The sequence below is a fragment of the Trachypithecus francoisi genome, unplaced genomic scaffold, assembly GCF_009764315.1.
Source record: "Trachypithecus francoisi isolate TF-2019V2 unplaced genomic scaffold, Tfra_2.0 Lachesis_group2, whole genome shotgun sequence".
In the NCBI taxonomy this organism is placed as follows: Eukaryota; Metazoa; Chordata; class Mammalia; order Primates; family Cercopithecidae; genus Trachypithecus; species Trachypithecus francoisi.
Window position 1 is genome coordinate 61,795,582 of NW_022681465.1, and position 144,179 is coordinate 61,939,760.

The 144,179-nt window shown below is 34.3% G+C and overlaps 1 long non-coding RNA gene across 1 annotated transcript; it reads left to right on the forward strand.

Annotated features, from left to right (window-relative positions):
- Window positions 1–9,394: 9,394 nt before the first annotated feature.
- Window positions 9,395–119,709, forward strand: LOC117064976. The gene is made up of 3 exons (XR_004429775.1): window positions 9,395–9,518; window positions 41,984–41,992; window positions 119,673–119,709. It is a non-coding gene; the product is annotated as an uncharacterized LOC117064976 (long non-coding RNA).
- Window positions 119,710–144,179: the final 24,470 nt, after the last annotated feature.

The following is a 144,179-nucleotide window of genomic DNA, read 5'->3' on the forward strand; positions in this document are numbered from 1 at the left end:
TCAAATAATTTATCATCCAAAGCAGTCTACTTAAAGGAGTTAAATAGGAGGCAATTAACCATCACCTCATAATAATTGACTCTGCACTTTAGACTCGAAAGACTCGTGTGAGGAGCCAGCAATGTGTTGTGAAGGGTTATAAGAATTGGAGAGAAAGCTGGGTTCACTTCAGAAGACCCAAACTTTGATTCAAGACTGCTTTATTCTCTCACCAGAGGCAAACATATCACCATATTGCCTTTGGGAGGAGACTGCTAACAACCAAGGAGCAGACATAATCTGGAGATTTATTTTGCAATGTATTGTATAACAATGTTGACTTAATTGCCTAGATTTACAAATCAGGCGATTTCACATGAAAATCCAGGTAGAAAGTGGAAAATATAGCAACAGTGGGATAGGAGGTGAATAGCTGCCTCCACCTGTGGATGAGGCATGTCCTCTCTGTTATCAAACTCTCATCACCTCTTTTCTGACATCCTGTCTGCTTCATTCATTTTTATCATCTGCCTGCCTCTGTTGGTATGGCAGTTAGCAACACTCATCTTCTGGTTTGGGGAGGATGGTGCTGCACTTACTTTCACCTACAAAGGGCCAGGGGACCTTTTGCACTCATTGTTTGATAGCAGGAACACTTGCAGGATGATGAACATCAGACTGGAATCACAGGTTCCTCAATGCTACTCAAAACTTCTCTGCTGCAATTCCAACTTTACCTTTCGGGGACCTCTTTAGAATCCTTTGATTATCCTTCTCCAGAGATTGAAATCACATGATAAACAGTCTTGGATTGGATCAGGTTAAGCTATATACAGGTATGATAAATTCATAATTTTCAAACTGAGGTATGTGTACCTAAAGGTATGTGATGGCTTTTCGTGGATTGCATGTTCAGGACAGTTTTCAGGAAATTAATTTCCACATCCTCTATATATACTATACTCTTTCCTTAAATTGATCTGCTGAGAATGAGTCTTTGTTCATACTGTTTCTTTTCCCACATTAAAAAAAATATATATATAGGGCTACCCATCCCAAATCTTGATATAATACATTGCTCTTAATATGACACCAAAAACCTCAGCAAACAGAGGAAAGGTTTCTTTGTTGATTAATCATAAATCCATAGAGCCTTGCGTTTTCACCTCTTATACACATGTTAAAGCTGATAATGATGTTAGATAATATAGAAATTGGGTGTTTGGACTCACAAATAGATTTCAGAATTCATAATTCAGATATATGATAAAGTGGAGTAATGGTAATAATGACAATATTTTTTACGGCTTTTTCTTTTCCTCTTCTTGACTCTTGTCAAAGAATTTCTTGCTCTTGAGGGAGAGTCATGGGAGACTGAAACAAAGAAAATTAGTAGAAGTCACTGAATGCCAAAAATATCTTCTTCGTATAATTGTAATCAATTATTTTCCACTATTGTCAATATTCTTCTCTAGGATGTATCTTGACTGGGAAAAAAAGTAACTTGGAAGAGCTAAAGCAGTACAGATTTGCCATGCTGATTATTTTAGATGTAACCAGAATGCCTTCTGGGAATGCCAGATTTTTATAAGATGCAGTAGATAGACCCCAAGGATAAAAACTTTCACATGGGCTCTTTCAGATTCGATGTGCATTCATTAATAAAGTTGTCAGAACCCATTGTATCAAACCATAACATAAAACATTTATTCAATTACATTCAATTCTTGTCTTAGTCTGTTTTCTGTTGCTATAACAAAATACCAGACTGGATAATTTATTCAAAAAAAGAAATTCAGCTCATGGTTCTGGACACTGGGAAATCCAAGGGCCTGGCACTGGAATTTGCTCAACATCTAGTGAGGGCCTTCTTGCTGCCTCATATTGTGATAGAAGGGTGGAAGGGCAAAAAGTGCATTTCCACTCAGGTCTCTCCTCTTCTTATAAAGCCATGTGTCATATCATGGGGTCTACCCCATCAACATATGAATTTGAGGATTAATTTTTCAACATATGAAACTCAGGGAACACATTCAAACCATAGTTGTTTCTACCATTTTATCTTATAACATATTTCTTGTTTAATCATTCTCTAAAGCCAGTCAGCAGTATTCAATACCTATACATAATTTTACTAGAGATATACCATGCCTTTTATCATTTTCCTGCTTTATATGGGAAATAGTATATTGGTCATCTGTTTTTATAACTTAAAAATGGAAAAAGTAATTATATTAGAACTTTATATTCATTGTTTTTAGTGATCAGTTTCACGAAATATACTTTTAGTTCTCATTTATTTTTATAATATTCCTCAAAATAGCTATTTGAATTGAAAAATGAAAAAACTTTTCTGACATAAAGTGTATCTGATTTGGCTGACTGGTTTGACAGTAAAGATTGGCCCTGCCAATGAGGTTTTATGACAGATATTTTTCATAAATGAGCTAAATCTGTAACTCCAAATTAGTGGCAATACATTTAAAACAAGAAGTAAGATCAAAGCATTTTATCAAAAAGCATTGTTTTGGCAAACATGTAATAAAAATAAAAATCTGAAAAAACAGTTACTTCAAAACTAGAGGCTTAAATTTGGATTGTGCCAGCAACTCAGGATATATGGACATACTAGTTTTTATACATTCATGTTCATAAAGTCTCAAAACAGGAAGATCATTTTACTTCAGATTAATTCACAGTAGTGTTCATGGCTTTTTCAAAAATGAGAAAAAAATTCAGATAACGCTCTTTGACATATAGTCATACTTTTTTGTTGAACCGTAAGCTGTTGAATTTCATAGGAAATCAAGAAAGAAGAAATATCTCAAAAATTGTATTGCCTTATAAAATCACAGCATTTTGGGTTTATTAAGATACATTAATCTTCAACGCTAAGCAGGTAATATAATATAGTGAAGATCTTTTAATACACATGTCACTAGCTCTTTAAGTAAAATTAAAAAAGTAAAGTAAAAGATTTATTTGCACTTAGAGCAAAAGTCTCCGTAACAGTTGACTGTCAACCTTTAAACCAGTGCCTTGAAATGAAGTAGCTTATCTTTAAACCTGCTTATGTAGGATAAATGCGTAAAGATAGGCTATACCTTTTCTTTCTTACTTATAGACTTCAGCTGATATTGCATTATGTATCTAAAATTAACCTTCCTCTAACATTAAACATGACCATACGGAATAAAAGCAAACTCAGTTTTTCCACAAGTCTTCCCTGACAATTACAGACCAAAGATTTGCTCCCTCCTTTGCACTCTCAAAGGGTACTTGCTTCACACTTAATGCATTCTGTTCAATAAAATAGTTGTTTGTATAATAATATAATTCCATATTAATTTTTGAGTTTGTTTAGTTTAGAATAATAATTTATTCATTTTCCTATTCCCTGGAAAAACAGACAAAACATTCTGCATAGAGAAAAGGGTCATTAAATATTTTTTAAACACCTATTGTTGAATGAATACAGTTGAAAGGCCACAATTAGCACAAATGGGAACCTTGGACATCTTCTTTCTCCTCTTTAGTAAAATACTATCTTCATTCTTTAGACACAGGGAATAAGGACTTGTATGTTATTTAAAAATGTGCTGATGTCTTGTTTAAAAAATGTCATAGTGTTGACTGTTCCACTAAGTATATCCCTATTTTAATTATTACTCTGTCTTCTCAAATGTTCCTTCCATTGGTTGTTATATTAAATAAAATCCCCCATTGAAGGTAAAAAAAAAAAAAAATCCCCAAGACTTTTCTGCCATTTGACAATGGATACATAAAGGTGTTGAAAATTCAAACCTTATATTCTTACAGATGTTTTAATTTCAGCATAATTTTTATTCAACCCATCGTAGTGGCATCATCTACATCTTTTGATGTCATTCATGTCTTAGAAATACCTTGTTAAGTGAGTAGGCAAGACAACTCTAGATATTGTTCTACATATTTGCAATTAACCAGAGCAGAGATATGATCAGGGCTAGGGCGTAGGTCCGCGAGGGAAAGAGTTGACAGGATATACATTTACAGGGTGTACACACTCTCAAAATATATTTTTAATACATTTTTTAAAAGGTCATACACTGACATGACTTTTAAGGCTCATGAAACCATATTAGATTAATAAAACTGTAAACAAGACCATAAAAACTATACAGAAGGTAATTAAAAACATGGCATATTTATTTTCACTTCTTTCCTCCATGACCTATGGGGGAAGACCCATACCCTTAACCTCGTCGGGTCATATTCAGAATTTTCTATAATATTAAAGCCTGGCTATACTCTGGCAAATAGGTATGAGGAATCTTATCATCTACAGAGGAAAACAGATTTCTTCACACATAATCTGATTCTATTAAGAAAGCTGTTCTCTTTCATCTGAATAACACTGTGAAGGTAATTTACAAACAGTTCTATTTGAAATTGGAGAAATGTCTTCTTAATGATTTCTATCTGAAAGCATTGTGATTTTCCTAGTATATAGAAGGAAGCAATGACAGTCATCTATTTATTCTACCCATTTACCTTCAAGCACATACCCAAATGCCTTTTCAGATTTGCAGAGCAGGCATTTGACTATTCCTGTCTGTCAGGAGCAAATAGCAAAGAAAAATGTCTCATTTTCTTCTCCTCTTCTCTGAGACTGCTCATTAGCAGTTTAACACTTTATGTATTCACACTTGTATCTGTAAAGAGGTAAGCATCCCTGTTTTCAACTGAAAGCAATTACATAGATTTTTGTTTGATTTTGCTAAGTGCACTTTACTGCTAAAACCTTCTCCTATATTTAGAACTTCAAAAGCTAGTCAACCTAAACTTCTAAGGAACACTGTTTATATGTCTCACCGAGCAGTAAGTGTAGAGGTGCATTACACTAATTATGTTGACAAGTGCATTTGCAATCAATAAATTAATTCAATTCCGGTAACTAGCATAATAAGTATGGATTTGCATAAAATAAAAGCTCAAGGGGAAATATATGAAATATTAAGAGTAGTTGGAATAACTAATTGGTTATTACAATTTTTACTTTATTTTCAATAGTAATGCATATTTATCAGCATTATCTCAATTATGTTATTTTTACATAACCATAGCTCCAAATTTATGGCAAATCACAAAAACAAGTTTGAAGAGATTTTTCTATAAAATGTAAAATTAGTGTGACTTAAATATTCTCTATATGTACAGTAAAGCTATTTTTTATCTTCTCTTTTTTTTTCAGGTTTGCAGACAACTTAAAGTAGGCCAAATTATATAAAACAGTATTCAGTCAGACTTTTTTCAGTACTGGGGAAGTACCAGTATTTAAAGTCTTTTAAACATTTATCTGACCACAACAGTATTTTATGTTCAATGGAATTTTAAGACTAACCTAATAGCAAGATGTTCATATTTTTCTGAGCAGAACTATTTTCTGCATTATTTATATAATGATCTGTGTGTGTCTATAAATCTATCTAGACTAAGGGCACTTCAGTGATGAGCATTTTTAAGAAAGATATTCCTCTTGATTCTCATCTTCTTCTGACCAGAGAAACACACAAGAAGTTACAGCAAGTTTAATTTAACAGAAAACAGCTCATATTCTGGAATTATTTGACTCATAATCTGTAGTTTCTATAGTTCTTTTCACTGACAAGACAATGTTAAAAACATATGCGACTCTAGCCAACCAAGTGAATACAACAATTCTTACATATCATTGTGAGAAGACCCTAAGGTGATCTTTAATTTCCCACCTCCTGTTATCTACCCCTCTGTGTAATTTCATCCTCTTGGATGCAGGCAAGACCTGTCCCTTGCTTCTAATGAATCACTTGATTTGGTTATACTATATGGTAAAGAAAATGAGATGTCACTTCTATGATTTTATTATCCTATATAAGATTTTATCCCAGCAGACTGTAGTGAAAGAGTCTTCTGGCTGACTAAATAAAGTAAACAGCCATGTTAAGGAAGCCTCTGGGGCAAGGAAGTGGGGACGGGCCCTGGGAACTCTGACCAGGGCCTAAAATGTGAAGTTTGCCTCCAGCCAAAAGCCCAGAAAAGCAGAGGCTCTCAGTCATGCAGCCTCCAATAAATGAATTCTGACAAAACTTGAATAAGCTTAAAATCAGATTCTTTCCTAGTCAAGCCTCCAGACGACATAGTCCAGCTGACACCTTGACTGTAGCCTTGTGAAACCCCAAACAGGGAACCCAACAAAGCTGTGCCCAGATTACTGAACTCTTAAATGGCCATGAGATAATAAATGTGTGTTATTTCAAGACATTAAGTTTGTGTTGTGATAATTATGTGATAATTATCTATGCAGCAACAGAAAACCAACATGCCTACGGCATTATTATTATTATACTGCCGTGGCCTGAATCTTTGTGTCTCCCTAAAATTCACATGCAGAAATCTAATCACGAATGTGCCGGTGTCTGAGTCTGTTCAGACTCTGCTATAACAGAATATCATAAACTGGGTGGATTATAAAGAGAAATTTTTTCTTACAGTTCTGCAGGCTAGAAAGTCCAAAATCAAGGTGCAAGAATGGCTGGGTTCTGGTGAGAGCCTTCTTCCTAGTTCATAGATGGTTGACTTCTTGCTGTGTCCTCACATGGTGAAAGGGAGAAAGAAAGTTCTCTGGGATCTCTTTTATAAGGGCACCAATTCCATTTATGAAGACCCTAGCCTCATGACCTAATCACTTCCCATAAGCTCAAACTCTTAATATTATCACATTGGGAATTAGGTTTTAACTTATAAATGTGGGGTGGAGACAGACATTCAGACCCTAAGAGTTGGATTATTGCAATGATATTAGGAAATTGGTCTTTTGGAAGTTAATTAAATCATGAGGCAGAACCAGCATTAATGGAATTATTATCCTTTTAAAAGGAATGCCAGAGACTTTCCTTGTTTCCTCCACCATCTGAGGACACAGGGAGAAAATGCTATGAACCAGAAAGCAGTCCCTCACCAGACACAGAATGTGCCAGTGACTTGATCTTGGACTTACCAGCCTCTAGAACTATATGAAATAAATTTCTATTATATAAAAGCCACCAAGGGATTGTATAAAGAAAATGTGGTACATATATACCATGGAATATTATGCAGCCATAAAAAAGAACAAAATCTTGTCTTCTGCAGCAACATGGATGCTGCTGGAGGCCATTATCCTAAGAGAACTAATTCAGAACAGAAAACCAAATACCACATATTCTCTTTTATAAGTAGTAGCTAAACATTGGGTACATGTGGACATAAAAGTAAGAACAATATACACCAGGAAGTATAAGAGCAGGAAGAGCAGGAGGGGGACAAGCATTAAAAATCTACCTATTGGGAACTATGCTCACCATCTGGGGGACAGATTAATCTATACTCCAAACCTCAACATCATGTAACTTACCTTTCTAATAAACCTCCATGTGTATCCTTTGAATCTAAAAATAAGCATTAAGAAATTAAAATTTTAAAAAAGCCATCAAATTTATGGTATTTTGTTATAGCATTTTAGAAATAATAAGATATATTTTTATATCTCTCCAAATTAAAGTATAATGCCCGAAACATAACAAATAGAAAGATCCAATTGTATAATATGTAGTAGTTTTCTTATCTTTCTTAATAATGAGTGTCACAAAAATGAGTTTGATAAAAATGCTGATTTGTTTTAGCCATGTTAGATACACACTTGACCAAGCCACAAAAGCATCAGGTCATGAAGTCATCTTTCTGCAATATCCTGAATTCAAATAAATCTTATAAGTCTGTCTGGTGGGAAAATAAAATGGTGGAGTAGAGAAGGCAACATATGTGGAGCAAATTTACAAAGAAGTATCAGGAATACAAGCAGAAGATTCGGCAGCTGCTGCTTCTAACTGCAACTCCCATCTCCATCCAATGCAACACAGACTTGCTAAATTGGAAATTTTTTTCTATTTGGAAAATGCTCTGGAACTTCAAATTTTAAAGGAAAGTGTTCATTCTCTAATAATAAGTAGATCCATATTAGTAAGAATTAACTATTTTTTTTACACACCAAAATTATTTTGGACTCCCAATAATTTAAAAAACCTACATAAAAAGATTTACATTTTTGAAACAGAAGACTATATTGATTTTGTTATGACATGTTGAGATACTCAGAAATATATTTTATAGAAACTAGTCTAGTGAAGATCAATACATTTTGAATGTATTCATCTCAGAAAAAGATTGTGAAATAAACATGGATTGCCTATCAAAACAACATATGTTAAACTAGGTTATTTGATGAGGAGGTGTATACTAAATCTTTCAGCTTCTATACGCACCACAGATATGTTAAAATAATATATGATTAAAAAATGCTCTAAATAACAATTAAGTGACCTTTGTGTAGTTGACACCTGTTAATCAGGCAATGGAATGTACTCAGCAGTTTCCTTGTAAAGTTTGCACTGTAATTATTTTATGGAGGACAAAACAAACAAAAAGTGTAAAACTGATGCTACTTATTTTTCCCCATTGAAGGAAGTTCTGCCATATGTTCCATGTTCAGTACACGCAAACAAATTGGTTATTGCTATGCCTGTCTCACTACTCTGCTCACAGAGCCATAGCAAAGCAAATCCATACATGGGGCCTCTTATTCAGGCATTAGATTTTAATATTCATCTAATGTTTTCTAAAAGACCTCCATTCTTGGCCAACTTCTATTTAATATATGTATTTTTTAAATTTTTGAATTGAATGAATACATTTTGATAAGCAAATTAATACTTACTTAAATAAGTAAAACACATGGGAGGCCAGACACAGTGGCTCATGCCTGTAATCCCAATACTTTGGGAAACCAAGGAGGGTGGATCATTTGAGGTCAGCAGTTTGAGACCAGCCTGGTCAATATGGCAAAAACTCATTTCTACTAAAAATACAAAAATTAGCCAGGTGTGGTGGCACACGGCTGTGATCACAGCTACTCAGGAAGCTGAGGCAGGAGAATTGCTTGAACCTGGGAGGTAGAGGTCGCAGTGAGCTGAGATCGCACTACTGTACTCCAGCCTGGGTAACAGAATGAGACTCTATCTCAAAAAATAAACAAACAAATAAATAAAATGTACAGGAAATATTCACTTGAAATACTCAGAATACTAAAAAATCTTAATGATAGGTTGAATACATAAAGATTTTACTTAAATAAAACATATTGATAAAAGTCCTCCATTTTGTTATCTAATTGTAAAATAAAGAAAAATTTCGACAAACTTCAATGCAAGAAAACAGTTTAGGCCAGGTATGGTGGCTCATGTCTGTAATCCCAACAATTTGGGAAGCCAAGTCAGAAGATTGCTTGAGGTCAGGAGTTCAAGGCCAGCTTGGGCAGCACAGTGAGACCTCTTCTGTACTAAAAATTCGAAATCCTTAACAAAATATTAACTAACCAAATCCAACAACATTACAAAAAGAAAATTCACCATGATCAAGTGGGTTTCATACCAGGGATCCAGGGATGGTTTAACAAATGCAAGCCAATAAATATAATATACCACGTAAACAGAATTAAAAACAAAAATCACATGATCGTCTCAATAAATGCAGAAAAAAGCGTTGGACAAAATCCAGCATCACTTTATGATTAAAACCTTCAGCAAAATCGGCATGCAAAGGACATACCTTAATGTAATAAAAGCCTTCTATGACAAACCCACAGGCAACATAATACTAAATGGGGAAAAGTTGAAAGCGTTCCCTCTGAGAAGTGGAACAAGACAAGGATGTCGACTCTCACCACTCCTCTTCAACGTAGTACTGGAAGTCCTAGATAGAGCAATGAGACCAAGAGAAAGAAATAAAGGGCATCCAAATCAGTAAAGAGGAAGTCAAACTGTCCCTGTTTGCTGATGATATGATCATTTACCTTGAAAACTAGAACTGGTAAAAGAATTCAGCACAGTTTCTGGATACAAGATTAATGTACACAAATCCATAGTTGTTCTATACACCAACAGCAACCAACTGAAGAATCAAACCAAGAACTCAACCCCTTTTACAATAGCTGAAAAAGAAATACTTAGGAATATACCTAACAAAGGAGTCAAATGAATTCTACCAGGAAAAGTACAAAACACTGCTGAAAGAAACCACAGATGACACAAACAAATGGAAACACATTCTATGATCATGGATGGATAGAATCAATATTGTGAAAATGACCATGCTGCCAAAAGCAATCTACAAATTCAGTGCAATCCCCATCAAAATACCACCATCATTCTTCACAGAACTACAAAAACAAACAAACAAACAAAAAAAAAACTTCTAAAATTCATATGGAACCAAAAAAGAGCCTGCCTAGCCAAAGCAAGACTAAGCAAGAAGAACAAATCTGGAGACATCACACTAACTGATTTCAAACTACCCTATAAGGCCATAGTCACCAAAACAGCATGGTACTTGTATAAAAATAGGCACATATACCAGTAGAACAGAATAGAGAACCCAGAAATAAACCCAAATACTTATAGCCAACTGGTCTTCGACAAAGCAAAAAAACATGAACTCGGAAAGGACACCTTTTTCAACAAATGGTGCTGGGATAATTGACTAGCCACATTTAGGAGAATAAAACTGATTCCTCATCTCTCACCTTATAAAAGATTCAACCAAGATAAATTAAGGGCTTAAATCTAATACCTCAAACCATACAAATTCTAGAAGATTCCATTGGAAAAATTCTTCTGGACATTGACTTAGGCAAGGATTTCATGACCAAAAACCCAAAAGCAAATGTAATGAAAACAAAGATAAATAGCTGGGACCGAATTAAACTAAACAACTTTTGCAAAACCAAAAGAACAGTAAGCAGAGTACACACACAACCCACAGAGTGGGACAAAAGCTTCACAATCTGTACATCTCATGAATGACTAATAACCAGAATCTAGAACAAACTCAAACAAATCAGTAAGAAAAAAAAAAGTCTCATCCAAAAGTGGGCTAAGGACATGAAATTGTCTTTTAAGAATAGACAATTCTCAAAAGAAGATATTGGCCAATAAACATACGAAAAAATGCTCAACATCATTAATGATCAGGGTAATGCAAATCAAAACCACAATGTGATGCCACCTTACTCCTGCTAGAATGGCCATAATCAAAATATTTTTAAAAAGTAGATATTGGCATAGATGTGGTGATCGGGGAACACTTCTACATTGCTGGTGAGAATGTAAACTAGTACAGCCACTATGGAAAACAGTGTGGAGATTCCTTAAAGAACTAAAAGTAGAACTACCATTGGACTCAGCAATTTCACTACTGGGTATCTACCGAGGGGAAAATAAGTCATTATTTGAAAACGATACTTGCACACACATTTATAGCAGCACAACTCATAATTGCAAAATCATGGAACCAACCCAAATGCCCATCAATCAATGAGGAGATAAAGAAATTGTGGTATATATATATACAATGAAATACTACTTAGCCATAAAAAGGAATGAGTTAACAGGATTTGAAATGACCTAAATGAGAATGGAGGCTATTATTCTAAGTGAAGTAACTCAGGAATGGGAAACCAAACATTGTATGTTCTCACTGACATGTGGGAGCTAAGCTATGAGGACGCAAAGGCATAAGAATGATACAATGGACTTTGGGGACTTGAGAGGAAGAATGGAAGGGGGTGAGGGATAAAAGACAACATATATTGTGCAGGGTATACTGCTTGGGTGATGGGTGCACCAAGATCTCACAAATCACCACAAAATAACTTACTCATGTAACCTAATACCACCTGTACCCCAATAACTATGGAAAAATTATATAGATTATATATATATATATATACACACACACATACATATTTACACAAATTTAAAATAAATAATAAAATTAAAAAATAGCAAGGCAAGGTGGCGTTTAACTGTAGTCCCGGCTTTTCAATATGCTGAGGCAAGAGGACAGCTTGAGTCCAGTAGGCCAAGACTGAAATGAGCTATGATTATACCACTGCATTCCAGCCTGGGTGACAGAGTGTGACCCTGTCTCTAGAAGAGAGGGAGAAAAAGGAGGGAAGGATAAAAGAGAAAGGGGTTGGGGATGAAACCAACAATTTAAACCAGCAATTTTAGGTGGCTGTAAATTTATTATGGATTATCACTGTAAAGCAAATAACATTTATTTACATTTTTTTGCTAAGAAATTTAGGAATTTTTATTTACATTTATTTGCTAAGGAATTTAGGCAAGCAAATAATATTTATTTGCTTTACACTTATTCTAATCTGCATTAAGGGTTGCTATGCTTTTAATGTGTTCATTTCAAAACTCAGGTGTTAAAACTTTATGGCCAAGGAGGTGGAGCCTTTAAGATGTGATTAGGTCGTGAGGGGTCGTCCCTCATGAATGGGATTTGGAAGCTTCAGGCAGCAGCAGTGCTGGGCTTGCCTGCCTTGTGCCTCTGCAATGTAAGAACACCCCTCCAGAGGATGCAGCAACAAGGATGCAGTGTTGGGCTTGCCTGCCTTGTGCCTCTGCAATGTAAGAACTCCCCTCCAGAGGATGCAGCAACAAGGCGCCATCTTGTAATCACAGAGCAGTCTTCAGCAGACAACTGAAGGTGCTGTCCTCTTGACCTTGTACTTCTCAGTTTCCAAAACTATGAGAAATAAATGTATTTTCTTTAAAAATTACCCAGTCTACAGTGTTTTGTTATAGCAGCACAAGTAGAGTAAGACAAAGACAGAGCCTCACGTTAATTTGTGGTAAATTAGAGTAAAATTCCACAAGAATTCAAATTGTAATAACGTGTCATTAGCGCACTAGTCCAGTTCTCAAGAGATCAGGCTAACGCTCTTATCTTGGAGAAATATTGAGAGAAACACAGGATGAGAAGACAATACCAGGACATTTGTTTATGAGAACCTCATCTTGACTGATCATGAGGCAGTAGGTTGCCCCCAGATTCCTGAGAGGTACATTTTGAAGTGAGAAGACTATTGATTTTATTGTTTCAATGCAATCTCTCTGGAAACTTACAATTGGCTCCAAATTACTGTAAATTTCCTGGATCATTCCCTGTTGGTGTCCTGGAAGCTTCACCTAGCCACAGTAATCAGAATCATTTGGATCTCTCAATGGGACTTCTGGAACACTTTGGAATGCCTGAGGTGTCTCTAATTATGTTTTTATTCTCAACAAGTCACAAAGAAGAATTTTAAGGAAATTTCTTTTTTTTGGATCTCACTTATTTAAATAGGGCCCAATACATTAAGAAGAGAGCTGAGAGGTAAGACACTATTTAGAACAGTTACCTAGGTTATCTTTGATTCTAAGAAATACAGCATGAAAATTACATACACATAGAGTTTGATTTAAAATAACCATTGCAATATTGAGACTATGTTGAAATATACCTGGATGTAATTACTGCTGTACACTGTTATTAAAATTCATGGCTGAGAGACTGACAACTTCTGCAAATATTGTATACAAAAGTCAAATACTTTATAGAAATGGATTACTTCTACAAAGTATCTCATTCCTGATTTTCTATGCATTTTTATGATTCAAAAATCTTTAAAATGATAAAATGGGTAGACATTGTGAGATTATTTTTGAAAATTTATTTTTCTTGTATATAGGGAAAGTGTACAGCTTGATGTTACTTACACATACAAGCAAATTAACACATAATGATCTCTGTTTGTAATATGAATACCTAAAATATACTCTTATTAGCAAGTTTGCAATACATAATAAATATTATTAACCATATATTAACCATAGTCTTCCTGCTGGATAATTAGATCTCCAGACTCTTTCATCCTACTTAACTGTAAGTCTGTGCTCTTTGACCTACATTTCTCTTTTTTTCTCTCTCTCTCTAATCCTGATAACCAACATTCTAAATTCTCTTTTCATGTATTTGAGTTTTTTTTAAATTCCCCGTATGAATGAGATAATAAATTATTTGCATTTCTGTGTCTGGCCTGTTTTATCTAACATATATGAAGTCCTCCAGTTTCATCTATGTTGTAGCAAATGAAACCGAATAGTATTCATATGCAATTACAATTTCCTAATCCATTCATCTCTTGATGGGTGCTTCGGTTAATTCCATATTTGGTGGTTATGGGTGATACTGAAATGAGCATACAAGTGCAGACATCTCTGTGAGGTGCTGATTTTATTGCCCTTGTATATATACCCAGCAAAACGATTACTAGATTATATGGTAGTCTTATTTTTAATTTTTATTTTTGAAGAGTTTCTATGCTCTTTTCCATAATGACTGTGCCAATTTACACTCCCACCAACAGTGTACAACATTTGCCTTTTTGCCACACTCTAGCCAACACTTGTTCTTTTCAGTCTTTTAGATAACCATTCCAACAGGTGTAAAGTAATATTATATCCCATTGTGATTTTGATTTTTCTGATGGTTAGTGATGTCATCACTCATCATTAGTGAGCACTGTTTGTGTATCTGTTGGCCACTTTTCTGTTTTCTTTGCTAATGTGTATATACAGGTCCTTTGCTCATTTTATAAAAGAGCTACTAGGTTTTTTTCTTTGGGTGTTTTTGTTTTTTCTATTGAGTTGTGTAAGTGTTTTATATACTTTAGATATTAATCTCTTATTAGCTACATGGCTAAAAAATATTTTCTCTTAATCTGTATACCCCTTTTTAATTGAAAAGTAGAATTCTCACTTCTTGGACATAGTAGAAAGAAAAGTGTTTGAAGATTTGAGTCAAACATATTTGATTTAAAACCCGAATTTAGTCATGTTCAAGTTAAGGAATTTAGGCAAGCTACTTAAACTCTTGAGAATTCATCTATAAAACAGAGATAAAATAAAATTACAGAGTTATTGCTAGGAATTGTAGAGAACATAATTACAGAGGGACAATTGCAAGGCTGTGAACCTTAACAATAGAGAAATGTGGCAAATAACAAAAAATACACAGTGTTACAACCTGAACATCATGTGACTGTCTTGTATAATGTACCAATAAGACCCAACACAACCATTTTGAATACATAAGATTATAAACTCTGAAAATTCTATTTATAAAGCTGTCTTACATTTATTTACTCTTTAGAGTTTTACATTACAGTGTGTACATATATTGTAGCCCTTTATATTTCAGATTTATCTCCATGCCTCTAACCACATGTGAATTCTTGCATTAGAAATGTTTCCTAGGCACCTTACTACCTGTCTCATAATGGCTTGCTGTACTTCACTTAAGGTTATAGACCATTAAAAACTACTATTTGTGTTGATTTACAGTAGGGATAACTTGATTTTATCCTTAATGATATACACGTGTCATAGAATAAACAAAAAAGTATCTTTGAATTTTATTGATTAATGTGATATTTTAATGTTTGTGCTCCATCTATTTTATGATATGTATTAATGAAATATTGTTTCTCAAAAACCTAGCAAGCACATATTTTTTGTCCATCTGTTATTAAGAAGAAAAATAGAGTAAATAGGAATCACATTAGCAGGAAAAATTAGTTTCTATATAAATTAGTATTTTAATCTCAGCAGAGCATAGATGAAAAAAGAATGTTCAATGTTGATCAGTTACATTTCTATTAATATTATTTTTTGATGCCACCATAACCCAATTTGTGGCCATTGTGGACCAAAGATAAGATGCTAAAATGGGCTATTTTAAACAAACACCTTATATGATTTTTTTAAATATATATATTTTTTATTATACTTTAAGTTCTAGGGTACATGTGCATAACGTACAGGTTTGTTACATATATATACTTGTGCCATGTTGGTGTGCTGCACCCATCAACTCATCAGCACCCAACAACTCGTCATTTACATCAGGTATAACTCCCAATGCAATCCCTCCCCCCTCCCCCATCCCCATGATAGGCCCTGGTGTGTGATGTTCACCTTCTCAAGTCCAAGTGGTCTCATTGTTCAGTTCCCACCTATGAGTGAGAACATGCAGTGTTCGGTTTTCTGTTCTTGCGATAGTTTACTGAGAATGATGGTTTCCAGCTGCATCCATGTCCCGACAAAGGACACAAACTCATCCTTTTTTATGACTGCATAGTATTCCATAGTGTATATGTGCCACATTTTCTTCATCCAGTCTGTCACTGATGGACATTTGGGTTGATTCCAAGTCTTTGCTATTGTGAATAGTGCCACAATAAACATACGTGTGCATGTGTCTTTATAGCAGTATGCTTTATAATCCTTTGGGTATATACCCAGTAGTGGGATGGCTGGGTCATATGGTACATCTAGTTCTAGATCCTTGAGGAATCGCCATACTGTTTTCCATAATGGTTGAACTAGTTTACAGTCCCACCAACAGTGTAAAAGTGTTCCTATTTCTCCACATCCTCTCCAGCACCTGTTGTTTCCTGACTTTTTAATGATTGCCATTCTAACTGGTGTGAGATGGTATCTCATTGTGGTTTTGATTTGCAATTCTCTGATGGCCAGTGATGATGAGCATTTTTTCATGTGTCTGTTGGCTGTATGAATGTCTTCTTTAGAGAAATGTCTGTTCATATCCTTTGCCCACATTTTGATGAGGTTGTTTGTGTTTTTCTTGTAAATTTGTTTCAGTTCTTTGTAGGTTCTGGATATTAGCTCTTTGTCTGATGAGTAGACTGCAAAAATTTTCTCGCATTCTGTAGGTTGCCTGTTCACTCTGATGGTAGTTTCTTTGCTGTGCAGAAGCTCTTTAGTTTAATTAGATCCCATTTGTCAATTTTTGCTTTTGTTGCCGTTGCTTTCGGTGTTTTAGATATGAAGTCCTTGCCTATGCCTATGTCCTGAATGGTATTCCCTAAGTTTTCTTCTAGGGTTTTTATGGTATTAACTCTAACATTTAAGTCTCTAATCCATCTTGAATTTATTTTCGTATAAGGAGTAAGGAAAGGATCCAGTTTCAGCTTTCTACTTATGGCTAGCCAATTTTCCCAGCACCATTTATTAAATAGGGAATCCTTTCCCCATTTCTTGTTTTTCTCATGTTTATTAAAGATCAGATGGCTGTAGATGTGTGGTATTATTTCTGAGGACTCTGTTCTGTTCCATTGGTCTATATCTCTGTTTTGGTACCAGTACCATGCTGTTTTGGTTACTGTAGTTTTATAGTATAGTTTGAAGTCAGGTAGTGTGATGCCTCCAGCTTTGTTCTTTTGACTTAGGATTGTCTTGGACATGTGAGCTCTTTTTTGGTTCCATATGAACTTTAAAGCCGTTTTTTCCAATTCTGTGAAGAAACTCATTGGTCGCTTGATGGGGATGGCATTGAATCTATAAATTACCTTGGGCAGTATGGCCATTTTCACAATATTGATTCTTCCTATCCATGAGCATGGTATGTTCTTCCATTTGTTTGTGTCCTCTTTTATTTCACTGAGCAGTGGTTTGTAGTTCTCCTTGAAGAGGTCCTTTACATCCCTTGTAAGTTGGATTCCTAGGTATTTTATTCTCTTTGAAGCAATTGTGAATGGAAGTTCATTCCTGATTTGGCTCTCTGTTTGTCTGTTACTGGTTTATAGGAATGCTTGTGATTTTTGCACATTAATTTTGTATCCTGAGACTTTGCTGAAGTGTCTTATCAGCTTAAGGAGATTTTGGGCTCAGACAATGGGGTTTTCTAAATATACATTCATGTCATCTGCAAACAGGGACAATTTGACTTCTTCCTTTCCTAACTGGATACTCTTGATTTCTTTCTCTTGCCTGATTGCCCTAGACAGAACTTCCAACACTATGTTGAATAGGAGTGGTGACAGAAGGTATCCCTGTCTTGTGCCAGTTTTCAAAGGGAATTTTTCCCGTTTTTGCCCATTCAGTATGATATTGGCTGTGGGTTTTTCATAAATAGCTTTTATTATTTTGAGATACGTTCCATCAATACCAAATTTATTGAGCGTTTTTAGCATGAAGGGCTGTTGAATTTTGTCAAAAGCCTTTTCTGCATCTATTGAGATAATCACGTGGTTTTGTCTTGTAGTTGAGTGGTTTTGATTGAGTTTCTTAGTCCTGAGTTCTAGTTTGATTGCACTGTGGTCTGAGAGATAGTTTGTTATAATTTCTGTTCTTGTACATTTGCTAAGGAGTGTTTTACTTCCAATTATGTGGTCAATTTTGGAATAAGTGTGGTGTGGTGCTGAGAAGAATGTATATTCTGTTGATTTGGGGTGGAGAGTTCTATAGATGTCTATTAGGTCCGCTTGCTGCAGAGATGAGTTCAATTCCTGGGTATCCTTGTTAACTTTCTGTCTCGTTGATCTATCTAATGTTGACAGTGGAGTGTTGAAGTCTCCCATTATTATTGTATGGGAGTCTAAGTCTCTTTGTAAGTCTCTAAGGACTTGCTTTATGAATTTGGGTGCTCCTGTATTGAGTGCATATATATTTAGGAGAGTTAGCTCTTCCTATTGAATTGATCCCTTTACCATTATGTAATGTCCTTCTTTGTCTCTTTTGATCTTTGATGGTTTAAAGTCTGTTTTGTCAGAGACTAGAATTGCAACCCCTACTTTTTTTTTGTTCTCCATTTGCTTGGCAGATCTTCCTCCATCCCTTTATTTTGAGCCTATGTATGTCTCTGCATGTGAGATGGGTCTCGTGAATACAGCAGACTGATGGGTCTTGACTCTGTATCCAGTTTGTCAGTCTGTGTCTTTTAACTGAGCATTTAGTCCATTTACATTTAAGGTTAATATTGTTATGTGTGAACTTGATCCTACCATTATGATATTAACTGGTTATTTTGCTCATTAGTTGATGCAGTTTCTTCCTAGCCTCGATGGTCTTTACATTTTGGCATGTTTTTGCAATGGCTGGTACTGGTTGTTCCTTTCCATGTTTAGGGCTTCCTTCAGAGTCTCTTGTAAGGCAGGCCTGGTGGTGACAAAATCTCTTAGCATTTGCTTATCTGTAAAGGATTTTATTTCTCCTTCACTTATGAAACTTAGTTTGGCTGGATATGAAATTCTGGGTTGAAAATTCTTTTCTTTAAGAATGTTGAATATTGGCCCCCACTCCCTTCTGGCTTATAGAGTTTCTGCCGAGAGATCTGCTGTTAGTCTGATGGGCTTCCCTTTGTGGGTAACCTGACCTCTCTCTCTGGCTGCCCTTAAGATTTTTTCCTTCATTTCAACTTTGGTGAATCTGGCAATTATGTGTCTTGGAGTTGCTCTTCTGGAGGAGTATCTTTGTGGCGTTCTCTGTATTTCCTGAATTTGAATGTTGGCCTGCCCTACTAGGTTGGGGAAGTTCTCCTGGATGATACCCTGAAGAGTGTTTTCCAACTTGGTTCCATTTTCCCCCTCACTTTCAGGCACCCCAATCAGACGTAGATTTGGTCTTTTTACATAATCCCATACTTCTTGCAGGCTTTGTTCATTTCTTTTTCTTCTTTTTTTCTTTTGGTTTCTCTTCTTGCTTCATTTCATTCATTTGATCCTCAATCGCTGATACTCTTTCTTCCAGTTGATCGAGTCGGTTACTGAAGCTTGTGCATTTGTCACGTATTTCTCGTGTCATGGTTTTCATCTCTGTCAGTTCATTTATGGCCTCCTCTGCATTAGTTATTCTGGTTATCAATTCTTCCACTCTTGTTTCAAGATTTTTAGTTTGTTTGCGCTGGTTACATAATTCCTCCTTTAGCTTTGAGAAGTTTGATGGTCTGAAGCCTTCTTCTCTCATCTCGTCAAAGTCGTTCTCCATCCAGCTTTGATCTGTTGCTGGCGATGAGCTGCATTCCTGTCTTCTGTGTTGCTCGCACTGGGAGCTGGAGACTGGAGCTGTTCCTCTTCGGCCATCTTGCTCCTCAGACCTATAATTTAACGTAACAGTATTTTTCAACTATTTTGTCCAAGGCACGATGTTAGATAATGGTGATAAAAATATAAATAAGCAATAGTTGCTGACCTGTAGGACAGATTTCAAAAGACATTAATTTAAACAGATACTGGTGATCTAATCAGATAAAGGTTGTTATGAAGGGACATATAAAATTATAAAACTGCATAAGAACACAGCCATTGGAATAATTAACTTGCTTTATCAAAGGGATTCAATAGTAAGAAAGATAAATAATCCTTTAGGATAAAGAATTAATGTAGAATAGAAAAGTACATTAAGGTACAGTTATAATAAGAATTCAGTTATATTCTATCCAGAAATGTTCCAAAATAAATTTGAGAAAAACTGTACATTTCCGTTTATCAGCTTTGAAGTGAAATTTTGGGCCTAAGTACATTATCAGGATAAGCAAAGCAGATAATTTTGCCAAATTCCTAAGGGCAATAAATCCTAAGAATCAGATAGTTAAAAACAGATTTTGTGAACTAGCCTCAGCAGATCATAAAAATGACAGTAATGTTGAAAAATAACAACTTATAGATAACCCTTTCTGAGTCAGTAAATGTGTTATTTTAATATATTTCTAACTTTGATCCATGCTCAATTAATAAAATTAAACATTTTTAAAAATTTTGCATAGTCATTCTTTCTTGTTTTCTATTATATTAATTTGAATAATTTGCTTTCTTCACCTTTTTCTTTTTTGAGAGTTTTTACATTGAAAGAGTTCAAGAGATCTAGGAATACTTTAAGAAATAAATAATTCAAAAAATAAGAACAGACTTATTAAAAAACAGGGTTTATAATAAATACGTGGAGAATGTTGCAAAAAATAAAAAAATTAAATTGTAATTAAAATTATTGAGGAATTTATCTTTTTACATGCAATTTTACTGCTTAATATTTTTTCCTTCAGTAGTTAAAATATGCAAACAGAAATAAATGCCTAAGACAGAAAATTGGTAAACTACCAACAACTAATACCTCTTGCTATATTATGATGGTCAGGCACAAGTGAAATTAAAAATATCGCAATTTCCTCCTAATTAGATCTCCTGGACCTCACCTGTTTCTCCTCTTCATGCTATTTGTGTTAACCAAATTTCATATATTCTTAGGTCTCCTATACATAGTTAATTGAGGGTGTAGATTCATCATTTTGTGTTTAGGTCAATAAGTAATACCTCCGTTATTTTCTCAATTATATGTTGAAATCATTGAGAATTTACTCAAAAGAGCAGTTGGATGATCAAAATATATTTACTGCTGTGTAAATAATTTAAGACAATGTGCCTTACATCTTTTTCAGGTGGAATTCCTGAGAATAAGGATTGGAATTAAAAAGAATCACTTCTCTCATCCTACACACCATCCTGAGACCCAGACAGCCTGCTAAGGAAACGTCAGGTCCTCTGCTTGATGTGAGCCATTGAAAACTGAAATTATGGAACTGGAGAATACCTGCAGTTTGATTCCCAAACAGAAAAATGGGGAGGATGGGGTTGTATTACATGTGCAATTTCTCCTTCCACATCCATGAATGAGAATAGATCATCCCTCCTCTGATGAGATAACTAAACAGGAGGACTGAAGTCAAAGAACATTGTAATACTAAAATTCTATCTATATGAAAACAAAAAATAGGATTAGAAAGAAGTGGTCCCCTGCCCAATAAGAATTGATAGTGGACTATAGACCTTGAGTTTGGGTAGGAAAACCCCATTTCTCCAATAAAAATTGTCTTTGTGAGTTGATTAGCCTCATCAACTGGTGTGATTTGCTGTCTAGTTAATGAGGAAGAAATATGACTATTTCCTCCTAAGACACTCAAGTGGGTGTTTCCTTCCTCCTCCTTTCATTGTGGAAACTCAGAGAATAAATCCCTGTTGTGATTGGGGAGAGGTGATCTCATTGCTGAATTCAAATGTTTTAGTCAATTTAGTTAATTAATTTTTTTAAGAGGTGAGGCCTTACTTGTTGCCCAGGCTGAACTTGAACTCTTGGATGGAAGTAATCCTCTCATCTCAGTCCCCAGAGAAACTAGGACTACACTGCCACCATGCTGGGCTACATCAGAAGTATGTTTGTTTGTTTGTTTGTTTGTTTTTTCTCTCTCTACTGCCACATAATGGATTATCATAGACTTAATAACCTGACACTCATTTATTATCTCTCCATCCTTAGCTTAGAAATCTGAGCAAGCTCCATAGGTTCTCTGCTTAGGTCTGGCAGACTAGATCAAGGTGTTAGCTAGACTGAACTATTCTCTGGAGACTGAGGAATCTGCTTGTAGTTTATTCTAGTTGTTGGCCAAATTCAGTTCCTAGAACTTGTGAAAGTGAGGGTGAAAGTGAGGTCTCTTGTTACTTGCTGGCTGGCAGCGGAGGCTGCTCAGCTGTAAAGCCGACATGCATCGTTTGCACATAACCCCTTCCAGCATCAGATACAGATAATGCTTCAAAGCTCTGCTTTCCTTTTCTACTGCCAGCAAGTGAAAACCCTCTGCTTTTAAGAATCTAGTATGATTAGATTGGGTCTACCTGGGTAATCCAGGTTACACTCCCTAGTTTAAGAGGAACTGATTAGTAATCCTAATTACATTGTCAAGATTCCTTTGCTGTGCAACACTGCACATTAGGGGGCATGATATCTCACTGTTTTCAAAGTTCCCTGAATTAGGGTGGAAAATCTTGGGGACCTGTACATTTTTAGAATCTTGCCTACCAGAAAAAAATGTTAATCACTTCTCCCGTATTCAGTCCTATCCATTTCCCCTGCCTACATGTTGATTTCTGCCTTCAGTGGAACTTGCGTACCTCTGGTTTCTGAAAAACCAACTTTTTCTTCTTTAGCAACTTCATCTGCAGAGAAGTGTTCTCTTTCTCAGCTCTGCTACATCAGTTACCATGCTTTCACTTGCTTTTCACTCTAGAACATTAAGGACATTGCTGTGTTTGTTTCCTGATTGTCTATTCTCTGTTCTTTTATCTATTCCTATAATATACTTTACTTGTTTTCTAAATGTATCAGAGATAAATGTGTCATTCAATCCACCGTATTTAAACAGATGTCCAGATTATTTCCTCCAGGTTGTACTGTGTGGTGATTGGGCAGAACTAATAAACAGTTAACGCAATTGACGATAGAGTACACATAAAGCCAGATAAATTTGGTCTTTTTGGAGTTAGCTTCTGCAAGTGTTGCTTTCAAAGAAATGCAAGTCTGCTGAGAATCTTGAGAAATTTTATAGAGAGAGCGAGAGAAATGCGGGAGGGAGGAAGGAAGGGTAAAAAGAGAAAAAAATAGTGGAAAGAAACAAGGAACACTAGATGTCTCTTTGTCATCCCACATTTCACATTCCTGTGCACAACTTACTCCTACGTTTCATCTTATATGTGAGATTTTCTGAAATCAGAAAATCCTGGACATTGAATCAACCCCAACTTTATGTTCTATTTACGATATTGGTAGAGACATTCTCAGGATGAGCTAAATTTTACAGTTTTCTTTCTTTTTCAAAATTCTAGAACAAATTATAGACTATAACTCTTATCTTACCTTTCTGTAAAATTAATTATTTATTTATATAAACCACATTTACAGAGCTCTTGAAGTGCCTGAATACTATTTTATTATAGGTGCTGGAGATTTTAGAGTAATTATGGTAATGATAACACTAATAACAGAAAAACAATAATTAAGGGAACCATTGCTAGGTATCAAGCATGGTGCTAAGCATTTCATATGCATCATGAAAGGGCTTGAAGTTTCATATGTTGTGCCTAATTGATGAAACAGAGGTTTATTAAGTTCAGCAATTTGCTAAAGGCCAGAAATCTAGGGTTAGATTTGGGCCCCTGACTTAGGTCTGTCACAAAAGTCTATGTTCCTGGTTAAAATAGTAGGCTGAATCATGTTAAGCCAAGAGAATACATTATGAGTTTGAGGCAAAGGACTTAGACTTCAACATAAGTATGTAACAGGGGAATACCCAGAAACTTAGAGGTCAAGAAAAATTAATATAACTTCTCAATTATTTTCATAATGATATGATTTATCTGAATTTCATTACTTTCTAAGGTAAGTCCTAACATTTTTGAAGACTTCATATGTGTTCATAATGAATAATGAAAATAAGTAAGGTAGATTTCAGAAATATGAAGCATTTTTGCCAAGAAAAGGCCTGTGTGGTTACATTAGGAAGCACTGGGTAATAAGGAAGCACCATGAAGGCACTGCGGTGCCAGAGGCATAAAAGGTTGGGACAAGGGCAAATAAATAATGTTGGGTTCCAACAAAGACAAATCTCTTGTAGTATATACTGTCTGTATTCTCTCAATCATCCATTCCCTCATTCTTACTTGCTAACAGAACGATATATTTGAAAAGATCAGTTTCAGGGAAAACTATGAATTATTTAAACCAAACAACCTCTTCGCCTCACTAGTGACTGATTTTGCCATATTAGCCAAATCTTGAGCTGATAAGAAACCAGGTTTAGTGGTGGAGGAGCTACTGGGAGAGGTCTCTTTCCTCTAAAAGAGACATATTCAAAATGGATCCGTCTGTACCTAGGATTATATTGAACGCTTAAGGATGTCAGCTAACCTGAAAATGAAGATCCATACAGTAACAAAACAGAGGGAAGGTAATAATTGCCATCCTTAAGGCTATCAACTGATATAACCATCTCTAATAGTTATCTTTCTTAAATATTGTATTGTGAAATACATTTTCTCAGTGCAAGCTAGTTTGTAACAGCATTAGCTGAACTTGTAGCCAACCATCCTACATGTTACATAGCTCATATTGATATTTGTGGTTTTTCTAACTAGGCTCTGTGTAACTCACAACCTTAAAATACCAAGATGAACTGTATTTCAAACTCTAGTGCAATAACTGACCTGATTGCTCCGTATTTACTACAAAATAAACCAAGAAACAAAGATGGAATGAGTGAGGGGATGAGCTAGCTTGAGTAAGCTAACTCGGCCATAACAACTTGGAATTTATGCTTGGAATTTAGATATATCTGGAATTAGCTGTTTACAGCACATGGATATGCATAAGGGATTTATGATCTACACTTTACTGATTAATATAACTTGTCTTTAAGGTTTCAGGGAATTTGTTCCTTTTCTTTTTTTTTTTTTAAAGTAGGAGTATTTTATTTTTAAAATGAAAAACGTCTGACAACCTGGCTCTAAAATTGCAAACATTCAAATGCATTCCTTTTTTTTTATTTATTTATTTTTTATTTTTATTTATTTTTTTTTTGAAGTTGGTTTAAAGCAAATCAAAGAACTGAGGACTAAACCCCATAATTACTTATCAATAGAAAGTAAAGGAGAAAATGAAAAAACATTTAAATTCTTCTCCTTTAGTCCCCATGCCCTTTGGTCACTGTTTTATTGATGTGTTCCATGTTTTCTTTGACTGATAAGGAACTTATTAGGTGTTCTACTTTCATGTAATCAAAATAAAATATGAGAGGAATCAAAACTCTTCAGTTCAAAACTGATGTTTTATTCCCTTGATTCCAGTTAAGCAAAGTATAATCTAATGCTCTATCAACAGATAGACAGCCATAAATTTTCAATCAGATTATGCATTCATTCATGCAACAGATATTTATTAAATATATCTTTCTAGTTCAGGCATTCTCATAAGTGGTATTAAAGTAAAACGAGAGCGAGAGAGAGAGAAAGAGAACTGTCCCTAACCTCCTCACATTTATATTTTAGAGGTGAACTTTTTTTTAGAGTAAATATTTTAAGGAAGTATTTATGCAGAAAAGTAAAGCAGATAAATGTCATAGCCAAAGCCAGTTATATGAGTGGATATCTGGTATTGGAGAATGACATTTTATACATGATAATGGGAGAAGACCTCACTATAAAGAAAATATTGAGCAGACACCTACGCAAAGGGAGCATGGCAGTCATATAATTACCTGTTTAAAGTATATTGCAAGCAGAGAGGAAAGAAAATGCAAAAATATGGAAACTGATATGGGAACTTGTTTGAAACTTTTCAAAGAGATCACTATGACTGGAGAAGAGTGACACATCAAGAAAGAGGATGAAATCAGAGATGTATTAGAGGACCAGGTATTGTGGGGCATTGTAGGCAATTCACTTCAAAGATGTTTTTATTCAGAGTGAGATGAGAAGTCTATGGAAAGTCTTGCAAAGGGTGTGACATATTTTCAAATGAAGTTTCTGTATGTAATTTTTTCAAGATCATTATTTTTTGCAAGGAGTTGCCGTACGCATAATAGGATGTTTAACAGCATCTCTGGCCTGTACCTGCTAGCTTTTCCCTAATTTTGACAACAAAAGATACTTCCAGACATTACCAAGTATCCCCCATTAAGGGGTAAAATATCCCCTAGTTAATAACCAATGTTTTAACAGGATTACATTTTTAGAAACTCTCTAATGATCTGAGAAACATGAAGGCAATTTGGTAAAGGCTCTTGCTAATAATCAAAAAACACTCTATGGGAGAGTGGAATCATCATAGTAATAAATATAGTGAGATGTGGCTCGATTCTGGGTAGATTTTAAAGTTACAGCCTACAGTAGTTGTTGATGTGCAATAAAAGAGAAAGAAAGGAACAACAATTATTACATGTTTTTGTCTTAGTACCTGTAAAATTGGAGTTGCTGTTTACTAAGGTGGGGAAGGCACAACCAAAGCAGTTTGGGGTTTGACACAGTATCAATCAGGACATATGTTCTGGACCTAATAAGCTTGGCATATCTGTTGAACCTCCAAGTAGTGACGCCCAGTAGGGATTTGGGAAAATTAATGTAGAGTTGAGGAGAGATATCTTGATTGGAGTTATACACTTGGGAGCCATCACTGTAGACACTAAACCTTGTAACTGGGTGAGATGAATCATGCAATGAGTATGACTAATACTGAACCTAGTCAAATGGTAGGCAGTTAGGGAGGTATTGAGAAAGCAAAGAAGACTGAAAAAAAAATTGAGAAGGTAAGGGTGAAAAAATATTGGAAAGGTAAGAGTGAACCCATTGCAAGTAATGTTAGGAAACATGTAATGAAGCCATGAAAATATAGTTTATAGAAGAAAGAAGAGGGAGAAAATTTCTTAAAGAACATGTGAACTTGGTTGCTTTGTTGGTGGGTTAGTGTGATATATATTACAGTGTGCTCCAAACAGACTACAAAGTGAGGAAATAACACATAATTTATGGACAATTCATTTAAAAAGGTCTGCCATAAAAGAGAAGAGGTAGGTGACTGTGGAGAGAAGTAGAATTAAGAAAATCATCTGTGTGTTGGTGTGTGATTTTTGTTTGTTTGTTTGTTTTTTCAAAACTAGGAGGCATTGGAATAGGCTTGCATGTTGAAAGGAATGATTCATTTGAAGGGAGAAACCAGTGCAGACTGAAGGAGAGCAATTGCTGAAGCAGTATACATGAGTAAGCTGGAAAGGATGCAATCTAATGCAGTGGAGAAGGGTTAGCTTCCACTGAAGAGTTCATCTGTGATAAGAGGAGAGAGAACTAAGTATGCGCTTAGCAATAAAGGTAAGTTGGTGTGGAGATTGGAGCACATGAAAGCTCTCTTCTGATTACTTGCATTTTCTTGAGATTGAGAGTAAGGTCTTCAGCTGAGAGACATGTTAGAAAAAAAGCCGGTTGCAGTTTAAGGTGAAAAATGATGTGAAATAGTCATTTAAAGACTAAGGGATTGTTCTAAAAACAGACAATAGGTTTCTTGAGACCAATCAGGACTAAGTTTCTGGTTTTGATATGACTATATGAATGTGTGTAAATATATTCTTTAATTTAAAATATGTTTAGCAAGTATTTTTATATTTAATCTATATGTTATTTGGATTTTTAATTAATCTCCCTGCACATTCATCTATGCCTGTTTATAAATGTCTAGATGATCCTCAAATATAGCTCAGTTAGAACCTTTATTATATTAATCCTAGGCCTAAATATACTTTAATCTGAAAGCATATGACTATCACTTGAGATAATTAATGAGATCACAAAATCTACATGCAAAATATATCTTGAAAGTAAGATGGCTTATAGAAGAAAGGATTATAAAATATGATAAAATTTAGTCATACATTATATAAGCCTCTATCAATCTTCTACAATGTTGTGTCCTAAAGGCATAAGCAAGTCATTCAATAACATGAAACAGGTTATCTCATTATAAGAGCTCTAAGTAGATTTTTTAAAAGTATGAATAACTTTTTTGTGATTAGATAAAGTAATTAATGGAGGATTTTTATAAGAGCTTCATTTGGTAGGTGACATTTGTTCTGGACCTTAAAGAATGAATAGAGTAAGAGTCACAGACATAAGACCCTGGAAAGACATTTTGGGGAGGGTGTGAGGGAAGAACAATTGATTCTAGTTAAAACCACTTCCAAGGTAGGGCAGATAAACAGAACTATAACTACTATAGAGTTTATATTTAAGACATTTCTGAGATATGTGGAAGTTGCCTTTAGACTATGAGCGGCTGACCTTGTTCAAGGTAACCTGGCCAGGAAGAATTCCATAAGCTTTCTCCCTTAGAAAGTTAATTGCATGGAGGATGGACTGAAATGAGGATGACTGGGTACAAGAAGGTCAGTTGGCTGATTCATGCAGTCTGATAGTTCCTGAGGAGTGAATGACGCAGTGAGGTTGTTAGAAAAGCAACCAGTTTAAAGGAAACATTTAAAGACTTTGGTCACCCGCTGAATAGGGAGGAGGGAGTGATAAGTGAGAGAAAGGATAAGTTATATCTCAATAGTCGTCCTTTGAAACTGCTGTCTTATGACTGTCAGTGAACTAGAATTAGAAGATTTAATTAACTTTTAGAAGATTTAATTAGAACATTTAATATTCAAATGACTCATATTCACATATGAATGTGATTAATAAAATAAATGTTTTGATAACAATGAAGATACTCTCTCCACTTATCTCAAAGCAGATAAAACCTAGATAAAAATTTTTGACCTCCTTAATAAATATGTTTAATCAGATTTTTAAGGATTTTCTGATAGTTGCTTGTGAAATGGAGTTGATTTTGGTTGATCATTGGAGAAAAAAAAAAGGTCTGTATTTCTTTCGTTCCGTATGATTCTATGATTTATACTTTTACGTGAATACCCTGATGCTTCTTTATTTCTAGTTCCTACAGTGTCATAGACTTCAGAAAGCGGCAGTTAATAACATAAAAGCCTAGAGCATACAATTTTTTTTTTATTAGCTCTGCAGTTGAGATAGCCAAACTTTCAAAGTAGTAAATCCCTTATCTTTAAAGGGTAAGAGGCTGATAAGGCAGTTCATATACTAAATCCAAGGGCAGCAGATTAAATAGCCTCTGAAAATTAAAAATCACTTTACAATGAACATTCTTATCACAAAGCAAACCATAATAAATAACAGGTCATCTCTTTTCTATTGTAAAGAACTATACATAGTAATTGGGTAAAATTAATTTTGATGAGACTCATGACTATCTTTTCCCTGATGAAATTAGTATAAACTAACAAGATCTGTGAACTGTTAAATTTTGTAAACCACTGAACTAAAATCATCAGATTATTAATTCTATTTACATCCTCAGTTGTAGCTATTTTTTTTAATCACTAAAAATAGTAATACTGCCATAAATAAGTATGCTGTATGCTGCTGAGGATTTATCTCCTTATAGATTTGCATTTAAACAGTCAGACACATTTTTCCCGTTCCTGAATATAAAACTAAGCTAAACAATTGACTTAATTATAATCAAGATATTCTGGCACATTTACCACAAAGAATCCTTTTACATTAATAATAAAAGAAAAGAAATACTTTTGTATGGAACATTCACTCGTGATTTGCAATTTCTTCATATTTTACAGTCATAGTGTAAAATGTGCTAGTGCATGAAATATAATACTTTTTAAAACCAATATAAAATAGAATGAGATTAGAAGAAAACAGAAATTTCCCAAAGAGAAAAATTGTTCTTTGAAAAATAGATTAATTCACAAGAAACTTGTCTTTCTGAACACCAAAAATGAACAAACAAAAACCAAGAGAATGGTCAAAACTCCACAGAAAAAAATTGATGCTGATTTTGATTAATTTATTTTATGGCCTTTGCAGGTTTACTGTTGCAAACTGGAAATTATGCATGCATAACTATACTTATACGCTGATAATCATATGAGTATACCTGTAAACCTTCTATAATTTTTATTTTGAACAAATATTTTTTCATCTATTTTTCATGAACGGTTGCAATTAGATTTTTGATGCCAAAACACAGCAATTGAGTTTAGAAAGGAGCCCATATTCTCTTGGACCTTGAATTATTTCTTCCTACTTGAGAAGTAATTTTCAGCATTAACGTATGTTGCTATGAACTGATCAGAAGTGTTTGAGTCACAGAAATCAGCACAAAAATGCTTTAAACAGCACCAAAAATGCCTCAAAAGGCTTTTGCTACTAAATGAAATGTTAATCATGGAGTAGTGTATTGAGATAGCTTTGTAATATACAGGCATGTATCATCTGATTGTGCTTTGCTTTAATGTGCTCCACTTTTTTGGCACTTTGCATATATTGTGCCTTTTTACAAATTGAAGGTTTGTGGCAACCCTAGGTTCAGCAAGTCTTTTGGCAATAATTTTCCAATAGCATGTGCTTACGTCATATTTGCGTGTTAAATTTTAGTAAGTCTGGCAACATTTTAACCTTTTCTATTATTATTATCTGTCATGATAATCTGTAATCAGTGATCTTTGATGTTACTATGATTATTGTTTTAGCATTCCATGAACCATGACCATGGAAGACAGCAAACTTAATTGATAAATTGTTGGTGTTCTGACTGCTCCACCAACTAACAGCTCCCACATCTCTCTCCTTACCCTCAGGCCTGTTTCCGAAGACACAATAATATTAACATTAGACTAATTGATAACTCCACAATCATCCCTAAGTGTTCAAGTAAAAGGAAGAGTGGCACATTTCTCATAATCTCATTTGAAGTAGTTCCAACTTTCAAGTCTCTTTATTCAAAAAATACATTTTGTAAGGTGATAGTTCCCATAGTGATTCCTCTAATGGATGAGGGCAAAGTTAATTGAAATCCTTCCATTCTATGATTTATACTTCAATAAGAAAGGATTCACCATTGTAGAGGCTATTAAAAACATTTGTGATTCATGGGAGGAAATCAAATATCAACATTTGCAACAATTTGGAAGAAGTTGATTGCTACCCTTATAGATAACTTTGAGAATTTCAGGATTTCAGTAGAGGAAGTATCTGCAGATGTGGTGGAAACAATGAGAGAACTAGAATTAAAAACGGAGTCTAAACGTGTGACTGAATTGCTACAGTCTCATAAAACTTAAACAGATGAGGAGTTGATTCTTATGAATAAGCAAAGAAAATGGTTTCATAAGATGGATTCTACTCCTGATGATGATTCTATGATCATTGTTGAAAGGACTACAAAGAATTTAGAATATTACATAAACTTAGTTGATAAGGCATTGACAGAGTTTGAACAGATTGACTCAAATTTTGAAAGAATGTCTAATGCAAGTAAAATGTTATCAAAGAGCTCTGCATTCTTCAGAGAAATCTTTTATGAAAGGAGGAGTCTGTTGACATAGCAAACTTCATTGTTGTCTTATTTTTAGAAATTGCCATAGCCACTCCAACCTTCAGCAATCACCACCCCAACTAGATAGCAGCCATTATCATCAAGGCAAGACCCTCCACCAGCAAAGATTACAATTCACTGAAGGCTCGGGTGATTGTTAGTATTCTTGAGCAATAAAGTCCTTTTTGATTAAAGTGTGTACTTTTTTAGACATAATACTATTGTATACTTAATAGACTACAGTATAGTGTAAAGATAACTTTTATATACGATAGGAAACCAAATATTTGTGTGACTCACTTTATTGTGATATTTATTGTATTGGTCTAAAACTGGTATCACAATATCTATGGGAAATGACTGTAATATATAGTAGCTATGCATTGTGACCTTGAGTGTTTATGTAGGTATAAATGTGATTTTTTAAAGCAGTGAAGTATGAAAGCAATGCACGTGAGTTAGAAACCTCACTCTAATCCATGTTCTATTGCTTTTATTTTTTAATGGCTGAATTCCTTGTCCTTATGAAATTTCTAAAGTAAAGATAATATAGTGAAGTAAATTGGGTAGAACTTAGACACTCTCAGGTTTTCTTAGCGCTTAACAATCCCATGAAACTCCAAATATGAAATCTGGTAACTTGGGACTCTGGAACGAAAGCATATTTCCAAGTTATATTTGTGACAGGACCACTTAATGAAATATTAAATTATTATTTGCCTTTCCTTGTTTTTTTTCTTCCTGAGGTTACATATATTTGGGATTTGTAATTCTTTGTCCTCCAAGAGTTTGGAGAACCTTCAATTAAATGAACATTTTGTTTTCATAAATGTCCAATGCAGAGAGAGAAGAATACAGGCTGTTCTGGAGCGACTGAAAGGAAGCAGAGAATGTGGGGGAAGTAACTATAAAGTGAGAAATTCCCAATAATAAAGAAAGGACTAACACCTGTGACTCCTACCAGTGATGATGGCACTGATTCCTAGCTGTGCCCTAGAAAGGTAGTAAAACCTCAGCGGGGAATGGTTAAATGGTAAACCCCAAGGTGTTGGACTCAAGTTCATAAGTTTCCAGCCTTGTTTGAAAGTTCCAAGTCTTTTTTATGACATTGAAACAGCTGAGAAATATACAGGTTTTTTTTTTTCCCCCAATTACTTGATGTAAAGATGGAGAAAGCTTCCCATAACACAGTACAATAATAGACAAGATAGAAATTCTCAACAGTTCCATGTTAGGATTTTAGAATTGCACTTGTCTTGACAAAGGACAGGCAGACAGATCAAAAGGTACAGAGTGACAGAATCAAAATTTCAATATGTCTTGCATAATGCAGTCTTAGAACAAGGTGCACACTCACAACTCATTTAACCTTTTAACAATCAAAAGCGCTTAAACATCTGACCCTAAATTACTGTTTAACTTCGTTCTCTTAAAGAACAGTTTAATTATTGAACTTGTTCCAAAATGCTTGAAATAAGTATTTTAATATTATCAAATAGATCTTGTGGTATTTTTTCCTTTCTTCAGCCATTAGGTTTCAAGTATGAACCATAATTCCAAATGTCCATGAATTATCATATTTGCAAGCCTTAAACCAATAGCAAAATAAATTATTTCCCTTCCGCAAATCCTGTCTGGAGTTTTTCTTTATCTTTTTCTTTCTTGGCATACTATTTTCCACCTTTCCAAATGTCCTCATATTATTATGTGCTCACACTTCCAATAGGCAACCAATGATCATTTCTGTCTGGAAGGTATAACTGGTCCATGTAAAATGGAGGAGACTAAAAGAGATCGGTGAAGTGTGTGCCTATAAGAGCCACTCATTTTAGTTTTATGACTTAGGAGTCAGAACTATGGTTTTCTCTCTATTTTCTTTTTCTTTGCCTTTTAAAACCAAGCATTTTATAAGTATTAAATAAAGCCATTACAATTCAACTTTGTCGGTGTTGCACCAAACACAGGCTTTTAAATCAGATGTGTTCTCAATTAGGATATCTTCTAAAATTCAGGTAGTTTACAATTTTTAGTTGCTAATATTGTAAAGCAAAGAAGTGACTTCCACACTGTGTGTATGTGTGTCTGTATACATAGATACATCTCCTCATCTATAGTGTGCATATTCACACTCGAAATTCCATGCTTTGCTCTCTTTATGGTTTTGGTCATTGGCAGCAGCAAATATATTTTTATCTTGAAGTAATTGTTCTTTTGACTTCAAATGACACACATCAGGATTAATTAAAAGTTAATTGGCAAGTCTTTCAAATGTTACTTCTATACTTTTAAAAATAATCTATATATGTCAGCTTCAAAATCTTGTAAAGGCAATACAGATAGGTTCTTCTCCTGCCAAATGAATAAGTAAAAATTTCTTCTGTGTCTCAAGAGGCTTTTTTTTTTTTTTTTTTTTTTTTTTTACAGCGTGAGAGCTCATTTTTGAAAGAAGTCTCTTTCTCATTTGCAGATCAGAGGACTATTTTCACTTCTTGTCCATTCTCACATTTGGATAAAACAACTTTGTTTTTGAATGCATGCATAAGCCACCTGGCTTGCTTTTCATCGTCAGTCTAATGGGTGAATGGAATGAGACTGCCAGCAGCTTGAAGCAAATCTAGAAAGGGCTGTTCTGACAATTTCTAAGTCCTGAAAATAGCACACTGCCTTTCTGATAGTGTATTCAATTTATTTAAATGGTTGTGCAGAGGCAAAATCATTTTTCCTTCTGTTGCTCTTTCCATTATTTTCAGCTTCTTTTGCCATTTGACTTGGTTCACTGACTCTAAGATCTCCGTCACCTTCCTAAACACAACTTCAAAAAAATTACTTTGTCAAGGATGAGGCCTTTTATATTTTTTCACTGATCAAATTCAATTGCATATTTAATTATTTATGAAAATATGCATATACAATATAGATATTTTTGCAACTTGGGATATGTTGATAAAAGCAGCACATTGGCCAGTGTAAATTACCCAGATAGGGTGGAACTCAAGCAAAATCCACAGTAATGCTTACAGGCAGACTAATTTGGGGGAAGAAAGAATAAAAAAAAGGATGGGACATCAGTTTCCTCAACCTTTGTAAAGCATTTATCATTTTGAGGTAGAAACAGTAATATGTTTCAGTTTAAGATTGTTAGTTTATACTCTGTACTTTTGAGATTTTTTTTCTTGTTCTTGTTTATTGATAGGTGTCTTAGTTTCAGGAAACATTGAAAGTGACTTAATCAGATACAGTACAAAAGGAGACATTGAAAAATCACTTGGAAAATAAATGGCCTGGAAAAAATGGCAAGGGGAAAGACCATGTAAATCCAGCAGGGAGCACACAGAACATGTTTTGGTCAAAATTATTTACCACATCTATTACTAATAGAGGGCTACAAATTATCTCAAACCAATCCCACAGTTAATGCAAAGAAGAAGATGGCACAGTTAACTAATTTATGACAGTAATAAAATCAAATTAGTTACTTAGGAGAGAAAAAAATTACACCTCTATTAAAACTAACTTCCAGTTAAATGTCAGTAAAATCACTGTTTAAGGGGTTGGTATAATGTGGGCCACACATTCTTTTCTGGTACTGTCAAGAATATTAATTAAATTAGTTAAATAGTTTTATTGCATTTCCTAACATAAGCCAGATAAATATTGGAGTACAGTAATAATAACAAAGAAAACACTATATACCATAACCTTGACTCAGTATTTTTTTTAATATAAAGACCTTCAGTTGATTTTGATTTACAGAAGTGAGAGAAAATATAGAATTCTCTAGTGAAGACTGCTATTTGATTAATCAAAAAATAATTCCCACTAACTCTGATTCTTCTGAATGTTATTTTCTATAAGCATCAGTATCCAGAGGACTCTTTTCAACACCAATCCTTCAGCTTATTGTAACTTGCTTATTTCAAAACCACTGTATGAGAAAACGTACGTCCCAACGGAAATCTCCACAAGTTTATCATTTCTATATTGTACTGGAGGTTCTAGCTAAAACAGGTAGGCAATTAAAAGATAAAAAAACCCAGGCCGGGAGCAGTGACTCATGACGGTAATACCAGCACTTTGGGAGGCCCAGGCGGGCTGATCACGAGGTCAGGAGATCGAGACCATTCTGGCTAACATGGTGAAACCCCGTCTGTACTAAATATATAAACAAACAAACAAAAAAATTAGCCGAGGCTGAGGCAGGAGAATGGCGTGAACCTGGGGGGCGGAGTTTGCAGTGAGCCGATATCATGCCACTGCATCCAGTCTGGGCGACAGAGCGAGACTCCGTCTCAAAATAAATAAATAAATAAAATAAAATAAAAATAATAAAAGACAAAAGAACCCAGATAGATTAAAAAGGAAGAAATCAAACTATATTATTTTGCAGATTACATGATCTTATGTGTAGAAATTATAAGAATTAAATTATTGCAAACACCACAATTTCTTTTGCACCAACCCGGTAATAAATTAGTTCAGAAATATTTTAGGATACAAGGTCAACATACAAAAATCAATTTATATCTATTAATAATGAAAATTTGAAAATAAAATTAATAAATTATTTTTATTTTTATAAAAAAATTGTAAATACGTTTTACAAAGAAGTACAAGACTTGTATACTGAAAGCTATGAAACAGTATTAAAAGTAATCAATATAAAGACATGTCATGTTCACTGCATTATTTTAAAACTGATTTGCAGATTCAACACAATCCCTATCAAAATCCCAGCTTCCTTTATTGCACAAATTGGCAAGTTGATTGAAGAATTTATCTGAAAATGCAAGAGACCCAACATAGCCAAAAATTCTTGAAAATAAAGAAAAATTTGGAGGACTCACATTTCCCAATTTCAAAACTCACTACATAGCTTCAGTAATCAAGATATCATGTTAGTAGCATACTGTACATGGACATTAGCGAAACAGAATTCTGAGTCCAGAAACAACCTCTACATTAATGGTCAGCTGATTTTCAACAATGAATCAAGAAAATTCAATGAAGGAAAGAATAGTCTTTCCAACAAATGGTGCTAGGGCAAATGGAAACTCACGTACAAATGAATAAATACGGAATGGTGCTTCAGAGCATATAAAACATTAACTGAAATAGATTAAACATGTAAATTTAAGAGCTAAAATTACAAAACTGTTAGAAGAAAATATAGACATAATTATTTTTCTTTTTTTATATTTATTTTCTCCATTGTACATACATTTCTTGGATCTTGGATTAGGCAATGGTTTTTAGATATAATATGAAACCACAAGCAATAAACAGTAAAATAAAATAGTATTCACTAAAATTAATAACATTTGTGTTAAACCTGTACCTATAATATATTAAAACTCTCACTACTACAACTAAACAGTAAAAAGACAAATAGCACATTCTTTTTTGTTTTTTTGTTTTTCTGAGATAGAGTCTTGCTGTGTCACCCAGCTGGAGTGCAGTGGCACAATCTCAGCTCACTGCAACCTCTGCCTCCCGGGTTCAAATGATTCTCCCACCTCGGACTCCTCAGTAGCTGGTATTACAGGCACGGACCACCAGGCTTGGCTAATTTTTGTAGTTTTAGTAGAGTTGAGGTTTCACCACGTTGGTCAGGCTGGTCTTGAACTTCTAACTTCAAGTGATCCTTCCACCTCGACCTCCCAAAGTGCTGGGATTACAAATGTGAGCCACCATGCCTGACCACAAATAGCACAATCTTAAAAAATGGACAAAATATTTGAATTGACGTTTCTCCAAAGAATGTATATAAGTGCGCAATAAGCATGAGGAAAAAAGGATCCACCTAATTGGTCAAACCATGAGATACCACTTTCTATGCAATAGGTTACCTAATCAAAAAGATGGAAAGTAAGTGTTGGAGAAGATATGGACAAATTGGAACTCTCATGCATTACTTTGAGACTGCAAAATGGTACAGTCACCTTGGAAAACTGTTTTGAATTACTTCACAAAGTTATATGTAGTGTTAACATGTGATCCATCAATCCTGCTGTTAGGTATAAACTCAAGATAGAAAACATATGTACACACACAAACACACAAAAAGATTCAAAACATCATTAGTCATTATAATCATAAGGTGAAAACAACCCCAAATTTCCATCAATGAATAAACGAAATGTGACTTATTTACGCAACAAAATTGTATTCACCACAAAAAGGAATGGGTTGCTGATACATATTACAAGATTAATGAATCTTAAAAACGTTAGGTTGGCTTTTCCTATTGGTTGTTGTTTATTTTTTGTACTTTTTGTCTTTTCTTTTTACTTTTTCTTTTTTAATTTATTTTTGTACTTTTGAATGCTCTTCCCAGGTTTGCGGTTGCAATGAAACTGAGACTATGCTCATAAGTTCAAAATGTTTGAATCCAAAGCATCTTTAAGATATTACTCATTCGGCCAGGCACAGTGGCTCACGCCTGTAATCCAGGCATTCTGAGAGGCCTAGGCGGGTGGATCACGAAATCAGGAGATGGAGACCATCTTGGCTAACACGGTGAAACCCCGTCTCTATTAAAAATACAAAAAATTAGCCGGGCGTGGTGGCAGGCACCTGTAGTCCGAGCTACTCGGGAGGCTGAGGCAGGAGAATGGTGTGAACCCCGGAGGTGGAGCTTGCAGTGAGCCGAGATCACGCCACTGCAGTCCAGCCTGGGCGACAGAGAGAGACTCCATCTCAAAAAAAAAAAAATATATATATATATATATATATATATATATATATATATATATAATATATACACACACACACATATATATATAATTCAGTCAAGTGCTGTTCACTCTAAAGCAAAAAAAATTAATCCAATTTATTTTATCAGAAATAAGCCATTTTTGGCTCCAAGGTTCTAAATATAATTACTTCTTTCAAAAGGTGGCTCAGAAGGGAAATAGGGACGCTACTTAGGACAGGGCTGAAAGACCCAATTGTATCCTATCAGCAGATCAAAGGTGAGAAACAGTTTGGGAGAGCAGCATGATTTTATGGGAATGATCCAATTTAAGAGTCATTAAACAAAGAGTTTTGCTGCTATGATTTTTTTTTTTTTTTTTTTTTTTTTTGAGGCGGAGTCTTGCTCTATCGCCCAGGCTGGAGTGCAGTGGCCCGATCTCAGCTCACTGCAAGCTCCGCCTCCCGGGTTCCCGCCATTCTCCTGCCTCAGCCTCCCAAGTAGCTGGGACTACAGGCACCCGCCACCTGGCCCGGCTAGTTTTTTGTATTTTTTAGTAGAGACGGGGTTTCACCCGTGTTAGCCAGGATGGTCTCGATCTCCTGACCTCGTGATCCGCCCGTCTCGGCCTCCCAAAGTGCTGGGATTACAGGCTTGAGCCACCGCGCCCGGCCGATTTTTTTAAGTGTAGAAATAAGAAGTGATAACTGTGGTTTGTGATGGATTGGCAAATCAAAAATACAATCAAAGAAGAAAATTTCTCAGGAATATGTGCTGATGAACTCTCTACAGTATATTTTATTTCAATTACCTGGGAATAAATGTAACTAATCTATCTTCGGCAAAGTTTTCCTGTAGGTATCAGTAAATCTTTATTGAGAGACAGGAAAAGATAGAGCACTAAATCTTTATTGAGAGACAGGAAAAGGTAGATAAATATAGCAGAAAATGAATCACCTAAGATTAGTCTATACCATTAATAACAGGATGAAATTTAAAGTCTGTTGCCTATTAGTTCATAGAAGACATACAAGTTATTAAAAATCTTATCCCAATTTCTCCAATAATCCCTTAAAAATCCATTTTAAAATTTGAATCACCATTTTCTGAAAACATTAAACATTTTTCACATCTTTGCCTTTGTTTGACCAACTACCATTATTATCACTTTTATTTTGAAGTCCTATAGACATATAGTAGCCAGTTGATAGTTCCATCTCCATCTCCTGAATTAAAATCCCCTTGTGCTATTGCAAAAAAAAAAAAAAAAAAAAAAAAAAAAAAAAAAAAAAAAAAGCTTCTTCAATGTGCTCTGTGGCTCCATTATAACTTAAATTTAATTCAGTTTCTTCTATAGCTCTTACTGTATAAATGTCTCTGAACTTTTCTCCTCCGTGAATGTCTAACCAGTTTAATTGCATATGGTAGATAAAATCAAACGATATTTATTTAACTAAATTTTACTTTTTTATGATATATGAGATACTGATGGATTTCAAAAGGATAAACTAACTTTCAAATAAACTTAGGCTGAATAAATGAATGGAATATTTTCTTTTAATTAGCTTAACTAGTAAATTTGCATGAGTGACTGTATCTCATTTCTGCTTCCAATTCTATTTGCATTTTGGTTTGTATATTTATTGTGGAAAACAGAAAGGTACTTGTTCCAGGAAATTTTGGCTGGTCAACCTGATGTCCAGAAATGTTCTGCTACACATTTGGCTCTTTCATTAATTTTAATAGCTTCTTGTAGGTCTTGAGCTTAATTGTAAGGTTGTTCTTGGTGTAATAACTGTCTTATGACAACAATTTATTATTTAAATATTTTAACTATGGAGAATGTAAACAATAAATAGAAAAAAAATTGGCCCCGTAACTGAGAATATCTTCTGTTAGAGTGGCATTTTGCTTCTCTCTGTTTTAAATCAGCCATACCTTGGACACAAAAGGATGCAGTTAGGTTTACCAGGGTCTACTTCTTTGAGAAAACAGGTTGTGAATAACTGTGGCAAAATAATAATCTGCCATCACATTTTAAAAATACAATGAAAAAGAAATATCAGGTTTTTGATTGTTTTGATTATTAAGATGTTTAAAATCTTGTATTTGAGATCCTTATCTTTTAACCTGTGTTGACATTTTGGGTGCTTTAAAATAGATCACATACATTCAGTGGTATTTCAATAAAAATAATTATTATCATAGGAAACTGACATCTTTAATTATTATCTTAAGTTATTTTTCTGCTTATAAACCTATGAATATTTATTAAAGACAATTATCAATTTGATCAAGTATTTTAAATGACTTTTTACATAAGTACTCTAACAAAAGATGACATTTATTTTTTTCATAGCCTTCTACCTATTGTATAATTATCTTTTTCAAATTCTATTTTGTTTCTCAATTTCCCCCCTTCAGTGTCTACATCCCACTCTTATGGCAATATGACATTTTTGTAAGAAATGTGTGAAAATTTGCAAGTGCAAGGAAAGGTACAATAAAATCTAACAAATAATCAAAGCCCAGCTGCACTTCATGTTTAAACTGCTTTGCACTGCTCAATAAGAAGCTTTTGGTGAAACTCTGATAAAACCCTTCTGTCACCCTCATCAATTTTATTCATATTTCCCTAGCTCTCAGCTATAGATTATAGGGGAGTTTGTTGGAAACCAAATGACTGAAGTATGCTTGGTAATGGTTGGTTCATTCCCTTTTTCTTCATCTCTTCTACAATTCATGAAGTGCCTTTTGAATTTTGTAAAGCAGTTTTTAGATCAGTTGGAAGTCAGCAAAAATTTAGCATTAATGAGTTCATTTCCACAAAAATTGGCTTATTACCATGCAGGCTTCCAGTGTTATATGGTTGTGGTTTTATAGTCATTTCTTTTATTCATTTATAAAGATATTATCTTACCTGCCACATGTGCAAATAATGAGGCCAGTAAAACATCCACTTTTTAAAAAGTAATTGCAAGTAAGAAAAATATAACTTCAATAACTTATAGTAACTGAATTAAGTAAAAAAAAGTATATAAAAAATTACACATGATCACTGAGAAATTGTATTAACCTTATTATTTTATAAAATAAATATAGTGATTATTCTATCAATAATAAAATATCAAATAAGGTTTTATGTAAAAAAGAAATTTTACATCATTATAATTTAATTGAAGGAAGATTATAAGTGAATACAAGTACATTTAAGAAAAGTATATAAGAAAGTTATGTATACAACATATATTTAAAATGCAGATATCTGCAAACAAATTTTATATAAAAAATCATTTAGAGCAGCAACTATCAATATTATATAATTTACTAGTTGATTTTCTAATGTATATGTCTATCATGACTTCTAAAAGTGATATTAACTGCATATTCCTTCCCAGTTTTCTCTTAGTTCATTATCTTTCCTTGATGCATTAATATCTAAAAATAATATAAAATAAATATCTAAAATATCTAAAAATAATATAAAATAAATTTTTTATCTTTAAGACAAAAGAAAATTTGACAAGGGTTGTGAAAGGCCTATATAGGGAAAATTATGAAATACTTCTGATTAGAACTAAAGACGACATAAATAAATGAAGTGTTATACTGTAGTGATGTGTCGGAAGTTCAGTATCATTAAGATACCTATTACCTCCATATGATTCTATAAATTTAAAATAATCTCAATCAAAATCCCTTCAGGCTTTTTGGGATCAGTTGACAAACTCATTATAACGCTCATATGGAAATAGAAAGGATCTAGAATAGCCAAAACAACTTTCAAAAGCAAAACCAAGTTGGAAGATTAATCTTGTCTTTATTTCAACACTTATGGTAAAACTACAGTAATCAAGACAATGTGGTATTTGTGTAAATATCAATAAATGATTATTAGAACAGAATAGAGAATCCAGAAGCAGACTAAATCATATCGGGGCAAATAATCTTTACTCAGATATGAAGCCAATGCAGCAGAGAGAGCACAGTGTTTTCAAAAAGTGATACTGGGATACTTAGGTATTCAACTTCAATGCATACCTCACAACTGATACAAACATTAATTCATAATGAGAAACTGACCTAAACGAAAAATTTAAATATTTAACACACTTAGAAGAAAACAAAAAAGAAAACCTTTGTGAATGGGTTTGATGATTAATTGCATGTGTGAACCTGACTGGGTCACAGAGTGCCCAGGTTAAACATTATTTCTGGTGTGTCTGTGAGAGTGCTTCCAGATGAAAGTAGCATTTCAACTGGCGGACTCAGTCAAGTAGACAACCTTCCCCATGGGGGTGGGCATCATCCAGTCTGTTGAGGGCTTGAATAGAACAGAATGGTGAAGGAAGGGAGAATTATCTCTCTCTACCTGCTTGAGTTGGGACATCCATCTTCTCCTGCTATTGGGCTGGGATTTACATCATCAGTTCCTGGGCTTTGGGAGTGGGACTGGAATTACACCACTGGTTTTTCTGGATCTCTGTAATGAATCTTTTATTTACCAGAATTAGGCAAACATTTTCCTAAATATGACACCAAAGTTTTTAAATGCCACTGTTCAAAGACACTGTTAAAAAATAAAAATAGAATAAAAGACTAAGAAAATCTTTACAAATAATATCTGAAAAATGAATATATATTTTACACATATTCTCAAAACTCAATAATGATAAGAAACAAGTAATTCAATTTCTAATAATGGCATAGATTTCAACAGACACTTCACCAAAATGATACCTGGACAGCAAATAAACACATCAAATGAAACTACATCATTAAGCATTAGATAAAGTAAATTAAAAGTCTAATGAGGTTTCACAACATATGTATGGAAATGGCTAAGAAAAGACTGGTCATACTATGTGTTTGCAAAGATATAAAATTACTAGGGCTACACTATACTGATAGTATTAATGAAATACGATACATGCACTTTGGAAAATAGTTTGGCAGTTTCTAAAGCAGTAAAATATATATCTAACTATTCACATATGATCCAGCCATCCAGTCCCTAGGTATTTGCCTAAGAGAAATTAAATCATGTATGCATACAAAGACTTGTAATAAATATTAATAGCAGCTTTATACATAACAAACAAACATTCGAAACCATCTAAATGTTCATCAATAGATGAATGAATAAACAAATCATGGTACATCCACACAATAGAACACTACTCAGCAATAAAATAATGAATTATTGATACAGGCTTCAACCTGGTTGAAACTCAAAATAAATATATGGAGAGCACGATCTACCATCAACTTCATAACTTCCTGTAGATTTTGGCCCATTTTCTGTGATCAGTGAGACATTTCACAGAGGGTTCCATCTATTATGACTTTTCTCTTTTCTAAAGAGAGAAGACACATCGGTGTTCCTGGGAGCTACCGGTGAGGTGTGACTCTTCCAAACTTACTAGATCAATTGTTTACTGGTATTTGTTTAAAATCAAAGGTATAAATATCATCCAAGCTCCTGACAAGATTCATGTTCTCTTGTGTAGAGAGATTCTCAGTTTCTATTTGCAGTGAGTTCCTTGACAAATTCTGATTTGGGAAGAGACAGAGAAATGACAACTAGCCTTAAGAGACAGACAAAGAGGAGGCTTACGCTTCTATTCCCAGCACTTTGGGAGGCCGAGAAGGGCGGACCACGAGGTCAGGAGATCGAGACCATGGTGAAACCCCGTTTCTACTAAAAATACAAACAGCCGGGCGTGGTGGCGGGCGCCTGTAGTCCCAGCTACTCGGAGAGGCGGAGGCAGGAGAATGGCGTAAACCCGGGAGGCTGAGCTTGCAGTGAGCCGAGATCGCTCCACTGCACTCCAGCCTGGGCTACACAGTGAGACTCCGTCTCGAAAGAAAAAAAAAAAGAGAGAGAGAGAGAGAACTATAAAGATGAAATAAGACGGAAGTCTTTCCTGCAAAAGTCAATTGGATATCATAAACTGGAAATGCACAAATAATCTAAATTGTCCATATGATGGTATAAGGGAGTTAAATAATAGTGGGATTCTTTGTGTTCAGAAACACAAAAACTGTCAGCAGATCACATAGGGAGAAGCACTGCACAGGCTCTGAAAATTAAGGACCCTTTTAATGACTTTAGGTAAGTTCCTTAACTCTGAACCTTGATTGTGTCATAAGTATGAAATATAATTGTAACTATTCAAAGGGTGATTATAAAGATTAAATAGGCCGGGCGCGGTGGCTCAAGCCTGTAACCCCAGCACTTTGGGAGGCCGAGAAGGGCGGATCACGAGGTCAGGAGATCGAGACCATCCTGGCTAACACGGAGAAACCCCGTCTCTACTAAAAAAAATACAAAAACAAGCCGGGCGAGGTGGCGGGCGCCTGTAGTCCCAGCTACTCGGGAGGCTGAGGCCGGAGAATGGCGTAAACCCGGGAGGCGGAGCTTGCAGTGAGCTGAGATCCGGCCACTGCACTCCAGTCCGGGCCACAGAGCGAGACTCTGCCTCAAAAAAAAAAAAAAAGATTAAATAGAGTAACTGTTATACACTGCCTAGAATAGAAAGAGTACTTCATAAACGTCGATTTATTTTAAAGCACATCTTATATAGTAAATATAAAATTACTAGAAAATTCGTATTTGTATTATTAAGTAAAAGAAACATTTTTAAAAGTACATAGTAATGCACATTAAGCTGTACTTTTAATAAATAACTTGTTTTGGTGGAAATTTGTCGCCTTAGTAGGCAACTGAATAAACCCCTTTTAGTGAGAAATAAGGATTTCAATATCGTGGACTATCTTTTAGCCAGTAAAAAAAATTCAAGTAATGCCATGTGAATTTTATAACAATATATGACACAATTTCTTTGAGTCATAAACATTAGTCCTCAACGGATTCTATGTTTATATTTTACATGATAAAAGTTGAGTTTTTATACTCTATTACACAACAAGAGTAAATTGTTGAGGGAAAAATTTCACAGCTATTTCACTAAACGCAAACAAAACATGAAACCAGTTTAAAGTATTCATTATTATGAAGTTTTGTTAATGACTTGCAAAATTATTTTATTGAGTATTATATAAGATTTTTTACTATGTAACAATTGTTTAGGCATATATTGGGATTTACTGTCCACTTACATAAGGTAGCGGCCACTTCACTTGCCTGGAAGAGATTATCAAAGTTTTACTAATTTGTTTGATAATCACTTGTTTTACGCACATAAACTTCTTATATTGCAAAACATTTTATAGCAATAGCAGTCTAAAAAGCTTCGTTTTCCAACGGGTTGTAGATGGTCATTTGGACAAGATACCCTTAGAGAAATGTGCTGAAGAGAATTTGTTTAAAAACACACCTTCAATAGTTAGTACCCATTTCTCAGTGAGTTACTCCAGATTCCAGCATATCTCAGGAGAAAACAAAAGGAAAATATACTCCCTTAACTATTTTCTAGGAAAAAAGTTCCATACCTTATTTTAATTTCAGTTATAAGACAAACAAATAACTAATGTTTCTAGTTCTGCATATAAATTATTATAAATAATTATTCCTTTTCATGTTTCAGCTTTTTTGGCACATATTTAATCACACCTTCTCCTATACTTGTTTTTCTCCATTCTTTTTTGTTAATTTTTATTTTTAAAAAAATCTTTTTTAAGGCACATTTTACAAGAAATAAAACACTCTGTTAGTGTATCCTAGGAGGTTTGAACAAATGTATTCATGTATGTTAACAATCAAGAAAAGAGTACATTACTGTCATTTCCATATGTGTCACCTTGTAGTTGAAGTTCAGAACACACACACCACTTCTAAATATGCCACTTTGGCATAAGAATTATTTTGAATTAAAGGCATTTAACAAACAGCAGGTGCAAGAAGAATCACTCTGACCTTCCTTCCATTTCTTAAAAGGAGGCGATGAAATTTCCATGTGAAAGACGTCTTCCATATACCAAAAGGAAAATAACATTCTTATCATCAAGGACAGGGAGTTAAGGACAAGAGAAATCTTGACAAACAACCCTTATCTTCCTAGTCACTTCTTTACCCAATTAACTACCCTAGACCGAGTCTCATTTGCTTTATCACCTTTTCACAACTTGCTTTCTTTTGTCCAAGTCAGTATACAACTCTTTGATTCTAAGTACTTCCTTGGGTCTTCATTTCTTTATAAAGGCTTCAGTGCCACAACTTGTATTAAATCAACTTATATGCTTTTCTCCAGTCCATTTGTCTTGTGTCAATTTTAATTCTCAGATTCAGTCAAAAACAAAACAAAAGAAAGAAACAAACAAACAAAAACTCTAGGAGAGTAAAGTTTTGCCTACTCTACATAGTCACTCTACATTCGCCACCACTGATCTACTTTCTGTCACTATTAGATTTCACTTTTCCTATAATTTCAAATAAGCAAAATTATGCAAAATATATTTGTTTATGATATTTTTCACTCAGCATGTTTCAGATATTTACCTCTTTATGTTTTTTTGCATAAAAAACATTTTTTAGCACTAACTAGTATACAAATAGATGAATATATGAAATCATGCATATCCAGTTATCTGCATAACTTGGGTTTATTTATGTTTTTGCCTTTTCTGAGTAACACTGCTATGAACCTTCCTACATAAGTATTTTTTGTGGACATATGCTTTCATTTTTCTTTACATAATACCTTAAAATGAGATTGTTGTTACTGTAAACGTGTGCTTAACTTTGCCAAAACGTGCCGAATGGTTCTACTAAAGTGGTACCATTTTATGCTCTCAACTGCAATATATGAGCTCAAATCAATTCTTATCCTGGACAGTGTCTGGTGTTGCTATTCCTTTTAATTTTAACCATTACAGTAAATAAGTAATGGTAGTTCCTTGTTGTTTTATTTTGCATTTCCTTGATAAATAATGATAGTGAGCTGCTTTGTGTGCATATATTGACCATGTATGTCATATTTTATGAAATATCTGCCTAAATCTTTGGTCCAAATTCTATGCTATTGCCTTCTTTTTATTAAGTTGTGTTATTTAAATTTTCTGGATCAGATCACTATGTCAGATATAAGGATGGCAAATGTTTTCTTCCAAATAGTGGCTTGCATTTTTACATTTTTGATGGTATAAATACATTGATATCTAAATGTAATGATATAATTTAAAAGCATTTTTAAAATTTTATGGTCAAACTTGGTGATTTGGAATCCTAAGTAAAATGTATTTGCTTATTACATTGTTGCAAATATTTTTCTTTTGATTTCTACTGGAGCACGTTTTTGTGCATTTGGTTGGTCAAGAATTATGTATTTTTAAAAATTGGTGGTGCTGAGTTGTTATTGTCTGCTATAAAATAAACTGATATTCAGTGTTTATTTGTTTATAGTTTTTCAACTATATTTGTTTATCAAACTATTTGTTTATAGTTTGATAATTTTTACAAATACATAAGTCCACATACCCACCACCACAACCAAGAGATATAACTACTACTGATTGTCCCCAAAAGTTATCTTGTTCCCTTTTGCAGCATCCCCCAACACCACTATCCTCAGGCAAGAAATGATCTGCTTTCTATTTCTCTAAATTTCATAAACCTTTTCTAAAAATCCACATAAACAGAATTGTAGGATCTGTGATTGCTTCAAAATCTTCTTGTTCAGTGGTATGGCTTAGAGATTCCACCACATCAATATTTGTATCAGTAATTCATTTTTTAAAGAATTAGTTTATTTTTAATTGACAAATTAAAATCATATATATTTATGGTGAGGAGTTTATAATATTTTATTGCAGAGTAGTACTCCATTACATGGATATATTACCACTTGCATGCTAATGATCATTTAAGTTTTCAACTTGGCTTTTGTGAATAAAGCTTCTGTGAACATTTGTGTACATTATTTTATATGCCCAAAAGTTTTCCCCTGCTTAGCATCTTTTTGATGAATAACTCAGAGGAAAATTTCTGAGTTGCATGGTAAGGGTATATTTAATGTATAAGAAACTACCAAAGAGTTTCTCAAAAGGGTTGGACTGGGTAGAGCTAGTTCCAGAGATCTGGGTGCAGATTGCAAGGGGATGCTGACTTGGTACATATGCTTGCCTCACTACTCAGAAAAAGGGTGCTCCTTCTCTGATATATGTTTTGCTGTTCATTTTATTTAGCTTTGATATTTGAAGCCCCTAGATCTTGATTCAAAATGCATTAGCCTCTTATTTTTCCAACTCTTTCATAGAATTTTCATCATTTTAAGCCTGGTTAACTTTTTACAGACGCAGAGAGCTTTTTTAAAAATGTTCTTTCATTTTATTAGTCTATCTGGAAGGGTTTCAAAAGATATTCATTTATACTGTTAGAAAAACTACCATTAATTTTCAGAGAAAAAAAAACATTATTTCCTGCCATTTCTATTTTCTAAAAAAAAAATTGTGTGTGATTTGTCACGTTTCTTCATCAAATGTTTTATAAAATTCACCAATGTAGCCATCTGTGCCTAGAGTTTGCTTTGTGGTAAAATGTTTAATTATGAATTCAATTTTTAAAGTGATTACAAGAGTATTCAAATTTCCTGTTTCTTAAGTCAGCACTGCATTAAAATTTTTCCTCACACATCTTTATTATTCTTTCAATGTTTGAAGTATGTATGGTCCTGTCTTTAATTCCCAGTCTTGGTAATTTGGGGAAACGGCATTGTTTTCTTTTTTTAAAGCTTTTGTAGATTATTTTGGCAAGAAGTCAAATTCCTTGAGGTTTTTTTTTTTTTTTTTTTTTGGAATCTTTCAATGCTTTGTGGTCATTGTGTGTTAATTCGTGTTTAAAACAATTGAGTTAGATAGAAGTATGCCCCCACCCCCACTCCTCTACAGACTGTTCTAGATTAATTCCCATAACCTATGAATATGCTATAGTACATGGAAAGAGGAAGGTTGAGGGTAACATTTGTGGGTGCAATTATGGTTGATAATTAATTGACCTTCCAATAAGAAGAGTATCCTTATCAAGTAGGCCCAATTAAATCATAATAGTTTGTTAAAGTAAAACAGGGAGGCAGAAAAGATGGTCGGTGTCAGAGTGATGATGTGAGGAAGATATGAGATGTGAGACTCAACTGGTCATTGTTGGCTTTGAGGATGGAAGAGAATCATGAGCCCAGGAATGCAAACTGCCTCTTGATGCTTGAAAATGAAAAAAATGATTTCTCCCCTAGAGCCTCCAGAAAGAAATGCAGTTTCACACCTTGATTTTAGGACAGTGAGACCCATTTTAGACTTTTGATCTCTACAACTGTAAGACAGCATATTTGTGCTATTTTTAGCTACTAAATTTGTGGCAATTTTTTATGGCAGCAGAAGAAAACTAATGCAAAGTCTTCACTGTAGTTTTAGATGAGGACTACTGTTCGAGCATGACAATTCTTATGCCTCTATTGAAGACGCTGGGTGTTCAACACCGTTTCTCCACTCTCATGGATTGTAAATCAAGCATCTCCCATCCTACATGTCTTCCGATAATTTTTCAGATATAAGCTCCCAAATAGTTGTTCTTACACAGCCAGTTATTCTTAATGGGTAGTTATCCAAAGAATCAAGTTGTCCCTGTGCAAATAGCAGGGAACCTTTATGCTGGGCACCTCTCTGCCCTCTGGTACTCTGCCTCAGTCTCTTGGAATTTCAGTTGGTAGGCTGAAGGCCCCAATATTCTGCTTGAGTGACTCATTCTTTTGCCACAATTCAGAAAGTGTCCCAAAAGAGAGAGCTGAGGAAAATCATACCATGTGTCTCATTTGTTTTCTTTCTTTCTTTCAGAGATAACATTTCTCAGCTTCCAGCTGCCAAAATTGTAAAACACACTTGTTTTATATATACACCTTGCCCAATTTTTCTACTTCATTCTAGTTCTAGGCCATTTCTGGTACTAGTTTCTCTGCCACAGCCAGATGTGAAAGAAGAAACTTCATGTATGATGGATTGAAACTCATGTATGTAAGTGTCTGTTTTCTTCACAATTCCATTCTGTTGTGTTTGTGTGCATTAATTTCAGAAATTTGTTTGCTTGCTGTTTAGTCCCTGTTTAACATCTCACTTATTCACATTCATATTTACATTCAAATTCATATTAATTCTGACTTTTAAAAGATTTTTTTCATATGTGCCTTCATTCATTTTTTTCATTCACTTTTTCAGGCACATAAACATATAGTCTAAGTACTTTGCTAAACTTAACAAAGAGAAACTTCAAAGCTTAATGTAATTTTCACATCATGCCTGAAGTGACTAGCCAGATTTCCAGATAGGTTGCCATAACCTATACTCAGGCTAGACAGCAACAGATTTTAAGCTTCCGGGATAAAACCTAGAGAATCGCCTGAAAATCTCCAGAAAAATATTTACAAATTACATTTTTCTCAGTCTTTCTTTGTCACCACCAGCTTGTAGAAGGATAAATAACAAACATATTTAGGAGAATAAAAGAATTATATATCCATGCTTCCTGTTACAATCTCCTTTGCTTGTATACCAAAGAGAAATTAGGACAATTACTACTTACTTTTCTACTTCATGCCTTATACTATAGCCAACATAAATCTTAAAAATTTGCCTATAAGTGTCTTTTAAAATTAAATATACAATTGTGCACCAGTGAATTATTCTTTGTCACAAAATTTAAATAATTAAATTGATAGCCAGTAAATGTATCAATTTGTTTGGCTGAGTTCAAAATTTGAAGTAGCAGTCTGTAGCAAATCTTTCAGCTTTATGTAGTGCTCCTTCAGTAAGGTATAAGAATATAGGCCGGGCGCGGTGCCTCAAGCCTGTAATCCCAGCACTTTGGGAGGCCGAGACGGGCGGATCACGAGATCAGGAAATCGAGACCATCCTGGCTAACCCGGTGAAACCCCGTCTCTACTAAAAAATACAAAAATCTAGCCGGGCGAGGTGGCGGGCGCCTGTAGTCCCAGCTACTCGGGAAGCTGAGGCAGGAGAATGGCGTAAACCCAGGAGGCGGAGCTTGCAGTGAGCTGAGATCGCTCCACTGCACTCCAGCCTGGGCAACAGAGCGAAACTCCGTCTCAAAAAAAAAAAGAATATAAATGGTTTATTCTGAGAATCTAACACTAATATTATTATTAGCTCATTCAATGTGTGAATACAGGAGTTTGCTTTAATGACTTCAAAATAATGTAAATATAATTTCTATCATACATAATTCATTAACAATGGTTTTTATGACTGATTTCATCATTATGTAGAAAAGCTGCAATAGAATATTGTGAATTCAGGACCTCCTGAGAAAATTGGTCATAAATTTATTATTTTAAAATATATGAGCCATGATTATATATATATATATTGTGTATATATATATATATACACACACACATACATATTATTGGACAGGCATGGTGGCTCATGTCTGTAATCTCAGCACTTTGGGAGACTAAGATGAGTAGATCACTTGAGGTCAGGACTTCAAGACCAGCCTGGCCAGCGTGGTAAAACCCCATCTGTATTAGTCTGTTTTCACTCTGGTGATAAAGACATACCTGAGATGGCAATTTAGAAAGGAAAGAGGTTTAATTGGACTTAGAGTTTCACATGGTTGGAGAAACTGCACAGTCATGGCAGAAGGCAAAGAGGAGCAAGTCACATCTTACATAAAAGGCAACAGGAAAAGAGAGAGATTATGTATGAATACTCTGCCTTATAAAGCCATCAGATCTTGTGAGAATTATTCACTATCATGAGAACAGTGAAGGAAAGACCCTCCCCTGTAATTCAGTCATCTTCCTCCGGGTTCCTGCCACAACATGTGGGAATTCAAAATGAGATTTTGCTGGGGACACAGCCAGACCATATCACCGTATATACCAAAAATTCACAAATAAGCCGGGTGTGGTGGCAGGTGCCTGTAATCCCAGCTACTTGGGAGGCTAAGGTAGGAGAACTACTTAAATCCCAGAGGCAGAGGTTGCAGTGAGCCAAGATTGCACCACTGAACTCCAGCCTGGGTGACAAAATATATATATATATATATATATTATATATATATATATACACACACACACACACACACACACACTTGCTTGATGTATATATTTGAAGCATCCCAACACTGTGTATCACTCAACCTGGGCATAAGTCATTTTCTCATAAATATATTTTCTACGTTAAAGTACTTCTGCAAAAAAAAATCAGAAATATGGATAATTATGTTTATTAATGTAGAATGTATTCTATAATGAAATTGATGAGCTTTTTGTTGTGACTTCCCTACAAGAAAACAGCATTGGTAATTTTCTGAAACTTAGTACGATTCACAAATACTAGTCTCCTAGAAAGTTCCCCCATTGTATGTGGTAAAAAATGACTAATTAAGTTTATATTTACTTCTGCATATGTGTCTGGATTTGTCATATTTAATATTTATAATAGCCCTACAATCCATGATAAAATATGCCATAGAAAATACATACAGCAACGTCAAAATCTAAGATGACTGATATACACGGCAGAGCTCTTATTTTTTTTTTTTTTACCCTTTTTCTAATCCTAATTTGTAATCCACACGTGTCCACAGAGGAACCTGATGGAACTTGATTGGATCATGGGAGCAGTTTCCCCAATGCTGTTCTCATGACAGTGAGTGAGTTTTCACAAAATCTGATGGTTCAAAAGTGTTTTGCAGTTTCCCCTCGCCCTTCTGCTGCCATGTAAGACGGCCTTGCTTCCCTGTCACCTTCTGCCATAATTTTAAGTTTCCCAAGGCCTCCCCAGCCATGCAGAACTGTGGGTCCTAACTGTCTTTTGTTTACAAATCACCCAGTCTCTGGTAGTTCTTTACAGCAGTGTGAAAACAGGCTAACAGAGGCCGTTTGTAAATTCTAGGCCTTTGTCCTGTTCCAGGCACAGAATCTTATTCTATAGGAGTTCTAGGGAGTGATTCACTTGGTAAAGAATAATTGGGCCTAATTATTGCTGAGAATCTTTCCTAAGTAACATAAAGGGAAGTGTGGGATGGGTTTTTATTTGTTGTTGTTTGTTTCTTTTCCTGTTTTTGGCAATTTCTTTTTATGTTTCTGAGGAAGCCAAATGGAAGTATTCCCTTTTTTAACTGGAAATGCTTTTATATGGGTAGATGCAGTTGTCAGCATATGATGATTATCACTACTGATGTCTAGACAGGGGGGTAGGTGCATCACTTCACAAAGATTAGCTGTGTGGCACTGTGTAACTTCTGAGTTAACTGTGTAACTATGCAGCTTCTGCCTTCATTGTTTCAGAGTATTTTAATGAGTTTTCTATCATTCACTGAAGGTTATTAATTATGTAAATTTTAGCATATTACATTAATAGAAATATATGAATCTCCTATTAATAATATACATTTCCAGCAATAATAGAATTATTTACTAGCTGTTATTTATTCATTACATAGAAGAGTAGGAAATCTTAAAATGTTGATATCTAATATTATTGTCATAGAAAATATTTAGTGAGAAGGCATAAATCAAAACCACAAAACATATATGCCTTATTCCCATAAGTATACAATTACAGTTTCTCTTTCTTCTCTCTGTTTCACTGTCTCTTTCTCTCCCATCTGGTATGTTTCCTCAACTGATATGTATTTGATATCATCTTAAAGCCAGAAGTTTATACAAATCTAAATTTCTCTCTAAAATAAAACTACATAAAAACTGAGCATGCTGAATAATAGTTCCATTGTCTTAATTAAATTTCACTAAATTAAAATATTCACAGTGTGTTTGAAATAAACACTTAAAACATACTCTATTTTAAAAAATCATTCATGCTTACTGTTAAACACCGTAATGTATCATCATTTTTATATCACAGAAGCAGAGACAGAGCATTTTTGTTGTTGATGTAAAGAAATGTTCAATTCTGTGAGAAATAATTATGTCAAAAGTAATTATCTGGGTGTCTGTACATTATTAACAACAGGTTTAATATTTATTAAATATTAAAATTATCTTTTAAATATGTGATTACCTATAATTAAATAAGAAACACAATACAACTTTCTGTTAAAGTTATACTTCCTTATAAGAATATTAATGAAGAAAAACTGGCTTTCAATATTTAATAATCTATCTCTATAATTTAAAATTCACACACAATTAAAAAATATGTTTAAAAGTTTATTCAGAATACAATGAGTATTTTCCAACCAAACAAAAGATTTGAAGTTATTTGTTACCATTTCTCGGTAAAATTCAAAATATGACATTTTTTTTTTACCCTTTAGACTATATATATATATATGTATATATATATATTCTTCCTATTAGAAGATATATAACTGTCTTTATATTTCAGTTAAATAAATAGGGTTGTGTTTGCATGCAATCAGTTAATTATAATAATAACAAAGACCACTTTGACTACTTATGTTAAAATGGGATTTAGTAGACTTTGTAAGTTCTTTTCTATTATTATTTTCATTAATTTTCACTGTGCTCAGCAGTATTGATACTGATTTGCATTCCAAAAGATAGTTTCAAATGGTATCATGCATTTAACTTGAAACATAAAAGCTAAGAAATTCAAAGTATTCAAAGTTAAGCTCATTTTTGATTTTGTTATAATCCCATTAAAACTGGGCTATTATTTTTAATTTGCATATTTTTCATTTATAATGCCCCCAATAGGTTTGGCCTTAATGCTCAAAGAGACAGAATAAATGCTTTAAGAATCAAGATTTTAGGGACTTTGTAGAACCCTGTCTCCATCTGTGACTCTCTTTACCCTAGCTTACTTTAAACTGTATTTACTTTGAAAAAACAATGCTTCTTTCATTCAATAATATTCAATGTCTATCTACTAGGTGTGGCACTTAGTTTGTTCTTGGAAATTCATAGAAAAAAATTCATAATATCTTGCCAGAAAAATTCTTACAGTGTAACGAGAAAGGCAAAAAGTGACCTCAAGAGTTAAATTTCTAGTCATAAGTACTTTGAAAAAGATACTACTTGTAAGATGTCCGGAGAAATGACATCTAAGTTAGACTGGGGACACGTGAAGTGAATATATTTTGAAAGTTTCTTGGAGAAGAAAAATTGACTCAAAAAGAAATAGTGAAGCAAAAGAACTTCCAGTTACAGAAACTCACCTTGCCTTCTGATAGATTCCTTTCCCCTCTGGTGTTCTCTCTGCAGAAGTAACCTCCAAATGAAGGTGCTGAGTAGTGTATGGTTTCTATTATTTTGAGCAAAATAATTTTAACATTGTCCTCAGTTTGAGTAACTTTTAGACACTGACTCTAGGCTTCTAGCCTCCCTTCCCTTAGAGCATTTACTTAAGAAAACTTTTAAATGCAAATTCTTTCCCTGCCCCTTTGAGATGTAAATCTTCTCCTAGCCTTTGGCCAGTTTAATTACCAGCTAATACCTTTCTCAAGAACCTGGGAGCCATCCTTTTGAAATTAATCATCCAGAAAGATAGTGCCTTATCTTCCAGTCTCTCTGTAGAAGACTAATTTCACCAATAAGCACCAATTAGCAAACACGGAAGTCCTAATCACATTGACTAACTTCTCTATTAGTACCATCCAGTATTTTTCCACTAGATCACCCCAGGACTTGAACATTTTCTTGACTCTTGTTTCAGCAGAGTTAGATTCAATCTCTTTTCTCTATTGAAATAGTTGTGAATAAAGTCTCCCTTGCCTGTTGAACTGTTGGGTGCAATTTTTCTTTAGGAGTTCCAAAGTATAATTTCCTCATGAACTAACTTTGGAGTAAACTGCATGGAGTCACTCATAATGAGAGAAATAACGTATATTTATACAATGGATTTTGCAGCTTATTGTTATTTTTGCTTCCATAAGAAGTAATGAGCATCTTGGTAGCAGAAAAGAAAAAGTAAAATGTAAAATATGCATTAAGATTCTCATCTAACTTTTCAGAAATGTTAACCTAAATGTGCAACATTGATAATAATCTTAATGATGTGCAAGACTGGTGTCTTACTTCTTTTTGTGTTGCTATAACTGAATTCTTGAGACTGGGTAATTCATTAAAAAACGATAAATGTTACTTCTTGTGGTTCTGGAGCCTGGAAAGTTCGAGATCAAGGTGACACATCTGATGAGGCCTTATTCCAATATCATCCCATGGTAAGCGGTATCACATTGTGAGGCAGAGCAAGAGTCCTAGCTCAGGTCTCTCTTTCCCTTTATTTACAAAGCCACCAGTCCCAACGTGGGGCCCCCACCCTGATGACCTTACATAATTCTAATTACCTCCCTAAGAATCCTCCACTTAATACTAATGAAGATGAAATTTCAACATAATATTTGCAGGAAACATCCAAACCACAGCAACTGGTATGTAATTTATGGAAATCACTGAAAGTGCTATCAGTCCATTTTCTGTGCTATAAAACATCAACATTTTCCATAGAGAGATAAAATTTATTCAATGTGGTAATGACAGTGTAGATTCATAACCTCTGATAAGGAAAACTATCTGTTTAACAAAAATCTATAATCCTAGAAGATACTCTTGAAGAGACTGATAGAACAGTAATAATTTCAATAATTAGGTTCTACTCTGCTATTTCCAATTATGTAATTTATTTTTTACAATTAATTGGTATACTATTTATACCAACACTACCATACTGCTTTCAAAACGGATGCATAGATTTATAACAAAAGACAGCATACAATTAAATCATTAAATTCAAGATAAAATAGCAAGACTCAAATGTTTTGTATTTATGTTTGTGCATCTATATGTGCATATGTACAATGTAAGGAAATAATTTATGTACCACTATCAAGGGCAAAGTTCTACAAATATGACTTTAGCATTCACTTCACTTCTGGACTCTATTAAATCATTTTCTTATAAGTGTCAACAAGATATAATTATTTAAATGTAACAATGTTTACTAATGTCCAATGTCATTTTTCTTACATCTGTAAGCTTGTTCTTTTAAGAATTCTGCTAGGGCCGGGCGCGGTGGCTCAAGCCTGTAATCCCAGCACTTTGGGAGGCCGAGACGGGCGGATCACGAGGTCAGGAGATCGAGACCATCCTGGCTAACACGGTGAAACCCAGTCTCTACTAAAAAATACAAAAAACTAGCCGGGCGAGGTGGCGGGCGCCTGTAGTCCCAGCTACTCCGGAGGCTGAGGCAGGAGAACTGCGTAAACCCGGGAGGCGGAGCTTGCAGTGAGCTGAGATCCGGCCACTGCACTCCAGCCTGGGCGACAGAGCGAGACTCTGTCTCAAAAAAAAAAAAAAAAAAAAAAAATTCTGCTAAATAAGCAGAGGTAGAAAAGGCACATTTGTTTAAGCTTAGACTCCCTTTTAATTTCCCTACCTCACAAATCAAGAACGTGGCAAACTTGGAAAAGAGTTTTTTCATTTTAACATCCATAGCCTTTATGTATCTCTGAGCAATTTGAAATGGTTAGAAAGCTGTCTGGATCAATTCATAGCTAATATGTTACCATAGCATAATCTTGACTTGAGAAGATATTCTCCTCCTTGAGGTTGCTCCAGGAAAAGCAAGAGAGAAACATGATATGGAGCAAACCTCCATTAGAAAATGTGGACCAATGTTTGTCCTTTTTAAGTTTTCATTTCTCTCCTTGACTCTTCATATAAAGCTGAGGTAAATAAAAGTTATCTGTGCTAGGCCGGGCGCGGTGGCTCAGAGCTGTAATCCCTGCACTTTGGGAGGCCGAGGCGAGAGGATCACGAGGTCAGGAAATCAAGACCATCCTGGCTAACACGGTGAAACCCCGTCTCTATTAGAAAGACAAAAATTTACCCGAGTGTAGTGGCGGGCGCCTGTAGTCCCAGCTACTCCGGAGGTTGAGACAGGAGAATGGCGTGAACCCGGGAGGCGGAGCTTGCAGTGAGCTGAGATCGCGCCACTGCACTCCAGCCTGGGCGACAGAGCAAGACTCCGTCTCAAAAAAAAAAAAAAAAAAAGTTACCTGTGCTAACTTAAAGCTTCTCAATTGTAGGGAAGTCATTTATAGCTCTCTAAGCATGGGACATATACATTAAATGTTTTAATACTGACAAAAATTTAAAATAGTAACGTGTATTAGGCAAAAAAAAAATAAAATAAAATTTGTGTTTAAGGAGTGACAAGATGTTAACCTAAATCGCTGTACACTTAGGTTAACATATTGTCACTCCTTAAATAAAAAATTTAATTAATTTCTTTTACTCTTTAAATAAAAATAAAATCATTCACATAGATAATGACTTTTAGCCCCATGTTATTCAAGGATACAATTGCAATCTCATATTAAATATTTCAATGCTAGGTGTAAATAAAATCTATCTAGTGAAAATACAATGAAATAATAAAACAATTGAGGATGAATACAGAAAATTAGGGTTATCTTGTCGTTGTTGACAGGACATTTTTATACATGTTTCAACAATTCAGAAAATGGTGATGACTTAAGTAAAACTTAATTGATTAAGGCAAATTTCAATTAATTTTTCTCTTCTATATACCATACTGTGTTTTTTTAAAGATATAGAATATATTTGTTTCTATGCATTCAAATTAACAGAGAACTTGGTATTAATAAGTAAACTCAAAACTTTGTGGCTGATATTCAGTTTCATGCAAAAATATGTAATACTTTTTATATTTTATAAAAGATATTATTCATACAATTTGATACAGACACAATAATTGTTGACATTTTTCAACAAAATTGTAGCATTGCAGATGACTCCCGGTAGACAAAATATATAAGCTAGAAAACCGAATAAGAGATGTGAAAAATAAGTATTTTTTTCTAAAGAAAGCAGCAATATATGTTAGAACATTCAACCTTAATTTTAAATTCTTTAGAGGAAAAAACAGCATTAGATCATATTTATCAATAACATATACAGTTTAATATTACCTAGTATTCTGTACTATTAAAGCACTCTTTCAGTAAGCAGTTATTCATGACTCAGTTGAAATGCATTTACTTTTAAATAGATTCTCATATGAAACTCATATGAAAGTATTATAATTTTAAGTGCTTACTCAGCATACTTAGCCAGTTCTCACTTCATAATTAAAATTGTAATGTCATAATTTATGCTTGATTTATTTTTTGGCTTATCTCTTTTTCTTTTTCACCCTACAATTCAGGTTTTCTCAAACTTTGTTGTGCATAAAACTTTCTAGGGAGCTTGTTAAAAATAAAGTTTTCTAGTCCCTTTCCACAGATTTTCTGATTTAGTAGGTTTGGGTCAGAGTCAAAGAACTTTCATTTTTAACAACTATATCAGGTAATTATTATAGATACGATTCCTGGACCACAATTTTAGCAATACTCTTTATCGTAACTATTCATACTCATTCTTTTAAACCTCTAGTTGAATTTCAAACCTGTTCTTTCCTTTTGCTTTTGTCTGTCTGTTTCCTCTTTGTTTCTGTCTCTGCCGGTTTCTTTCTTTCTCTTCAATAAATCAAACTTGGAAGAATTGTGGCAAAAAATAAAATAACCTATTGAAGTGATTGTATAAGGATTTTTTTGAAAATTTCTACCTCACTGTCTTAAAGACATAATGATAACTCAATAAATGTTATTTTAATCATTGTAATTATGTTTTCAGCTCCCTTGGTTGCATTGTTTTAATTATAACCTAATATTTATTGCTCACAACTCTTTCATTTTGTTGTTCTGAATTTAGGACATTAAAAAAAGGGAACTTTTGTAATTGTATCTCCTATTTGTAAAATAGTATCTACTATAACATAAAATTACTGTATTTTATCAAATTGATGGTACCATTATTTTAGTGTATTACTAATATGGAAACAAATACTGCAATTAAAGTGTAATTCAATGTGTTTTACTTATTGCATTTGAATTAATGGAATAATAATGAAAATTATTGCATTTGAATAATAAAATTATTGCATTTGAATAATAATGAAAATTATTGAATTTGAATTAATGCAATAATAATGAAAATTAAAAGCATGCATCTTAGAATTCTGGAAACATGCTAATTTAGTAAATAATATTGTAATTGTTTCCTAAGAATTCTGTATCATTTAACTTGCAAACATGGGCATTAAGCATTTCAGCATCAATTTTGTGGTGCCTGAAATCATGTGTTATTCTTTTGGAATTATTCTCCTAAAGCTTCAAAGTTACACTTATATTCATTGCATCTCCTGTTGACTTATTCTATAATTGATCTCCTGTCAATTATAGCTTATTCAAGCAACTTTTCTATAATAATCAAGATCATTTTATTTCAAATACTTCAGACTACAGATAATAGGGAAGTTGAAAGAGACTGGGTTATGCATCCATTTAGTTCCTTTTTTTGACTGGTAACTAGGTGTTTAACTTAGTATCTGTGAAGCTTAGTTGTTTTTAACAGTAATACATACAAAAGCCTTTGCATAATATAGTTTGAATCATTTTTAAATATCTTCTCGATACCAACTATTTTTGACTAATACATATGCACTTGACATACATAATTTTAAAATGATATCCTTCAATATGAATTGAATTGGAATCACCAGCTAAGCATTTTCCACCTATACATACTCACTTCAATTTCTCTCCCGGCCGGGCGCGGTGGCTCAAGCCTGTAATCCCAGCACTTTGGGAGGCCGAGACGGGCGGATCATGAGGTCAGGAGATCGAGACCATCCTGGCTAACACGGTGAAACCCCGTCTCTACTAAAAAAAATACAAAAATTAGCCGGGCGAGATGGCGGGCGCCTGTAGTCCCAGCTACTCGGGAGGCTGAGGCGAGAGAATGGCGTAAACCCAGGAGGCGGAGCTTGCAGTGAGCTGAGATCCGGCCACTGCACTCCAGCCTGGGCGACAGAGCGAGACTCCGTCTCAAAAAAAAAAAAAAAAAAAAAAAAAAAAAAAAAAAAAAAAAAAAAAAAAAATTTCTCTCCCAAATATACTGATGGGAGTAGATCAAAACAGAGGGATGGAGATGTTTGCTTTCAGACACTTCTTTAGCTCCCTGATGATGTGCAGCCCTGAGGCCAGGATAGCATTTCCATTCATGCATTCCTTTTTCCTTACACTGAATGCATCTTTATAAGGTGCATGCTTATATTTGCTTGGGTTCAGCACTGTGCCAGCCAGTGGGAATACAGCAAAGACAAGTAGAGAGATGGACTTTAATGCCATGGGACCTTCACATTAACTGTGCTCTGGACATGTTGGCATAAAGTTGGACTCTGAAGTTAATGCTGTGCTGGAGCTCACCTGTAGCAGCTCATGAGAACAAGTTGTTAAATGTTCAAGAATTGTTAACCTTTTAGGAATTTTGCAGCTCTATTGATGTCACATTACTTGAAATCAATGATGGTGGAAATATTTACATAATAGAAATCAACAAAGGCGAACATAAAAATTTTGTTTTGTTCCACAAGAGTTGGTCCTTAATATATGTTATCATGCCCCTCTTTGTAATATAAGATAAGGACACTCCATGTATTTAGAAGTTGGAAGAGGTATCCATGAAAATCTCCTGAATGAAGTGTTGTTTAAATCGAGTAGTGACAGGAAGACAAAATAGATTTTCATGGAGAGAGAAGGGTTAAATAGCATAAACACAAAAACACATAGAAAGGGTATGAGACACTGAATGTAATGCAATAAGTTCAAATTTGGCTTAAATTTTAAAAAGAAACAGTAGAATGACAGAAATTTAAGATGTGGAAATGAGGTGAACAATTATGTAAAAACTTCCCAATCATAGAAACTTCTTGACTTCTATTTCAAAGGCAATGGAATGTAATGCAGGTTAATTTAATGATGCCTGCATTAAAAAATAAACTTAACTGTTTTTTTGCAGAATAAATTGAAGAAAATTAAAGTTCTAAGTAACTGGATGCATTTTTATTTCCTTAGTTAGGGAGAGAGATGATTTTGGGTTCATATTACAGTGTCAATAGAGATGAAGAGAATTTGATATAAAGCAGAGCTATTTCATGAAACATTGACATGACTTTTAAATAACAATATGTGAAGCAACAAAAGCAAATGGAGAAATTATTACTTATCGATTTCATACTTAATCAAATCACTCATTTAGTGAGTGTTATTGAGACATGAGGCACACAGAGGCAAAAGTAGGAACTAAGAAATATTTAGAAATATCTATTTCATATGTTTAAAGTCCCTGTACAAGTAACATTCTCACAGAGACATTGAGAAGGTAGTTAGATGAGAATCTGTAGGCCAGAAGGAATTTGAAGTGTGAAGATATCCACTTGAGAGTGATAAGAGCATGCAGCCATATAGTAGAATAACATAAAAGATACTTTAGAAAGCTTGTCTCATATATCTATTTTTATGTAGCAAGCTACCTTAAAACTAAATAGTTTAAAAAATTAACAGTTTTGTTTACTTACATTTGGATCAACAATTTATTTATTTATTTATTTATTTATTTATTTTTGAGACGGAGTCTCGCTCTGTAGCCCGGGCTGGAGTGCAGTGGCCGGATCTCAGCTCACTGCAAGCTCCGCCTCCCGGGTTTACGCCATTCTCCTGCCTCGGCCACTGGGACTACAGGCGCCCGCCACATCGCCCGGCTAGTTTTTTTGTATTTTTTTAGTAGAGACGGGGTTTCACCGTGTTAGCCAGGATGGTCTCGATCTCCTGACCTCGTGATCCACCCGTCTCGGCCTCCCAAAGTGCTGGGATTACAGGCTTGAGCCACCGCGCCCGGCCTGGATCAACAATTTAGATTGGGTTCATGGGGTGGTTCTTTGGTTGCTTTCAACTTAGATCACTCAACACGTTGTCTTGGGCTAAGTGCTGTAAAATAGCCTTTCTCACATGATTGACACTTAGTGCTAGCTGTTTTCCAGGTCACACATTTCCATCAGGCTAGTTTGGGATTCGTCACATGGAGACTTCATTCCAAAACCAGCAAAAAGCAGAATAATCCTCTATGGCCAAGCCTTTCAAGGTTTTGCTTACATCATATTTGCCAATATCTCAATCACTGAGGAAAGCAATAAACCCCATCTTAGTCAATGTGAAAAGGAAGAATATATGGGTATGGATATAAGGACACAGGACGCACTGGGGGTTACTTCTGTAACAATCTACAAGAAACTTCAATGGTCAAGTGGAAGACAAACTAGTAAAGAAGATGGAAAGGGGACAGCTAGAATATTGATAAGAGGAAAAACAGCAAAAAGAAGCAATGCAAATGACAAAGAAAGTGAGAATGACAGAGAACTTTTAACATAAGAGAAGGTTACATTTTTGGTTGCATGGTGTATCTTTATTATTTCTTTCATTCATCGGTTTTATGTCAGGTAGGATTACATTCCATTGTACCTAATAAAAACAAAGCTCTTTTTGTAACTTAAACACAAGTATATGTTATAACAACATTCTATGAGGTTCAGATACAGGTTGTTCAGCCCTGGTACTGTGGCTCAACAGGAACTAGACTCTTTCTTGCGTCCACCATTTATATCGTCATCTTCCATCTTCATACATGTTGTCTCATTCTTGCAAGATGACTTCTACTAACTATTTCAGGAAGGTAGATGAAAGAAAGGTAAAGAAAAGTAATGGGTTTATTTTAATAAGGTTATGGGAAGGGCTGCTTCTAGCTCTTTCTATTGCCTAGAATCCTGTAATGTGGTCACATCTAATTTCATGAAATGAGGAATACTAGAGTATATTTAACTGGTCACAGGGCCGCCATAGAATCAGAGTTCTGCTAACAAGGTTTTTCTATATGAAAACTGCAGAATCTGCTGCAACCCTCTATTTAATTTGACATACACATTAATGCTGTGTTGTTTCTAAGACCCTAGTACTTATGCCATTCACGTGTCTCACCCTTCTTTATTTACACAACACTTACTGATTTTATACACTTTCAGGAATAGATTATCTGACAAAGTAGGGGATTTGTTATTTAGTGCTAATAAGAAGCTAACATTTATTGAGCATTTAATTTGTACCCAGCAATGCTATGTTTACATATTTTACATCAATTAAATCCTATAACAATCTTCTGAAATAAGCACTAATATTGTTGTTAAAATTAAAGATAAGGAATTCAAAAGAAAGGCGTTAAGTAATTTACTGAAAATCTTGTAATTAATAGGCTTTTAAAATTTCTTACATGCTAATACATGTTCTTACTGGTATAGTGTATAACACTGCCCACTAGTGTAATAGAAAGTATATATAAAAGAGTGCATTCAGTTTAGTATTCATATTTTAACTTAATATGAGCTGTTTAGATAAATACATTTTCCAGTAAAGAAATAGTTTTTAATGTGAAAAATTTCAGTCTCACTGTATCGTTTTTAAAACCTTACTTCCTTCTATGATTTTCTGTTTAATTATACTCATCACATCAAAATATTCTATATGTTAATACTTTTAGATTTCTACTCATGCTTCAATATTAATAAATTTGTATGTTGCATGAGATTACGAGAGTTGGCTTTCAAAACATCTTAATCATTTTAATTATTATGCCAAATAAATAATGCTATTAAATTTTAATAATCTAATGAGGGATAAAAATAACATTATATAAGAAGCCTTCAATATTTTATCATGTTTCGAATGTAAAGAATTTAAAAATTTTAGATATATTCAAATCTCAAGTAACTCCTTTTATATAAAATAATGAGGCTTTAAATTATTAAGCAATAGAAGCCTCTTGAGTCCACGACTACTATTTGTTAACAGCCAAAGGCTTATTTGAATATATTTATCTCACACCTACAAAAGAAAAAAAGTAATAATATGTTTTTATTGTGCCTTTTTTCTAAAATATTTTATAAGAAACATCCTGAGAAAGTCGCTCATGGTAGAAAGCATGCATATAATGAGGGAGTCAACTCAGACAAGTATCCTACATTTCTTCAAACTGTAAAATAGCTAATATCCAGAGGACTTGTGCTGAATCAACTTTATTTAAATAGAATATTGCTGCATGTTCACAAGAGAAGGCCATACCTTTTCCTCTGCATAATAATATAAGCCTTTATGTTTTTCAGAAAGAAAATTCTCAGAACATTAAAGAGAGCAGAAACTCTCATTATTCAAGAAGTTAGGTAGAAGAAATGTGATGACTCTGAATTCAATAAAAGGCAAGTTTTATTCCAAACAGTGGATTCATTTTTATTAGGCACTTTATATTTTTATGGTAATTGCCAGTACAGTTTATGCAGGGAAGTCTGAACTACGGACTAATATAAGTTTCACAATTTTCTGTACAAAGAAAGTAAGGTAAGCCTATCTCATTTGAAAGACTGATAATATGATTTTGTAATCTAATTTTGTCATAATATCCAGTATATAGACTTAAAAGTTGAATGTTTTATGGAATTTCAAAGTTAAATAGATTTGCTACATTAACTACATTTGTGTGCATTCTTAACACCTTTAAAAATTACCATCATCACATTTTATGACCTCTTTAAAAGTTTTATTTAATGCTATTTCTAACTTTCAGGTTAAATATTTTAAGCATTTGTTTATCTGCTGCTACCTCCAGTAAACCTCTTTAAAAATTCTGTTTCATTAAAGTCAATTACATTTCCTTGAGTCAGTTTTTATTGTACACCTAAAATGTGCCAGGCACTGTTTCTGACAAAAAGATAAAATGACAGTTGAAATAATACCCATCATTGATGTGCTCATTGTTTAATCCATCTTTTATAATTAAGTATCATTCATTAAACAACTACTCTTATTCAATAACTGTATTTGTTTCTAGTTATAACACAAGGTTACTCAAAATAGAATTTTCAAATTTCCAATCATGTCTGTCTTTTTTAAAAGATATGTGGCTGGTGGTGTTGCCATGTACGAGCATAAGAAGAGAGGCAGATGTGATGAGTGATGAGGGTTTGTGATGTAGCAAATGACTAGATCATGTCTTATGTTTCACAGTGTAGATTCTATGTTTTAAGTTCAGGGAGAAGTTTTTAATAGTTTAAAGAAAGCAAATAACATGATTCAAATTATGTTTATAAAATTATTTTAAAAGAAGGAATAAAAAACTTGGAGCATAAAACAGAAACTCCATATGGAGAAGCTAGAGGAGAAGCAATATCCAAAGACAGTATTTTAAAAATAATAAAAAGTATCATTCTGCAGACTAAAGAATGGGAGTTTGAGTCAAGACAAGTATAGATAAATGTACATCAGCAGATCAATTAGAATATAGGAAATCCTTTTAAAAACAACCAAAAATTCACATTATTAGATGGACAACATACTTCTCAAGGACAAAACTATACACCAGGAAGCAAGAAAATAATATATTTAAAGTGTTGAGAAAATATGCTACCAATCTGTAATCTTATGCCACGATTAACTATTATTTGATTTATACACAATAAAGTATTTTCAGTTAAAAAAGCACATAAAACTAAAATAAATGAACTACAAGAACTATAAAAATTGGCATTTCAAAAAGAACAACATTGAATCTATGTAGGAAGAATAAAATGTAAGACAATTTTGAAGAAAACAAATTGCACAATATAGACATATTTTAAAAATTTTTGTTAATTCTGGAGGTGGAATATGTTGTCATTAATTTAACAAACTCAAACATCATACAAGACAAGAGGGAGAAGCAACAGATTTAGACCTTTTTCCATTTGCTCCAAGAATACTGACCAGCAGTGCTTGCAGCTGCCGTGTTTACTCCCAAACAACTTTTCTACAGAATATCTTGATTTTATTATTTTCACATCACTCTAGTATATCAACTTTCGAAGCAAAAGACATCATTCTATTTATAGCATTCTGTTTTTTTAGTGGTATTTCCATTTACAAAATATAGTAATTTTCAATCGCTAAAAATGTCAAGTTTTAGAAAACATAGCGTTCCTACATGTGATATTAACATAGTTTTCATACAAGTATTGGCTGAAGATTTATTTGATGAATTCAATTTTCCCAGAACAGATGATTCTGATGATTCAGATGATTCTGATGCTAGTTCTGTTTAGAAATAACTCCAAGAATAGTTTTTATATTTTACTTTCATATTGGAAACAGTCGGATTTGCTTCAGCCTCAAAGAGCATGTTTATATAAAATTAAATGAGTCCAGGTAGTGAGCTGCACTTTTTTTTTTTCCTAAACAAAAAAAGGGTAAAAAAGTTTTTCAGCATTTTTCAGCTGGAGGGTGAAGATATAGTTAAATTTCACCTTTTAAGAAAAGTGTCTGTATGCTTTAAAAAAGAAAAAAAGACGAATACTAAAAGAAAATTGGTAGAATACAGAAATTCTAAAACTTTGGGTTATGGGGAGAAACCAAAGAAAAAGAGAGCAGAAAATGTGATCAATCCAATGGGAGGCAGAAAAAGAGAAAAGATAGAAAAATGAGAGATAACAGCACAAAATACAGTAAAAATGATTACAAGTATATTACTGATAACAATAAATGAAAAACAATTTACCATGACTCTTAATGAAAATTACTAACAGGAAGAATATAAATATAAGTTAACTAATATATAGAATAATAAAGATACATCCAAATAAAAATCATACAAAAAGTTAAAAGATATATGAGGGTGGAATAAATAGATTAATAAATTGATAGATTTCAGATAGATAAATTCATGTAGCTCAGGTAAGTATAAGACAAATGATGCTGGATTGCTCATATTAATATTAGATAAAATTATCTTATGTGAAACATCATTGTTGAAGATTAAAATAGATACAAAAATGGAGTAAAGTATAAAATTTCCAGTAAGTCATAGCAATTGTAATGTAGCATGCAGCTAATAATAAACCCTCCAGGATACATGAAGAAAAAAAGAAAAAAAAAAAAAAGAGAAATCCAAATCAACATAATTTCAAAGATAACTGACAAATACCCAATCCGAATGAGAAATTCTAACACATTTTTCATAGTATTAGATTAGGCAGAAAAATGTGATAAAAATCTGAACAATTGGAACAATATAATTATTAACTTTGAAGATACATGTAAAAATTACTATAGCCAATGCACAGAAATAGAGATAATTTTGACTTACATGAGAAATATTTATGATATTTTAACATAGACTAAGATATAAAGAAAATCTCAACAATCTCCATGTATTAGTCCATTTTCACACTGATGATAAAGACATACAAGAGGCTGGGCAATTTACAAAAGAAAAAGGTATAATGCACTTACAGCTCCACATGGCTGGGGAAGCCCCACAATCATGGCAGAAGGTGAAAGCCAAGTCTCACGTGGCAGCAGAGAAGAGAAGATAGAACATGTGCAGGGAAATTTCTGTTTTTAAAACCACCAGATCTCGTGAGACTTATTCACTATAATGAGAACAGCATGGGAAAGACCTGCTCCCATGATTCCATTACCTCCCACTGAGTCCCTCCCATACATGTGGGATTTCAAGATGAGATTTGGATGGGGACACAGCCAAACCATATCACTCTGCAAAATAGCAAATATTAGAACTGTTCTTTAATCAAAATCCAACTAAATTGACATCATCGGCAAGCACACAACCCACAACAACAACAACAAAATCTTTAAAATAATGTTTTTTCTTCACCAAGGTGACAGACTAGAGGCTTTTATCATGCCTTAGCCACTTGGGCAACATCACCAATGTTGGGAATGGACTTGGAGAGGAGATCATCTCTAGCCTCCCACAGCAGCTCTTACCATTAGGATCCAGGTAGTGGGCTGAAAGAGACACTTCTCAGGTTTATCCTGTGGTTCCACCACACTGAGAGTGAACTTATAATCGGGGAAGATGCTTTTGTTGCTTCTTCATTGCCTCCACCTCCAATGAGGGTAAGCACAGGTGAAGAGTAAGAGCCTACCGCCTGGTGCTAATGCTGAAGCACCATCTACTGGACTACTCTCTGAATTATACCACAAAACAAAAATACGTCACTATGACAATTGTCAGCTAGTTGTTTTGTAGTCTCCATTATATAGTTGCTTTATAGGCTTTGTGGGCTGTGTGTTTACATGTGCTTTTGTGATAGCAAGAATTGTTTTTTCATTTCCAAGTTAGAATTCTCTTAAGCATCTATTGTAAGGTCAGTCTGGTGATGATGAATTTCAGACACTACCATAGTGTCTGAAAAAGTCACTACATGAACCCGTCTGCAACCAAGGAACTGTACAAAGCCTTCACTCTCTGAAAGCACCCCGAAACAAAGTCAATCATACACAATATACAGTCATACACAATACACACCATAGTTGTACTCTCAAAGGGAAAAAAAAATCAAGAAGCCCCATTCAAACAAAAGCAAATAAAAAAAAAAAAAAAAACTTTACTTCCTCAAATGAGAAGGAACCAGCACAACAACTGCATCATGACAAAAAGCTAGAGTGTTCCATCACCTCCAAAGCCTCATACTACCTCCCGAGCAGTGAATCCTAACCAGAATAAAATGGGAAATGATAAATATAGAATTTAGAATAAAAATAGCAAAAAATCTCAAAGAGATCTAAGAAAAAGTTGAAATTCAACAGAAAGAAGTCAGAAAAATAATCCAGTATTTGAAAGATCACATACATATATTAAGAAAAAAACAAACAGAACCTCTGGAATTGAAAATTTTCTACAGGAAACATACAGTTGTAAGCATTAACAACAGACAAGACCAAACAGAAGAAAAATTATCAGAGTTTGAACACTGATCCTTTAAATCAATCCAGTCAGAGATAAATAAAAAGTATATATTTTAAAAAATAAACAAAGCCTTTGAAAATATGAGATTATGTAAAGTAATCAAATCTATGACTTACTGGTATTTCTAAGAGAGAAGAAGAGAAAGTAAGCAACTTGGAAAACATATTTGAGGATATAATTCAATATAGACCCCTCAATCTTGTTGTAGGAGACAACATGCACATCCAAAGAATCCAGAGAATTCCTAAAACATACTACACAAGATGTCAATCGCCAAGGCACATAGTCATCAGACTATACAGGGTTAATGCAAAATAAAAAACTTTAAAAGCAGCTAAATGAAAGGGCCTTATTACCAGTAAAGGAATATCCATTAAACTAACAGCAGAAACCTAACAAACCAAAATAGATTGAAGGCTCATTTTTAGCACTCTTAAACAAAATGCTAGCCAAATATTTTATATCCCACCAAACTAAGGATAAATGAAGTCTTTCCCAAACTAGCAATATCTAAGGGAATTCATCATCACCAGATTGACCTTACAATAGATGCTTAAGATAATTCTAACTTGGAAATGAACAAACAATTCTTGCTATGACAAATGCACAAGTAAACACACAGCACACAAAGCCTATAAAGCAACTACATAATGGAGACTACAAAACAATTAGCTGACAACACTACCACAGGAACAAAACATCAAATATCAATGTTAACTTTGAACATAAATGGGCTAAATTTTCCAGTTCAAAGACAAAAATGGCAAATTGTATTTACAAAAAAAGATCTTCCCTTTTGCAGTCTTCAAGAGACTCATGTCACATGTAATAATTAACATAGGCTTGGAGTACAGTGATGAAGAAAAACCTATTATGTAAATGGAAAACAAAAAAGATTAGATGTTTTTATCCTTGCATCAGATAAAACAGACTTTTAAACCAATAACAGTTAAAAAAAAAAAAAAGGACAGAGAAGAGCATCACATAATGATAAAGAGTTCAATTCAACAAAACTTGACTACCCTAAATATACACATATCAAATATTGAAGAATCCAGATTCATAAGATAAGTAATTCTAGATCTAAGAAAATACTTGGATGCCCACACAATAATAGTAGGAGACCTCAACATCCAACTGACAGCATTAGACAGATCATCATAGGAGAAAACTACAGATAAATTCTAGACTTAAATTAGACACTTGATCAGTTGGATCTAACAGGCATCTACAGAGTACTCCACCCAACAGCCACAGGATATACATTCTTTTCATCAGTACATGGAACATATTCTAAGACTGACCAAATGTGCAGTGATGCAAGTCCCAATAAATTTTTAAAAAAATCATATCAAGCATCTTTTCAAATCACAGTGAAATAAAAATAGAAATTAATATTGTGGTTTGAGGAACTCTCAAAACCACAAAAACACTTGAAAACTAAACAACTTTCTTCTGAATGACTTTTGAGTAAACCGTGAACTTAAGTCAGAAACAAAAAAAAATCCTTTGAGATAAATTACAATAGAGGCACAAAATACTGAAATCTCTGGGATGGAGCAAAAGCAGTGTTAAGAGAAAAATTCATAGCACTAAATAACTACATCAGGAAGACAGAAAGATCTAAAATTAACAACATAACCTCATACCTAAAGAAACTAGAAAAACAAGAACAAATTAAATTCAAAGCTAGCAGAAGAAAAGAAGTAAAATAAAATCAGGTAAAATCAGACAGAAACAAATAAATGTGAGAACAACAACAAAAATCAATGAAAGAAAAGTTGGTTCATTGAACACATAAAGAAAATTGATAGACCACTCAGAGACTAACAAAGAAGAAAAAGAGAAGATACAAGTAAGCACAATCAGAAATAACAATGGTGACATTACAAACAATCCCACAGAAACTGGCAAGATTCTCAGAGACTACTACGAACATCTCTACGTGCACAAACTAGAATATTTAGAGAAAATGGATGAAATTCTAGTAAAACATATTCTCCTAAGATTGAATCAGGAAGAAATAGAAATCCTGAACAGACGAATATTGAGTAGTAAAATTGAATCAGTAATTAAAAAAAAAAAAATCTAACAACCAAAAAAAAAAAAAAAAAATCTCAGCACCAGAGGAACTCACAGCCAAACTCCACAAAACAGGCAAAGAAGAGTTGGGACCAATTCTTCAGAAACTATTCTAAAAACTCAAGGTGGAGAGATTCCTCCCTAACTCCTTCTACAAAACCAATATAATCCTGATCCAAAATCTGTCAAATATACAACAAAAAATAAAACTATAGGACAATATTCCTAATGAAAACAGACACAAAAGTCCTAAACTTGTAAATTGAATCCAGAAACACATTAAAGAAAGTTAATTCACTAGGATCAAGTGGGCTTTATTCCTGAGATGCAAAAATGGTTCAATATATGCAAATAAATACTTTTTTAAAGTTTACAACCACATGGACAGAATTATTTTTATGGCAACATAAAAAAAACTTAAAAACAAAAGTTATATGATTATCTGAATAAATGCAGAAAAAGCATTCAATAAAATCTAACATCTTTTTAAGATAAAAATCCTCAACAAACTAGGTATTGAAGAAACATACCTGAAAATATTAAGAGCCATGTATGACAAACTCACAGCCAATCTTATACTGAAATGGCAAAAGTGGAAATGCTTCCAACTGGAATAAGACAAGAATGTTCATTCTCAAATCTTCTATTCAAATGATAATGGAAGTCCTTGCCAGAGGAAGCATACAAGAGAAAGAAATAAAAGACATTCAAACAGAAAAAAAGAGGAAGTCAAATTATATGTCTTCAGCAAAGATACAATTCTACACCTAGAAGATCTTAAGGATTCCAACTCCTAGACCTAATAAACAACTTCAGTAAAGTCTCAGTACACAAAATCAATTTATAAAATCAGTAGAATTTCTACACACTGATAACATCCAAGTTGAGATCCAAGTTATAAATATAATTTTATTTAAAATAGCCACAAAAAAATACATATCTAAGAAAACATCTAACCAATGAAGTGAAAGATCTCTATAAAGGCTATAAAACACTACTGGAAAAAAAAAAAAATAGACCAAAAAAAATTAGGAAAGCTTTCCATGGACATTGATTGGAATATTTATGATTCTTTCAATGTTAAATGTCCATATTGTCTAAAGCAATCTACAAATTAAATGTTGTTCTTATCAAATTACCAATGTCATTTTTCACTGAATTAGGAAAAACAATTTCTAAAGTTCATATGTTTATTACCCCACTCTTGATATCAAGTTACTGTATTAGTCCATTTTCATGCTGCCAATAAAGTCATACTCAAGACTGGGAAACATCTAAAGGAAAAGAGGTTTAATGGACTCATAGTTCTATGTTCCTGGGGAGGTCTCACAATCATAGCAGAAGGCAAAGGAGAAGCAAAGGTATGTCTTACATGGTGGCAGAAAAGAGATAATCTGTGCAGAGAAACTCTCCCTTATAAAACCATCAGAACTCATGAGCCTTATTTACTATCACAAGAACAGCATGGTAAAAATCTGCCCCCATGATTCAATTACCTCCCACCAGGTCCCTTCCATGACATGTGAGAATTGTGGAATTGTGGGAGCTACAATTCAAAATGAGGTTTGGATGGGAACATAGCTAGACCATATTATTACGGAAACAGGAGCCCAAATAGCCAAACCAATTCTAAACAAAAACAACAAAGCCAGAGGCATCACATTACTCAACTTCAAACTATTCAACAAGACTAGAGTGACTAACACAACATGATATTGCTACAGAGAGACACACAGACCAATGGAACAGAATAGAAAATCATTGAATAAACCCACATACCACCACATGATCTTTGAAAAAGTTGACAAAAATAAATAAAATGGGGAAAAGATACCCAATTCCACAAATTGTGCTGGGAAAACTGGCTAACTATATGCAGAAGAATGAAACTGGACCCCAAACTCTCATTATATAAATAGAGTAATACAAGATGAATTAAAGACTTAAATGTAATACCTCAAATTATAAAAAAAAAATCCTAAAAGATATTTTAGGAAATACTCTTCTAGACATTGACTTAGTGAAGGAATTTATGACTAAACCCCAAAAGCAAATCTAACAAAGCAAAAAATGAACAATTGGAACTTAATTAAATGTAAAAGCTTTTGCATAGCAAAAGAAACAATCAAGAGAGTATACAGACAACCTACAGAATGGGAGAAAATATTTGCAAACTGAATCAGACAAAGGACTAATATTCAGAATCTATAAGGAACTTAATAAACAAGAAAAGAAACAACTCCATTAATAAGTGGGCAAAGCATATGAACAGACATTTCTGAAAAGAAGAAATACAAATGGCTAACAAACATATGAAAATGCTCCACATCACTAACCATGAGAGGTACAAATCTAAACCACAATGAGATATCATTTCCAACCAGTTAAAGAGTGACTATTTTTAAGTAAAAAAATAACAGATATCGATAAGGTTGCAGAGAAAGGGGAAACTTAAACACTTTTGGTGGGAATGTAAATTAGTTTAGCTCCTGTGGAAAGCAGTTTGGATATTTTTCAAAGAACTTAAAAAAGAATTACCTTTCAGTCCAGTGATCACATTGCTGGGTATATAACCAATGGAAAATTAATCATTCTACCAAAAAGACACCCTCATTCACATGTTCATTGCATCACTCTTCACAATAGCAAAGACATGGAATCAAGCCAGGTAGATATAAATGGTGGATTGGATAAGGAAAATGTGATACATACATACCATAGAATACTATGCAGTCATAAAAATGAATGAAAATACGTCCTTCACAGCAGCAAGGATGCTGCTGGATGTCATTATCCTAGATGAATTAACACAGAAAAAGAAAACCAAATACCACATGTTCTCACTTGTAAGTAAGAACTAAACAGTGAGTATGTGCAGACGCAAACATAGGAACAATAGACACTAAGGACTCCATGGCGGGGAAGGAGGAGAACAAGAAAAATTTTCTACTGGGGGGTAAGTTCACTCTTTGGGAGATGGGATCAATAGAAGGAAAAACCTCAGCATCATGCAATATACCCTTGTAGCAAACCTGTACATGTATTCCCTGAACCTAACATTTAAATAAATAACCTTGTATTCAAAGAGAGAAACCATAATAAAAATATGAACATATTTATAACTGAACACCAATAAAATATTTTATATTTAAGGTTTTTGTATGCAATTAAATTGGTTTTATTAATTACAATTCTCCAGGGAAACAGAACCAACAATATATTCTACTGGTTTAAGGCCTGTTGGTCTACTAGTGTAAGTCCTGGAATCTGAAGCATTGAGAACCAGAAGTTGCAATTTCCAAGAGCAGGAGATAATGAATGTCATGTCTGAGCTCAAAAATAAAGAGGAAGAGAGAATTTACTCTCCTTCTGTCTTCTTTGTTATATTTAGGCCCTCCTTGGATTGAATGATACCTCCCTACATCGGTGAGGGTAGATTTTTGCTCAGTTTATTAAATCAAATTCTAATCTCTTCCAGAAACCCCCTCACAGGCACATCCAGAAATAGTGCTTTACCAGCTATCTGAGCATCTATCAACTTAGTCAAGTTGACACTTAAAATTAATCATCACATTGACAATTAGAAGAAAAGGGAAGCTCCAAAAGGCATACATACATATATATATATATATATATATATATATGCATTTATCAAACTCAACTCATGTGCAATTAATATTTGTACACTTCATTGTATTCAATTTTACACAAAAAGGCAACATTTATTTCATCTTGGATAACAGATGCACTCTGAAATACCTAGGATGAGTGTACCAATATCTGTAATTTACTTTGAGATTCTTTAAAAAATAAGATGAATAAACAGATGTGTTAAACAAGAGTGGTAATGTTAATGTTTGAGTATATAGGGACTCACAGTAAAATTATTTCATCTTTGTACTATGTTTGACTTTTTTTAATAAAATATTTGTAAAGATATGTAAAGTTTAATAAACCATAATTGAGAGTTATGTACTGCATTGCAACCATGCAGTAGTAAAGATTGGTAGTGTTGCACATAGGGCTATTGATTTTGGAGTAAAACAGTGGTCACTCTCCTTCTATGGACATGGTGACGACACTTTGTATCTTACAGTTATTACTCAGAAGAGACCAAACATCGCTGCCTTATTGTCATGCTATCTCTTAATATTGCTCTTAGCAAACATTTAATTATCTAGCATTGTCATAGATAATGTATGAGATTGGGAATATACATATCTGAATTATACTCTTCAGCTTGGGCACATCTTGCTACACTCTATGTCTATTTTTCAGGCCATATATTAAATGCCTGTTTTATTAAATACCTATCCTGTTTCAGGCCATATACTAAACGCCTAAATTATTACATTACTATCCTGGCAAATTGCTGACCCAATTCTCTAGGAAAACAGATGTGAATAAATCTCTGTCTCACAAGGTAAGGAGAAAATGTTGGTAAGGTAAAGAAATGCAAAAAATAGTCAACATTTCTGAAGAGGTAATTTATACTAGATGGTAGAAATGAAGATGGTCAGAAATATTTTGAAGGTAATGCCATCAGAATTTCCAAATGGAAAGGTTTATGGTGAGTGAAATAGACAGAAAAACAGAGAAAGAGAGAGAGAGAGAGAGAGAGAAAGTTAATATATGCTATTCACAGGGGATATTTTAAATTTGGGGGGAAATACAGCAATACTTAAGATTCGTTAGACATTTTGTGAACTACCAGATAAAAGGAATTCACTGTTTTAAGATTACATTGCACTATACTTCTCTCGATGATATTATATTCTGTGGAAGTTGGTCTTTTTGAAGTTCTTGTGTAAATGGAAAGTATAGTGCAAAAATCAGTGTGGAAAAAAAATGAAAGTGGTGGCTATCTAATCAGAACAATTTCTTAGAGACCTTCGAATGGACTTAGGCTTCCAAACAATAATAGGCGGAGACTTTAACACCTCACTGACAATATTAGACATATCATTGAGACAGAAAATTGGCAAAGATATTCAGGACCTGAACTTAGCACTGGATTACATGGGCCTGAGGGAGATTTACAGAACTCACCACCCAGGGCCTGATAGAGATTTACAGAACTCACCACCCCAAAACAACAGAATATATATTATTCTCTTTGCCACATGGCACTTACTCTAAAATTAATCACATGATCAGAAGTAAAACACTTCTTAGTCAATGCAAAAGAACTGATATAACAGTCTCTCAGACCACAGAGCAATCGAACTTGAAATCGAGACTACGAAATTCACTCAAAACCTTACAGTTACATGGAAATTGAATAACCTGCTCCGGAATGAGGAAAACAATGAAATTGCGGCAAAAATTAAAAAGTTGTTTGAAACTAATGAGAACAATGATATAATATACCAGAATCTCTGGGACACATCTAAGGCAGTGTTAAGAGGGAAATTTATAGCACTAAATGGCCATATCAAAAAGCTAGAAAGATTTTAAGATAACAACCTAACATCAGAACTAAAAGAACTAGAGAAATCAACCCAAATGTCCATCAGTGACAGACTGGATTAAGAAAATGTGGCACATATACACCATGGAATACTATGCAGCCATAAAAAAGGATGAGTTTGAGTCCTTTGTAGGGACATGGATGCAGCTGGAAACCATCATTCTCAGCAAACTATCTCAAGAATAGAAAACCAAACACCGCATGTTCTCTCTCATAGGTGGGAACTGAACAATGAGATCACTTGGACTCCGGAAGGGGAACATCACACACCGGGGCCTATCATGGGGAGGGGGGAGGGGGAAGGGGGGAGGGATTGCATTGGGAGTTATACCTGATGTAAATGACGAGTTGATGGGTGCTGACGAGTTGATGGGTGCAGCACACCAACATGACACATGTATACATATGTAACAAACCTGCATGTTATGCACATGTACCCTAGAACTTAAAGTATAATAAAAAAAAAAAAAAAAAGAACTAGAGAACCAGGAGCAAACAAACCCTGCAGTTAGCAGAAGACAAGAAATAACCAAGATTAAAGCTGAACTAACCAAGATTAGTCATGAAAAACCCTTCACAAATTCAATTAATCCAGGAGGTTTTTTTTCTTTTCTGAAAAAGTAACAAAATACGTACACTGCTATCTAGACTAATAAAGAAGAAAAAAGAGAGAAGTATCAAATGAACACAATCAGAAATGAAAACGAGGATATCACCACTGATGCCACAGAAAAACAAATAACCATCAGAGAATACTATAAACATCTCTATGCAAATAAACTAGAAAATCTAGAAGAAATAGATTATTCCATGCCTATCTGGCAAATCACTGACTCAATTCTCTAACAATACAAATGTGAACAAGTCTCTGTCTCACAACGTAAGGAGAAAATCTTGGTAAGGTAAAGAGATGTATATAGTAGTCAATATTTCTGAACAGGTCGCCTGTATTAGATGGTAGAAATGAAGATGATCAGAAATATTTTGAAGTTAAATTAAAAATATTTAAGTTCCTGGACACATACATCCTCCTAACACTGAACTAGAAAGACACTGAATCCCTGAATAGACCAATAATGAGTTCTGAAATTGAGGCAGTATTAAATAGCCTTCCAACTGAAAAAGCCCAGGACCAGACGGATTCACATCTGGTTTCTACCAGAGGTACAAAGAAGAGCTTGCACCGTTTCTACTGAAACTATTTCAAAAATTGAAAAGGAGGGACTCCACTCTAACTCATTCTATGAGGCCAGCATCATCCTGATACCAAAATCTGGAAGAGATACAGGAAAAAAAGACCACCATTTTTGATGAACATCAATGTGAATATCAGGTCAGTAGCCTTGATCAACATTGCAAAAATCCTCAATAAGAATACTGGCAACTTGACTCCAGCACAAAAAAAGCTCATCCACCACAATCAAGTTGGCTTTGTCCCCAGGATGCAAGGTTGGTTCAACATATGCAAATCAATAAATGTGATTCACCACATAAACAGAACCAAAGACAAAAACCAAATTATTATCTCAATAAATGCAGAAAAGGCTTCCAATAAAATTCAACATCCCTTCATGTTAGAAACTCTCAATAAAGAAGGTATTGAAGAAACATACTGCAAAATAATAAGAGCCATATATGACAAACCCACAGCCCACATAATATTGAATGGGCAAAAGCTGAAAGCATCCCCCTTGAAAATTGGCACAAAACAAGGATGCTCTCTCTCACCACTTCTATCCAACCCTAAAGGCAATACCATTTAGGACATAGGCACGGACAAAGATTTCATGATGAAGACACCAAAATAAATTGCAACAAAATCAAAAACTGACACATGGGATTAATTAAACTAAAAAGCTTCTGCACAGCTAAAGAAACTATCAACAGTTAAGTAAACAATCTACAGAATGGGAGAAAATATTTGCAAACTATGGATCTGACAAAGATCTAATATCTAGCAAATCTGAGAAACTTATACAAATTTATATGAAAAAAACAACCCCACAAAAATGGGCAAAGGACATGAACAAATATTTTTCAAAATAAGACGTCCATGCAGCCAATAATCATATTATAAAAAGTCCAACATCACTGATCATTAGAGAAATTCAAATAAAAACCATGATGAGATACCATCTAACACCAGTTAGAATGGCTACTATTAAAAAGTCAAAAAATAACAAATGCTGTCAAGGTTGTGGAGAAAAAGGAATGCTTATCCACTGTTGGTGGGAGTGTCAATTAGCTCAGCCATTGCACAAAACAGTGTGGAAATTCCTCAAAGACCTAAGAGAGAAATACTATTTGACCCCGCAATCCCATTACAGGTATATACCCAAAGGAATATAAATTGTTCTATTATAAAGACACATGCATGCATATGTTCAATGCAGCACTATTTATAATAGCAAGGACATGGGATCAACCTAAATGCCCATCAATGATAGACTGGATAAAGAAAATGTGGTACATATACACTATGGAATATCATGCATAAAAAAATAATGAGATCATGTCCTTTGAAAGGACGTGAATGGAGCTGGAGGCTATTTATCTCAGCAAACTAACACAGGAATGGAAAACCAAATACCACACGTTATCACCTGTAAGTGAAAACTAAGTTATGAGAACATATGGACACATAGAGGGAACACCACACACCGGGGCTTTTCGGATGGAGGAGGTTGGAAGGAGGGAGAGGATCAGAAAAAAGTAACTAATGGGTACTAGGCTTGATACCTGAGTGATGAAATAATCTGTGCAACAAATCTGCATGACACAAGTTTACCTATGTAACAAACCTGCACATGTTCTCCTGAACTTAAAAAGAAAAGTAAAAAAAAAAAAAGAAAAAGAAATTGAAAAGTCAAGCCACTGACTAGTAGAAAATATTTCTAAAGCACATATCTGATAAAGGATGTGTATCTTGAATATATTCTAAAAATTTCAATACTCAACAATAAGAAAACTCCAATAACAATTTGACACAATATATGAACTCACACCTCAAAAAAATCTATGGATTGCAGGAAGGCATAGAAAATGATAGTTAACATCAATAGTAAATTGATGGATTTGGATATTTATATGGATTAATATATATATATTTATATATACACTATATATACATATATACATATATCCATCTTTGGATATTTATATGGATTAATAGTAAATTGATGTTGACTATCATCTTCTATGCTTTTCTGCAGTGACACCACATTGTAGTTTTAATTATAACTCACTTAATTGTAATTAAAACAGTGTAAGAATGGTTCAAGTCAAAAAAATTGAAAATATCAAATACTGGTGAGAATGTGAAATAACTAGTACTCTGACATATTCCTGATGAGAACCTGAAATGTTATGCCTACTTTGAAAAATCGTTTGTCAGTTTCTTTCTTTTTTTTTTTTTTGAGACTCCTGCGGTGGCGCAATCTCAGTTCACTGCAAGCTCCGCCTCCCGGGTTCACGCCATTCTCCTGCCTTAGCCTCCCGAATAGGTGGGACTACAGGCACCCACCACCACGCCCGGCTAATTTTTTTTTTTTTTTTTTTGGCGACAGGGTTTCACCATGTTAGCCAGGATGGTCTCGATCTCCTGACTTTGAGCCCGCCCACCTGGGCCCCCCAAAGTGCTGGATTACAGGTATGAGCAACCCCGCTCCTGGCCGTCAGTTTCTTATAAATTAAACATGTGTTTGTCTTACTACCTTTGACCCTTACTCCCAGTTGTTACCCAAAAGACATGAAAATATATATCAACAGAAAATCTTGTATCTGAATCTATAGTAGCTTTTTCCGTGATAACCATAAACTGGAAAAACTCAAATATCCTTCAACTAACAAACATAAAAATAAATTTTGATACATCTATCTATGTAATGGAATATTACATAGCAGTCAAAGATACCAAATTACTAATAATATGCAAATACATACACCACTCTCAGAATCAGTGAAAAAAACCTGACAGAAAAAGCTACTATTTGATGGTTACATTCAAATGACATTCTGGAAAAGACAAAGCAACAAGAAAAAAAAAACGTAAGACCGGGCACAGTGGCTCACACCTGTAATCCTAGCACTTTGGAAGGCCAAGATGGGTGGATTACCTGAGGTCAGGAGTTCGAGATCAGTCTGGCCAACATGGTGAAATCCCATCTCTATTAGAAACACAAAAAATGGGCTGGGCTTGGTGGCATGAACCTGTAGTCCCAACTACTCAGGATAGTTGACAAAGTTTGGTTTGGAAGGAGAGGATTGACTAAAAAAAAAAGATCGTAAGACAACTTGTGATGATGTGGTTATTACGTACCTATACATTTGTCAAAATTATTGAGCTTCACATTTTTAGAAGTTAAATTTTACTATATGTAAAATACATTTCAATAATCCTACTTTTATGCAATTTGATTTTCTTTTAAAAGACATGTCTGACAGGCACATATATATGTATATATACATTTCTTCACAACTTTCCGAATAGTGCCTCCAATATACTCAATTATAATTTATATTTAATAATCTCTCATATCCTCTTCCAACGAATATAAGAAATTTAAGAGACAAATTGGTCTTCTTGGTTTCTCAATTATACTACAAATGCGAATATACAACTAAAAATATATGCATATTTATACTATGCAAAATGCAATGGAAAGCCAATTTAATTTTAATCTAATAATTTATAAATAATCTGCACACCATGTCCTGCCAAACACAGAGGGATACAGTAATAACTAGTAAAAGGTTTTCCCCTCTATTCTCTTCTGGAGCAACATAAGTTGCATAGATGAAAATTGTTGCCAGCCTCCCAGCTGCTAAGTTTTAATTATGTTATCAGCTTAATACAGTTAATCAGCTGTCAAATTTAAAATATCACTTTCTCTGCTTTCATTATTTCCTAATCGTCCCCACCTTCTTCTTGTAATTAGTGTTTAGTTGTACATAATTTTTTGTTTAATTTTCATCATGCTTTTAGGGCACATCTGGCACATAATGTAACCTCAAAATTTATAGCTATAATAATAATTATTTTTATTATTACTTTATCTTCACAAAATATATTTTAATTTTATGTAATTAAAAGGACATTTACTTTTCCTTTGTAGAAATTTATGTTTCAATCTGTTTAGTTTCATTTGCAACATGTAGTCATAGCATATTTCTAGTCATAGTTTAAAATATGTGCCAATATTTTATGTTTTGAGGAGATTTTAGACATGAGATACACAATATCAATGTTCAAAAATAAATATATTTAAGGCCCATACTATGGCAGGCATTATGTTAGATAACTAGGATTTAATAATTTATAAAAACAGATATGTTCCTTGAATACAGAAATATTCTTTGTGTTATATAGTATAATACAATAGCAAATAGTTTAAAATTACTGATTTTTCTTTAAAAACATATGTAATATTTTTAGTCATACAAAATGAATAACAGAAGCTTACTTCAATAGGGACAAATTAGACCTCTCTGGTAAAAGATCAAGGGCTTAGGTGAAAGTAATATTGATAAAACATACATTTAGATTTGACACCCAACTGTTAACATCTGAAATTTTATTAAATTAAAATATAAAACACATGCATAATTAGTCCAAATGCAAAAATTACCAAAATTGTTCCTCCAGCAAACATTTTTAATTTGAAGATATTTACATGAGACAACAGTTTCATGTATTTTCAGAGAGCATATTTGACTTTTAAAGAACAGGTAATTCTAATATTATTTTTAAAAGTCTTATCTGTAAAATAATAATAATAGTAGTAATAACAACAATACCATCAATATAATTGAAAATGTCTTAGTATATTTGTAAAGTCAACATTATCATAAAAACATGCTATTGGCAAAAGAATAGGCAAAAATTTCTGTGAAATGAAATAGAGAGTCCAAAAATGTATCAGAGTACTTATAAGACTTCAGTAGATGAATACATTATTTCACAAGCCAAATAAATACCCACATGAAAATAAACACTGGACAATTTTCTCCTATGACAATTCATTACAAAATAAAATTTCAGTGAATTAAAAGTTTTTTTTAATTATAATTCCTTTATTTGTTCATACTTTGTGAGATATTTTTAACCAGGCAGGCAACAGAAGCTATAAAAGAAGAAAAATGAGCTATCCACAAAAATTGAAATTTAACACATTTTAAAAGCCCAGATAGTGGAAAACAAGATATTAGAAAAAATATTTGCAGTCCAAAGTAAATACAAACTCTTATAGTTTATCTGTAAAAACCCTGTGGATAGGCTGGGCCCTGTGGCTCACGCCTGTAATCCCAGCAGTTTGGGAGGTGGAGGCGGACAGATCACGAGGTAAGGAGATCGAGACCATCCTGGCCAACATGGGGAAACCCCGTCTGTACTAAAAATGCGAAAAATTAGCCGGGCGTGGTGGCGGGCGCCTGTAGTCCTAGCTACTCGGGAGGCTGAGGCAGGAGAAAGGCATGAACCCAGGAGAAGGAGCTTGCAGTGAGTTGAGATCGCTTCACTGCACTCCAGCCTGGGCGACAGAGATTCCGTCTGAAAAAAAAAAAAAAACCAAAAAAACCCTGAATATATATTTATATATATGTACATATTTAAAGTTGCCTGTATGTGTATTTATGTATTTAAAGCTATATTTACAGTTACTGTAATTAATAGTAGTCAATTAAACTTGTTCACTAAGGTAATTACATGTCATCTATTTCAAGAGTTGGTAATATCTTTTAAAAAGGCCAAATAATAAAGATTTTAATCGTTGTAGATCATATGATCTCTCTCTCTCATATATTCAACTCTGTCACAAAAGCAGCCATAGATAACAGTAAACAGATACATTTGGCCATATTCCAATAAAACTTTGTTGACAAAAATATATGGTGAGCTAGATTTGCCGATTTGACAATCCCTGTATTATTAGAATTATAATTTTTTTTTTTTTTTTTTGAGACAGAGTCTTGCTCTGTAGCCCAGGCTAGAGTGCAGTGGTGCAATCTCGGCTCATTGCAACCTTGGCCTCCCAAGTTCAAGTGATTCTCCTGTCTCAGCCTCCCTAGTAGCTGGGATTACAGGTGTGTGTCACCACGCTGGGCTAATTTTTGTGTTTTTTCTAGAGATGGGGTTTCACCATATTGGCCAGGCTGTTCTCGAACTCCTGACCCCAGGTGATCCTCCCACCTCAGCCTTCCAAAGTGTTGGGATTATATATGTGAGCCTGGCCAGAATTATGATTTTAAAATAGACAAATTTGGGAAGAGAAATAAAAAAGAAAAAATTGCATTCTCAAAGTGATGTTGAAGCCTCATCAAAAATTTCTGCTCTTTCTTTTTTAATGTGCAAAGAATCAGAAGTGCTGTACATTGTCTCTATTTGGGGCTGGGGTGGATGAGAGAAAAAAAAGAAGGTAATTTTGGGGGACTCTTTATTCCAATTTGTTAGGGAGGAAGGCAGGTGGGATTTTTCTTCTCGTTCTTATCTCTTTCCTTCTTCCCGTCCCAGAAAGAAACTAAGAATAATAACCAAATTATTAAAATAACTCACCCCCTTTCCAATAGATCTCCTTTCTCCCTAGAACCTTGCCCTCTTCCCGTACTCACACTCCCAAACTCAGAGTTTTGCAAGCAAAGTTGAATTAAATAATGCAATTTAGGGATACAGGTCTGAATGAACACTTCAAACTTCTGGCTTCTGAATTTCTGATTCTTAGCTGCTCAGTCAGGGACCCTACCTGACCTGAGTCACCCAGTTTCAGACACCAAAGAGCAGGTCAGCCCTAAATGTACATCTTCTGCAATTTTAATAATAGAGAAGCAGAAAGTATAAGAGTATAGTGTTCATCAACTTAAGATATTTACTTCTCTTTACTCCTAATTAAGTTTTTTTGAAGAAGTTCGTGATGTATAAAGTTAATATTTATGTTAATGATTTCAGTATCCTGTTTAATAACTCTACCCTATGCTCAAGTCTTGAAAATATTTTACTATGTAGGCTTTTGCATGTGTACTTATAATTCATAAGAATGTATTTCTATATACATTATGGGGCTGGAATAATTTGAAACAAAATTCATCACTGACCCAAAAATGGAAATTTTAAAATTCTTACTTCTCTAAGATACTCATAAGAATATTGACAGCTGCATGTCTATGTCCTCTGATAGGATGCATCTTAAAGAGTTGCCAATGTTGGCACTTTAGTATCTTTTATATGTATATGTATTTTATATATTGTTGTATATTATTATATTATATATGAGAGACAGACTATACATATATATAAATCAAATGTAAATATGTGTACTATATATATATTTGAGACATTTATATCTATTTAATACATCTGTATAATATATACATGTATGTATATGCATATTTTATACATTTCCAATTATAAATTGAAATAAATAGGCAGGGCACAGTGGTTCATGCCTGTAGTCCCAGCACTTTGGGAGACCAAGGTGGGCAGATCACCTGAGGTCAGGAGTTCGAAACCAGCCTGGACAACATGGTGAAACCCCATCTCTACTAAAAATACAAAAATTAGCCAGGCATGCTGGTGGTGGGTGCGTGTAATGCCAGCTACTCAGGAGGCTGAGGCAGGAGAATCACTTGAATCCAGGAAATGGAGGTTGCAGTGAGCTGAGATAGTGACACTGTACTCCAGCCTGAGAGACAGAAAGATTCTGTCTCACAACAAACAAAGTAATAAATAAAATGAATAATTAAAAAAATCTGATAAGGTTATTTGTGTTAATGACTACAGAAACATCAATGGATAATATGCATATCTTTTCAAGCATGCTGAACTAAATCAACACATATGGAAGAGATAACTTATCTCTGTGCTCATGTGAATAACATCATGAATATCAGTGTGAAGTTGACTATAGCAACAACATGGGAAAACTACCAAAATAAATTTTGCTAAACATGGAAGTGATATTCACAGAAGCAAAATATTTCAGAATGCATCTCCTGCTGTCCAGCTCAGAAAAATGCTTAGTCTAGAAACACTAAAGAATTTTTTTTTATTTCCCATATCCTGATTTTATGCTCACCCAATATAATACTAAAGTGATTTTAGTTTTTTGTTTTTTTGTTTTTTGGGTTTTGTTTGTTTGTTTGTTTGATACAGAGTCTTGCTCTGTCACCCAGACTGGAGTGCAGTGGTGGATATCAGCTCACTGCAACCTCCATCTCCCCAGTTCAAGCGATTCCCCTGCCTCAGCCTCTGACGTAGCTGGGACTACAGGCGCCCGCAATGACAACTGGCTAATTTTTTGTATTTTTAGTAGAGATTGGGTTTCACCATGTTAGCCAGGATGGTCTCAATTTCCTGACCTCGTGATCCACTGACCTCAGCCTACCAAAATGCTGGGATTACAGGTGCGAGCCACTGCGCCCGGTCAATTTTAGGTATTTTAAGCCTAAAATATAACATCACACAATAAAATCACCTCATTGATATTGGGCTCATAACATTAATGGGTGATTGCTGGAAGAGAGTTAGAAAAGTGGTAGAATTCCATGTAGTTCTGCCCTCTAAGTGGCAGGAAGCAGACAATGGGCACTTGGTAGGAACAGTAAGCTTTTTGTGCCAATACTGCTGGTCTCATGGGTTTCATGCTTCATCCTTTTCACTTACAGCTCAGAGATCAGGGCTGGAGGGGCTATTTAGTCCATCTTAGGTTTAGTGTCTATCATAAAATATAGCAGAGGAAAAATATGGCCTCTTATTTTCTTTCATGGAAGATGGTAGTGAGAACGAGGCATCAGAGATTGTCACTCTGCTAAGTACAAAAATAGGACATTTCTTGAAAGGAATATCTAGATAATTCTTTTTTAAATTAGAGAAAGAAAATAGGCAACAGTTGTGAATGTTGGATAACAAATTAAAAGTAAAAACTATGATACCCAAGGAAATGCTTAATAAGTAACCTGACTTCTCAAATATTCTGTTCCATGAGAAACAACAGATAGGCTCTTAATAAAGTCATCTCTATTGCAGAAACTGGAAATAAAAATCTACCCTTTTCATGAATAAGCAGACATATAGTTTATTCAACATTTATGTCTGAAGTTAGTCAGTATAGCCTAATAGTTAACGTATTTGTGGATTATCAGACTACCTAGTTTTTCTAATCAGAAGTCTGACTGCTCGATAGTTAGTTATCAAATAATTTGTTGTTCTAGTTTGTTTAGACTGCTATAACAAAATTCCAAAGACTGAGTAGCTTTTACACAATTATTTAATGGGTACAATGTACATTATTCAGGTGATGATTGCACTGAAATCCTAGACTTCACCACTACACAATATATCCTTGTAACAAGGCTGCACTTATACCACTTAAATTTATACAATTGTTTTTAAAAGAGAGAAATAAAGATACAAATTAAACAAACAAACAAAAAGGCAGTAGTGGAGCCAAGATGAAGACGCTGGCCAACTCTGTGTCTCGCGAAGGCCCACTCTCTGGTTCATACATTGCACCTTTTCTCTGAACTGTCACATGGTGGAAATGGGAAGAAGTTCCCTCAGGCCTCTTTTATTGGGACACTAATCCCATTCATGAGTGCTCTAATCTTATTGTCTAATCACATCCTGAAGTCCCCACCTCCTCATGTGATAGTGATAAACATGGGGGTTAGGTTTCGGCACATGAATTTTGAGGAATCAGAGTACTTTTTTGAACATGAAATCGTGAGACCTATGATACAGAAAGGTCTGACAAGGCATATTTAGCTATAGATCTGTTTACACTTAGAACTGCACAATAAATTTGTCTGATAAGTCAATTTTCATTGAGTTGATTATTTTTCTTTGTGTTTTCTGCCTGGGATGTAGTCTTTAAGGAAAATTTCTCTACAACCCTCAGTGTATCAAGCCAGAAAAAAAAATTCAATGTAAACCGATACATTTAAAAGAAAAAATAAAAACACTGAAGAAGTAGCTAAACCTAAATTGATTGAAGTTGTCATTTTTCCTCAGCTAATAGTTTTATCTCAGCATTAAACTTCTGGTTACATAAGAAATCTATTTGCAGGATTCATTGCAAATATATCACCGTTGGGGACAGTAAGCTCACCTTCTGACCCAATCCTGGTGGGCTGTACTCTCCAAGTTGCTCCTGACTAATATGGATTTTCTGGACTTGTATTGCTGTGTGCTGGCCCTGTCCACATCGAGGTTAGTTTTCAGGCCACTGGCATTTTGCCTTTCAAATTTATTGCATATAGACAGACCATGTCTCTTTTCTCTCCTGGGATATTTAACTCAAGCAGCCTTGAACTTGTAGCCTGACCCTAGTAGTCACATTATCAAAGCAGATGGCACAATGTTTTGTCTACTTTGAGATAGTATTCACCATAAAAATTAGAGTACTCTTATGAATGCCATCTATAATGGCAGAATCTAAGTTTTCAGAAGGTTTAGTTTGTTTTTACATAGGAGAAAAACTACATTCTCTTAGAAATATCCAGGGTAAGGGATTCCATATTTGTTATATGCCTATTATGCTTTTTGTTGTTGTTGTTACTAGTTAAGAATATAAATCCTTTTCCTTTCACTCATGTTTATTTCTCTCTGTATTAAACCTATCTCACCCCAAACCCTAGTCCTCTGGACCTATTCAAATTCAATGAACTTTATTACCCCTTGAACAACCACTCACTCCCATAACCATTTCTTAGAATTTGTTTTTTCCTGAACTGTTTTGTTCCTGAAGTCCCAAACTCATAAAATACTCCCTCCCTAAACATAACCATTTACAAATCTTGTGCTCAGTTTTTCACATGACACTTGCTGTATTATTCTCTTCTGGCTGCCATAACAAAATATCACACACTGTATGGCTGAAACGACAGAAATTGATTCCCTTGCTGTTCTGGAGGCTAGAAGTTCCAGATCGATGTCCAACAGCATTGGTTTCTGAGGAGGGCTTTCTACTTTCTTCCTGGTCTGCAAATGGCTGCCATCTCTCTGTGTGTTCACTTGATCTCTTCTTTGTGTTTGCTCAGAGAGAGAGAGAGAGTGAGCTTTCCAGTGTTTCCCTTTATAAGAATACTAATCCTATCGAATCAGGCCCCACCCTTATGACCACATTGAACTTTATTCACCTTCTTACAGTTTCTAGTTATCTCCACTTATCCCCGTGGAGGATACTTTCCAAGACTCACAGTGAATGCTTGAAACCACAGATACTATCAAATTTGATTGCCGTCAATCAGAACATGTTTTTCATGCTTTCCACCCATAAATATAAAGCTTTTTCCATGTTAACTAAGCATTATTCCTGCACTGTGTCTGTAACTTTTGCAATTTGAAGCGTGACAACCAAATAGCACAAATTCCTTCCTCCTTTTTCACAATTTCACAGGTAGAAGATTCATTTTTACCATACAAATTTCAGCATAGGATTTTTTTTTTTTTTTTCTTGTTGAGTGAAGAACTTTCACTTAAAGGAAGCACTTTATGGCGGCTCTTTGGCATATTCCAATTGCTTGTATCACTGCTCTTGAGCTTTGGGACTGAATAACATACTGAGTAATGTTAGGGTGACTTGAAGGCAAGCACTACAATACTGTTACAGGTAGTTAGGCATGAGTGGGGCAGAAGAGGGCTCTTCCCCCACCCACAGGGAATGTCAGGTGATGGTTCAACAGTTATCACATGGCCTCTCTAAAAATGATAATTTGACAGCAGGTCCCAGGGGGAAGCAAAAAGAGCTTCCAATAAAAACTCAGATATTGGGAAAGTGAGCCTGGGTATGTGCACTAAGAGACAAAATAGTGAAATATGATTTTCCTGGGGCACTCCACCAGAAAAGGGAAAGAAGCCTCAGGTGGGCATGAATACAGCTTCCTAAACACAGTGCATGTGCGCACTTCCCAAGGGTAAGGAGAGCACTGCACTGAGCATGCAGGCAGTCCACCCTAAGGAAAGAATCTTGGGAAAGGAACCAGCATATAGAGTCCTAGGATCAAGGTTAAACACTGCACTTGACCTTCAGGTGCCCATTTGGGTCTCTTCCAAGTGAACTTTCCTTTCTTTCCTCTCTGAAGTTTTTAATAAACTTCCACTCCTGCTCGGAAACTTGTCTCTGTCTCTTTTTGGGGCCTATGCTCTTCAGTTAAATTCTTTCTTCTAAAGAGGAAAGAATCGAGATTGCTGCAGACCTGTACAGATTCACCACCAGTAAATTGAGTACCTTCCACCGGTAACAATACCACAGAACTTGATCGGGAATCCAGAGGGATTCTAAGTGTGTCATGGGCAGATAGTGTAGACAGAGTGGACCTGCTTGGCAAAGGAAGGATTCACATACCAGGCAAGAAAAAGTGGGATAGCTTGAGATTTCATCACACTCCTTAGAATGAGACACAATTTAAAACTTGTGAACTGAAATTTCTGGATATTTCCATTTAATATTTTTATACCATTCTTGACCATGGGTAATTAAAACCATGAAATGCAAAACCATGAATAAGTCAGTGGGGGGAGTTACTGTATTTCCAAATACATTCACACTGAGGGTTAAGTCTTCTGCATAAGAATTTGGGGGAAGAGCAAAAACAGTCAGTTCATAAAACCTGTTCTGTGCAATAATATACCATTAAATGTCTGTATTTTTTTTCTTCTTCTACTGCTTTGTCTATCCTCCCTTTCTGATTCTGCTTAGCATGCATATTATAAATGTGATCAAGCCAGTTGATAACATCAAAAGGAAGGATGAAATTTTGTACCATAGAATGTAATCTGGAATGAATGAAGGCAAGAGAGAGAAAGTAAAGGCATTAAAGAACTAGAGGTGACTGTGGAACACAATAATAATTATCATTATAGAAATGGACTAGAGAATCAATAGGTATTTGTGGACAATTTTTGATTGTTCAAGTTAAGAATACACAAGCAGAGTAGCTTTGGCTCACAATCAACAGAACGTTTGCATAAAGTATAGTGAATGTGAAGGGTTATCTCAGGGTCCTGAAAACAATAAAAGGCATGTTTTGTGTTGTTGTTTGTCTGCTTGTTTTTTCTTAAATAAAAGCATTAAAATTATAGAAGATGATAAGATTTATGTTTGGGAAAAATTATTGAGAACTATGCATAAAAGTTTCATTGATTAGAAGAAATTTGAGGGTTACCGAAGTGTCTTAAGTATTCTGAGATATTAGAAGTACAGGGAATGCATATTTTCATATACAGTCTGATTTTAGACTATAAATGATTTAGGTCTATGTATTTTGAAATGACTGAAATAATATTTTAAATTCCTATGTATTATTTAAGTCTTGGGTTAAACTTTGCCACTTTCTCTTATTACTCTTCTGTACTGCTCTTAAGGTTTGGTAGGCCAGTCCTTTCTAGTTTCTTCAAATGTCTCTAACGTTGAACATTTTCTACTCCTGTACTTACTTTTGTGTTGGTATGTCTTTCTTATCCACCAAGCTCTTAAGGTACTAAACATAAAGTAAGCAGAGCTTGGTAAACCTCTTAAGGTACTAAACATAGTAGGTTTCTTGAATGAATGGATGAATGAATGATGATCTCCTGTTTTAACATTTTATATTTGGTGTTTGTTTACTTGTTCGCTTTATTTATGACAAACTCATGTTCTCAATACTGGTAGAAAAAAAGTTATTTTAAAAATTAGCACAAAACTTGCTCACTTTGAATTTTAACAATAACAACAAAAAAGATTTTGTCATTATTATGAGAGTTCATGTTACCAAAAGTTAATCATTGCCAGTTCCACTCCAAATGGATAGATAGTGATATAACCGAGGAGTAGGATATTTCTAGTATTGCACAGTAAAAAAAAAAAAAAAAAAAATTAAGATATAAGGAAATAATTCTTGCTCAGAAAATATTCATTGAATGTTATTGATATGTAAATTACTGTTAATAGGTGCTATGTTTACAGCAGTGAATGAAAGAGAAAAAAAATAAAATCTCTGCTCTCATGAAGTTCAGACCCTAGTGAATATATTCATATTAATCAGTGGCTCTTCTACTCATGTTAAGTTTTTGTGTTTACCTATGAATTGATATAAATACAATTATATTGCATATATTTTTCAATAGCCTATATTGTGCTTTACAAAGTAATATTTACTTTTACCTATTGTGTTTCTGTTTTTTTTTTTTTTTGTAATTGTAATGATTTACAAGTTCAAGGTTCTTAGATTCCTATTCTTATGAAAATGATAATTTAATATTTGTTTTTCCCTGTATATTTAAACCAACACTCCCTACTTCCCAGCAACTACCCATACTCTAAAGATACAGACTATCATATCGAAACAGAATTTTTTAGCATATGCCTGAACCGAGGTCGTTGTTCAAAAACTAATTTTCAACAAAAATAAAACTATTTATACTTGGTATAGCACAAGTTGTTGGAAGAAAGTGGAATATGCTCTACTTTCCAGTTTTCTAAAACTAATTTTCAGGAGGTAAAGACAACTTTGTATATTTAAAAAAAGTATGTGGTTTATGAAAACACATTATTTAGTTCCTTGTCTTAAAATCTACTTTTAATTTAAAAGATATAGATTTGTTTTAAATTTAATATCTACCTTAGCTGGTTATTTTAAAAACTAATCTATAATGGAAGCTTATGTATTTTAAGCATCAGTTTCAAAGAATCAGCCATCTTCACAGTCACAGGATACCCCAGGAACTTTCACATTGTGGCCTTTCTTTTTTTTTTTATTTTTGAGACGGAGTCTTGCTCTGCCGCCCAGGCTGGAGTGCAGTAGCCGGATCTCAGCTCACTGCAAGCTCCGCCTCCCGGGTTTACGCCATTCTCCTGCCTCAGCCTCCCGAGTAGCTGGGACTACAGGCGCCCGCCTCGTCGCCCGGCTATTTTTTTTTTTTTTTTTGTATTTTTTTTTTAGTAGAGACGGGGTTTCACCGTATTAGCCAGGATGGTCTCGATCTCCTGACCTCGTGATCCGCCCGTCTCGGCCTCCCAAAGTGCTGGGATTACAGGCTTGAGCCACCGCGCCCGGCCGTGGCCTTTCATTTGCATGTAATGTGTTCTAGAAAAATGAATTTTGATGTAGCCCCTGCCTTAGTCTTAGCCCTCTGTGACTTATATAATCAAGTAATTAACATAGTTTGAAATAAAATCATTCACTTCAGATTGTCATAGCACGTTTCTCCTACATCTTTTTGCCTGATTTGACCCATGGTGCCTGACCCTGTAAATGATAGCTTTACATAATATGTGGAGTACATCACACCACATGATGGTAGCGTAAATCTCCCTTTTAACAAGCCATGTCACAGTGGGAAGACCTCGTTTCACACATTAGAGGAAAAGAGACAGTTAGAATCATTAATCAGTGATGAGGGAAAGCACATGTGAAATGAGTTTGGGGTGGCTGAACATTTTTCCCATTACCAGACTATATTCTATTGGGAAAAGATGATAATAAACAGGAGGCTGAATATCCTTTGCTTCACTCTTCTAGGAAAGAAAGACAATAATTATTAAAACAAAGTGTTCACTGATTTGACACATTCCACAGAAAATGATGTAATGTTCATAGAGTTTGGTAAGTTATTTCTCAAACAGAAAAATATACTGCTCTTAAAAGAGCAAAAATATGATACACGCACATGCAAATTTCATGATGCAATCCTCTTCTTGCATTTTAATTTCTTCAGAGAAATTAGTTAAGTGCTATCTACCACAATTACAGAGAAATGTACGTTAAATGATTAAGTTGTTATAAAATTAGGAAATGAGAACATGAAGAAGATATTTTTAAGAAAAGAAACAGCTGAGGCTTATTTTATAAAAAAAGTAGTGGTGCCATTTTGAAAACAAAGATCGGGTAGCTTCCTATTGCAAATGCTAATGAGTGCATGCGCACCCAGGAGCATGTGCACACGCACGCACCAATGGACCCACTAAGGATCAGCCATCTACAATATGAATTTGTACTCTAGTTGCATTTGCCTGCTTCCTCCACATTCATATGGATACATATAGTTAATTATTGCTACCCATAACCAGTATTATCCCCTTAGCATAATATTGTTTCATTTACAAAGAAGCAAAGGGATAATTGTGTTGTAATCCGTAAAACTTTGTCTATTTTCTGTAATACTTACAATAAGGAAATGTATATGTGTGTATATGTGTATGTGTGTGTGTGTATATATGTGTGCATATGTACATATGCTAATTTTTCTGAAGGGAGTGGCGGAAGAGAAAACACACAAAGAACAATGTTAAAATATGTAAACTGCATGTTAAATAGTTTTTTATTTTTTAATATCTCAAAGGAAAAAAACACAAAATCTTAAAACCCTCACAAAGGTTTTTCCACATTAATGTTTCAATTTCTTAGCATTTTCTTTTTCCACCAATTTTGAATTCTGATCCTTTGTGATAAAGTAATTTCATCTAACTCCCTATCATCATGTGACTTTCCACCAACATGTAATGTAATCCTAACTCTGTTAATATAATTTGGTTTAATTCCAAGATTATTTCTTCTTGATGCCATATTTTAAAACAATTCTGAGTCTTCTGTCTGGTACAATGTCCTAAGAGGAGAAAAAGCCACTAGGCTTGGCCTGTGAGGCTCCAAGTCCTTTAAAGTTATCTAAGCATCAGGCCTCACTTCCTCCATTAAGTGAAAATGCAGTAAATGTGGCTTTGTGCTTTTCATGTATGGTTTATTTTGACACCTCCATATCAGTGTATCCTTCTCCTTCTCTCTCTCCTTTTTGACTCTTTCCTGCCTTTTCTTTCTCTCTCCTTCTTCCTTGCAGCCTTGAGAAATAATGAGAAGCCACTTAAGTCTGTAGCTGTTGATATGGGAACTTGATGCTACTACATAAGACCATATTCCATGTCTATAAAGACCCTCCCACAAACAAGCAAAACCCACTCAAAAATAGGGTAAATTAAAAAAAAAAAAAAAAAAAAGACCCTCGCACACACATACACACACATATGCACACACACAGGTATATTTACAGAAGACTAAAGAGCATACAGGCTATTGATGTTTATAGGAGATTTTAACAATAACATAATATTTTTCTGATACCTTAATCATAAGGAAAAATATCAATAAAAATGTGGAAAATGGGCCAGGTGCAGTGACTCATGCCTGTAATCTCAGCACCTTGGGAGGCTAAGGCAGGTGGATCACTTGAGGTCAGGAGTTCAAGATCAGCCTGGCCAACATGGTGAAACCCTGTCTCTACTAAAAATATAAAAAAAAGTAGCTAGGCGTGGTGATGGGCACCTGTAATCCCAGCTACTTGGAAGGCTGAAGCAGGAGAATTGCTGGAACCTGGGAGGCGGAGGTTGCAGTGAGATCACACCACTGCATTCTAGCCTGGGTGACAAAGCGAGAGTCCGTCTCAAAACAAACAAGCAAACAAACAAAAAAACATAGAAAATGTAGCTTATGGGGCACAGAAATCAGGTAAGAGACAAGGTAGAGCAGGGGAATTTTTTTTTTTTCAATTCTAGCCATTAAATATGTGTTTAAGGACTTAATTTTTGCATTACATTGATTTAAAGATGAAAGTTAAAAAATCATGTTAGGAGGTTATAGCCCTTGATAAGATGCCATAAGCACACGCTATTCTGTCTCTCCCACAACATGTAGTTATTCAACCTAGACGGAATGCTAGAAGTAACTGTTTTAAAACTGAATAGTAGGAGGCAGATTGGGGAAGAAGGCCAGGGTTTTAATTTCCATTGAACTAGCTGTGCTTACCTTTCTCTCTCTCCTACATCCCCACAACCTGAACTGAATCCCACAGCCTGAACAAAAAAGTGAGCACAGGCCTGCTGATAGAAAGAGTCACAGCAGAAGCTGTGGAAGACTGAATACTGGCCCCAAAGATATATAGGTCGTATTCTCTGAAACCTGTGAATGTTTTTTTATATGGACAAAGGAAATTTGCAGATGTTATTAAATCTTGAGATGGAAGGATTAACCTGAATTAACTGTATGTGCCCTAAATGTAATCCCAAGTGTCTTTAGAAGAGGGAAATACAGAAAGATTCGACTGTAGAAGAAAATAGGGCATTGTGATTTGTGAAGCGGAGATTGGATTGATAAAGCCATAGGCCAAGGAATGCTAGTGTTATCAGAAGGTGGAAGAGACAATGAATAAATTTTGCCCTGGACTCCCCAGGAGGACCAACACTGCTCATACCTCAGTTTTAGCACATAAAACTCCTCTTAAACTTTTGGAGTACAGAAGTCTGAGAGAACACATTTCTGTTGTTTTAAACCACTAAGCTTAGGTAATTTTTTTACAGCATGCTTTAAACTAATAGAAAAGTCATCTGGCCATATGGTTAAGTAATGGAACTCCTGGTGCTCAGAGAAAGTGGACAGTCGCTCTCATGTTTTTGGCTAACTTTTTCTTTGTTCTTTCCTGTACTATGCCTAAAGAAATTATTTGGCAGTGACATCAGAGACACCAACAACATTTCTCTCCCTGAGAGAAATCAAACTCCAAGGAAGAAAATATTTTTATTTCAGAGTTGAGGAGCTGTGGCTCCAAGGCTGTGGGGTGAACTCTCATTTTTATTTTTCTTTATCTTGCCACGTGCTGCTTTCTCCCAGATATGGGCACATTTGCAGAAAATGCAACAGAATGAGACAAGTAAAGCCCAAGTTTCTGGCCAGAAGGTAGAAGAGAGGAGCTCCAGAGAACAGAAATTAGTTGAGAGGTTTTCCAGAGGGAGGGGCTTTAGAAAGTGGACACTTATTTATTATGAAAAACTAAACATAGGCCGGGCGTGGTGGCTCAAGCCTGTAATCCCAGCACTTTGGGAGGCCGAGACGGGTGGATCACGAGGTCAGGAGATCAAGACCATCCTGGCTAATACGGTGAAACCCCGTCTCTACTAAAAAAAATACAAAAAACTAGCCGGGCGACGAGGCGGGCGCCTGTAGTCCCAGCTACTCGGGAGGCTGAGACAGGAGAATGGCGTGAATCCGGGAGGCGGAGCTTGCAGTGAGCTGAGAGCCGGCCACTGCACTCCAGCCTGGGCGGCAGAGCAAGACTCCGTCTCAAAAAAAAAAAAAAAAAAAAAAAAAAAGAAAAACTAAACATAATAAAGTGTAGTAGAGGAAAAGTAGTAATGGTTTCTTGTATGTTTTAAGGTATTTTTTTGAATGAGTTGTGACTGTTGTGTTTGTGATAATTTTTCAACAACATATCATATTTTATTTAAAAGAAAAAGCATGTATTTATATTTATATTCTAACACATGCAATCTTATAAAAAGTTTTGGTCATTAATTGTCCCTGAATATTTTACATGATCATTATGATCTGACTTGTCTAGATTATTAAGCAATTTACCATACCTAAATCACTACTATTCATTTAATATCACTTCATCAAACTATAGTTAATAAACTAAGACACCAGATCAAAAACTTGAACAGTATTGGCATTGAATAAAGAAATATACAGTAGCCTGGCCTATAACTAGCCTTTAATTTTAAAGAAATAAGAAAAGGAAAAAAGGTGAAATATTAAAACAGAAATGAAAAACTTTACCTATAGTAACAAAGCCTTATCTATTCCTTGGACCATACCCAGAAGTAAGTTATATGAATAAGATAATAAAACATTCAGGTTCACATATTAAAGAAGAACTGAAGGACTGAGACATATCTAAGCACATTTAAAATTTCAGAAACAAGTGGGTTGTGTGTCAGAATTGTGTTCCTGAGTCAGTTGTTTTGGAGTTAAAACACACATCTCTTTTACAAATATTATTGTCCATGGGATTAGCTCCCCAAGCTACTCTACAAAATTCTTTTTTCTATAAGTTACTTGAAGAAAAATATGAATCACAGAACTCTGTGTATGCTGTGATTTCAGATTTTCCAGTCACTGTGCTTCATTACCCAGAGCTGGCATCTCACAATCTGTTTCCCCTCCACATGTACCAGAGTCATACTAAATAATTAATCTAGGTTCACACTCTTCTACTTTGTCAACTTACCTTCAACCATTAAAAGTATAAAAAAATCGAAAAGCACCTAAATAAATTCAAATAAGCCTAAGTGCTTCACTCACACTTATTTGGTTATTTGTACAACACTTGTACTTCTCCTTTAAAGAAACCTACTTTCGCTATCAAAATCATTTGGACTAAAACCCTGAACTTCTTTGGTTTGTTCATCTGCTCAATTATTTCTTTTCCTTAATCTATTTTTGAAATTTCAGGGACATTAATTGCTACTTTTTGGGGGGTTGTCTTTTTATTTTATTATTTTTTTTCTTTTTTGAGACAGAGTTTCACTGTTGTTGCCCAGGCTGGAATGCAATGGTTCTGTCCTGGCTCACTGCAACCTCTGCCTCCCAGGTGCAAGCAATTCTCCTGTCTCAGCCTTAGCCTCCCCAGTAGCTGGGATTACAGGTGCTGCCACCATGCCCGGTAATTTTTTTCTTTTTTTTTTAATAGAGTTGGGGTCTCACCATGTTGGCCAGGCTGGTCTTGAACTCCTGACCTCAGGTGATCCACCCACCTCGGCTCCCCAAAGTGCTGGGATAGAAAAAAAAAAAAAGAACAAACAAAAAAACACACTATTTGGCTACTCTATCTTCATTATCAAATTTACCTAGTTTATATGGCTGCCAAGCTATACCATGTTTGCTAAGTTAATTCTTTCTCTAATTCTCTGAAGAGAAATACTGTTTCTTAAAAATATCCAACCCATCCTTTTCATGACTAAATTTCCTTCCTACATTTCAGATTGAAACTGCTTCAAACTGCAGCCATTATAACTATAAATGTATTTGAAACCACATTCCTTCATCAGTTAAGTTTGAGTAAAGAAAGTACAAAGTGTTCTAAATATTTCAAACTGGAAGGGATAATATTTAAATTAGGTATTGGCAAGCCTATAGAAGAGCTGGTAGAATGAAAGACAGAGAATAATGCCACCTGCTTTCAGAAAATGAATAAGCTGCCACTAATAGCCTCGGCCACTAATAGCACTAAAGTACATTTGTGAAATAAAATTTCTAGAATTAAGGAGAAATTTGTGTCTTCTTTCTGCTCTTGGGGCTCCTATCCTTCTGGAACACAATTATAGCTTCCAGTCTGTATATGTTATGTAAGTACCTCTTGATGGTGGAATCTAGCCTGGCATTATAGTGGTTAGAAATCGGAGAAAAATCATTCTCAGGTTTCCTGTCCACATGATATCAGGGAGAGTGCAGAAGTTGAAATTGCTGAAGCTTAATTGACCACTGGAAATCTGGCTCACCATTCTTTACTTTTACCAACAATTGCAGTGGAAGATACAGCTTTGTCGGGGCGAGAAGTAAGACTTCATATGTTCTTTGTATTGCATCCATTTCTGTGCTCTCTAGATACATTTTTCTATCAAGTATCCCTTCTGTTACCAATATCTTCAAAATATTTCTGTTTGCTGGATTCCATCAGCATTTAAACAAATTCAGTTTTTCTCTCACTTTAGAGAAAAAATTACTAATAAAATTTTACACATTCCATGAATTCAGTCTAATTAACATGTTTTCTCTTTTGAAGTCAAACAAAATGTTTAATATTTCTTATGTAATTTCTCTAAAAGTAAGTAATATCTACACTTATATTACAAATAGTTTTTACCATTTCAATATACTGAATGCTTTTAATAGTGAAAAAAGTTTGAATGTTTTAAGCATATATGCTGATAATTATATTATAGTTTTCAATAATGTCCTGTAAGTTACTATGATGAAAATTGCTTCAAAAATTAAATCAGGGCTAATTAAATAAGTTTTATTTATTCTGCGGGATATTGAAGAAAATTATCACAGTTAAAGTGTGGATAAAGTAGCTTCATGTTTTGTTATAGAGGAAAGTTTAAGCTACAACCTCTTAAATCCAAATAGTTGGAATGATTATGTCTGAGGAAGTGTCATGTCAGATCTTCTAGAAGCACAGCGATCTGTCCTAAGTCCTTGCTATACTGCAGACACTGATTATACGTTAGAGATCTCTTATTCTTATCAGTGTATCTCCTTAGTGTTAACATTTTTCAGTGAACAAACAATCTGGTACTTATGATTACGCACCACATTTATGAATTAAAAATATCCAGCCGAGTGCAGTGCAGTGGCTCACGCCTGTAACCCCAGCACTTTGGGAGGCCAAGGTGGGTGGATCACAAGGTCAAGAGATTGAGACCATCCTGGCCAACATGGTGACATCCTGTCTCTACTAAAAATACAAAAATTAGCTGGGTGTACTTACGCCTGTAGTCCCAGCTACTCGGGAGGCTGAGGCAGGAGAATCACTTGAACCCAGGAAGCGGAGATTGCTATAAGTCAAGATTGAGCCACTGCACTCCAGCCTGGCGACACAGCGAGACTCTGTCTTAAAAAAAAAAAAAAATCCACCCCTTGAGCTAAGGTTACCTAGGCTGACAGCTGAATTTAAGTCTGTTTTCTATTTTCAAACTTAAGACTGTGAAAATAGAATAGAAGTCAGTTTCTTGGAAGTCTCCATGAATTATGCTGATAAGACCTTAGACCAACTGTGAAATTTATTCTGTACTTCTGAAATAGCTAAGAATACAAAATACTATGTAGTTTTATATAAAAAAATAGAATTTGCTTTTCACTTACATAATTATAATGTTAATGTCTTATTGTAATGATAAAAATGAAATATAAAATTAGAATCAAAATAAAAGATGAGTTGCCACCACTGGCTGTCAATAGTAAGTGAAAATATATTGTACCAATAGAATAGCATTGGTATATGTTATACCAAAACTCTGAATCTGAGAATTTCTCATTCAACAATTGCTCATTTACTAGGCAATGAATGAGGACCTAGAAAAATAAAATATATATATATTAAGAGCAGTTATCATCTTTTGTAAGAGTGACATTTACAGTGTATTATAATAGTCAAGGTTTTCCAGAGAAGTAGAACCAATGGAGTGTGTGTGTGTGTGTGTGTGTGTGTGTGTGAGAGAGAGAGAGAGAGAGAGAAAGACAGAGAGAAAGAAATAAGGAAGGAAAGAAAGAGAGAAAGAAGGAAATAAAGAGAGAAAGGAAGGAAGGAAGGAAGGAAGGAAGGAAGGAAGGAAGGAAGGAAGGAAGGAAAGAAGGAAGGGAGGGAAGGAAGGAAAGAAAAGGAAGAACTTATTATAAGAAAAGAGCTCCTGTGATTATGAAGGCTGACAATCTGAGTATTTCCAAGATGAGTTAAAATGTTGGAGGCACACACAGAAGAACCAATGGTGCAGTTCCTGTTTGAGTCCAAAAACTTGAGAGCCAGGGGAGCTGATGGTGCAATTCCAGTTTAACAACCAGCAGGATGAAGACCCAGGAGGACGTAATATATCAGTCTCAGTATGAAGGTAGGAAAAATTCTCCCTTGCTTGGAGGAGGTTCGGCCTTTTTGTTCTATTTAGCTCCTCAGCTGATTGGACGAAGCCCACTCACGTTAGGGATGGCTAGCTGCTTCCTGCTCATCCTCCTTTATCTGTAGTTCTGCAGTTTCATTAACCTATAGTCAAGCATGATTTGAATATGTCAAACAGGAAATTTCAGAAATAAACAATGCATAAGTTTTAAATTACATGCTATTTGGAGTAGCATAATGAAATCTCACAGCATCCCACACCATCCCTGGTAGGACACTAATCACTCCTTTGTCCAACAGATCCATGCTGTGTACACCACCCACCCATCAGTCACTTAGTAGCTGCTTGGTTCTCAGCTTGACTGTTGCAGTAGAGCAATGTAGCAGAAGTGCTGGTGTTCAACGGCCCCTTATTGTACTTCACAATGGCCCCAAAGTGTAATAGTGGTGATGCTGGTAATTCGAATATGCCAAAAATAAATTTTAAAGTGTGTCCTTTAAGGGAAAAAGTGAAAGTCCTCAACTTAAGAAGGAAAAATATTATATGTTGAGGTTGCTAAGATTTGCAGTAAAAGCAAATTTTCTATCCATGAAATTGTAAAGAATAAAAGAAATTCAGATTATATTTGCTGTCTCACCTCAAACTGCAGAAATTATAGCCACAGTGTGTGATAAGTGCTTGATTAAGATGGAAAAGGCTTTACATTTGTGGGCGGAAGAAATGAACAGAAATATGTCTCGATTGACAGCCATTAGATTCAGAACTATTTGTGGTTCCAGGCATACACTGAAGATTTTGGAAGCTATCTCCTTTCCAAGGATAAGAAGAAACTATGTACTCAGTGCACTAATGCACAAGCTTATGTCATCCGAAACACCCTCACAGAGAGACCCAGAATAATACTCAATAGCTAAGTACCCAGAGGACCAGTTATACACAAAATTTACAATTACCTGTAGTTAGAGACCAGTATAGTCAAAATTATTGATATTTGCATATAATGCTGTCAAATATACAGAAATTACAGTTTCAATGTATACAGTGACTTAAAATTTAGAGTAGATTTTCATATTTTTTATACCACTGAATCCTAACAATATTTTTTAATGGTATATGCTCTTACCTTTACTTTTCCAAGTGAACTATATATATAATTAAATTTTACCTTGAACATTTCAGAGGATGACATTTTTCTGTCATGCTTTTATTTGAATCATATTTATGAATTTATGTTCCATATATTCCATACTGAAAACTACTTTATAGTAGTTTTTTGATATATGCTAATAATGTTTATTATAAGAATATAATGTATTTTTTTCTGCAGCATTTGCTGATTGAATAAGTGCATATTACTATTGGTTATATGCTGGTCTACAATGCTCTAGTTTGATACTATATCCAGCTGAATACAGGTACAAAATGATAAATGAGTAATTAATGAATAGATGCCATTTAATTATACCCAAGTGCAGGGTGCAGAGTTTGTGTTTGATTTCAGTAGAAATTAGTACAGTTGATTTCAGTAGAGCTAATCAACAATATTATAAAATTAACCTTTCTAAATGTTTTAACAATCTCTGAATTTATCATTTAAAATGGTACATGATTAATAAAAGGACAAATTATTCTGTGATCATCAGAAGTTCATAGGTATATTATCTTTCAGACATATATTTGCAAGTTAAATATTTTAGTATCTACACAAAGAAATTATCTAAACATCAGTGGTATGCCTCTTTGATAAATAAAACCATAGTACTTGAAAATTTCTTTATTATTTTGATAAATATTAAGCCTTATACCATAATCACTTGGATTGGAAGTGTTTATCATGGAAGAAAAGGGCATGGGCTTTCTAGTCTAGAATATTCTTCTAAGCTGTAGCACTTATGAGTGACATAATCTCAAGCAATTTACCTCCTTCTAATGTTTACATAGGTGGATGATAGGTACGCATCTAGTACAGAGTCTGGCACATAATAATTGCTAAATCAATACAAATTTATTATTTCCTATACATTTTGCAACTTACTGAGTTAATTGTGTATATGATCCATGGATTGGAAAACACACAGTAAAGGCCAGAGAGGGAGAGAGAGAGAATGAGAGAGCACAAAGGAGTATCTCTGGGGAAAACCTAAATATCTGCATATAAATGTTGCGTCCACTTTCATTATAATTAAGTTAAAAATATATTATTAATGTTGAATAGTATATTCATAAACAAACTTTTAAGTTAAACCATCGCTATTTTATAATTCAAATAACAGTAGTTTACTTTCCATTTTCTTCAAACTTGTAAAGTATATTAATAATCATATGCCTTTAAAAGTAAACTATACATGGAAATGGAAATACAATCTACTGTTTAAGATTGAACAGTGGTAACATAAACACTGGGGATTAATGAAGTGTCTCTTCCTTTCCTTTATGCTTTCCCCACTAACTTATACCTTTTTCTAGTAAGGCACAGGTAACATTTTATATTCATACTTTGACATTAACTTTGTATCAACAATTTGCCTTATCAAACCTAACAGTAAAAGATCTGCCACAACCTAACAGCACAATACTTGCTTATTCAATTCAATAATTTCTATATTCAAATTCAAATTATATTTCATCTTAGGTTCTCAATTTGCTACTTGAGTACCATAAAATAACTTGGATTACGATCATCATCATATCCAACTTATTCTGAAGACATAGGAGGTGACTGCTAATCAACTATTAAAAACTTCTGACTATAATACTAGCAATAGGAACAGGTGAGGGGCAATTACAATTCTGGAGAGGGAAAGAAACGCAATGTAACACACATGATTGATGTTTCTCCACTTAGCTTATTTTTAATAGTACAAACATGGCCAATTTTTATTTACTTCGACTGGCTTGCACACATGCACATTTGAAAAATTTTAATAGTCTTGATATTTTGTTTTTCAGAAGTGAATATAAAATCATTCATATTAATGTTACCCTTTTAAATGCCTTTTCTGACTTTTTAAAAGAGAGACTCAAAATGCATTCTGATCCATATTAAAATGTTTGTTTTGTAACGACAAGCCCTATGACATTATGTCTTACAATATTATGTGTGTTCATCTCCTGAGACCTCTTGCTTTAATAAATTGTCAGCCAACTGGGAGGTGATTTTCATTCTTGACATTCAAAAATCCCACTTCAAAGTAAAGTGCTGTCATAACAGGAAGCTTAATTCAAATTAACTAAAATCAAAGAGTCATAGTTTTCTGAAATCAAAACAGAATCCAAGCAACTTTTGTCATGTCAGCACTCTGTTGTGGTGAATTCCTATAGTTTTATGTTGCCTTGGCATCCATTTTGAATACAAGCTTAACTTTTTCATACCAGAAGCAGAGTTCAATTACCCTTAACACAGTTTCTAGATCTACATCCCACCGACATAGGTCAAACATGGGCCAGAGATAAGAACTTGGAAGCTTTGGCTCTCCACTTTCTTGCCACTTTTTTTTAAATGGAAAATTTAGGCATTTGTCCATGAACTTGAAGTCATCCACACTCGATTCCCTTATATATGCCACTAGTTGCCACTCACTCAATCTCTCTTGCTTTTTGCTTGACTCTTCATTCCTGTCTTGGCTGACCCAGGGACAGAGAACCACTCTCATTATTCTTTCCCTGCCTGGGTCCAAATAGAAATCTTTGAACAAGTTTCCTGTCATGGTGGTATATGGAATATGTGCCTTCCACTTGGAAAACTAGGGGCTGCTCCAGGCCAGGATTTCCCTGGAACATGAGGAGAAACACAAAGTCAGACTCTCAGCACCAGAGTGATGATCAGACAGGCATAAAACTGGACATGGTCACACAAGAACCACCAAGAAGGGCCTCTGACAGTATAAACAAGTTTATTGTGCCAGGACCCACACCCCCTTTCCCAGGTCTCAGATTGGACAACTAAGCATAAGGTCATCTGCCAGGCAGAAGAAATATCTCATGGCAGACACAATGTAAACACTCACATCCAGTTCCTCTTACTTTCACGTTAAGACGGGGTTGCTAGGGTTGCTAGCCACTCTGGCACTGGAATCCCAATTTAGCTAGGCACTCTCAAAGCATCTATAAAGCCTAATTCTTTTTTACTTTTATTAATGTTAGTAGACTATCAAGTTCACATAAATGTTCTCTTCCATGTGTGCTTTTCATAATACTAATTCTTATAGAAATGAAAGCCTCTCTAAAGCCTTTTTAAGAATTTAAATAACATATGCAAGCACAATTACCTTAAAGATCTAAGAATGGCATCTCCAGCTAATGCTGTTATTCTTCAGTGGTATTTGCCTAACTTAAGTGAAAAATAGTCAGGAAGGGACATAGAGTTGTTTGCAGGATGCTTTTATGAACTTAACATGTCAATGGAATCAAGTCACAAGGTAGATGCCTGTGTCCAAAAAGCCCTCTTGGATGTCTGACAACTCAATGGCCAAGTAAAATATAAGTATTTTTGTCTTGAATGCTTTCTTGAGAAAATATTTACTAGTTTGCATATGGATGATGGTTAAGCTATTGCATGTAAAGTATTTATAAATCATAAACACTATTGCTATATTTACTTTCCATTTATTTAGAAGCAAACATATTCCAGGATAATATGTTAATTTTAAACTATAAATCTGAAATTTGAAATATTATCCACTAAGATTAACTTTTATATACTTAACAGTATTGCTATTTTTTTCTGACAGAAAAGTTATAAGTGACAGTCATCTAATTATCACTAAATGATTATAGAAAGGTTTATACACTTACAGTTTTAAGTAAGAAAGGAAGCAAATATAATTATTCAAAAACTACTTTCAAATAGTTTTTGATTTATCATCCCTCTCTAGGTAGTATTATGCTTTATATTTACTAGCAAAGAGTTATTTATTTAAGAATATGCAATAGTACAAATTTAATTTATAAATAGTGAATTCAAATTATTGCATATAAATTCTGGTGTCAGAGGAATTCAGATAGTAGTATCATGCAGTAAATAACTGTTTTAAAAAGCTGAACTTTTTAGAAAAAACAAAAGTAGTCTCTTCAGTTAATCAAATAACTAGTGCTAGATACAAGTACTGAACATTCAAAGAAACACAGGTGTTTCCAAAAAATTTACAGAATAATTACTCTGTTCCCAAATATGTATGGGTGTCAGTTTTCTATCCAGAAGGAATAATATCACATTTAAGAATTCAAAGAATAATAAATAAAATATAGTACCATAAATAAAATACATTATCATTAGGGAAAACAAAGTCTTGGTAAGACCATAAAACTAATGATCAATTATAGATTTGTATAATTTTAAAATATTAATAAAGGCATAATAAGCAAATATGGCTTTTATGTGAAATATTATAGTGATTTCTTTTTCCAAAATCATAGGCAATATAAAATAGAATGGAATATTTTGAGGATTGTTAATAATGTCTTGAAACTAAGCATACTTTAGAGAAGAAAGCAATGTGGGTTTTAAAATTTATCTTAAAGCCAGTTTTTAGCTAGCTATATGTAGAAAGCTGAAACTGGATCCCTTCCTTACACCATATACAAAAATTAATTCAAGATGGATTAAAGACTTAAATATTAGACCTAAAACCATAAAAACCTTAGAAGAAAACCTAGGCAATAGCATTCAGGCCATAGGCATGGGCAAGGACTTCATGACTAAAACACCAAAAGCAATGGCAACAAAAGCCAAAATTGACAAATGGGATCTAATTAAACAAAAGAGCTTCTGCACAGCAAAAGAAACTACCATCAGAGTGAACAGGCAACCTACAGAACGGGAGAAAATTTTTGCAATCTACCCATCTGACAAAGGGCTAATATCCAGAATCTACAAAGAACTTAAACAAATCTACAAGAAAAAATCAACCCCATTAAAAACTGGGCAAAGGATATGAACAGACACTTCTCAAAAGAAGACAATTATGCAGCCAACAGACACATGAAAAAATGCCCATCATCACTGGTCATCAGAGAAATGCAAATCAAAATCATAATGAGATACCATCTCACACCACTTAAAATGGTGATCATTAAAAAGTCCACAAACAACAGATGCTGGAGAGGATGTGGAGAAATAGGAACACTTTTACACTGTTGGTGGGACTGTAAACTAGTTCAACCACTGTGAAAGACAGTGTGGCAATTCCTCAAGGATCTAGAACTAGAATACCATTTGATCCAGCAATTCTATTCCTGGGTATATACCTAAAGGATTATAAACCATGATGCTATAAAGACACATGCACATGTATGTTTATTGCAGCACTATTCACAATAGCAAAGACTTGGAACCAACCCAAATGTCCATCAATGATAGACTGGATTAAGAAAATGTGGCACATATACACCATGGAATACTATGCAGTCATGAAAAAGGATGAGTTCATGTCCTTTGTAGGGATATGGATGAAGCTGGAAACCATCATTCTGAGCAAACTATCGCAAGGATAAAAAACCAAACACTGCATGTTCTCACTCATAGGTGGGACTTGAACAATGAGAACACTTGGACATAGGAAGGGGAACATCACACATTGGGGCTTGTCATGGATGTGGGGAGAAGAGGGATAGCATTGGGAGATATACTTAATGTAAATGACGAGATAATGGGTGCAGCACACCAACATGGCACATGCATACATATGTAACAAACCTGCACTTTGTGCACATGTACCCTAGAACTTAAAATTTAAAAAAATAAATAAATTTAATTTGGCTAAAGTTTTTCTTTTAGCACCAAGGAATACAGTGCAAATTTAGGTTACAGAAAATGCCTTATCATATTTGTAAACCCCATAGCATTTAGTTTGACATTTTAAAATTTATTTTGACCTGTGAGGAAAGCATCACTGGAAAAAAAAGATCAGATCTATTTTCCAAATTACTGTTTTTTAGCACTGTGACAGGGACATTTCCCAGTCTCTCAAAACACAGAGTTGAGGCAATTGAAATCAATTAATGACAAAGATTGTTATGGGTTGAATTTCTTTTTTCCCCCAGATATATTTGAAAGTTCTAACCTTCAATATCTGTGAATGGGATCTTATTTGGAAATACAGCCTCTGCAGATGCACAAGTTAAGATGAAGTTTTAGAGTCAAACCCAATCTAATATTACTGCTGTCCTTATAAAAAGAAAAAAAAAAACGGACATAGAGACAAACGTGTAGAAAGGTAAGATGGAGTGAAGACAGGGAGAAGGTCATGTACAAATCAAAGAACACCTGAAGCCACCAAAAGCAAGGAGAGGTGCATAGAATAAAAACTTTCCCTCACAGCTCTCAGAAATGACTGACACTGCCGTCACCTACACTTTAGACTTCTAGCCTCTAGAGCTGTAAGAAATAGCACATGTATACATATGTAACAAACCTGCACATTGTGCACATGTACCCTAGAACTTAACGTATAATAATAAAAAAAAAGTAAGTTTCTGTTGCTTAAACCATACATTTTGTTGTTCTTTTTTACGGCAGACCTAGCAAACAAATACATGTATTTAATACAATATTTTAAAAACAAATTTAAATTCAATTTAAATCTGTAAGTTTGCAAAAATATTACTTGGTAAAAACAAAGTAAACAATTTGTATATGTTTGTGCTTCAACTTATATAGAGGAGAATCAAACTAAAATGGTTCTCACTAAGTATATATATTATGTATACATATATACACACTAAGTATATAATAATAAATACATTTAATAACACAAATGTATTAAACGTACATTGAAATAATATAAATATTTTAATAATATAAATGTTTTCATTAAGTATGTATAATGCATATATTAATTTATATATCATATATGTGATATATTAATTTATATATATGATATGCATATTAAGACTAATATAATTATATTACTATATATAAATACATCTATACTATGTATACTTAAACAGTGTACATTACTTATATATACTTATATAATTTAATTTATATGTCACATATAGATTATATGTTGTATATTAATATACCATATATAAATGAGAACATTTATATCATTTAATTGCTTATATTATTTAAATGTACATTAATAAATTTATGTTATTTAAATGTACTTATTTGATATGTTTATATTATTATCTATATACACATATATATACATGAGGGGAGAGAGAGAAGAAGGAGGAGGAAGAAAAAGAGAAGGAAGAGGAGGGGGAAGAGAAGCAGTGAGGAGGTAGAAGAACATAATCCAAATCACTCTCTCCTATTGGTTTATTGTTCACTATCTTCAATTTTTTTCTTCTGTCATTGGTGCTTTCAACAATTTTAATGTGACTAAAATACAACAACATACTATCTTTGATACTACTTATTTATCTTCTATTTGCATACTATAGTGAGCTATGAGATGGTTTTGAAAATTGAAGTTCTGCTCTCTCCATCCTTGAGTTTTTGAAAAACAAAGAAACAGAGGTTAACTTAAATTTGAAGTAAACGATATTAAACAAACAGCAGTCATTGATCTAAGTAACTAATTATCTGTACTACATGTGTCTAGCCCCTGAAAACAGAAAGCAGGCGGATCATTAAGACAAAGGACATAATACAATAACCTATTTGTTGCCTTAATCCTGTCTTATCATACTGATTAACTCATTTTTGCCCTGATGTTCTTCCAGAAATAAGATAAATACTATTCTGTAAATGCCCTCACAGTGCCGAGCTGCATGCATTTCCCTGCTTTTCCTCTATGCCAGCTTCTCTTTGATGCTGAAGCTTAAGGACATTTTGTGCATCTAGGCGTATTAGGTATAAAAGCTTTTAATCACACTAATTCCTCTAACTGTTCCTAATCTATATCTAAGTCTCTCATCTGTTCCTATTCTGACACAGCTGCCGCTGGACCTAAAAAAAATGTTTCTTACGTACTGCTTTAACTGAGCTGAACTCAGAATTTAACTAACACGGATCATTGTTTCTTCCTTTCTATATTTTCCCCTTGACCATAGTGACTACTCACTTATCTATGATGAAGGTTGATTTTTAGATTCTCTCCACACAGTAGACTTCATTAGGCTACTTTAAGTTTCAGTTGGCAAACATTTGGAAAAAATGGACATATGCATACTGCCTTCCGATAGATATTTGTTCATTTTTGTGTTTATTTAAAATTCCTCTCTCCATTGTGGAGATTTAAAATAATTTCCGGAACTCAAGGAATCTTCTTAAACTGTATTTTTTTGTTGTCTCTGTATCATCTCTTTACTCAAAATACTTCCCTCAGATTCTATTTCTGTCTATTCTGAATGACTTTCCTTCTTTTCTTCTCAAGGGTGGTACTCATTCTTCCTTATATCTTTTCCTATCAAAACATATTTTAAAAATATCTTGCTGTTTATCAATTGTAAGGATCCACAGTAAGAAATCGTTTATTATTATTTCATAAATGTAGTTTAATTGTGCGCTGTGAAAAAATGTGAATTCCAGAGATTACATTAAAAGCAAACAACATGCATATTTGCATAGCTCAAGTGACCCCAAAGGAAAGATAATTGGTAGTGAAGAGTAAAATGGTGCTGTATGGGAATATAATAAAAGTAGGGGGCAAATTAAAATTTTAAATAAAGTTATTTATCAAAGGATAATGGTCTTCTGGAAGAATAAGGAGGGCATTACTTTCTTTCTTTCTTTTTTTTTTTAGACAAACTCTTGCTGTGTTGACAGGCTGCAGAGGAGGACATGAGGACATTGCTTTCTCTGAAACACAAAAGAACAACTTGACACACCTGATAAATAGTGCAGAATAACAAATTTTTTAAAAAGTTTATTCAATGATTTAAAACACATTTGCACTCGATTGATTCAGTGTATAAAAATTATTGTGTGGCTATGGTGGATCAGTCCCTATAACAAATAACTGTTATACTAGGCAAAAAATTATCTAAGAATTATCAAAGTACATAAAAAGTCTAGAATATTTTAATAAAGAGATCGTATACATTGATAATCCAATTCTCAATTTCAAGATTGTGGTAATCTTTAGGAGATATAAAGGATGTTGATAATCTAGTGGTTAACTTGTATAGTATATTTGTTTGTTTAAAATTTCTTTCTTCAGAGATTATTTTAAATGTAAACCTTCACATTAACAACACCCTGTAAAATTATATGGACTCATTTCAGATAACAAAAAAGTGTAATTGTGCTCTAAAAATAGACAATAATAATGAATATGACAACATTGAGAATTTTAATACAAGATATTATTTATTAACTGTTTAATTAGAGCTGTGCTATATTTTATATATGACTTATTTTATTTAATCTGCATTACAGCCCTATAAAAATGACATGTTAATTTAAGTTTTAGAAAAAAGAAAAGGAGTTAAGGAGACCAAATAACTTGTGGAGAACAGCCAGGTAATTGTAAGTAGTGAAGTCTTTGTGTTTTGTAGTCTAGCACTGACTGTCTTTAAACCCTCGCTTTTATTCTTTCTTGCAAATGCCTTCCTTTTGTTTTTATTTTACTAATTTTACTTAACTTGATAACTATCTTTCATATGAGTATTGGCTATTTTGGTTCAAGTCCATACTAGTATTTATTTGGAATTGAGATTGTTTCACATGAGGAGAGAGCAGAAAATGGTGGTTCTGAGTAAACTGTGGAATCAGACCTACTTCACTTCATCCTCAATAGTTTAATTCCTACAACAACCTAGAGAAGACATAAGAAAGCCTTATTAGAACCAAGTCAGTAGATTTAAATCATAATTAACTTGCCTAAGATTACATTACCTGTAAATGGCAGACTAGAAATTTAAATAGATGGAATATTCACTCCAAAGACTGTGTTGTAAAACTCTAAGGTATACCCTCTTTTAGAAGAATCTCTATTTTACAGAAAAACTTGGTTAATCAGACTAGAAATACCTTAAATTACATTAAACTGGATTTGCTTTAAGAATACAATAGACAAGAAGGAATTGACTATAAAATGATTGATTTAGGATATGAGTACAATAAATATCCCCTATGTCTTTGGAGTATTACGTTTTTATGCATCATACACCTTTAGATTTCTGAACGAGAGATATTGCACCATGAATTTAATGTAGCACTTTTGAATTACTAAAGTACATTGATATATTTATTTAATTACTCCTGGAAAATAGCAGACTTTACGGTTATTAAAAAATAGACCTAGAAACCACAAGATAATTAATGATAAGATAGATCAATAAATTATGTTTAGAAACATAGAGACTTTATAATTACATGTGAGGGGCATTATCAGATTAAATTTAACTGTTGCATTTCTGGATCTTGAATAAAGTGTGCAAATTAAAGGGGATTTAGAAGGGAAATATATTTATTTAGGAAAAAAGAAAGACAAAAAGTAGATTATCAAAAAATAAGTCAGCCAGATTTTCATGACAGTAAGAGAAAGACTGAGAGAAAGGATATGTGAGAGAAAATGAAAGCGATTATAGAAATAGAGACACATTTAGGTGAACTCTGATAAAAATGTGCAGTGTTTTATATTCTTATAAATAGCACAGTGATGGTAACACAAGTAGCAATACAAAGTTTTGGTGAGTACTTTTGGTGAGATTGCATCTACCTCACTCAAGATTGGAACAAAACTCAAACTGAAGCAATTATCTTGTAATGAAGAAAAATATAAATATGAAAGAACTTGATAAGAAGTTTGGACCACAAAGAATAAGGTCAAAAAGTAGAAAATTGTTGTTATTATTTTTTGAAGTCTGTCTTGAATCATTGGCCTTGAGAGTTCTGGTAACTAATTACCCACCACTTCTTCCATTAACTCTGGTCATGTCAGTGTGGGTGATAGAGCATGTCATTGCATTTTTGTATTGTCTCACTTAATCCGGTCACTGACATAGTAGGAGAAAAGTCTGAGGTCTTCTGGGGAACGTCTGGAGCCTTTTCCTCTACTTCCAATTGCAAGTTGCTCTGATATTAATACAGTCAGATTTTCTGTTGCCTAAAGTTCTCTCCATTGTTAGCATTAATAAAGTTATTTAAATAATGTGTATGTCTCAATTAATGTGTTCCACCACTACAACAAATAAATAAATACATAAAAATAAAGACTCAACATAAAATTAATTCAATGAAACAGAAAGTTAGCTTAATCAGGGGTTCTCATTTCACTGCATTTAAGTTAACTGACTTTTTTCCACTCACCTTTTCCATCCTTCTTTTCTTCTTTTTAAAATTGTTTTACTAAATTTTGAAATTTTATGATAAAATACTTTAAGGTAATAAAATCTGTGTTACGCTATTTAATACTTAGTAAGCAAATCGTATCCCTACTAAATAACTATTTATATAGAATCTTTATAGAAGTTTATCATTCAGAAAAACAGCAATACATTATCTTAATTGACTTTAGTGTTCATGGTTTCCCACATGGAACTTCAGTGTTACATTTTTTGAAAGCCCTGTGCAGATATATATTTGGATTTAATGATGCATCACATTAAAGAACCTTTTGTGGGAGGAGGAGCATAATATTATTAAGTTTTTATAAAGTTTTACAGTAAGAAAGCAATAAATATTCTTTGAATAACATGAGAGCAAACAAAATCTATCAAAAAATATTTAAATATATATTATAAAGGGAGTGATATAATTAAGGTGGTGAAATAGAAGCTGCTCATATTGCCCCAAAACTGCAAAAATTCTGCACCCAGCAATAGTTAAAAATCTTTCTTTAGGAGCCTCAGGATTCAGGTAGGAGTTTGTGAACTCTAGTAGAACACAAAATCCTGGAGGGTTGTTTTGAGGGCAACTGACACCTGGGTGGCTGATCCACCAAGGTTGCTCCTGGATTCAAGCACAGAAATGGCCTAGCCTTTCAAGGGACTTGGCTACAGTCCCATTTGGCTTTCAGCCTGCAAGCAAAACCATCTGCTGAGCAGTCTAGAAGGAAGCACGCACACTAGTACCTGACGGAAAGGGTCGTCTGCCCACTGGCAGCAGTGGCACCTGAAAATGGCCCTGTGGCCCTGCTTCAGCCTTCTCGAGCTGAGGTCCCAGCTAAGAGTGGCTTATACAAGGATGCAGAGAGAGACTCAGCCATATCTTGCAGTCTGGGCCTCCCTGATGGGCTCACCAAGCTCTGTCACAGAACATATCCCATGAGGACACAATCTCAACTGTAGCCTCTCTCACTGCAATGAGGAAACTATATCATCTGTGCAGGCACTTGCTGGGAGATATGGACCCCTGTAAGCCAAAAAGACTGTACTCTGCTGCTTTTGCCCCACATTGGACTCCAAGAAGCCCAGTCCCAGCTCCAGCCACTGCCTTGCACCCCTATATGGCAACAGGAGAACTATGTCAATTTTGCACAGACTTACTGAGGGATACATGGCCCTCTGATTTAACAAGACCAGGCTCTCCAGCCTCAGCCCCATAGAAGATCCCAAGAGAGCTCAGTATTAGCTCCAGCTATCTCCAGCGGCGGTTGGGAAATTATCCCGTGTGTACAGAGTTCTCCTGGGAGCTGCATACGCTCTGAGACAATGGAACTGTACTCTCCAGTCTCTGTTCTACAGATTTCGAGGGGGCTCAGTCTCAGCTTCTGCACCTCCTGCTGCAGTCCATCTATGCAAGGACTTACTGGGAGATATGCGCCTGTCTGAGTGAATGTGACAGGCAATCTCCATCCCACAACAAATCTGAAGGAGGCCCTGCCTCATTTCTGGCAATTTCTGTTCTAGTCAAGGAACCATTCTACTATTGCAGAGACCTACTGAGAGGCATGCTTACCTGGGCTACCAGGACAGTCTTCTGAACTCAGGCCCCTGACCAGCATACCCTCCCAGTATCCTGCTTGGGTTTTCCTCTCATACATTTGGGCCACAAAGCTGCATCAACCATAGAGTACTTGCAAGACTTGCGACAGGCCTTGGCTTAGAACATCGTATAGTTCTGAGATGGCTGAAGTGATCACAGGTCCAGGAAACGAAACAGTCAGTCTGCTTAGAAGCCCTGGAGATCCCTCTGAAGAAAAACAGGCACAAACAAAGCCAGACTGCATAGACCAAGATGAATACTGAATCACTCAATGCACACTGATATTGTCACACTTCCACAAGCATCAATGACGTTCAGGGTAGTATGACATCACTAAAATGGACCAAAAAACAAGATGCCAGAGACTGACCCTAAAGTGATGGGGATGTGTGATCTTTCAGACAAAGAATGAAAACTACCTGTTTTAAAGAAGCTCAATGGACTTTAAGAAAACACAATTAATCAATTCAGAAATTAATCACATAAATTTAACAGAGAGATTGAAATAATTTTAAAAATCAAAAAGATTTTCTGGAGCTAAACATTGTAGTAAATGAAATATAGAAGACAAACAAATTGATCACATGGAAGAATGAATCAGTGAGCTTGAAGGTGGACTATTTAAAAATGCATAGTCAAGGGAAAAAAAAGACTGAAAAACGCTTACAGAATTTGTCAAACAATATCAAAAGAGCAAATGTATGCTATTAGAGTTAAAGAGGGATCTGAAAAGCAGAGCATTAAAAAAAAAAAAAAAAAAGACATTAAAAGAAAACTTTCCAAATCTGGAGAAAGATATAACTACCTATGTACAGGAAGGTCAAAGGTCACCAATCAGATGCAACTAAATATGAATACCTCCATACATATAATCAAAATCTCAAAGGTCAAAGACAATGAGAGGATTCTGAAAGCAGCAAAGAAAACAAGCAAATAAAGTATAAGAAATATCCAGTACACCTGGCAGCAGACTTCTCAGCAGAAACCCTGCAGGCTAGGAAGGAGTGGGACATTATATATAGAATGCTTAAGGAAAAACTTTGCCAACTAAGAATATTATAACTGGAAACGCTTTCTTTCAGAATTAAGAGATAAAGACTTTCTCAAAGCTGGGAGAGACTTTCACTACCAGATATGTTCTACAAGTACTGCTAAAGGGAATTCTTAAACCAAAAACAAAGAAAAAAAATTAAAAAAAACAGGATGCTATTGTGATTGTTACACTAATATTGTGAATATAGTGTATAATCACCTATATCTTTACTAGGAAGACTAAAAGATAAAAATAATAATACAACAATTTGTCAAGGTAGGCATTATAAAATGCAAATTGTGACATCAAAAATTTTAAATGTGGGGAAAGAAGAAAAGTAATGCATATGACTTTTGTTAATATGCTTCTTTTTTTGTACTGTGACAAATGTTAAGTTGCTATAAGTTTTAAATAGCTGGTTATAACAATCAGATATTTTTGTAAATCTTTTGGTAATCACAAAGCCAACTTATAATAGATACATTATTTTAAAAAAATTAAAATATAACAACAGAGATAAAGGAAGACAACAATAAATACAGCAAGAAAGCAAGAAAGAATGAAAACAGAAAAGGAATGAAGGAAGGATGGAAGGCAGAAAGGGAGGAAGGAAGGGAAGAAGGAAGGAAGGAAAGAAGGAAGGAAGGGAAGGGGAGGAAGGGGAAGAAAGAAAGAAAGGAAGGAAGAGAAAGAAAGAAAGGAAGAAAGAAAGAAAGGAAGGAAGAAAGAAAGAAAGAGGGAGGGAAGGAAGGAAGAAAAGAAGGAAGGGAAAGAAAAGAAAAGAAAGAGGGAGGGAAGGAGGAATGAAGGGGAGGAAGGGGAGGAGGGAAAGGTAGGAAGGAAGGAAGGAAGAAAGGAAGAAAGGAAGGAAGGAAGGAAAAGAAAAGAAAAGAAAGAAAGAGGGAGGGAGGGAAGGAGGAATGAAGGGGAGGAAGAGGAGGAGGGGAAGGTAGGAAGGAAGGAAGGAGAAAGACAGAGAGGGAAAGAAGAAAGAAAAGAAAGAGGAAAGAAAAGAAAAGAAAGAAAGAAAGGAAGAAAAGAAAGAAAAGAAAGAAAGAAAGAGAGAGAAAGAAGGAAGGAAGGAAAAGAAAAGAAAAGAAAGAGGGAGGGAAGAAGGAATGAAGGGGAAGAAGGGGAGGAGGGGAAGGTAGGAAGGAAAGAAGGAAGGGAGGAAGGAAGGAGAAAGACAGAGAGAGAAAGAGGAAAGAAAAGAAAAAGAAAGAAAGAAAGAAAGAAGAAAGAAAGAAGGAAGGAAGGAAGGAAGGAAGGAAGGAAGGAAGGAAGGAAGGAAGGAAAAGAAAAGAAAAGAAAGAGGGAGGGAAGGAGGAATGAAGGGGAGGAAGGGGAGGAGGGGAAGGAAGGAAGGAAGGAGAAAGACAGAGAGAGAAAGAGGAAAGAAAAGAAAGAGGAAAGAAAAGAAAATGAAAGAAAGAAAGAAAGAAAGGGAAGGATATTATAAAACAACTATAAAACAAGTAGTAAAATGGCAATAGTTAGTGCTTACCAATCAATAACAACAATCAACTGAAGTGGACTAAATTATCTAATTTTAAAAATGGAATAGCTGAATGGATTAAAACACAAGACCCAGTTATATGCTTCTTAATAAAAACTCACTTCAATTATGACTGAAATTAAAGGGATTAAAATAATTACTTGCAAATGAAAACCAAAGAAGAGCAGTCTTTCTATTTTGTCTGATATAAATATAAGCTATAATTATATCAGATAAAATAGATTATAAGTCAAAACTGTAAAAAGAGACAAGGGGGTCATTACATAATGATAAAGTGTTCAATTCAGCAAGAGTATATAATAGTCAATTACATGATTGGACCACCCAAAATATATAGAGCAAATATTAATATATCCAAAGGGAGAGAAAGAGACTGCAATACAATCATAGTAAGGGACTTCAACAGCTTGCTTTTGGCAGTGAATAGATTATCCAGGCAAAAAATCAACAAAGAAACATTGGAGTTAAAGTATACTATAGATCAAATAGACCTAACAGGCATTTTTAGCAGATTTCATCCATCTGTTGCAGAACATAGATTCTATTCATCAGCACATGAACTATTCTGTAGGAAGGCCATCTGTTAGACCACAAAGCAAGTATCAATAAATTCGAAAAAGTCAAAATCTTATCAAGTATCTTGTATAACCACAAGAGAATAATACTAGAAATCCATACTAAGAATTTTGGAAACTGTACAAATACGTGGAAATTTAAAAAGATGTTCCTGAATGAACAATGGATCAATTAAAAAGTTAAGAAGTAAATTAGAAAAAAATTAAACAAATGAACATGAAAATGAAAATATATCAGATTTTCTTGGATACATCAACAGCAGTACTAAGATAGAAGTTTAATAGCAATAAACACATGTATCAAATAAATAGAAAGACTTTAAATAAATGATCAAATTATATACTTCAAGGAACTAGAAAAGCAAGATTAAACCAAATCCAAAAGTAGCAGAAGAAAAGAAATAATAAAGATCAGAGTGGAAATAAATAAAATTGAGATCTAAAACAATAATACAGAAAATTAACAAAATGAAGAGTCTTTTTTTTGAAAAGATAAACCAAATTGACAAACATTTACCTAGACTAAGCAGCAGAGAGAAAACCCAAATAAATAAAGCCAGAGAAACAAAAAAATTATAACTATTACTACATAAGTATGAATGATTATTAAAGATTACCAAGAACAACTTTATGCCAACAAAATGAAAAACCTAGAAGAAGTAGATAAATTTGTAGGCACATACAACCTACCGAGATTGACCCAGGAAGAAATAGAGAAACTGAACCACCAATAATGAGTATCAAATTTGAAGCACAAAGATTCTGCCATCAAAGAAAAGTACATGACCTGCTGGGGTTGCTACTGAATACTACCAAACATTTAAGTAAAAGCCAATACTAATTCTACTCAAACTATTTCAAACAAAATTAAGAGAAGGAAATACTTCCAAACTTATTTTATGAGGCCAGCGTTACCTTGATAACAAACCAGAAAAGGACAGAACAATAGAAAATTACAGGCCAATATCTCCAATTAGAGTATAGATTTAAAAATTCTCAACAAAATAGCAGCAAAACAAATTCAACAGCACTTTAAAAATTTCACTCAACAGCCAGTCATGGTGGCTCACGCCTGTAATCCCAGCACTTTGGGAGGCCGAGGAGGGTAGATCACCTGAGGTCAGTAGTTTGAGACCAGACTGGGCAACATGGTAAGACCCCGTCTCTACTAAACATACAAAAATTAGCTGGGCGTGGTGGTGGGTGCCTGTAATCCCAGCCACTTGAGAGGCTGAGGCAGGAGAATAGCTTGAACCCTGGAGGTGGAGGTTGCAGTGAGCCGAGATGACACCACTACACTCTAGCCTGAACGAGAGTGAAAGTCTATTTCAAAAAAAAACACAAAAAATCCTTTACTCACCATAGTGAAATGGAATTCATCCCAGGGCTGCAAAGATGTTTTAATGTACAGAAATCAATAAACACGACACATCACATCAACAGAATCAAAAATAAAAACCATTTGATCATTTCAGCAGATATTGAAAATGCATTCAATAAAATTCAACACTGCTTCATGACAAAAATCCTCAACTAGCAGGTGTTAAAGAACTATAACTCAACATAATAAAGGCCACATATAACAAACCCACAGCTAATATGATACTAAATGGGGAAAAATTGAAAGCCTTTCCACTAGGATCTGAAAAAAGACAAGAATGTCCAGTTTTATTCAACATAGTACTGGAAGTTCTAGCCAGAGAAATTAGTCAAGATAAAGAAACAAAAGACATCCAAACTGGAAATAAAGAAGTCAAAGTATCTTCATTTGCAGATGACATATTTAGAAAGACATAAAGACTCGAACAAAAAACTCTCAGAGCTGATAAATTCAGTAAAGCTGAAGGATGCAAAATCAACATGCAAAAATCAGTAGTGTTTCTGTATACTGATAGGTTTTATCTGAAATAGAAATCAAGAAAGTATTCCCTTTTATAATAGCTATAAAAATAAAAATACATAGAAACTAAAGAAGTGAAAGAACTCTACAAGAAAAAATTATAAAATATTAATGAAAGAAATTGAAGAGGACATAAAAATGAAAATATATTCTATGTTTACTGGATTTAAACAATCAATATTGTTAAAAGGTCCATACTACACAAAGTGACTTTACAATTCCTATCAATTTGCCAATGACAGTCTTCATAGGAATAAAATAAGTATCCTAAATTTCCTATCAAATCACAAAAGACCCTGAATACTTAAATTAAGCATCAGCAAAAAGAACAAAGGTAGAAGCATCATATCACCTGATTTCAAATTACACTACAAAGCTATAGTAACTGAAACAACATGACACTGTCATAAAAAACAGACATTTAGACCAATGGAACAAAGTAGAGAAATCAAAAATAAATTCACAAATTTACAACCAAATTATTTTCAACGAAGTCACCAAGAACACAAACTGTGGAAAAGAGAGTCTGTTTAAAACATGGTGCTGGAAAAACTGCATATTCATACGCAGAAGAGTGAAATTAGATACCCATCATTCACCATATATAAAAATGAAGTCACAGGGGATAAAGATTTAAATGTAATTCCATAGGGAAATGCTTTTGAACATTGGTCTGGGCAACAATTCTTGGGGTAAGACTTCAAAAGCACAGCCACCGAAAGCAAAAATTAATAAATGTGGTTATATTAAACTAAAAAGCTTCTGCATAGCAAAAGAAACAATTAATACAGTGAAAAGACAACCTACAGAATGGGAGAAGATATTTGTTATTTGACAAGTCATTAATAAACAGAATATATGAGGAACTCAGACAACTCTATAGTAAAAAACCAAAAATCCACACAACAAAAGGCTAAACCTGTATAGACATTTCTCAAAAGATGGCATACAAATGATCAACAGGTATGTAGAAAACATGCTCAACAGCAGCAATTATCAGGGAAATGCAAATCAAAACCACAATGAGATATCATCTCATCGAAGTTAGGATGGCATTTATCCAAGAGACGAAAAAAAAAAAGAAAAAAATGTTGATGAATATGTGGAGAAAAAGAAATACTTGCATACTATTGGTGGGAATATAAAGTAGGACGGCCATTCTGAAAAACCTTTTAGAAGTTCCTCAAATGAAAAATGCAATTGTAATATGTTCCAGCAATTTCACTACTGAGTATACATCCAAAAGAAAGGAAATCAGCATATTGAAGAGATATATGCAATACCATGTTTATTGCAGCACTATTCACAATAGCCACAGTACGGAATCAATGTCAGTGTTCATCAGGGAATAAACAGATAAAGAAAATTTGGTATATATACACGATGGAATATTATTCAGCCAACAAGAAATGTGAAATCCTTCCATTTGCAGCAAAATGAATGAAACTGTAAGTCATTATGTGAAGTGAAATAACCCAGGCACAGAAAGACAAATATTACATGTTCTGACTCATCAGTGAGAGTTAAAAGAGTGTATCTCAAGGAAGGAGAGACCAGAAGGGTGGTCACTAGAGGATGTAAAAGGAAGAGGAGAGGGAGAGGGAAAAGAATTTGGATAAAAGGTACAAAATTACAGTTAGATAGATGGAATCAATTCTACTATTTGATAATACAATAGAGATATTATCAGGAATTATTTGTTGTGTATTTCAAAATAGCTAGAAAAAAGGAATTGTTATGTTTCCAACATAAAGAAAAGATAAACATTTGAAGTGATGACTAGCCCAATCACACTGACTTGATCATTACACATTGTACATGAGTATCAGAATATCACATGCATCTCCAAAATATGTACAACTACCATACCAATTAAATATATATTGCAATTATATATAAGATTTTTTGGTAATTATTCAATTTTATAAATAACTCCATAAATTGTGCCATCAAGAAATAAGTCACCAGGCTCTGCAGCAGACATTAAGCAGCAGCTATACAATACACATCAATAACCATTAGGGAAATTCATATTTTGGCTAGCAAGTTGGAGTATTTGATCTCCAAATCATTAATAATTTAAAGTTTTTTCATTTTTCATTGTAATGTAAATGGGCTTAAAAATAACAACACAACATAGAAACATATTAGTAGGTATACACAGATACAATCTAACAGTGAACTAGTTTTACTGTTAATGATTTAATACACTTTTATTGCTGATTCCTAAAATTAGATTGCAAAACAAATTTATTCGAAAAATTAAAATCTGTTATCTTGTATTTAAAAAGTTACCCTTATAAAATTCAGAGAATCATATTTTCAAAAGAAAATAGATCCTTGAATTTGTATATTGGACTATCCATAGGAAATGGTCTTCTGGTTTATTTTTTCATTGTTTCACATAATTATATTATATATAATATATATTATATAATTATATATATAATTACATAAATATAATTATATTTATATCAAATATATTGTATATGTGTATTGTAATATATAGTATTTATTTTAATTATATATTATATATAGTCTTTGCTTTTATATTTTTATATTGCTTTATTTATTATGTATAAATATAATTATATTTGTATATAACTGAGAAATAGAGATTTTAGAAACTTCAATAAAGTCGTTTTAATTATATGCTCTTACCTTATACTATTTAGATATATTTGTTTGTTATTTTAAATTTTTTGAGCAAATATAGATAGCACTGAAGATCAATATTAATGGGGGACTTACAAGCTTTAATGAACTTAAAATCTAAAACAAATTGGTATTCAACCAGCTAAAATTAATAACAACATAATTAACAAGTAATTAATTTGATGAGCAATTGGCTTTCATGAATACATAAATTAATTTTAGCCTGGAAGCGTATTGACAATGACAAACGTAATTCTTCTTGGAGCATTGTGTATGACAGCAGAGTGTCTACGACCATGCCACATAATACTAAATTATTTGTGGTAGACTGAATTTTTTTGCATGGAAACTTTTCAAGTTATTAAATAAAATCCTTTCCTTTGTAAGAGAAACTTGAACTATCACAATAGATATTTGAAAGGCTGAGTTTCACAGATTGCTGCACAAAGTAAACAAGCAAAAAGATTATTTTAGGCATAGAGATATATTTTACACTTCATGATGAATGATGCCACTGCTGTAGCTTGAATCACCCCAAAGGTATTTCCAAAATTCATGTGTTGAAAATTGTACCCAGTGTAACAGTGTTAAGAGGTGGACACTTTAGAAGTAATTAGGTCGTCAGAGTTCCGCCCTCTTGTCATTATTGTGGGAATGTGTTAGTTATTTTGCAAATCTATTCATGATAAAATTATGAGTGTAGCCCCTTTCCCCACTTTCTCCCCGACACGCACATGTGTACACATTCTCTTGCACTTCTGCCTCCTGCCATTACATAATGTAGCAAGAAGGCCCTTGCCAAATGCTGGCCCCTCAACCCCAGCTTCTAGAACTGTAAGAAATAAATCTCTGTTCTTTGTAATCCAATCTCAGGTATTATTCTGTTATAGCAGCCTAAACTGGACTGATGCCATCCATTGCTGGAAACATTTTGTCTAAAACTTGATAACTAATTCATTGCTTGTTACGCTTGAAATTTACTTATTTATAGCATTTTACTTGAGTGATTTTTATTGTAAGTCCTGCTGAAAGGTAGACTGAATGTGACACAAGTTATGTGTCATAACCAGAATTCAGCTTAAGAATCATGGACAATAAAAGCATCTTATAGGACTATTGGAAAATATAATATGGATTGTTTTAAAGAGTCTAGAAAAATCTAATATAACGTAGCCTAAAAAGTCCTTGTGACTTTTTCCCATTAATGCTTGAGAAACCGTTTACTCTTCTGATAATTGGCCAAACCAATGAGGTAGCATCTATTTGGGCAGTACATTTCTTTCTCAAATATGACCTTACATGAGCTAGTTCTGTTTCGTAAGTTGATACATCTTGCATATAAATATGTACTTTGGAAGTTATGCTATAGACCAAAGAGTGAGAGTAAAAAGTACCATTTAAGTGTATGCATATTTATTTGGAATTTAGAAAGAAAAAAAGAAAGAGTATGTGGAATTCAACCCAGCAATCTCATTACTGGGTGTATAGGCAAAAGAATATAAATCATTCTATTATAAAGATGCATGCATTTGAATGTTCCTTGCAGCACTATTCACAATAGCAAAGTCATAGAATCAACCTAATGCCCATCAGTGATAGACTGGATAAAGAAAACATGGTATCTATACATTAGGGAATATTATGCAGCCATAAAAAGAATGAGATTGTGTCCTTTGAAGGGACATGGATGGAGTTGAAGGCCATTATCCTTAGCAAACTAATGCAGAAACAGAAAATCAAATATTGCATGTTCTCATGTATAACTGGGAACTAAGTGATGAGAACACATGGACACACAGAGAGTAACAACACACACTGAGGCCTATAGAGGGTGAAGGGTGGGAGGAAGAAGAGGATTAGAAAAAATAACTGATGAGTACTAGGCTTATTCTCTGGGTGACAGAATAATCTCCACAACAAACCTCCCTGACACAATTTTACCTCGATAACAAGCATGCGTACGTACCCCTGAATGTAAAAGTTAAAAAAAAAAAAAAAAAAAAAAAAAGGGTGGAAAGGAAAGGCCTTAGCTTTTATATATATATATATATATATATATAATATATATATATATATGGTTCCTGGCTGGGAAATACAAGGGAAATTTTTCAGTTGCCTCTTAATTTAATAGATTTCTGTTGTTTTCTATAGGTATAATTGCTATAGTTACCTAAAACTTGACCTTATTTATGAATGTTATCTTATTGTTTATTACTTTGTTGAATTTAGAAAAAAATCAATATACAATGAATTCTGGCAAGTGTTTAATGCCAAGAAAAAATATATATAATTTTTATTTCTGTTTTTCATACAAATTTAAAAAATAAAACTGTAAAGTAAATGTAGAAATTACTAATTAACTGTTTCATTTCCTGATATTTTTCTGCTTATTTTGTAAATTTGTATGTATTATTTCTAGTTTCATGAATTTTAATGATATGTTTATTTTACTTAAATTTTAATTTCATGCATTTTCTTTATCATCTCAACAAAACTTTCAATTTTACATAATCAGAATGAAGGGAATTACCAGCTAAAACAGAATCTTTGGGAGGATTAATTTAGCTTTGTAAAGTCAAATCCTTTGAAATGACCTTTTTGTTGAATTGGGAGAATTAGTGACTTTTTCTCGTGAGTTATACAAATAGCAAAAATAAACAAACCGAAAAAAAGTTCTAAATAAGAATGCTTGCTAATCTAAACAGGACGACAGTGGAGATGAAGGGTAAATTTGAGCATAGGATAAATTTATCTTATACAATGACATTTATAGAAGTTATTTAGTACAAAGTCAATCATCACTTCAATAGGGATGTTCAGGAAGTTTATGATTGATGGATTCAGATTTATGTGAACCTGAGCATTGCTATTCAATGCCAGTTGAATACTGATTCATTCGGTTTAGTTATCATTAATTGAAGAACATCATTGGCAAATGTTTAGGATAACTTATAACATTATTTTGTTATAATTCATGTACATATTTATCCAAAATCATCTTAGATACAGCCATCCTTTTCTGGGTCACTAAGATAGATCATCATTAAAAGTTTGAAAATCACCACTATTTCCTCAAGGCAGTGATAGAGCAGAGGGCGTTTGCAATGCAAGCTTTTAATCATTATATTTTTGTTGCTGCCCCTATTTGAGGTAAGTGAAAAGCCACCAATTCACCTTCAGCTCCACTGTTGACAGTTTTCTCACACCATGACTTTACTGAGACGTAACCTGCAGTTGCCAGGATGGCCCTAATGCCATGAAGCATTGTCAAATTTAGCTCACTGACCTCATTGGCAGAAAATTACTAGACTGGTGTGACCATATTATAAAATATTGAAGATAAAAAGTTTATCACCCACACTTTTCTCACTTACAATAATCATTTGAAAACACCTCTCATTTAAGTGTGTAGATTTCTGACTTGAAGTTAACTAACACCTCTCCTGACATGAACTAATCTTTTAAACGTCTCTCAAGGTTTGGTTCTAAGAACTACTGACAATTTACATTTTTTTTTCCCTGGGTAACATCATTAGTATACCATCTATATTATAGATTCTATATTCTTTAAACCATTATATTTACATATTCAAGCCCAATTGTTTTTCATAAGTTCATGCTCGTATGTCATACTGCCTATTTATCACTTTGATAGTTCACAATCAGAGAAACATTATAACATGTTAGAAGCTTGCTCACTTATATCTCCTCTACCTTCTCACTCTCCCAGCATTGTGTATAATTACATCCCTGTCTGCATACTTACCAAAGCCAGAAACTAGGAGCATTCCATTTGAAAATGTTTTTAAAACCAATATATTTAATAGCTCAAAATGTTCTGTTGATCCTTTTTTCAAATACATGTTTATATGCTTGTTACTCTCTTCAACCTTTGACCATTCTCAAATGCTTTGCAATGTCATACAAACCTATGAGGCATTTACCTCTGGGGCAGCATCTGGTGAGGCGCACCCTCTTATGAAGATCACTTTAGATACAGTGGCCTTCTAAATGGCCCTAGAAAATTTTATGCTGGTTTATACTAAGCATGTCTGTCCCTTTGGCCTTGATACAAATTTATGTAGTTCTTTTATTCTGGCTCCTTCCCATCTTTGATATATTTGATGCTGTCATTTAAAAGGTCTTTCCTGAACCCCTTGAACCATTACTTTTTACCCATTACTACTTATTTCCTTCTTAGCTCTTATCACATGTATTATTATTTTTTCTTTTCTACTTTCTTTATAATCAATCATATATAATTTAAATTTGGTAATAAAATATACTTAACTGTTTTACACTGTAATCCAAAACATAGGGCTGAAACATAAGAGATTCTTTTTTTTTTTTTTTGAGATGGAGTCTGGCTCTGTCGCCCAGGCTGGAGTGCAGTGGCGTGATCTCAGCTCACTGCAAGCTCCGCCTCCCAGGTTCACGCCATTATCCTGCCTCAGCCTCCCGAGTAACTGGGACTACAGGCGCCTGCCACCACGCCTGGCTATTTTTTTTGTATTTTTAGTAGAGACGGAGTTTCACCTTGTTAGCCAAGATGGTTTCGTTCTCCTGACCTCGTGATCCACCCACTTCCGCCTTCCAAAGTGCTAGGATTACAGGCATGAGCCATCACGCCCGGCAAGAGATTCTAATAAATACCAGGTGAATAAAACAGCAAAGTGTATCATATTATTTATTTTTTTAAAGGCTTTTGAGTTTTTATAAAATTACATAGTAAAAAATGGTAGATTGTAGAAAACAGAGTTAATTGTTCAACACCTCCTACTCCTCATTCCTTTCCCCAGAAATCAGAACTTTTAGTATTTTTAGTTCTTCCAATGTTTGGTTCCAGGTCTCTAAATTCTATGTATGCTGTAGCTATTATTTCAAGTGTCTACATTAGATATTGACCACTTTCTGCTGCGGTGAGTGAGGATTTTCTCATGAACTCATATCCCTTCAATCTTCATTTCCTAACTGCTTTCATTGCTGGTTCATCACTACTTTCACTTTCTTTAGTGGACATACAAATTTAATCTTCAAAACAACCTCCATGAAGAATAGGCTGACTTCTGACCATTCCGTTTTTAACATTTATTTTCAACATTTATGTTTTCACTATTTTGTTCATTTCAACTCTCCTCTTTTTCCCTCCAAACTCTGTTCACTATACTTTTAAATTCAAAATGAAAAATAATGTTTAATTTCCAGTTTATAATAATATATGATAATACAATTTTAATGCTAAATGATAATGGCTACATTAATATTAGAATTAAATATTGTATGTGCTGATGATATGGTAGAATACAATTCCTTCTCTGAGATCCCAATTTCATAACCCAGAGGCCAGTAAAAAAAATATAATCATGATAAAAAGTCCAATGTCTTTCTGTTATTCTCTCTCTTTCTCTGACTCTCTTTTTTTCCTCTCTTTCACACACATGTGCACACACATACACACACACACACATGCACACGCACACTTACCTTCTTATCCACTCACCTCTTCTTCCAAATTAGACCATGGTTTGGTTGACTTCCTATTTTTAACATTACTTTCTTGTATAATTTTTGTTGCCTTTTCTGCTAGAGTAATGATTGCTGCCATTATATTGATTGATTACATGATATCTCTTTCTTATATCATTATTTTCACCTAAAGTGTGAATTATACCAAAAAATCTATAATCTGCCTTTTTTGCCTTTTCTTTTCTTTTTACCTCTTTCAAAGACCCTGTACTTCCTCTTCTTTTTTATTGTGGTTGCTTTCCATTTCGTCTCCTCCTCTGTCTACCTGAAACTCCTGTCTCTTCTCTTGTGGATCAGTCACTGTATTCTATATTCTGTGTCTTCTTTTTAAAATTTTTTGTACTTTAATATTTGCTGGATTAGATACATTATCAAATAAGTTCTAAAAAGTGAATATGTTGGGCATAGCCATACAGACAGAGAGACAGAGACAGAGAGATGTATGTGTGTGTTATGTGTGTGTAATGACTGTCAGTGGGTGTATATGTATAAATATATTGAGAGAGATGGGGAGGAAAGAGGGAGAGATCTATTAGTCACTAGCAAAGAGTAGAGTACCAGTTGAAAAACACAAAAAGAATCTAATAAGTGATTGACGATGAAGAAAGATTTATATAGAGAAAAACGATTATAAAGAATGTGGTGTTCATGAAAAACTAGAAAAGCGGAAATAGAGAACATTGAACTAGACTGTGGTTAGTCAATTCAACTTAGTTCACAGAAAGGGGTGAGCTGTGATGGAAATTGTGGATGTGGCACTGGTAAGAGTTACTAGTAGATCTCTGTTGCATCCTGCAAGTAATCATATTTTACCTTAGATACTGTCAAGCCTATTTGATCCTTTTCTTTCAATTATTTATGGGTTTGGTCTGAGTTCTTGCTTTCCTTATTGCTAATGTCCTAGAATGATACCCTCATTATGTCAGTTAATCTTAATGAATATTGCTCTTCAAAATCAAAAGAAATTTCACTTATCTAGGTGGAGAGTGTGAGAAAGTGAAAGATAAATGTTTAAGTTTCTATCATGTTTCTAATTTGACATGTAAAGAGCTTGGAATTTGCCATTCCTATCCTCACAAGTAAAAATAATGAATGAACTAAAAATCAACTTCTTTTCTTACATCCATCAGATAATTGAAGTCACAGGGCAAACTGCCTATCCTAAAATTGAAGAAACAGACAGGCAGATAACAAGAATAATACCTTACCTCAGTAGAAGCCTAGGAACAGAAGCCCACAGATAGATAATAACTTAGGGAGTCTTAAGCTGTAATTGACAAATTGATGGAAGCTCAATGTAGAAGAGTTTGAGAGTAAAATACTCCAAGGGGTCCTAGACTCGGGGAAACTTTTACACTTTCCAGAGTTTTACCCCTAAGGAGCCCTACTGCTTCGCACCATAAAGATGGAAGATAAACACCATCCTGATTTCAGTGCAGAGAGGGGAAATATATTTTTGGATATGCTCAGAGCTCTCTGTTATCCTTTACAGGGCCTACCCTTAAGTGAAACTATTTCACTGGAGCCTAACTCTACCGGGCTTTACCAAAGCCTCACCGAGGTGGAAGAAAAAGAACTATTCATCTCCAGTTCTCTCTGTCCTTCCACATGGGTGAAGAGAAATAGCCAACTCAGCCTCATTAAAAGACTTAAGACCTAATCATAGAATTATAGAAGGCTTCTCTCTGCCAACACCTTCCGACCACATCCATAGTGTTCCTTATAATTATGAGCTATTACAGTTAAAATAACCTGCAAGCCTCAGAATCTATTTAGGGAGTCTCTAGGAAAACCCCAAAACAACAGGGGAGACAACAACAAGCATACTAGAGGAAATTTTAGCCTCGACGCTAAAGCTTAAGCAGAATGCAAGCAAAGCTGACTCTTAGCCACAGAAATATAAAATTAAAGGCCAACATACCTCACTGCCTTTCACCCAATACATCATGTCCAACCTTCAACAGAAGAATGTAAGACATTCTCTTTTGTGTGGTTAAAATAAGAAGGTGATCAAAGTATGATTTCACCAATCAAATGTTTTGTTTCCATACAAAGATATTTTTAGAATTGTTTTTCACAATACTTACAGACAAGGAGAGAATAAGAAAATGATAACAAATCTCACAGGGAATACACCTGACAGAGTACATTAAACACATAGTGAATGACTTCCAATTTAGCTTAGAGTCCAGTGTTAAAGGCTAGTTGCTAAATTACAATGGAAGCAGTCCTCTGTGCATGTACAATGTAATGGAAGTTTGAGGCACACCAGGGTCTCATTCTGTTGCTCAGGCTGGAGTGCAGTGGTGCAATCACAGCTCACTGCAACCTCGACCTCCTTGGCTCAAGTGATCTTCCCATCTCAGCTTCCATAGTAGCTGGGACCACAGGCACATTCCACCACACTCAGCCATTTTTTCGTATGTTTTGTAGAGACAGGGTTTCACCATATTTCCGAGGCTGGTCTCAAGTGATTCTCCCACCTAGGCCTTTCAAAGTCACCACACCCAGCCAAGGCACACCTTTCTACGTGATGGGTTAACCATCACAGTGGAGATTCACAACAAAGCCCAAGGTCTTTAATGCTAGGGAGCAGTGCCATGGGATATGGGCAAGGCTTTGGAGAAAAACTTACCGGCAGGCAGAGAGTAGGCCTGCCATAGTGTACATTCTCAAATTGTATGTCAAAATATTGGTAGTATATGTGTTTGAAAGTTCACTACTTGAAGCCAATGGTCTGATAAGGTGTGATGTAACATTTTCATGGGGAGAGAGATTAAAACTATGTTTTCTCTTCTTTTTTTCTTTTTTCTTTTTTTTGAGATGGAGTCTGGTTCTCTCACCCAGGCTGGAGTGCAGTGGAGTGATCTCAGCTCACTGCAAGCTCCGCCTCCAAGGTTCACTCCATTCTCCTCCATCGGCCTCCGGAGTAGCTGGGACTACAGGTGCCCGCCACCACGACTGGCTAATTTTTTGTATTTTTAGTAGAGAAGGGGTTTCACCGACTTAGTCAGGATAGTCTTGATCTCCTGATCTCGTGATCTGCCCGTCTCGGCCTCTCAAAGTACTGGGATTACAGGCGTGAGCCACCACGCCCGGCAGATTACAACTGTATTTTTTAGCACATCAAGTCATGTGGTCTCTCATTTAGCAAACTCTGTAACTGTTTGGAATCACTTCAGTGCTATATGACACATGCTAAAAGGCATGTAATCTAAATTTGGTAATGAAATATATTATTAAACATAATGAAATGTTATTAGCAAATTCCGAGAAGATCTAAAAGTCTGAAATCATTAGTCTAAGGCATGCTGAGAAGAACTGCTAAAGTTGAAACTAATGATAGAGGATTAATCTAGGTTGTTGAAGAATCTACCCTGTTGAGTATGAATTTTATTCTATAGTTAAGGGTATGTGGTTTTTTTAATGTATTTTTAAATACGCATTTTACATGCTAACCCTATAGTGTCAGAAAGAGCAATTATGACTCAGAAAGAGCAATTATGACTCTCATTTGACATATATCTTTTTTTTAACATACTGAATTTATATTTTTCTATAGATATAAAATCTTCCAATTTTTTTTATCTGTAATCTATGGGATGTGAGAATAAAAGGAACTAGCGTTGTTAAGCTCACAAATTAGCTTCTATGGATATTTACAATATGCTTTCCATATTTTTCACTTTAAAGCAACATTCTAGTTAAGAATTAAGAGGGATACGACTTATTCCCTGCAAAATAGCCTATATATTATTTAATATAAAATATAAAGATAAATGTCCTTTTCTAACAAAAGTTTTTGGAAATACGACATTGGCAAAGAATAGTAAACTGTACAGTGCTAATATAAATTCAAACACATGCACACACATTACCACTTACTACATATCTTGGTGATCTGAGATATGTGGTCTTCAAACTTTAAATTTATTATTGTTATTTTTATTTTATTAACAGTGAAATTATATTAATAGCAGCCTTATTAATCATAACATTAGAAATTATATAGTTTGAACATAAACAAAATAATTTCAATAATTTCATGGATTCTTACAAATAATCAATGAGATGCAGACATCACTGACAAAGAAGGATTAGTACATTATTTTATTGGAAGTCACACAAGCACCAACTAACTTTCCTTTCTCATCTGCAAATGTAAGGCTCCTAGAAGTTTGTGGCAGAAAGAATAATTATACAGTTTCCTGTACAGAAGTGGTAGACAGAAAGAGAATGAAAAGTCTCTTTTCTGTTGGTTCACTTCTTGGAAACAATCAAAATAATAAAAAACTATAGTAGGTCATTTTTTTTTCCCTTTTTAAAAGAATTACACATGTACACATAAGTCCTACAAGCAAGAGCATGCATTATACAAGAATAGTGACCATTAGAACTTTTTTTTCAGGTTTACATTTATATTTTACTGACAGGGAAGAGAAGAGCTGTAAATGCTTTCTACAACTCTTTTGTGTACTGACGGAATTTTCTATTCTATTTTCAGTGATGATAGAGAAATAAGTTTTCTTTCAAATATTTATCATTTATGTTGTTCTTACTAAAAATGCTCAGTCTATTTAGCAGTATTCTATTTTGTTTGTGAGAATGAGCTGTGAGTTGTTCGAAGTTATCCTTATAGTCAAGGTTGGAATAAGATTTTGTAACGCCAAAGTTTGCGATATATAATGCCTTCACGTTAACATCTTATTTCATACTGTTATAAATTTAAATAATACTTTATTCATTTAGAATTAATTCTGCTTTTCATAGTCTTTGAATGCTGAAAAAAGAAAAACAACTCATTATTTTTACTGCATTGAAATTTGACTCTGGAAACATTTATATTCATACAAAAAAATTTTATTTAAATATATCTCTGTTTTTTGTTTCATAATGTAAAGATATAGTTTATGATGATAAAGAAAATGAAGACAATTTAAAACATAATTGTAGAATCCAAATGAATAGAAACCTCTGTGGGTTAAGTTTTCAATAGAATAGATGGATGAATAAGTAGATATAGATAGAATTTGATTAAGTGGGAATTTGGTGTTTTTTGTTTATATGAGTGAATGTTGGAAAACATAGAAGATTGGCAGAAATGAAAGTACAAGAATCTGTCCAAGAATTTTACAGAATACCAAGTAAGATATTACAGTGGCTTGCCTAGGAAAGTGCCTCTGGATGTAAAAGTAATTATAGAGATCTTTAATATGTATATTAAAGAGTGAAAGGACAGGACTTACTGATTGATTAGGTGTGCTTCACAGAGTGAGAGAAGGAGGAGATATGAAGGAGTATTCAAAAATTTTAACATAAGCCATACAATAAATGAGTGACATGGAGGGCATAAGTAGGTATGTTTGTTGAGAGATGTATTTATTTTTGAGCATTTTGTGCTTTCATGACAAAAGTTGGACTGTCTTGTGTGTAAATATATATACCTATATGTTTGATTGTTTTATAGATAATTCTAGAGTAGGAAAAAAGGACAGAGTTAGAAATTTAACTTGAAACCGTTGGAGTGCATGAGTTTACTGAGGGAAAGTGTGTTGAATGATAAGAATTTGGGAAAAACAGACAAACAACAACTATGAAAACTTAGGGATCAGGTATAGCAAGAAGAATCTGCATGGTTAATTGAGAGATGTAGTTTTAAAATAAGTAGAGCATGGAAACATAAAACCTAAATAAAGCCTGTGCTCTAAAATAAAGGGGAAGTTAACAGTGTTAAATGATTCTTAAAATATATGCAAGGTAAGGATTAAAAATGCTATATTTTATTTAGGGATTTTTGAGACCTTGCCATGGAAAGATTTATTGGAGTGCTGGGTTAAATTTCAGTTCTTAGTGTGCAAAGAAATGAATGGGAAATGATGTAATGTGAGTGAATAAACATACTTATTTTTAAATGAGACATAAAAGCAGCTGGAGTGTGATATTTTATTAAGTCACACGTGCGCTTGTGTTTGTGTATGTATGTGCATGTTTGTGTGTGTGTGTGTATGCTTCATGCTTGTTTGCTTTATCACATTAAAAGTGATAAGAACTAAGAAACAAAAGACTGAGAAAGCACGAACAATCAACAAAATAAGATACCCGAGAAAGTCAAATGAAACAAATCAGCTCCATGTCAGCAAAGATATTTTCTTCCCCAGATTTCCACACTGCAGAATATTTTAGTCTTTAATATTTTAATGTGCATTTTCAAACACCAAGAAGAGAAAGCACTGAGGTCACATCTAAGTCAGAACTTCCTTTCCAAAAGCTGTTTCCCTCCTACCCAACAGTATTATTAAACCAACACAGAATAAGCAATGGAAGGCTATTTTGCCAAATAGCAAAAGTGCATTGGCTGTGTTTTACTAAGAAAAACTACAGTATGTTTTCATTTCTAGGTTTATACTTAGCTTGGAAATATGTGTCTTCTGTAAAGGAAATTGATAATTGAATAAAAAGTCTACATTAATATTTCCATCTCAAACCATACAATGTGCTCGTGGAATCAAATGACAGCATGGCCTGCTTAATTTACATGGATTTCTCTCTTTTTCTCATAGTAAATATAATAAGAAAAATTTCAATAAGAACAATACCATATGATTCTACTGTAGTATAATATGCAACATTCTCCAAATTACTTATTTATTACATAACACTTTTTACATATTACAGAACTTCATTTTACCTAAGTCAGGGCATACATGTTCTCATTCAAAATGGAATAAAGTACATAATATATTCTCTTGAACACTGTACAGAATGTGAAGGACATTCTAGCACATTAGTCACTGTAGAAACTACTAGAAACAAGTGAGTGATTTGTTTTTCTCACTCTTGCAGACAGCAAAAGTAAATAGAGCCAGGCACAGTGGCTCATACCTGTAATCCCAGCACTTTGGGAGGACGAGATGGGCTGATCACCTCAGGTCAGGAGTTCAAAAACAGCCTGGTTAACATGGCAAAGCCTTGTCTCTACTAAAAATACAAAAATTAGCCATGCACGGTGGTGTGCACCTGTAATCCCAGCTACTCAGGAGGCTGAGGTAGGAGAATCACTTAAACTGTGAGGCAGAGTTTGCAGTGAGCCTAGATCGTGCCACTGCACCCCAGCATGAATGACAAAGTGAAAATCCATCTCAAATAAATAAATAAAGTAGTAATGCCATTTTCAACACAGGTACTGAAAACCTGATAGAAAGCATTGGACATACAAAATGTAGGTATCTAAAAACATAATTTTCTTATTGGGTGCTCTGATTTTACTTCTGTTAATCTCTGCCAGTGATGACTGGAAATGATTCACTAGGGTGAATCTTTTTTTCCACTAATGCACATAAGTCTAGTATGATATTATCAAAATGGATAATAAGCCTATGTACAGTGGATGTGTCTGTGAGAGCTGATTCCCATTGAGATAAGCACTTTGAAGTTAGCTCAATATGAGTTTTCTTTGTTCTCTTTGATAGAATTATAAACTAAAGGATCACATAAGATTATCATTCCTAACTATCTGTATCCTAAGACGCAGATTGAATGATGTATTCAAGAATTCTAACCATACGCACAAAATGCCAAAAAGAGGAGATACTAGAATAAATGTGAAACAACTATTTTAGGAGAATAAATTATTCATCACTATTCTTTATAATAAGCTCACCGAATTTTGTGCCTTTGAAACAGCTACAATACAATTTTTTTTGTGAGCATATGTATTTTTTAATAAGAAAAACATAACCCATAGAAATGATAGCCAAAAAGGGCAGCATGGATTAGAAAACAGACATCACTCTTACTCGAGTAAGTTGGTAAAATGTATAAAGGAACTCAAGAGAAATACAGTAATAATTTAACCTGTGTTATGAGTCTCTGGATGCAGATTTCCCATGAATGCATTGGTTATATCTAGAGTTTTAAAAAATGTAAGGGCTTCCATAATGCTTCCCTTAGTTTGGCATAGCATGTAGGCTTTGGGTGGCATGAAAAGGTTCTTATACTGAGTTCCTGTGCACTATATAAGAGAAATCAAGTTTAGAACAAAGATAATACCTTTCTTTTTTGTAAATGTACATATTCGTCTACTGGTTCAAAGGTAAGTATTAAGATAATGTTGTCTAAAATGGGAAATGGTAATAGGAAATGTGTATAAAGAACAAAACAGATTCTTTACAACAATTCAGGTGGTAAATAAGGCTAATGTCTTCAGCATCTTCAAGGAGTAGACTTCCTACAAATCAATTTGATGAAGAAAAAAGTTATTTATCTTAGAACTTTATACAACCAAAAAGGTCATATGGTGGGTAGGCATAAGCTACTTCTGAGTGTCAAAGTAACTATAGTTTTAGTCTCTCTGCTAAGCAAGTTTTCTGCATTATCTTTAATTGCACCAATGGGTATGATCCAGAGTGCCTTGTTCTACTGCAAAGAGTTTCAGGATGCTTTTCTCATGAGGGCTTAATCAATATAAGAAATTCCCCATGAAGATAAACCAGACCAAAACAACATGAACTAATTTCTCCTTCATCTATCCAGTAAATCTACTGCGATAATAAGAACTGACCCATGTGTTTGTGGGTTATGAGTAATTAAAAATGACTTAATCGAGATTAAGAATACCTAATGAGGATTAAGAAGTCACTCATGCTGAAAAAATATATGCCAAATCAGGAAGAAATTATAATTTATTATCGTTGAACCTTAGTTGATTTTTTTTTTTTTTTTTTGAGACGGAGTCTCGTTCTGTCACCCAGGCTGGAGTGCAGTGGTGCGATCTCGTCTCACTGCAAGTTCTGCCTCCTGGGTTCACGCCTCAGCCTCCCGAGTAGCTGGGACTACAGGCGACCGCCACCACGCCCAGCTAATTTTTTGTACTTTTAGTAGAGACGAGGTTTCACTGTGTTAGCCAGGATGGTCTCGATCTCCTGACCTCATGATCCACCCGCCTCGGCCCCCCAAAGTGCTGGAATTACAGACGTGAGCCACCACGCCCGGCTGAATTTTTATTTGTTACAGGGGAATAAGGATTTTGAGGGTGAGGGGGACTCTTGATATACACTACTTCTTTGCAGAGCTCTGGCACAAGTTAGAATTGTATAAGAACACCAAGACAATGGTAAAATAAATTGAACAGATTCTATCAATATTTAGGAATCTAATAATTTATCTAACGTCTTTAATTATGCTGTGCCAATATCTTACACTCTTTATCTTTTGATATCCTTAAATCATAATCCAAATTATTTTGAGATTCTACTATATTCTAGACACTTTACTATGTGAATAAACCTCAATACTTCTTTAGTAGTCGGGGAAGTTTAAAGTAAAAAGATTATTATCACCTACAAGCACAAATAACAAAAGTGCAGGGAATGAAGCATGAACACTAGAGTATTCGGTATTTGAAATTTATCTTCAAAGGGGGATTTCTAATTTAACCCACATTACAGAGTGAACACATGAATGAATAAGACAGTTAAAACAGCACATCATTTATATAGAGTAAATAACATTTTTTCTTTATTTTTTTCCTGTTTATATTTTAGTGATTCATGTAAAAGTAAGTTGAATGGAAGCTGGGTTCTTCCAGTAAACTGTTTTTTAAGAAGTGACTCTGGTTTGAGACTTTTTGAAGGTTATAGACTGTGGATAACTTAGGCATCTGTTGATGGTTATTATTGTGAGTTAATATGGGAATAAGTATAATTTAATTAAACAGAATGACAAAAAAAATAACGGACATTTAAGGAGAATGGATTGACTCATTAATGATTTTGTGGCATAGCAAATAGACATAGGGAGATACAAAGAATCACAGTGATTTTCCAAATCAGATTTAAACTTCCAGTGAAAAATGAAGCTGTCTTTCTAGCTTGTAGTGATTTGTAGTTTCTATATAGAATTCAAATTATTTATTTTGAATTTATAAATTTGCATCTCCATACATAAGGTACAAGGAAAATACAAAACCATTACCTAGAAGATAGTGTGGATAAATAAAGTAAAAACACTTTCACAGGCATTTAAATAAATAGATGACATTTTCTTCATCAAAGTTCACAAGAATGTGGAACATAATTCTATGTCAAGTCCTTAGATGATTTGAAGGAATTAGAAATAATGTAAGGGCAAAAATATAAAGTGTTATACAAGCCATTGATTTTGCAAAGGGGAAAGCAGGACTGCTGAGGCACAGTCACATGTGGGATGATATCTTCCCAGAGGCAGTCTAAGGGCAGGAGAAAACATTGTCCCTATTAATAGAAATTCATAGTTGTTGTCACTTAAGGAGCAATTATATGTACATGGAAATGTTCCCCTAGGTGAGAGAATGGTGCTGTCAGAAACATTTTTTCTATGATCATGCAGCATACTTGCATTATTGACTCATCCATGTGAAATTCAAATGAAAGACTGCATTAAAGGATGTGAATTCATAGATGTGCTTGTCATTTAAGATTAAATATTTAGGAAAGTCTGTTTACTTGTATATTTGGGCATTGTATTTCTTGCAGATAACTTGAAATAATTCACCTAAAACAAGAAATTAGTAAAAACGAGGACTGGATATAAGAACATCCTTAGAGAGAACTGTTGGAACTGGAAATATCACAGATACTGGTCTTAAGATTTTTACAACCTTCTCTTACTTAGAAATAATGTTTCAATTTAAAAGCATAACAGAGGTAATATAGGACTTTCTTATATCCTTCACCTAGCTTTCACTACTGTCGAAACCTATGCTTTGGAACATATTTCTTTGGATTTGTTCTATTTGAGGTTTACTTAGCTTCTTCATTTTGTTTATATGTGTATATGTTTTGCCAGTTATCAAAACTTATTAATTATGTTTTGTGCAATTACAAACTCTATTTAGATTTTCCTGATTTTCCCACTAATGTCTTTTCTTCTCTCCAGGATACAATCCAGGATATTGCATTGCATTTAGATAACATGTTTCCTTAGGTTCCTTTCCTCTATGACAGTTTGTTTATTGTTTTTTTCTCCATGACCTTTTGAAGAGTACTGTACAGGTAATTTACAGAACATTCTTCTACTTAAATATGTGTGAATACCACAAAGTGGAATGCCTTCTTATCCCATTGTATTAGGAGGTACTAGATATCGTGTGCAAATCACTAAGTTCAGCCACACTCAAGAGGGGGAAAAAAAATCAAGCCTCATTTCTGAACATGTGTTAAAAACACCATAGTAATCCAATATTTTGAGGGAAACACTTTGAATCTCTGAAACTTCTGATTCTCTTTAAAGTTTTTAACTATGAATTTTAACATTGATCAGCCTTCAATGCTGTAGTGTTCTCATGATGATTTTCCTTTTAACCTAGTTTTTTATATTTATGAATCAGAATTCTCTTATAAGGAAGGTTTTCACCTTCTCTTCAATTTATTTATTAAATTCTTTATATCAGTTTGAATTATTTGATGTTTATATTTGTGTAATCAGATGGCCACAAATTATCTTAGTTTACATTCTTTTGAGGTTGTCTTGAATTATCCTTTAGTCTTAAAGGCTTTTTTTTTTTTTTGGCCTGATGTAAAATTCTGAATTGACAGTTTTATTCCTTTAGGATTTGAATAGTACTGTGTCCTTTACTTCTTATCTCCCTGGTTTTTAATAATAATTCTATGATCATTTCTATCGTTTTTCTCTTCTACATATCATGCCTTTTTTGTCTCTCTGGTTTCAAGATTTTTTTCTGTGTCTTTATTTTTCAGTAGTTTTGTTACAGGTGGGTCTTTGTTCTTAGAGCTCCCAAGATAGTGGCAGGCCGCTCCCAAGGTGGCAGCAAGCCTTTTGTTCTCTGACCTGGGGTTCTTGGCCTCACAGATTCCAAGGAATGGAACCTTGGGCCACGCGGTGAGTGTTAGAGCTCTGTTAGAAGCTGTGGGTCACGGAAGAGAATCATGGAATCCAGTGACTAGTGTTCAGCTCAATTAGGACGAACCCGGGCACTTAGCCACACAGAAACAATGGTGAGCCTTTAGCCTGATCGGGAGTGGCAATGGGGACCGCCTTGCTGGATCAGAAATGCAGAGGACACCCTTCCAGATCTGGGGGGGTGGAAGTCAATGGCTGGTCTGGAACGGCGGTGAACAGCAGTGGTGGTCGGCGAGCTAAACAGCTCGAGCCATAATAAACACGGACCAGAAGAGTGTACAGTTGCAAGATTTAATAGAGTGAAACCAGAGCTCCCATACGACGGTTGTCCCTCCCTGCTCAAATGCCTGGGTTTATATCCCCCATCATTGTCCACACCCCCTCCCACATGCCCCACTCCCCCCGCACTCTGTGCTCTCAGGCAATATATGATTTGACTATTTCTTTACCTCCTGCTGTCAGCCTAATTTGTATTTTAGTGAGCCCTCTTTACTACCTGATTGGTCAGGTGTGAGCTGAGTTAGCAGCCCTGTGTTTACAGGTGGGTGCGTTCACCTTCCCCAGCTAGGCCTAGGAAATCCAGCTAGTTCTGTCTCTCCTCTTGATTATAACGTCTCTTGTCCTATACTTCTTTGGACTTATCCAGTTTGAGGTTTACTCAGCTTGATTTTTTTGTTATGCAGGTTTGTGTATTTTTGTAAGTTTTTAGATATTTTCAGCCATTATTTCTTTTTTTTTTTTTTTTTTTTTGTTTTTTTTTTTTTTTGAGACGGAGTCTCGCTCTGTCGCCCAGGCTGGAGTGCTGTGGCCGGATCTCGGCTCACTGCAAGCTCCGTCTCCCGGGTTCACGCCATTCTCCTGCCTCAGCCTCCCGAGCAGCTGGGACTACAGGCGCCCACCATCTCGCCCGGCTAGTTTTTTGTATTTTTTAGTAGAGACGGGGTTTCACCGTGTTAGCCAGGATGGTCTCGATCTCCTGACCTCGTGATCCACCCGACTCGGCCTCCCAAAGTGCTGGGATTACAGGCTTGAGCCACCGCGCCCGGCCTTCAGCCATTATTTCTTTACATACTTTTTCAGCTTCATTCTCCTCCTTTTCTTCTAGGATTTCAGTGACATAAACGTTTTAGTTTTTGCTATATTCCCACAGGCCCCTGAGGCTTTGTTGACTGCTTTTATTCTATTTTCTCTTTGTTTAGATTGGTTGATTTCTAAAATTCTATCTCTATATTTACAGATTCATTCTTCTATCTCCCCTTTTATCCCATACAGTGATTGTTTCTGCCACCTCTATATATATTCTCAGGGTAGATTTTTTTTCTTTTTTTCTGTTTCTTTCCACCTACTTTCTCTGCAGTGAGTTTCCACCAATGCCTGAAGAATACATTCATTGTTGTTGTTATTCCAGTATATTAAGGTTTTTGTTCCATATGGGAAAGACGAGAGATAGATCTGGAAGGATTTCTGCAGTGCCTGTGCCTCCTACCTGAGTCGACACCACACAGGAATGGTTTCTAAGGATTCTGCCTGATCTTCCATGTGAGCACCTGGCAGGGTTCCAGGAGGAACAGCCTGCAAGTGCAAGACTAAGAAATTCCTTTTTGTCTCTGGTCAGCTGTAGTTTCACACTCTCATGTGAACTCATACTTAGCCTTTTGCAACTCATTTATATTTCCCAGTTGAATCTACTAACTAGATGTTATGACATTGAAAGGTGTCTATTCAAGAAAAGCAAAGGCCTAGATTCTCTCTCTCTCCTCAAGGAGAGAGATTTTAGGTAAGTTGCTTGACCTTCAGTTCTCTGATGGTTTCAAGAAAAGTCATTAATTAACAGTTGTATAGCTTTTTTATCTTGCTCTAAGGTGGGAGCAACACTCCAGCTCTTTCCAAATCCAATTTGAAAGCTGAAAAGTGGTTCTCTTTGAGGCACTTAAACCAGAGCAACTCCATCTTAAACAGGAGCTGGGTAAAATGAGGCTGAAACCTTCTGGACTGCATTCCCAGACGGTTAAGGCATTCTAAGTCACAGGATGAGACAGGAGGTCAACACAAAATACAGGTCACAAAGACCTCATTCATAAAACAGATTGCAGTAAAGGAGCCTGTCAAAACCCACCAAAATCAAAATGGCCATGAGAGTGACCTCTGGTTGTCCTCATTGCTACACTCTCACCAGCACCATGACAGTTTACAAATGTCATGGCAATGTCAGGAAGTTACCCTAGATGGTCTAAAAAGGGGAGGCATGAATAATCCACCTCTTGTTTAGCATATCATCAAAAAATAACCATATACATGGGCAACCAGCGGCCCTCAAGGCTGCTAGGTCTATGGAGTAGCCATTCTCTTTTTCTTTTACTTTCTAAATAAACTTGCTTTCACTTTGAATGGCAGACTTGCCCTGAATTCTTTCTTGTGTGAAATCCAAGAACCCTCTCTTGTGGTCTGGATAGGGACCCCCTTCTGGTAATAGTTCCACTTTCAGATCAGCATTTTAAAAGGCTATTATGAAGGATGTTCTTATCCTTAGAAAAAGATTTTTAAAAAGCTATAGGAACTATAGCAAAGGATTGTAAAGCAAAAATATAAAAACGTGTAATCTGCTATCTCTTCCCAAAGACATCTCCTTAATACTTTGCAAGTTAAATAAAATGATCAGGAGAGTTATTTTCTTTTTTGTTTTACATAAAATTCTAAAATTCAAATGACCAACTTGAAGAAAATTTTATGGGAAATTCTATTAAATTGGTTTAAGCAGAATAAGAGTGCATTGGATTCAATTATTCTCCACCTGGAGCAAGCATTTTTGACAGATTGATCAAAACAGTAGGATAGAAATTGATAGTAGATTTTTCACAAATTGAAAAAAAGTAAAATGCACATTAAGGTGACTGGGTAACTTCTGTATGGATAATACTATTACATACATACAAAATTGAATAGAATCATTCAATTGGATGAATTAGAATTAATTATACCATGTCTTATTTAATTATAATATAGCATTTCAGCATGCTTATAGCATAATGTTCCTTAGATCTGATGAAATATAAACCAGTAGATGAAACAGTGATTTAGTTAACTTAACCAATGTTATCTCCCTAAGCAATTGTAGAATTGTTTTCACTCTTTATCAAACACATTCTTCCTCAAATACAATATTGGCAATTACAGTGCATGCATGAAAATGTCTGTGCATTGTACTAGTGCCAATGAGTAATCTCCTGTTTGGGGCTATAAACATTCCAGTTCAGCTGTTCAATGCATGTTTATATAAGCTCACATCTTCCCACTCAACAAAATTTCTAAAAGAGCACAGCTCAGTGAAAAATTGAAGAGAGAATGATGAGTGAAAAACAAGTCTATTCTTAACAAGCTATAATCAAATCATTACAAGAAGTTCTATTCTTTATTTTGCATTTGGTATGATAGTCCTTCAAGTGAAAGAAAAAGAATAGG